General features: G+C 40.4%; 7 protein-coding genes across 11 annotated transcripts in view; 3 read left to right on the top strand and 4 right to left on the bottom strand.

The window, feature by feature from the left end:
- The window catches only part of iglon5 (IgLON family member 5), a 101,137-nt gene extending 96,171 nt beyond the window's left edge, over positions 1-4,966 (bottom strand). The window contains exon 1 of the mRNA XM_078252355.1: positions 4,330-4,966. Within this exon, the coding sequence (XP_078108481.1) occupies positions 4,330-4,390 (61 nt within the window). The 5' untranslated portion in view covers positions 4,391-4,966. The remainder of the gene's footprint in view (positions 1-4,329) is intronic.
- A 50,188-nt stretch (positions 4,967-55,154) lies between these two features.
- Positions 55,155-56,224, bottom strand: hamp (hepcidin antimicrobial peptide). The gene is made up of 3 exons (XM_078252374.1): positions 55,940-56,224; positions 55,762-55,839; positions 55,155-55,598 (listed from the first exon to the last, which is right to left on the bottom strand). The coding sequence occupies exons 1-3, from the start codon at positions 56,024-56,026 to the stop codon at positions 55,491-55,493; spliced, it is 273 nt and encodes a 90-aa protein (XP_078108500.1). The 5' UTR covers positions 56,027-56,224; the 3' UTR covers positions 55,155-55,490.
- Positions 56,225-63,219: 6,995 nt separating this feature from the next.
- Positions 63,220-79,299, bottom strand: usf2l (upstream transcription factor 2, c-fos interacting-like). Of its 3 annotated transcripts, XM_078252356.1 has the most exons (11): positions 79,079-79,299; positions 78,543-78,583; positions 77,790-77,896; positions 76,046-76,168; positions 74,732-74,885; positions 71,345-71,432; positions 67,831-67,869; positions 65,822-65,880; positions 65,303-65,397; positions 65,090-65,218; positions 63,220-64,175 (listed from the first exon to the last, which is right to left on the bottom strand). In XM_078252356.1, the coding sequence occupies exons 1-11, from the start codon at positions 79,111-79,113 to the stop codon at positions 64,086-64,088; spliced, it is 960 nt and encodes a 319-aa protein (XP_078108482.1). In that variant the 5' UTR covers positions 79,114-79,299; the 3' UTR covers positions 63,220-64,085. The 3 variants fall into 3 exon arrangements, with proteins under 3 accessions (XP_078108482.1, XP_078108483.1, XP_078108484.1); XM_078252357.1 differs by lacking the exon at positions 67,831-67,869; XM_078252358.1 differs by lacking the exons at positions 77,790-77,896; positions 78,543-78,583; positions 79,079-79,299 and adding an exon at positions 76,297-77,763.
- Positions 79,300-81,242: 1,943 nt separating this feature from the next.
- On the top strand, positions 81,243-89,429 carry etfb (electron transfer flavoprotein subunit beta). The gene is made up of 7 exons (XM_078252372.1): positions 81,243-81,379; positions 83,015-83,173; positions 83,902-84,060; positions 84,189-84,251; positions 86,342-86,500; positions 87,962-88,176; positions 88,755-89,429. Exons 1-6 carry the CDS (start codon positions 81,326-81,328, stop codon positions 88,130-88,132), a joined length of 765 nt encoding a protein of 254 aa, XP_078108498.1. The 5' UTR covers positions 81,243-81,325; the 3' UTR covers positions 88,133-88,176; positions 88,755-89,429.
- A 1,135-nt stretch (positions 89,430-90,564) lies between these two features.
- Positions 90,565-97,950, top strand: vsig10l (V-set and immunoglobulin domain containing 10 like). Of its 3 annotated transcripts, none has more exons than XM_078252350.1 (9): positions 90,565-90,859; positions 91,117-91,452; positions 92,140-92,418; positions 93,924-94,016; positions 94,862-94,909; positions 95,023-95,142; positions 95,880-95,920; positions 97,036-97,122; positions 97,212-97,950. In XM_078252350.1, the coding sequence occupies exons 1-9, from the start codon at positions 90,787-90,789 to the stop codon at positions 97,284-97,286; spliced, it is 1,152 nt and encodes a 383-aa protein (XP_078108476.1). In that variant the 5' UTR covers positions 90,565-90,786; the 3' UTR covers positions 97,287-97,950. The 3 variants fall into 3 exon arrangements, with proteins under 3 accessions (XP_078108476.1, XP_078108474.1, XP_078108475.1); XM_078252348.1 differs by having other exon boundaries at positions 94,697-94,909; XM_078252349.1 differs by lacking the exon at positions 97,036-97,122 and having other exon boundaries at positions 94,697-94,909.
- A 168-nt stretch (positions 97,951-98,118) lies between these two features.
- Positions 98,119-106,752, top strand: lim2.5 (lens intrinsic membrane protein 2.5). The gene is made up of 5 exons (XM_078252373.1): positions 98,119-102,531; positions 104,066-104,278; positions 105,697-105,846; positions 106,056-106,190; positions 106,587-106,752. Exons 2-5 carry the CDS (start codon positions 104,101-104,103, stop codon positions 106,646-106,648), a joined length of 525 nt encoding a protein of 174 aa, XP_078108499.1. The 5' UTR covers positions 98,119-102,531; positions 104,066-104,100; the 3' UTR covers positions 106,649-106,752.
- A 45-nt stretch (positions 106,753-106,797) lies between these two features.
- LOC144519317 (free fatty acid receptor 2) lies at positions 106,798-108,916 on the bottom strand. The gene is made up of 2 exons (XM_078252361.1): positions 108,795-108,916; positions 106,798-107,930 (listed from the first exon to the last, which is right to left on the bottom strand). Exon 2 carries the CDS (start codon positions 107,921-107,923, stop codon positions 107,015-107,017), a length of 909 nt encoding a protein of 302 aa, XP_078108487.1. The 5' UTR covers positions 107,924-107,930; positions 108,795-108,916; the 3' UTR covers positions 106,798-107,014.
- Positions 108,917-110,113: the final 1,197 nt, after the last annotated feature.

Genomic DNA, 110,113 nt, shown 5'->3' with positions numbered 1-110,113 from the left:
ATGAATACAACTCGATATTCCTCTCTGTTCTGGTCATTTAGTATTGCCACTGATACCTGCCACCCCTTAAATAAAGACTCTGAGCTGCTTCCTGTAGGGCAGAGGCATAGACTCCCCAGAGCCAGGAGCAATAGATTCAAACGTTTCTTCTTTAAAGCTCACTTAATTTACCTTTGTATTTACCAAAAAAAGCCCTGTCCTATTGCCTTATTGTTCTTACCAATTAATCTTACAGGTTTCTTTTTTTCTTCTTTTACAAATGTATCTTTATTTTTTCTATATTATGTCTTATTGTTATTATTGTGTGTTACACTTTGTAAATCATATTTCTTTTTTTAATCTGTTTTACTGATGGATGAGTCTGCTTTAGTGCTGCAAACCCAATTTCCCATGCAGGACAAAAAAAGACTAAACTGAACTGGTTGTATTTTACAGGCCTTGATTTGGATCCTCAACACATTGAAATCCAATAACAATACTGTCAGTGGTTGCTTAGTAAGATGTAATTTAATATTGATGTATTAATTCTTAAGTATTAATTAAAAGGAAGTTTCAAACACCAATTCGTTTTCCATCACAGCACCTGTCTCTGCCAGTCCTAGGTCAAAACACAGCTAGATTTTCTTAAGGTACTATGGATCCACTATGTGCAAGGAATATATTTAGTGGAAGGTGTTGGATGCACACCATCACAGGCCACCACAGAGCATCAAGAGAAATAGAGAAAAATTGAAACCCAAGGGGAAAACATTCAGACCGCAGACCCACTCTAGGCTGGTTAAACCTCCAACCCTTGTCCCCCAGGCTCTCGAGACAAAATCCAGGCCCTCTCACTCCAACAGATAAATAAAACCTGCCAAAATGGCAGAGCATTTCTAAGCCAAACATGGAGAACAACAGCACACAGAAACCATGGATTTCAAAGGGAGGGAGAAAAAGCAGAGTCCCCTCCAGAATAGGAGCGCAAGGCATCTGTTGATGCTGGCATCGCCCTTCTCTTCATCTCCAAGCCAAGACGGGTGATCCAGTCGAGTATGCATGTGTGTGTGTGTGTGTGTGTGTGTGTGTGTGTGTGTGTGTGTGTGAGGGGGAAGGGATGAAGGAGGGTGGCTACGTGCTAACGTGCAATGTGCATTGACCCCACTTGGCCCCCATATGTTGCTGAAACAAGAAAGATTGTGGGCTACAATGCGACCCCACCTGTTTTCACCTGTGTTCCTGCCTTGTACACTTCCTCTTACCAGAACCTCCATCACAGCAGTGCATGTTGGTGGGAAGACCCATCTGTTGGCCTGTTTTAACATTAGTGACATACATGTACAGTATACAGTACAGTGTGACATGGGATTTCCTGCAATAATTGCATTAATGGATAACTGTAAGGCAGAAATCAGTTTCTTTGGTATCTAAATGTAACATTAAAATACTAACCTCAAACATCCTCTGCTGTGACCTATGTACTGTAGGCCGCCCGATAGCGGAAGCAATTTCTCTTGTCATCTTCACTTTTCACTGAAAACAATGATGACATTATACTCATTATCAGACTGCAGGTTTCTGCCACAACAGAAATCCTTCGAACTGAAGGGTAAATTGTTTAATTCCATGTGGTGTGTGTGGACACACTCACAGCCTTAATGTTCCATAAGCCTCAATGTGTCTGGTCTCGTAGATGAAACAGGTTTTGATTAATTGCAGACAGCTTGTGTGCCAGAAATACATAGAGATCTTACTGTATGTATGAGTGGGCACATGGCCATGCACCTTTCAGACATTTTAAGTGAAAGAAAAGGGGGAATTAATGTGGAAAGCAAAGGCATGACAGCATGCCAGGACCTGGCCATCGCACCCACAGAGTGGTTTGTACATTCAAACAGCAAGCCGGTGGGAAACCTTTCAATAGCTTAATTGTTTTTTTCTGCAAAGAAAAAGCTCCTTTTCAACCTGGTTGGCATGCAATTGTACAGGTCCGAAACACATTTTGCTATCTGTTTCTAGCGCCATGAAAAATAATATGGTGCGCTCTCTTAATAAATATTTGTAGTGCATAATGTGAAGTGGCTAAATTAGTGATAATCAGTGTCAAGAGGAAGACATATCTTCAGGTAAATAAAATACTGTATAGTCGTTCAGGGGAATATTTCTCATTCATCATTAACCAGGCAATAATAATGCCGCGTTCTATTTACCTTGCAACTCGGTTTTAACGAGGTCAAAGTCGTAAACACGCCCCCTGACCTCGGATTTACGAGCTCGGAACTCGTACAACCTCGCAGTAGCCCGAGTTCAAAATCCAACATGGCTGCCCCCTGTATCAACAATTGTGAAAAGCTGCAGTAACATAAAGTTATAAGCACTTCTGTCTTATTTGTGTCACTAAATCAGTCGTTCACACAGGCATGTTCAACTTCTATCTGTGGACATGTTGTTACGCTGTTTGCATGCACAAAAAACGGCGTAATGCGTTGTTATCAACTGGTATTGCTAACAATAGCTAACCGGGCTAGAGCTAATGAAAACAATGGAAATCCAACTTTTAAATAGAACGCATTCAACTCGGGTATGACGTCATTCCAAGCTCCGGCTTCCGAGTTCCAAGGTAAATAGAACGCGGCATTACTCACACACAATCTGCTAAACAATGGTGATGAAGCATTTCAGTGACCACATACCACACTGGCCTGACTCTCAGAGGCACAGATACAAAAGGATAATTTCACTGCTGCATGATTTATTTAGCAGCGGACGGTGCCCTTTAACAGTCATGTTCTTCCTTTATAATGCATGTGTTCTACCTTTAAAGACGGACGTGTTGTGGACCTACAGCAACTCAGAGCAGCAGGCGGGAGATCTCTGAGATGAATCTGATTTACATGTGCTGCAATGTGCACAACTCACATCAATATCCAATCATTCCTCAACTGCGGCTCACATTATTGGTCACACCTTCACATCGCAAAAACCCACAGGTTACAATTTCAGAGGGCTGAAAGCTGAAATGAGACTCAGTACGGTTGTTGGGTTGGTTAATGTGTTGCTGTTTGTGTGCTGTGTGTACGTCCTGCAGGGCTGCCCGTCTGCTCTCTGCCTGGTGTGGAGAAGGCACTTCCTGTGGCAAGCCAACCATGACCAGCTGGGCTCTCCTGCCCACAAGGAGCCCAAGAGCAGGAGGCTATAGCCCGTCTGCATCTGCATGTTGTTAACCTCCCATCTTATTGCACTGACACATCAATTATTGTTATTACGGGCTGGGGTAATTTATTTATATACTGATTTCCCACAGGATGAAGGCAGGACTAATTGAGCCAGGTGTGTGTATTTGTGTATGTGTGTAGATGGGAAATTAGAGTACATGGTGAGAATACCGTGCACAACTAATATATGGTGGGACATCCCATAGCATGGTGAGAGCATTAGAGGATGACATGATGAAAAATGCGGGATTTTAAATATTCCCTGGTTAGTGTTCCCTGAGGACAACAACAACATAGCATAACACTGTTTGTTTGTGTTATTCATAATGAAGCAGTTCAAAATGCCATCTGAATCCTCCGGTTGTGCAAGTTATCTTGACACTGTAGAAGAGCGGATGAATGAAGCGTGTTTGTCTCTTTTGTTGAGCTGTGGGGAAGATGTTTTATGTCAGTGATAAAAGAGGAAAATGCTTGACTACCCAGTGCATGTTTGACCACCACCACCCCCCCACCCCCCAGCTGTCCATCTTTCTCCATTTCTCTCTCTCGCCTTTGGTTTTGAAGAGAGATAACAAAACACTGTCTTTCTCTCCTAAGTCTCTCTGCATTGCTTCTACCACACTTACATTAACCCCACCTTCACCACCCACAACCCCCCCTGTCTTTGCACTGGTGGTGCGTCGTGTGCGTGGGATACCAGGACAGTCAAGTCACGTAAAGGAATGTTCACAGAAGACTGGTGATAGGAGTCTTTTTTTCCATAATAAACATCTTAACATGCATCACTCGTTTGCTTACACGAGGTTGGCTTGGAGATTAACCTGGTGCTGCACTCGCACGCACTCACGCGCGCACGCACACACGCACACACACACACACACACACACACACACACACACACACACACACACACACACACACACAAATACAGCATATATTTCAAATAGCAAATGGAAAGCTGGAGCTCAGTGGCACGGCAGACGCGTGATTCACAGGCAGGTAGACACCCCCCCCGCCGCATCATTAGTATTCACCTCCACAACCGTTTTCAGAAAATGAAAGACGAAGATACATGTTTAGATACGCAGCAGCACAGAACTGTCAGCACATCGCTAAGTAGCTCGTAAAAACTTACCTTTCGACAGCAGTACCAGGATCAAACCAGCAAACGCGTTCCGCAAGAGGGGGCAGCCCATGATGGAGTTCTGATTGATTTTTTGCTTGTTTTTGCAGCCAAATGCCTTGGTATTCCTCCTTTATCGCGCCGTTGCGGGGAATCTGTGTATAAAAAACCGACCCAGTGGATGTATGTAATGTCAACAGCAATAGTCCAACACTTCTACATGTGACTGGACAAAAAAAACATAAGTCTTATCCACTGGACTTTTCCTTTTGATGACCCGCGTCGGAGAGAGAGATAGGCGAAGAGGGTTGTTTGTCTTCTCCTGTGTAGACTCTGTCAACCAGGGAAAAAAACAAAACAAATATCCCAGACACTTAGTTTGGCTCTCAGTGCCTTGAAGGAAAATATTTTAGAAAATGCATGTGAAGAAATGATAAAATATAAACTGTCCAGTGACTTGACAGAAATATGCTTTTTTGTTTGTTCTCAGAGAACAGGATGGGGTCTGCGCGTCCTGACCAGTCGCCGCTTGAGCTTAATTAGCCTGCTCCCCTATGTCTCTGTTGGTATGCAGCGCGTCTCGTCGCTCCGCACTCAGCGCGTCGCAGGGAGCAGCAGTGAATGCGAGGCTCACAAGAAATGGCATGATTGACAGTTCAAGGAGAGCCCCTTTCTCCCAATCACCGGCCCCAAGGAAGGAGGCGGGATTTATGATTGCACTGATGTCTCGCTCGGAGAGGCCGGACAAGGAGCCTCACCGACCAATCGGAGCTGCGCGGTGGGCGGGCAGAGCGCGAGGCGAAGCACGGCGCGGTGATAATGCAATGTGATTTATAGCCGGTTCGGTGTTGCTGCAGTACTCGGAGAAAACAGTCCACAGGGGGACAGACGGGCATAATAACTACAGGGACAGAGGTGTGTGTGTGTGTGTGTGTGTGTGTGTGTGTGTGTGTGTGTGTGTGTGTGTGTGTGTGTGTGTGTGTGTGTGTGTGTGTGTGTGTGTGTGTAGGGGGGTGCCATATGGGCTCCAGTGCGTGGGTTTTGGAGATGATAAATGAAAACAGAATGAGGTTGAATGACAAGTTGTGCTGCTGATAAGCAGATGTTACTCAATTGCGGAAAATGAATACTGTCAGACCAGAGGACATGCACATGCACGCATAAGTTGTGGGTAGACTGGATGCACTGGGTGGAGTATCAGAGCAGATTGTAACAGCACTGCAGAAAGCATCCCATCTGACTTAATCACACTGCTAACTTAATGACAGGCGACATAGACCCATGTAGAAAGACACTTTATTTTCATGCAGAAGTACTAATGAGCCATTTGTAAACATGTTAGTCGCTGCATCTGGTACTAAAAGTGCGAGAAGACGTTGCTTATAGCGAAGATCTAATGTTTTTTAAAAGGCCTTTCACACTGGGAGATAATCATCTTGCATGAAAGCTACAAGCCAGAGACAGACATACGGGAAGCTGTGAAACTCCAAGAAAACTTGATTGCTAAATGTATGCATACTTCCCCAACATTTTGCAGTTCGTTACAGTCGTATTGCATCAGCGGACCTCCTCGGTCAGAAACATGTAACATACAGCTCACACAGTGGGTCCATTCCTTGCATATTAACTGTATGCCTGAGTTGATTTTTTTTCCATATTAGCTGATGTATTGTTCTATTTTTGACTGATACATTTGGTTCTTTATTCCCCAAATAACCAATTAATGCTCTATTACTGCTGAGTGTATAAGTAACAAAACACTATTTGCTGATGTATAATATTTGGACAGAATTACAATAAATACAGTTGTATAAACTGACTGCATATGTGCTTCAGATGAAAGATGGGGAAAGATCAACAGGCATGCACTAAGAAAATCAGGACTGATTTATGAGTCAGCTAATCAAAGCCCAGCATTTACTTACAGTGCGTGATTTGTTTTCTAAATACTTAATATTCTGTATTAATTCAATTTGACACAGAGGAGTGAATAAGGAGCCAGTCATGTTCATAATGTTAACCACTTGCTCATTACACCGTTATTTTTTAATGTTACTTTCTAGATAATATATGTAATTAAATAAAAAGAATGATCTCGTCTTTGGCCTGAGGGAAACTGCAATTCAACATGGCTTATAGGCCCTTAACTACATGCTATTGTTTGTACAGTATCGCACAATCGCACAGTATGCTACACTGTTCCTCTAATCAGCATGTCCTCCTCCTCTTCGTTTGGACATACAATATTCCCACAAATGCTTATTGTACAGCTTCTACATTAGCATAGAAACATTGCCTCTGCGTGACACTAAAAAACTCTGATCCAAACAAGAGATACTGTATATGCAGTCGCGAAGCTTCATTAATGACATTCATGATTGCATTTAGCAATTCAGCTGGGTTTCCGTCAACTCACGGATATTATTTATAAACCTGTCACAAGTTGCAGTTTGTTTGTACTCAGTTGTTCCAAGTTATTCAATAAAAGTAGAAACACCTGCGAAAATGTTGACATGAATTTGCATTTTGACTCAGATTTTACAAAGCCAATTACCCTCAGACCTCGCCTGCTGCCATCACACTGTATGACATCCTGAGCACAGGGGGAGCAGGCTTAGAAAAGAAGACAGGAATATTTCTTCATTTTGGAAATACTGACATGCATAAGGAAGTGGTGTTGCATTTTGCATTGTAATTAAAAGAAAAAAAAAAAAATCAAAAACTAATTTACACATGCAACACTTAGAGTTAGAGTTGCACAGCCACTGTTCGGTGTCTTTATTGTTGCAAAGACTTAAATGAGGAAGGGTTACTTTGCGGCGGGGACGCTGCAAAGGTCTGTTTCCGTGCAGCAACATAAAAACCCTATGTTACATGATGTGCTTTGAACACTTTTGCAGACTGTCTTGGTACTCTGCGTTTCCTTCTACTAGCAGAAGAATAATAAAATAACATGGACAACTCCAGTGTTTCATACATTCTTTATTTTCTGTTTCTCCACCGAACATCCAAAAGGATTTTCCACAACATTGCCTAAACTTGACCGAAGCTGGTTATTTCTGGCCTAAACATGACAAACAAACAATACTATTTTTTCAATTTTTGTCTGGAACACTTATCTATGTATCCAGTATTAGGTGTCACAATGATTATTAGCACATGTCTGAAATGTTTTAGGTGAAGCAGTGTATGTACAAATGAAAAACAGGAGACGAGCGATATTGCCAACTAGTGTTAATGACATATGAAAATGAAGCAGCACAAACCTCATCATTTAAAATCTTTAAAAACATGTAATTCTGTCATCTGCTTTCTCCTAAACTCCACCATACTTTGCCCTAATTTTGTGCCACAGATTATCAAGAGTGGGTGGTAATTTTTCCAAATGGTGGCTATCTCATGTTGGAGCAACCAAAATAAATTATTTTATATTGAAAAGAGTCCTGTTATCAGTTAAGGGCTGGAAAATGGACAAGAGCCATTATTATCTCTTCATATCTTCCCGCTGCTCAGTTTAGAGTCATCTTGGCTGTTAAGTCTGCTGCAATGTTTTTAAATTTTCATTGATTTATTGTATTCATTTATTTTTTGGAACTAAAAGCATTACTGTCTCTGTGTCAGATGTTGTCCCTGAAGGCAACAATCAAATAAATCCTGCATCAATGTGCAGGATTAATATGAGCATCCAGTTGGATTTGAGGGCTCCTGGTGACTTGAAGGGCCCCGCAGAGACTCTCTAAGAAGACTTACACAGCCTGTTAGTGGACACTTATTTCAGACTACATGCAGGAGGAAGACACAATATTGGTGGAATTGGCAAATAGAGAAAGAAAAGACCTAAACAAAGAGAAAGAATTCAAATATAGTAAGTAAAAGTGAGTAGACTCATAGGAAAGTACATGTTTAAGGTTAGAAATGAGTAAGTGATTGCCCAGTAATTTAAAATGTTGGCTGAAGGCAATATAATGTATATTATATTATAATAATGCAAAAGACAAGTGGCTTTGTACAGGGTAATATGTTTAAAGGGGATGTAATGCAATTGACAGGAAAGCTTCTTAGGTCTGGTAAAACAAAATGGTCCAGTAGTTAGAGCTGCAAAGAGTAATCAATTAATTGATTAGTTGTCAACTATATACTATATTAATTGCCAACTATTTTAACTATCGTTAATCGTTTCTATTTTTTTCACTTCTCCATGGCAGTAAACTGAATATCTTTGAGTTGTGGACAAAACAAGACATTTGAGGACTTCATATTAGGCTTTGGAAAACCCTGATGAACATGTTTCACCTTTTTCTGACATTGAATAGACCAAACAACTATTCTATAATTCGAGAAAACAATCAACAGATTAATCAACAATGAAAATAATCGTTAGTTGCAGCCCTACCAGTAATATACTGATGGATGAGCCAAAGAAAACTTTAGCTAGCTTTTTCAGAGCTTCTCCCATGGCCTCTCACGTAAGAGCACAAGACTTTTTTCTAAAGAGGAAGACCTCATCTTCTTCAACAGTAACACTTATTAGAGTATCTCGGAGCTCTGACCTTTTCTAGATTTTTTTTTTTTTACTTTACCTTAATTACTATATTAAGGTTCTTATACCTACTGCAATCAGTTATTGTAACTAATTTTTGACTTTATAATCCCAATCATTTCTGCAAAAATGTTACACTCTCATCATCTGTGTTTTTCATGACTTCGGTGCAGTGACCATTATCTTGTAGGCCATCTTGTACTGAGATAACAAGTTGTACCTTGCTTCCATGGTGCAGTTATAGCAAAATATAATCATTATTTAATTCCTTTGGCTTACTTGAGCATGATGTGAAATCTTCGAGCCACAGTAAACAGGGTTATTTGATGCATAATGGGGTCATGATGCATACTAGAGTGTAATTGACTGGCCACAGCGCCACAAAGTGCATCATTACTCATCAGGGGGGAGGAGCACTGAGGTTAGTTTGATGGATTGTAACTAGAGATGTTCCGATACCGGTATCGGTATCGGTTCCGATACTGCCTAAAACGCTGGTATCGGTATCGGGAAGTACTGGAGTTTATGCACTGATCCGATACCACGTAATAAAGCCCTAAAGAAAATCTACGTTAAAGTAGTTTATGTTCTTTTTCCGTTATAACTGACGTAACTGCATAATAAAAAAGTTCTGTGGCGTTCATTGTTCATGTTTCACAAAGAGTTTAACTTGAGCCAGACCGATAACAAAGATATAAATAATATCACATCCATACAGGGATAGTAGTATACAGTTGTTAAAACATAATAAAATATATGACACACTGGTATCGGATCAGTACTCGGTATCGGCCGATACGCAAGTTCAGGTATCGGAATCGGTATTGGGAAGCAAAAAATGGTATCGGACCATCTCTAATTGTAACTTCCCACTCTTTGCAGCAAGCTACTCAAAATTCTGCAAGATGCATAGTAGCATATGTGTGCATAATGTTTGTCCGTATCATATGTCTTGTGCCGATTGGCGATCAGATCGTGTATTGATGATTGATCGATGATTAACTAATTTACTATTTATATAGTATATAACTATAATAGCTACAATCTGCGCCCTACTTTTTATTTTCTGGTGGAGCAGCCACGTTAATCAGCACGAGTGACGAGTGAATTTTAAAATCTTAACGTTAATTACAAACCAATTTGCCGTATCTTTTCCATGCATCTGACACCTGGTGGGCTGTGCTTTTTTCGGGCTCTCACCCAGCGTCCCTGGCTTCCTGGCTGCTACCAGGGGATGGGTAGTCTATATCGTCGACGTCCGTCACCTTCCGCTTTTTTTGTGTAGGCATTTTAAACTCCAGTCGATTTATGAGGACTGTGGTTAACGTCTCCTCAGATCTCTGCAGGGTAAATCCAGACAGCTAGCTAGCTAGACTATCTGTCCAATCTGAGTTTTCTGTTGCACTAACTAATACAACCTCTGAACGTACACAGGTAACACCAAAACAAGTTCCTTCCGAGGCTTTTTTTGCAGAGGCGAGACGATTGTGATTGGTTTAAAGAGATGCCAATAAACCAGAGCATGTTTTTCTCCCATCACGGAATGCTGTGTGGACTAGCCAGACCCTCCTCTATGGTATGGGCTGAAATATGTGCCACCAGAAACTGAATTTGAATCATTTGAACTGCTAAACTTGAAGTGAGAATGAAGTCCAATAAAATGTGATCCCCACTGAAAATTCAACTCTCTATATGTCTTCACATTCAGTTTTCACAATTCAAATTTAGTTCTGAAAATTCTAATTCAAGTTACTGTGACAGACAGGTCAAGGCGAGGCAAGCATTTCTCCCTCGTTTCATGGCGGGTACTGTGCTCCAAAAAGTAGGTGCTGATTGGCCCGAAGAGGAGTCCTGTGTATCTGCGCCACTGAACTCTATCTATCAATCTGCACTAGATTGCTCTTCCTTCATCCTTCAACTACCCAGATGTCTGTCACAGTAACTTGAAATTGAATTGTGAGAACTGAATGTGAAGCTATATAGAGAGTTGAATTTTCAGTGAGGATCAAATTTTATTGGACTTCAGTTCCAAACGAATAAATTCAATTTCAAATTCATCAATCAGATTCAGTTTTTAAATGCAATGATTCAAATTAAACAATACAATTTCAAATGTTGTGATTCACATTCAGTTTTTCAATGCAATTATTCGAGTTTAGCAATTCAAATTTAAATATAAATGATTCAAATTCAGTTTCTGGTAGCACATATTTCCGCCCATACTCCTCCGCGGCGCTGTGGAGGAAGGTCTGGCAATGCGAGTCTAGGGGATGGGGGCTACAGTAGGTCGGCCACACCGATTCACGTTATGGGGGCTAAGATACAGCATACCGAAAGCAAGACGCTATCAACACAGAAGCATGTCAGCACGTCAGCCGAGCCGGTGTAGCCAGTTTCATTGATGAAAGTGAAGCCGCTCCACATATCCATAATATGTTATGTCCAATTACGTGGTCAATGTAGCCTGTCAGGCTGCCGATCAGATCGCATATGTGCGATCTTGAGTAACCACGATTGAATGATTTGAAAATATTAGAGATTGCCCAAGCCTACTCTATCAGCTTATACTCAGTGAAGTATATACCCCTAAGCCTATGCACCTAACACCCACAGTCAGAGTCAGTGAGACACCTTGAGTGCGTAGGCTGAAATGACAGTCATTTCACACCCAATTAACAGAGTATAAAGCAGACTCGTACTATACTGTCAGATGTAGGCACCTTGATGGTAAGGACAAACACAGAAGGACACCTCGCCGAGCTTGTTTGAAGAGCGGGGTAGTTTATACAAACATGTCTGACTTGGAGTACATAAGGTTGGGAAAACCTGTCCCTGAAGTGTCTGCTGTAGAGCTACCAGTTGGGCCCCACCAGCCTGTTTAGTATGGTAATGTATGGTGATGTGGGCATGGGCACTTTTTCCTTCTTTCCCCTTGCTCCATCTTTAAGCACCACACATTAATTGGCACGGCAGGGGCGGCAGTGACTTGGTTGTAATCATTGTCCCTCAGAGGACCCCACTGAGAAGGATTGAGGGAGAGAGGGACGGAGGGAGAGCGAATAAGAGCCTTTGGTCTCGAAAGGCTTGTTCTCTGAGTTATGTTATCCCAAGACGTGCAAGGAAGCAGAGAGAAAGGAGGAGGGAGAGGCATATATGGAAGAAGGACAGAAAAGAAAGGGAAAAGCTGGAGAAGATATTGTGATGTGAGCTCCCCTGGTCCCAGAGAAATGGAGGACTACAGATGGAAGGAGGAGAATTTGGATGGAGATTCATGTAGGGGATTATGGATGAAGATTAATAGTTGGATCGGTCAGGAAAAGGGGTTGGGGGGGATGGGGGTTAGGACGTTTAATCGACATGAAGAAGATGAGAAGGGAACAAATGGGAGTGGTGGAGGTGGAGAGGAAGATGACAGAGGTCAATTGACATTTAATCTCCACCTGTTGTACTTAAATTGGGTTTCATCCTCTGTTAAGTTTCCAAAGTGAGAGGAAAAGGGAACAAGCATCACATTTCAAATTCAAGAAAATTGATTTATTAACCAAAACCAATTATTTTGGCTCATTTCCACTGCTGATACAGCCGTTGCTGTTAGTGCCTCACAAGTTGATGTTGTTACATCCACTTTAACCACACAATTGTTTTTACTGTTGATTGCTGCCGCCGCAAAATGCCGCGCTTGTAAAGTACCTTGAAATTGAGGAACTGCATCTGAATCTGAAGAGGAGAAGACAAAGAGAGCCTGCCAAGAAATGGAGGAAATGGAGAGAAGAAAAAGTCAAAATGTAGAAAAACGGAAGGTTTCTCCCTTTTAAGGTCAAAATGTAAATGTTGTACTCCATCTTGGCCAAGGCTGCTAATTACTTTAACCAAAGGATGAGTGTGTAGGTAAGTGTATGTGGGCATACGCAGGCATATATATACATGGATGTGTTTCACCAAAGGCGGAGAATGATAGATAGTAAATGAATGATGAAACAGTGTGGGGAGAGTCACCTTTTAAAAAGCGAATGGAGCCTGAGCTCGTCAGAGAGTGCGGCCTTGACGCCAGATCAAAGCCACGAGCCGAGCTGTAATAGATGATGGAATTTAATCATGTCTGCTGCCTAACATGCTCTCTCTCTCTCTCTCTCTCTCTCTCTTTCTCTCTCTCTCTCTCTCTCTCTCTCTCTTTCTCTCTCTCTCTCTTGTTCTCTCGTTCTGTTTCGTGGCTTTCAAAATGCAACTGCAATTTTTCGTTCATTTTAATTCGCCACTCCATCACTGCACTGCAACACTCTCAGTTTCTAGATGCAAGCTACTGACATGGGCTATTGGAGTACAATGACACAAAACACATCAGTGTAATTATTTTATTAGCGTAGACTGATGTCGGATCGGCCGGTCATGTTTCATGTCACATCAGTGCCTTAGTTAGCATCCGCTGATTGCCTTCTGGCCATGAGAGGGCCTTTGCTGCTGAGCTCTGCCATTTTCCCTTAGTCTGGGAATAAGTGCTGCATCTCACTCTGCAAACCATCCCCTACTAATTAAAAACTTCTTAATGATAGTACTTTAAGAGCATTCCTCATGCCATTAATCATCTAGATATCCCAGAGATCTTGAAACAAATGGGCAGCAAAAAACTGAACGTTTGGACGAAAGAATAGTGCTTCATGATCATTAAAATTACTTTTGCATCTATTTGTTTCCATAACTGTTGCACTTTAAGCAGCAACTCATTAATCAATGATACATGTGTAGGGATTATTGAACTCTGACTCAGCCATAAAGCAGCTGCAGAAGGGTCCAAAAAATGCAGTTTGGTTTGGACAGGCCATGAAAGACTTTGCTCTGAGTCTAAATTGGTAGTCTCGCAGCCAACAGAAATGTGGCATTGATGAATAACTAGTATCTGAAGGTAGATCTATATCATGGATAACCATGCCAAGTGCCATAGTTTTAAGCTTTGAGCATGTCTGCTTATGACTGGCTCACACATCATCTTAGCCACTCCCAAGTTCCCTAATGGATTCTCTGCCCCTGTCGTCCATCTCTCTCTGTCTCTTTTGTCCTTTTTCATTTAACCACACTAAAAGCGAATCACTCCTTATCTCTGCCTTTCTTTCTTTTCTTTCCTTTTTTTTGTTTCCAGTTGTTGTCTCTCTCCTCTTTTTATTTCCATCCCTGTCATCCATTATGACTGTCTTCCCTCTCCAGCAGAGTGTTTGCCTATCCCCTTCTTACTTTCTCTGCTTCCCAACTTCACATCCCGTCTCCCCAGCTTGATTCAGCTGTAATGAGTGCAGCTTAAGGTGGGGCTGGCCTGAGGTGAGCTGGAGAGAGGCAGGGAGGTTAATGAGGATTGCAACCTCGCTTTTTGCCTGAGGTGTAAAAAGAGAGTAAATGGATGAGTGAGGGAGAGTAAAAGAGAGAAAGGGCCAGGGAGACAGAAAGACAAACTGACAGACAGTACTAACGTTTGCTATAATGAATTTAGCTGATGCAAAAAAAACACTCATGTGTGACAATGTTACCATCAGCCGAGGTCAAAAAATATGGCGGTGGGTTGGTGTCAAAAATTAGGACCATCAATCCAAGAGTGGGCTTGTGAGATGGCTAAGGTGGCAGCGTTTAAAAAGTTATCATGCAAATGGAGAGACATATATGATGGGTTTATGGTGTTGTCATTTATACAGTTTATTTGGTCTATAGTTTATTGCCTATTTTGTTATTATTTTGTTGTATGGTAGTTACTGTGCCATCTTTTCTTGATTTTTGTCTGGGTGGGTGGTGATGACATAGAGGGGGAATGTGTTCAAGTTGCAAACTGTATGTTTTGTATGTTGTGTTAAAAATGAAAAAGAATTCAATTAAAATTGTTAATCAGAAAAAAAACAAGGACCATATGTTTAAATCAATCAATCAGTTTGTTTCATAGACAGGTACAGTATGTGTACAACTTTTTTAAGATTATAATTAATTAAGCAACCATTATTATAATCAACCATAATGTATTATTAGAACATGTATTTATTGTTTCCGTATGATAAACTATTTAGCCATGTGGGATCTTCATTAATTGCCTAGCCAAGGTTCCCACGGATAAGGAAATTAAAAATCAAACAAGGATACACAGTGTCAAATACATGAAGCTGCCTACACAGTTCAGAAGCTCTGCCAAGAGTAGGCAAGTGAGGGATGCTGCTGCTTCTACTTCTGTAGACCTTATCATTTTTTCGAACAACCACTGGGGACAGATTATCTCACTATGAGTTAGTAAGTAAAAAACGGATGTATGGAAAAATGAATGGGTATTAAAAAATGAATTAACAAATGATAGCAGTGCTTCAGATCTCAAAATACAAATGACACTAAAGCAGAAGAAGATTAAATCATCTTCAAACTGAAACTAAAGTTAACTGAAAAAAAACAAATGAAATGAAAAATGAAATGAAAAATGATAAAGCTTCCTTGACTGACACATTAAATGTCTGCATAAGTCTGCAGTTTATTGTGCTCTTTTGTAATGTTGACAGTCAATCACTTCCTCCTCTGGCTTCCAGTCATCTATAAGTGATATCTCTTTTTCTGTCATCTATTCCTCCTTCTCACTCCCTCCATCCACCCATACCTGCCCTTGTGACTATTTTCTTTGTTTCACTCCCAAATCAATCTTTCTCATTTTGTCCAGAATTGATTTTGCCACCTCTTGTCGTTGACGCAATCCGCTCTCACCGCCTCATCCAGTCCTTTTTTCCTTCTCTATCTTGTTCTCCATCTATCCCACTCTGCATTCCACTCTGGCTCATTACAAATGGGGCTCTTTTGTTCTGTACTCTTACTTGGTAACCTCTGCAGAGTTGTGGAACAATGTCTTGATTGGATGTGCCTGGCATTGCTAAGCATTCTGTGCTGCAGAATTGGTGCCATGCATAAGATATTATGTTGGCAGCAAGCAGTGTGTTATCACCACAGCACTGATGTACAGTACTAGGAAAATGGATTACCAATCAATCAGGATGGTTGTATACTGATGCACTGCATTTATTTTATCTCCAAAATATAGGTTCTAGAAGGGGCAGACCTCTCCAGTTGCCTCTCTGTCAGCTCCATAAAATTGATGCTTTCTATTTTACAAACGTTGTGCTTTATGGGGTTGACGTTGGACGGTGATTGCATGTGGCTATGAGTCGCTCATCAGGATTGGAAAATCAATTTGCCATTGTCTCCTGCTTGCCGACTCTGCTGACCTTCTGCTAACCTTCTGCTAGCCTAGGCTAGTTAGCCAGCTGGCCAGTCAAGTTTTCAAATAGAGTAAACACAGAGAAAAAGGTGGAGAAGATGAGCTCAAGCTAGCAAGACCGTCTCTGCAGCCATCTCATGACCACGAGTCGCTCATCAGGAACGGGAAATCAACTCACTAGTCTCTTGCTGACTCTGCTTTCCTGGTCGGTTTTCAAATGTAAACATTAGAGTACACACAGAGGAAAAGGTGAAGATGGCTATCAGCTACGACCTATGGCTAGGATACTAACTATGTGGACAAGCAAGACTATCTAGACTATCTCCATCGCTACATCAGAGGGGGCACCAAGGCAAGCGTGGAAAAACCACTGCTTTATATTGAATCATGCTGTTGTTGAAGGAGCTGATGGCATAATAGTTCACTGGAATTGTACATTGTACGATTTCAAGTGACAAATAAAAATGTATTGATTGATTGATTGAATGATTATTTATTGAAATTTTTTGTCAACACATTATTTAAAAGTGTAATAAAGTTAAACATTTGAAAGCCTTGTATTTTCACGGCTGCAGTGCTGTAATTACATCTTTTGTAGAATGCAGCAACAATATTTATTACCTATCACTGCTTCATTAACATGTGTACAAAAGGCCTACATATACCACAGATTGTAATTTTAGTGATACAAATACTCCCGGAGACAGAGATGCTCTGGCAGCAGGGGACGGTATTCACATTTGTCGACTGGGCAAAGCCAGAGAAATGTGCTGCCAGGGACAGAGGTGAGCTGTGGTGATTTTGACAGAGTGGGCAAAATCACATGGTGCACATGCAAGTCGTGTGATGCTCTGAGCTCAAAGAGATTTCTTCTTGTAAAACTGTTTCATTAAAAGTAAACAGTTGTGAAAATATGATGACTATATCCTGGGCCACAGTTTTTGAGAAATGACTAGGCATTGTAATATCCAGACATTCATATTTGTTTTTATTTTCTTGTATTTATTTAAGAATCTGACATTATTGATTGTTTTTACTCTTTGTAACACTGGCCCAAAACTAATTAAATCACCTCAGTACTGTATTCACTGTCAAACTGGTCTTATAACTTTTATGACATCTTAATGACAAGTCCAAATTGTTTCACTTTAGTTGAGGTCAATGTTCATGACACATTTCTAATGGTCTCATGACATCCACTGTAAAAACCAACCACGTTTGACAGTTCAATGTAATGTTAACACATGGAGCTAAATAGTTCCTTTAATGATAGTCTTGCTTTGCCAGACCATCTACACGCTGCACAGCGGAGGAGGGTGCCACACAGCATTCTGGGATGGGAGTAAAGCGTGCTCTGGTTTATTGGCATTACTTTAAACCAATCACAATTGTCAGGGGAGGCGCTAAGATCCGCACGGAGCCGCTGTAAAATTGTCGTGCAGAGAAAACTCAGATTGGACAGATAGTCTAGCTAGCTGTCTCAACTTACCCTGCAGAGATCTGAGGAGCAGTTAACCGTAGTCCTCATAAATCTACCGGAGTTTACAATTCAAACACAAAGAAAGCGGAAGGAAACAGGCATACATGCATCTGGCGGAAATTTCCTACTGCACCGGAGCAATCTCGGAAGTGGAACGTCAAGGATAAAGCTTTAAAACTTTAATGAAAATTAGGCGTGCCATGACATATTTATGATTATGTTGTCTAGGAAAAGGTCAAGTTGTCATAACACAAACATCTGAAACAATGCTACCTTAGCACTAAAAGTGTCATAATTTACTAAATGACACTTAATGACAACAATCATAAACATTCATAAAGACTTCTTCATGTTCATAACATGTGTCAAGTCATGGTTATGACAGTATCATGTCCATCTTATGCACACCCCTTCAAGTAAAGTGTTAAAAATATATGTTAGCTATTGAGACTGAAAAGATTGTAAACAATAATGGGCCTAAAATAGAACCCTGAGCAACTAATTCTCAAGACATCAGTGTGTATCACAAAAAAACACTAAATGAAATTGTCACATGTACTTTAGCTTCAAAACCACTTAAGAACTGTCGGCTCAGTATCCTTAGTAATTACGTCTATGCTGTACAATTTAACACCTCACGAAATACATCCATTGACAATGTTCAGTACTAATGCAGAAAGTATCTTAGATGTAGCAGAAAGTAAGGGTGTGGATGTTGCATGTCTGACTTCCATGTAGGAGACAGAAATTTGAATCCCAACACAGACCCGCAAGTTTGTCTTTTTATTTACTGTAACCATGCTCTTTCCTTAACATCAACTAATTGTTTTAGTTGCCTAGCTTTAACCATATATTATTTGCCAAATGCGCAATCTTATTCAGTTACAATCTTAAAAATGACTCTTGGCTCTATGTGATCCAACCAAACAAAGACACTTCTGTCTCTGGAAAATTCTTGTAGGCCTAAAACTCCAATCTGTAAATCCACTGAATGATGAATCAGGCTTTCAACACTAGAAAGACACGCTAAACATGCACTCGCTTGTTTGGTACCATTAACTTCAGTGCTGCATCATTGTATAACAAACAACCATACAAGTATGGGAGAGGGCAGATATTGATTCCTTCTTAACCCTTAATTCTGTCTCTTTGATAGTTATCCCTCAGTAGGCAGCAGTTGCCGTTACTTGGAAATATTTTCCCCCTGAAGACGTACTGCAGTGTAGGATGCCTGATTGATGGAAAAAGTAAAGAGAATTGATAAACAGCTTTTGGATTGACAGACAGAGATGTATACAAAAACATATACACTCATCATCACGTATAAACATTTCATTATTTAATTCAAATTTTGACAAAAGTGCCGCAGAAAAAAACTACAGTCAGCTGTTTGTGCAGTGCAATCAGACAAGCATATACTGGTAGATTTATCCATTTCCCCTCAACGCTCAGCAACATCCGTACAATGTGGCGGTCTCCGATGTATTAGTAGAGACCTATAATCAATCTGTGCCATACTATATTTTCTCAGAAGGTTTCTGCTGTGTTTGTAATGCTTGAAGAGAAAGGAAGAGAGGAAAATAACAGATTGAAATGAGGTAAAGGAAGATACAGAGAGGGGGTTTCAGAAATTGTAATAATTTTTGTGCACAGTTGACATATTAAGGGCCTCATCACATGATGGAGATAAGTCTACAGCGCATTAAATGTATCCAAAAACAGATTCTGCACTCCTGAGACTTAACTCAGTGGCTTTTAAAATTGATTGTATTCAGCCAACCGAGTTGCTAAATGGAATGTAATGTACAATTAAATGTTTGATTGTTTATGGCGTTGTCATTCATTTTGCTGGTTGTCTCTTAACCCATTTACCACAGTCCATCAATACACATTTAAACAGTCGTATACCGGATATGCTATGCTGTTAATGTCACGGTTCTGGCGCATTTGCGTTGCGCTTGGAATGATTCCCGGTAAAATCATTAATCAAAGTAGGACTGTCATCAACATCTCTGTGTGAGTATCATGCACTACCATAATTAATGTATTGACTGGAGACGCAGCTTCTCTACAGTTTGGGTCATACTTTTGCCCCATCCCTTCTGCCCTGCCCCTGTTTAGTCCTCTAACATATACCCCTTGTTTTGACCATTAATTAACCACATCCTTCCCTTCCCAAACACGAGGGAACATTTGTCAATACACTTTGAATCAAACTCCTCAGTGCTGATGTGGTATCTGTCCTGGCTCCGTGAGAGTGGCAATCAATGACGCATCACCCAGCTTCTCAACTTGTCCGTCCCTTTTGCTCTGCATCTCAATCACTCAGCTGATATCATCTCTCTCTCAGTCCCTCCAGCCTTTTCTTCCATCTCTTTTGACCTCCCGCAATATCTCTCTGCTCGAAACACATTGATCATATTTAATCAGAGTTTAACAAAGTTTTAGTTGTACTTTTTAAACTGTAATATCATTACTCAAATGATATGAAACACTTTGGAGCCAAAATGGGTGCTGAGACTGGATGCTTTGTCTTGTTTGATAGAGTTGTCATGACAGGTCAGCAGCTGTTGTAACATAGTTCACTGACATTTCTGAAGCAAACAGATTTGCAACTCAGTGTGAATCTCATTATCATTCATTTGCAAACTTGCATCACCTTTAGGGTAATCTATTTTGGCATCAGGACCATGTCAGTGTGCCACCTGTTGAGAGAAAGGCCACCTTCTCTAGAATCAATGGTTTTCATTGACAAAATCATTGAGTAAAGGGATAATAGAGGTGTTTATTATTAATTCAATTCAATTTTTCAATTCAATTTAATTGTATTTATAGTATCAATTCATAACAAGAGTTATCTCAAGACACTTTACAGATAGAGTAGGTCTAGACCGTACTCTACAATTTACAAAGACCCAATAATTCCAATGATTCCCCCAAGAGCAAGCATTTAGTGCAACAGTGGCAAGGAAAAACTTCCTTTTAGACAGAAACCTCAGACAGAGCCAGGTTCTTTGTGGGTGGGCATCTGCCAGTGTCATTTGGAACACAGAGACACTGATACAGATATACAGATATAGAGAAATATGATTCATAATAATCATAGCAGTTGGCATGATGAACAGTGGCAATCATAGTAAAAATAAAGATAATGGAACTATGACTAGAAATAACAGTTTTCACACTATCATGTCAAAAATGTTATTTGTCCAATACTTTTGTTTAAGACCAAATACCTGCAAAACTAATGGCATTCCCGTCAGCCTCGGATGCACTTTGTTGGTTAGTGCTAATTTGCTAATATTAGAATACTAACACACTAAACTAAATTGGAGAACATGGTAAACTTGTCACTGTGAGCATTTAGCTCAAAGTACCACCATGCCTGTTTACAGCCTCACAGAGCATCTAGAACGGCGGCTGTCGACTGTTAGCCTTGTTAGCAGACGTTACCTCAATGGAAGAAATGCATTTGTTTGGGGACATTTGGTTCACTATTAGGTATTTACAGCAGCAGGACTGTGTTTATGAGATAGACCCACATGTTACCCGGTGCAATGGTGTGGCTCTTATGTGTGGACAATGTAGATCTATGGCACAGCGGAATAAGCTATATTAGGCTTTGGTTACATGGGCAATACTTGTAGGTTATTTTTTATGTTGTCATTGGATTTGTTGAAAATAAGAAAAGTAGAATAATAATAAGGAGAATATGATAATAAGAAGAGTATTGCCAGACGTATCCTTTGATATATGTGGTACTGGGTTATTTTGTTACATGTAGTCTACCAGGGAAAATCTAACTTTGTCATTCACCACCTGTTTTGCACAATTTCCATATTTATGGACTTATGTGTACTTTATGTATATATTCAGCTGACTGTGGTGCACATGAAAGTCTAATATCCAGTATCCTGGGAAAACAACTGAAGGTGCACATAGGGAGGAAAAGGACACATACGTAAGTGCCTCCCCAAGCTAAACAGAGGGTGAAACCTGATTGAGTCATTACAGTAATTATTCACTTTACCCCAACTAAATAGTGAACATTGATATATAAATTAGACAAATAGTTTCACATCGTTGAAACACAGACTGACTGAATACATGTCAAGTACAATCTATCTTCTTTGTTTCTTTATTTATTTTGTCAGTGCTTTCACGTGACCGCCGGGATTCACAGCCTGATTCTTTGTGAAATGTGCTGTGCTTTGATCTACATCAAATGCAAACTAAACTTGGGGAGGGAAAACCAAACGGTGTCTAACAGAACAGAGTGATAAAGAAAAAACGTTTATCGGTGTTTTAAGCCCCCAATGTATCCTTCCAGGCAGCGCTGCCTGGAAGACACTAGGATTAGGCAATGTTTATGGTTAGGGTTAAGATTAGGGTTAGGTGCCTTGAAGTCAACGGTCGCAGCGCTGCCTGGAAGGAGACGTTGGGGGCTTAAAACACCATCGAGCAGAAAAAAATTCTGCTGCAGCTACTGTTGCTACTGCATTCATATGAAAAAGGATTTTTCTTGATGTTGGACTCAGTCCATGGATGATTTATGGCGGGGTTTCTAGGCAATACTCCTGGTGCATAAACAACTGTGGAGAGTGCTGATCAATGTAAATTGGTGTGTGAATGGGCACTGTGACCTTTGGAAAACTCCTCTATGGGAAAGTAGAGGCTGTTCACTGATCTTGTTCTGTGTCCTTTTTTTCCCCCCTCCCAGTGCTTTCAGAAAACTCCTGCCACAGCAGAAATGCTCCGCAGCACTGTCTTCCGAGTGACTGAATAATAGTGGAGGATCTGACTTCTCCAGGACTTCTATGTGCCGTTGTCTTTGAAGCAACATGACAGAGGGCTTTGACACTCTAAAAACACTGCCTAAAATGTGACTTTGTACCCAAAAGAGGATGGTGAAAAGTGGCTCTGGCAGAAGGCGTCAGTGAATGATGGCCCTCATGTTCAGTCCCAAGCGCTTCACGCTTACTGTGAAAAGCTCGTCACAGTAAACGCAGGCAAGGAAAAAGCTGTCAAGGCTTCTCTCATGGTTCTGCAGTTAGACATGTTCTTTTGAAGCTGTTTGAGTTTGTCACTGTGCTCTGATGATTGCATTGTGACAGAAATCTCAAGACTGAAAAACTTGTATGTACTACTTCCAGGATTTAATGAGGTAAATTAAATCATCATCACACAATAAGAGACATCTTTAACATCTGTTAAATGAAATTGTTTTACTCCCAACATCTCTGAGAAATATCTTTTAAAATATCTTGCATTTATCAGCTCCCAAGGACTTGTCAAATGCAATTCCTAACAGCCACTAATCTTATGACATGTATCCTCCACTACCTGGAGTCCATCAGCTAACTCTTCACATCCATTTGCTTCATTCCTGTCTCTTCCAGGCCCTTGCTTCTGGAAGATGGTCTGAGCTGCTAACTAATGCCCTGAAGGGACAACAACATATACCTGTAACCCTAGACTGCAGCAGGTGTCGCATGCTGAGCCTGTTTAAGAAGGCCAGAAGTGCCCATTCCCCACAGTTAAGATTGACCCTGAGAGTGGAGCATCATAAGTCTAGCTTTAGGCACCACTTCTGGGGAGCTGCTTCCAAAAGCTTAGCTTCAAGAGGCACTGCTAGTCTTCCAGCCAAGTAGCATGTCTCTGCTATGCCCAGTTCCCTGGTAATACTATATACTTTTCATAGAGAGTGTGCAGCCTCGGTATGCTCAGAGTTGGCTAGTGTGTTCCAGTGTTACATTTTCTATATTTTATTTGGCTGTAAATTATGTGTTAAACCAGTTTAACAAACAGTAGGCCTACATGATGGGTTATTACTGAAAACCAAACAAGAAAAATGTGTAAATATTCTAAATATGGAGTTCAATCACTGGCCTAAACTAACTGGCAATATCCAAACTTGATTTCATTTACGATTGAAATCGCTTAATCATCAAACAAACCATTTTTAAAAGTCAAACTGAAACATTATTCTCCTCACTTTTTGTGTAAAAAAATGTAATAATACTGTAGGGGGGGGGGGACCGTCGTTGGACATAAAAACAGCTTCTAAGCTGCAGGCCTTTATGAGTTTCTCATGATTGAGCGGATAACATTTGAGTGGGAGCTAGTTAGCTTATTCATCCCACATTTTAAAGAAGGAGGTTGTTAGCATTAACTGTTTCTCTTTTATATCTTTAATGTGTTGACAGCAAATGACCTAGTAGTCCTGTACTGTAACTTCAGCACCGTGTGTTACCTAGGGATTCGAATCACAACACACAGTAACGTTTAGTGCTCAAATCACAGAGCAACAGCTAACAACTGTTGACCCTCGAGCTGAGAAACTGCCTTTCGTGACCCTGGCTAGAATTGAAGTGGTATAATTAACTATTTTTTAGTGCTCACCCACACAGATATTGCGACATTAAAATGACCAGTATCATCAGTGTCAGTTGGAACCGAAGTCACGCCCCTGGAGAGCAACAATGTAGGGGGCACTATCACTATGAAATTTAAATTTCTTAAAATAAGTACACAAGTAAAAATAAAAAATGTAAATGTATTAAAAGCAATCATTTCAGTTTGACTTTCAGGCACCAAGAAAGTGGATTAATGAATGAGCAGTTTAATATTGTTTTATTGTTAGAATATCTCTAAAAGCAGAATATAAAAATCTATAAAAATATTTTCAAAGCATAACAGGAGAGCTCTGGTTAAGGTCGGAAGCAAAGCAAGTCTATTTGGAATAAGCAATCAGCTCATCTGGCCAGTTGCAGACTGATTTATCTTACGCTCAGGAGATTGGACTAAAGCTTAACAGTGACAATGCAGGTGACACATATAAACAGTTGTGCAGAATATTTTGCCGTGATCTCATCTTGATAATAAATAAAAGTGACCTGCAAGGCCATTGTGCATTCTCACCTAAACGTCACACCCTGTCAGCATTACCTACTCTGCGCCTTGACATACTGTGCCCTGCAGCAAAAGAGAAGCAAAGAAGTTAAATGAAAAAAAATGAAAAATAGGCAGACAGACATGAGAGGCAGAAGCATCTGTAGTCGGAACAAAATGTCTCAGAGTGCAGTGGTGGAGGTGAGGAGAGGTCTTTACAAAACCAAGGAGACGGATTAAGTAGCATCTTTAATGGACCAAACTTCCAGAGCAGTCGCACAAAAAGTGGTTAAAAAGTGGTTAAAAAGTGACTCAGCGTGTTTTTTAACTCACAAATTATGGTCACTTTCTGTTTTGATGCATGCAAGGTTAATTAGGAATTGTATGAAAATGAACTCGGTAAATTAAGGAAAAACAAACATCCTCAGCAGCTTCCACATATTAAAGCACATGCATGGATATATCCACAATACAGATGGCACAATACATGTATTACATTTTTTGTATGCATATTGGACTATCATTGAGCTAGGATTAGTTTTAGTACATTATTGCTGAGCCGTGTCCTTTCTACCTTGATTACAAAAGGAAGAAAGGAAGTATCGTAGGTTGTAAGTCCCTCAACTGCAATTCATTCTACTGCTGGATAATAAATTGGAACTCAAGAGGGGGTTATAAGGTGTTATGGGCTGAAAAAGAGTGTGTGTCATGTAAGGACCCAGCTTCACAGCTTGTCATCAAAAAAGAAAAAGAAGGAAAGGACAAATAAAATGGAAAATTGCCTGCATCACTTGAATGATAAAGCCTGGTACCTCTGTGCTCGAGTGTGTGTGGTTTCTTGATGTTCTGCTCTGCTGAATGCCCTTTTTTCTTTTTATCAGCCAGCTTTATTTCGCCTCCTGAAAGGGAAGCTTTTACTGATGGCAGAATAATGCATATACAGTATAGTGACAATGACTTTTGTAAGACTTGGAACCTATTGAACATTTTTAGGTAGGGAAAGATGTTGCTAACATATTGTTATTTAATTTGTGAGGTGTGAGCCAACTTAACTCTGTAGCCTATAGGACCATGTGCTTCTGAAAGTGCTTTGAGACTCTGATGACTACTAAGTTTCCATGTAAGACATAACAAAAACGATGTATCACTACCAACACCATAAATACATTTAAGGCACCAATTGTATTTGATTGCAAAATATTGACAGATAATGTCAAACTTTGTTGATCCAAATGCAAATGTTGATATTCAAATAATCATGATAAGAAAGATAGGTGTTTAACAGTCTCACTTCCTGATTCAATGCATCTCTGCACACATTGTTTAAGCCTTTAACCCAAGCCTTAGCATAGCCCCAACCCTAACCTTCCCAATTTTACAACCTGCAATAATGGATGTTTGGGCCATTGGAGGAAGCAAAAATAAAACAAACAAAACACCAACATCTTTTAAGTTGATATGGTGAACTTGTTGGCAAACCTTTAGCCTTTGGAATCATGTTTGGCCACCTGGTGAATATATGTCCAAGTCCCATTCACTCTCCTTTTAGCTCTGTTTTGGTCTCCACCAACCCCTGAGGGATAAATCTTGCTCTTTAGCTGCTAAATGCTGCATTATGTTCACAAGCTAGTTGCAAGCCTTGTGTGTGTGTTGGTGCAGGAGAGGTAGTGTAATGTGGGTTTTAGAACTTTTTCGCTGAAAACTGCAGCCTGTTGTGGCTGGAAACGACACTACGAGAGCAGTGACAGTGAACCACCAGAGTATAGTTTTGGGCCGGAAAGCCAAAACAATGAGCTGAAAGACACTATAAAGCATCATATCACAGATCTCAGGGTAATGCAGTGTTGGGTAATAATTATCTGTTGCTTTGTCAATACAAGCAACTGCTTTCAGTCATTCAATCCATCATTATTGTAAAAATATTGATTATAGCTGCTAAACCCGAGTTTTGAAATTCAAAAAAATGCCTCTGTGAAAATAGTATCAACATGGGCAGCGCTGGGCACCCCTTCATGACAGGGACATTGGTTTAGGAGCGGGGAGGGGGTTGGTTGGTGAGGAAAGCTGGCCCCATATATGTCATTAGCAAAATTGAGTGATGCCACAATACCTCCAAAGATATTACTTCACACACTGGGTCAGGGCCACAGTGGGTGAGCAGAGTGGAAATTTCCAACCTTGAATTGCAATAACAATGACTGTTTTCTACCTTTGTTTTTCTGCTGATATTGTTTCAGAAATGATTCAATATTTTAATACATATTCACAGCTGAAAAATTTCACTTGAAATATATACTCTGTTTCCATTCAACTCGTCTGTTTGGAAGCTCAGTGTCAGGTCTGGATTATCAATTATTCCCTTCTACCTTCCTGAATACTGTAAGCCAATACAGCGCGGTGTCTCACTGTTCAGTCTCTGCCAGGTTTTCTGCCCTCTTCTCTGCCCTATTCCTCCTCCCTCATCTTTCCTTCTCTCCTTACCCTGCTGAGCACCTACACACACACACACACACACACACACACACACACACACACTTCTTCCCTATTGTGACAGATGACACTATAGCAGGGGGTCTGTGCCAGTCTAACCTCTCTAGCTTGGCATATGCCAGCCTCTGCACCACTGCAGCAATCACCTGCTCTTCTCTCCATTAATGGACCAGGCAGACAGAGATCCAGCCCCCTAAGTACTTTGCACTAAACTGTTTGACTTTCACTCAGTGTCCCAGGGCTGTCCATTTCAGAGATTCAGTCTGCAGCCTCCATCTTTGTCTTTGTCTGAGCGCATTTAGAGGAAGCAAGAAAGACACTTCCATTGATACGGCCTGCTAGCGCATCACCAGCTGTCAGGCTATTCTGTCACACATCAGTGCTTCCTCTCAGCTCTGTATGGCATTAGTGTGTTAGTGTAAGTGCATGGGCACACTCACGTGCATATAGTCCCAGGCGCAAAGTGAACATCTATGGCTAAGGCTTGGACCATAGTGAGATTGTCTCTGTATTATAGACCAAGGACCATAGAGGAGGAAGACATTTGCTCATGGACTGTTACAGTATTTCCTTCCAATCTTGTCACGATTGTGAGTTTCTGTTGTAGTTTTTCCTGTTTTATTTTGTAGTTTCTCTCTCTCTCCCCTATTATGTCTTGTTTTAACATGACTAACATATAAAATAAGTTTGTAGGAAAAAAGAAGAAGAATCAGCGCCAGGGTTGAAAAAAATCTTGACAAATCTGTGCATTTTGTTAAAAACTTTCACATTAGCTATTGAAATTAAAGCTCCATAGAACATTTCAGAACATAGAACATATTAAGCCTTACTAACCTATCAATTTATCACAGGGCTAATGTGTTAGCAAACAATTGCTGAACATTGCTCACACATCCAAGAAACAGAGCAACATGGGCATTCAGTCACAGCTCTCTTTCACCGCCTGTTTAATGAAGTCCAATACTCACTGGCGCTTACTCCACAATGTCATCCGCCAACTCCTGAGAAAAACATCTGGCTCTCTCTGGCATCCTGGATGTTTGACTGTGTTCACCAGCCACTCAGTTACTTTGGCTCTCCACCATTTCACGCTGGGCAAGAAGCCTACAATCAGCGTGTGTGTGGATGACAGCTGAATGCGGCTGCCCACAATTTAATATGAGGGGGTCGGTGAGAGCCGGAGTGACTCAACAATGTGGACCAGCAAAACCAAAATAGTGATCTGGGGGCTGAAACTGCCTGATCTGTGGGATCTATAACAGTTACAACCGACAGTTTCACACTAGAAAGACTCATTTGATTTAATGTAAGTTTAACTGTAATAACTCATGTTCAGAATATATTGCCATTTGTCACATCCTCATTTGAAGTTTCTGCTGAAAACCTCTTTAAAACCCTTTTTGATTGCTTACACCACTATATAGCTGCCACCATTTTTCATTGCAAAGGGAAGACTGAAAGAGAAACGTCAGATTATCTGTGGATTAAAACCACCATCGAGCACAGCAATTATTACAGATCACTTGATACGGCCGAGTAAAATTTGTCCCATGTGAATAGGACTTTTGCCTTCTTGTCTTTATTATATATATATTTTTAAAAAAGTCCTCATTATCATTCTTTATCACAATAATGTCAGCTGTCAGATGTGCAGCTGTTGATTCTGTGTGACTTCCTATTGCTTTTCTGTTAGTGTTTGAAACAGTAAATTCTAGGAATCAATCAATCCAAGGCTTAAAACAATATTCAACAACAATCCGTTTTATCTACATAAATACGTATTGACCTACACTTATTGACATTTATTTTACACATCAGTGATTATAACCAGCTCATAAATGCTTTTGGAATGCTTTCGTTGTTGTAGCTGCTGGTGCTGGGGGAAGGCTTTTCCTGGTCTGATAATTAGCTAATTGGAATAAATGGAAGAACAGACAAATAAAACAGCAGCCCATGCGTGTCTGACTTAATTAACAGAAAATTGCAGTTACAGAAAGACATCAGCACTGGCCACACTGTTAGATTTAAAGGAGCAATTATGATCTAAACAAAAGGGACACCTCTTAAGCAAAAAATATTGGAATGTGCAATCAACCCCAAATTGATTGTTAGGTCTTTAATACAATGTTTTCTGATGCAGTTAAAGGTCTTTTTACATGTAGTATTTTGTCTCTGTCTTGACAAATTATGTATCTCTAAAACCTCTAAACAACATGTGTTTCAACATTGGTTTATTTTAACCAGGACTGTCCCCAAACCTTAACAATGTGTTTATTATTGTAACCATTATGGCAAATCTCCCCTTACCTTAAGGAATTAGTCATTTTTAGTCAACACAAACCACAATGTTTCCCTAACCGTAACAAAGTACTTCTTTCGTTTAACCCAAACCATGATCTTCCCCTGAGCCTACCAAGGCATTTTCGTTACTAAACCTAACCAAACCTTAACCATAGTCACATTGTAGAACAGGTTTATTTTACACTGATTTGTAAGAATTGTGGAAGACAAAGACAAACTAGAACTGCAAGCAGTTATGACGGGGTCCAAGCCTCCCCGGCGCTAGTCGCCCCCTGATGACACGCGGAGCCCACGAAAGCGGAACCCACGACAGCGGAGCCCACAAAAGGAGAACCCAAAGCACGACGGTGGCGAGGCAAAAGTCAGGAAATTTCACTAAGTGCGAGCTCCAAAGTCTGTAGTGAAATGCAATAGCAAATTTCCCATTCATTGGGTAAAAGGCCAAAACACTTCTACCTCAATTATAGCGCTTCCTAAAGGCAGATCATCACTAAATCTGGTATAGAGCCGCAGAGCGGTATGTAGAACAATAATCTCAAGTTTTGTGATGATAGCATTTACTGCGGCAGAGATATTGCTATTGCAAATTTCCCATTTAAATGCATTGACTTATTTGCCAAAACGCATCTGCGTTCATTATAGCACATATAGTTTTGATCTGATACCTATCATTTTGGCCAAGATATGCTAAAGTTCGTGTTTTGTGGCTAGCTAGCTACGAAAATTAGTTTGGTTGTAAACAGTGTTGGTCATCTTACTTTAAAAAAGTAATTAGTTACAGTTACAAATTACTTCTCCCAAAAAGTAATTGAGTTAGTAACTCAGTTACCACATTGTAAAAGTAATTAGTTACTCAGCAAAGTAACTGTGACGTTATTTTTTATGTTCTATAATGCTATTACGTTCTATAACATCTTTACCGTCAAAGATGTTTATATTAACTGAAAAAGAAAAACACCATATACAGTATTTTAGAACATTTGGTATTTATTTGAACTCAATAGATTGCAGCCTGCCATATGATATGCATAGAAATAAAAACATACAAAAAATTAATATTGAAAATAAAATTCAAGTGCAAGCAGCAGCAACAAGTGTCGTATTAGCATGTGTTGATGTGAGGTGCTTCATAAGATTTGAGTTGCTTGAGGCAGACATCGATAAAGTCTTTTTTCCTGGGCATAGCATGCATGTTACATAAACATTCTTGCCTTTAATTTCAATGAGCGAGAAGTAGTGCCGGTACTTCAGTTCGAGAACGCTACCTTTGAATTTCCCTGGCTCGTCACATTGTCGCTGTCTTGTGTTTAGTGGTAGTCAGAGCGTGCAGTGAGACAGCGTGAGCAGGGCATCCGCCCACCCAGCCAATCATCATCGCATTTGCAACGGTGTCATCATCCCCACCCCTGCTCTTTCCAGGCAGCTGACGTGTAGACAAAGCCTGACACCTCGCGCTTCATTCAACCAAATTGTAGTAACGCGCCACTTTACATTCTCAGTAACGATAATGGCGTTGCAACGATGGGAAAAGTAATTAATTAGATTACTCCGTTACTGAAAAAATAACGCCGTTAGTAATGCCGTTATACTTAAACGCCGTTACTCCCAACACTGGTTGTAAATTGTGCATACTTTAACGTAGCAAAATTCTTTTGATAACTTTTTATCAGGTCCATCTGGAGATGTTATGTACCAGGTTTCGTGGAGATCGGTCACACAGCCTAGGAGGAGTTAGAAAAAGTTGGTTTTGTACATGCGATATTGGGAAAAGACTACTTAGCGAAATGTGCATGGCCTATATCTTGTGATTCAGCTTGATTCAAGGAACACGTGGATGTAAGGTTTTCTAATGTGTGATGTGTAATGTGGGAGTTATAGGCAAAAACACGTTTGATGTCATTATAGCGCCACCTAGTGGTCCATGTGTGTAATATTTGATATGTGAGGTCCATGAACCATTCTACATCTACACTGTAAATTTGAAGTTGTTCACATTAGTGTAAGTGATGAATCCAAACCTGGGTCCCATAGGCCACGCCCATTTTGACGAATCAGTACCCCACCGTAGGCGTGGCCTCAGGAGTGGCCCTAGATGATACCCTCAAAATATCGTAAAAATTGGATGAGCCTTTAATGAGATATAAACTTTTGGGACTTGTAGTGCCCCCTAGTGGTGGGTAGCCCCAGAGGGTCATGGCAAACAAGAATCTAAAGTTTCAGGTTGATAGCATTAATTTTGGCCGAGATATGGCAAAGTTTGTGTCTTCGTAGCTAGCTACACAAATTTGGTCGTGCGTAATTTGCAAAATTTTTATCTGATATAAATTCTTTTCAGAACTTCAGGTCGGTCTGGAGATGCTACATACCAAGTTTCAGCTGAATTCAGGGAATATGTGTATTTTTAATATGCAATGTACGGTTTGGTAATTATAGGGCCAAACGTGTATCTCTGCTATAACGCCACTTAGTGGTGCAATTTTTTTTGTCCGAGGTCCTTGCAGGGATCTGGACCAGTCCTGAAAACAGCACCCCCCCCCCCACCCCCACCATGTTTAGGCTGCAGCATCAGTTTTATCAACGGGAAAATGATTATAATCCTTAGGAAAGCAATAGGGTTCCACAGCTCCGCTGGATCTGTGAACTGCATTCTCCCAGCCCCCTCGGGCTTGGACCCCTAATAATGTCGATAGTGGCGTCAGATCAGAACTTTTTCAGCTGACCCAATTGATTTTGAATGGTTTATTTAGCTTGAGAAGTAGAAGCATTTCAACCATAAAAGAACACTTAATCCTTTAGTTTATCTGAAAAACTTAAAGCTTTAGTGTCTAACTTTTTATGAGTTGCTACAAAGCTAATCAACACTATCGGCTCCACACAACTCTCTCTGTATTTCTCAGGATGGCTATGTTCAGAAGACAGTCCCTCCAGGATTTCGCGGGCTTTTTTTGAGATTGTATTGAAATGCCTGATTTCGCGGCAGCTTTTGTAAAAAATTGCAATAAAAGTTGCGATGTCTTTTGTATGTTTGTTGCAATGAAATTGCAGGAGACAGTGAAAGTTGCAAAAAAGTTGCGATTTGGTTTTTTTGTATAGTTATTTCAAAATAAAAAGGAAACTTGCTTTTGGGGAGAATAAAATTACTCTGGGCTGAGTTTTCCTAGTAACCTTACCAAAAAGGCTCAGGATGCTGTAAATGTTGGTATAATATGACTTGGCTTCTTGATCTTTACATTGTTAGTTATTTTCCTATGCTGGCCTGGGCTGGGACACACAATCATACGGTTTGATAAAGTACTGACTTTAACTTATCATTGCACTTACAATAACGAGCGTAGCTGTCCACAATTTAGGTCATTGTGTCGTCTCATCTCCTTTTTCTCCTGCATCCACCGTGTGTGTGTTGTGTGTGTGTGTGTCTGTGTGTGTGTTTGTGTGTGTGCAAGCGTCAGTCGCGGGGGGTATGGAGCAGTAGCCCTCCAGTAGACTTTTAAATCGTTAAAGTCTACATTGATGTTAAAATGTATCGGACGGTCTGAAATGTTTTGTACGTCTTTCGCTGTACATTTTGTTGGTAAATGAGTCACACACACGTCTCGTCTTCACATCAAAAACAAGAAAATGACCAACCCGTTCTCACTCCCGATTGGTCATTGGCTCTCAGAGTGCACGTGGGACTGCTGTGATTGGTTGAAGTCGCTTCAAGTCGCTCGAAACTTCAGGTTATTGGTCAAAATTGCGAGTCGCAACAAATTCGCGGTGATTGGTTGAATTTGCGTGAATTGGCGCGATCGCGATATCGCGAAATCCTGGAGAGACTGAGAAGATTGTGTTGTCCGGTGACTTTCCCGTGCAGAAGCTTGAGTGAAGATAATTACCTCTTCTGAAGAGTCCATCATGTTTTTTAATCCTCCGTGTCCTCCTCAGCTACTAGCCACTGCGTGGAGGAGGGGTGGGGGCGCGTGAGCGATCACGTTAGGCTTGTGTCATGTGGACGCGCCGACAGTTTTGTTGTCAAACTACGCACTATAGCTTTACGATCTGAAGATTTGGAGATACATGGTTTTATTTACATAGCATTAAAACCATTTTCAATTATGATTATTTTTATCAATAGGTCCAACCTCTGCCATGTGAGTAAATATGACCGGAATTATATTGTTAAAAGCAACAGATTGTCTCTTTAAATTGATGTAAGTACAGTGCAAAACAGCACATCTAGGACCACTCATTAACAAAAATGACACCACATTAATCTAACAAACTGAGGATTTTGCAGTTTGAAACATCCTCCTTCCTCTCTCCCATCAGTGCAGATCCAAACTTCAGGCCTCCCTCTAACCAGGATCACCCCCTGATTAGTTACTATCACTGAGTTGATGGACCTTGTGTGTCTCTTCTCCTTTCCTTTAGCTGGTTCTATAGACCCTGCCTGCAACGATCCCTGCTCCCAGCCAACTCCTCTCCCTGACCCAATCGCAAATATCCCCACGACACACTTCAGTGGGACCCCCTGGCTCTATTCATTTCATGCCCTTCACTCCACGGGCCCCAAATCTCTCTTTCATTCTTTTGCCATCTCTCCCTGTGTACACTATCTCGCTCTGCATGATATACGCTGTCCCATTTGCCGTACCTGTGATGTCAATTTCTGTCTGTCTGTGCTTTGTTTGTCTTTCCTCCCCCCGCTCCTCCTTTTGTGTTAGTTCTTTTCTTCTTTCTTTCTTGTTGCTTCCGTTCTTCGCTCTCTCTCATCTATCATTGCCGCCTCCCTTTTTTTTTTTTACTGCACAAACCCCCTATCTGTTTTTACTAGGGCATTAACTCAGTGTTAATGCGTTAATCGCGATGCGATGAAGGGAGAATGATGGAGAAACACAGCAGCAATGAAATCCTGAATGGTTCCCGGACGGCTCGTAGACAAGTCGAAAGTCATATGCACGTTGTGTAAAGCCGAATTAAAATATCACCGAAGCACGTCAAGCTTGAGCTTCCACCTACGAGCTAAGCATAGTAGTACAGTTAACATGATGCTACTTGCTAGCAGGCTAAACGGGTGGCAACTAACTGCAGACCTGTCAACATCGTAGAGGACTCGGGTCTTTAAGACATACTACGGTTGACCTGTCTCGTTGCCGTTGAGGGAGACAGTAGTTTCACCATACACATACCACAGGGAGAAAGCTGCCACACTGGAACTGCTGCAAACGCTGTCTCATTAACCGGTGATCACTGGACGTCAGTGAGTAATCAACATTATTTAGGAGTTACTAAACACTATATTGACTCTAGTAAGGATAGGGATTTTTAGTTTTTTGTTAGGTACTTGGAGGAATTGTGCAATAATGACAGATTCACACATTTTTCTTTTGTTTACAGTAAATAAATACTTACAAATCTTAAAATAAAGTTCATAAAGTAACTTTCTTTGCATTCATTTGATTCCCAATCAAGATACACTGGTAAGAATTGCTTTCCATTGTTAATATGTACTTAAAAACTGTTCTGAAATGCAAAATAATAGAATTTTAAGCATGTGATAAAATATGCGATTAATCGCGATTAACTATAGACATTCACAATTAATCGCGATTAAAAAATGTTAATCGTTTGACAGCCCTAGTTTTTATCCTTCCTCCTCCTTTCCAAATCCCCAATGTGCTTTATTTGTGCGGTGTGCAATTCATTGCCAACACATTTCTCATGGTTGAGGTGTAGCACCACATTCAAATATAATGTAGAATATGTCATGCAGAAACATTACAGGACATAAATATTTATGCTCTACTCTTCATTGCTGCTGCCTCCATCTTCATCTGTTCCTCTCCAGGACTCCCTCGCTCCCGCTTTTTATTTTGTTCCATAATTCCTTTGACTGCTCTCGTTTCAACGTGCACTGGGTTAGGTCCAAGCCTCTGCGTGTGCTCACCTGGTGAGGTAAAGGCCCTTGTTAATCAAAGAAAATACACTTCTGAAAAATTTAGCCGCCATATCAAAGACCTCACCTCTTAATAAAAAGGAAAAGAATCCATTTCTGTGGTGCAAGCCGGACCAAACAACCATAAAGCTGATATGTTTTTGGCAGTCCCTCAGGGACTGATAGTAGTAGTTCATTTAAGCAGATAAAAATAACATTGGGCAGGTAAGAAACGATACAAACACTGGATGAATGCAATCATCCCTTTACCTGTATAATTGGACGTATCTCTCTAGTTATCTCTTCTATTTCATTGTGGTCTTGCAGGACAGCTTTCCTTGTGGAGGATCTCAAAGGAAATATAAATTATGCTCGCAGACAATAAGATGGAATTTGTCTCCTTGATTACATTTGGCAACTTGCTTCAATCTTTTTCCCAGGGAAAAATGAAAACACTTCATTGCTCAGACTAAACTAAAATTCAGTATTGAGATAATCTGCTCATTAAGCCAGAAACGCACAAACAAAGCGACCTGAACAATTATAAGAGTCCCACCAGCAAAAGGCTTTGTGTAGCCGGCGTAATTAGAACGCTTATACTTTATCTCGCTCTCTTTGTGTTTATGTAAAAGTAATTGACTTTTTATGATTTACCTGCTCTTTCATTCTATCTGTTATACTTTGATAATCTCTAATTTTCCACTCCCACTCTCAATTTCTACATTCACAAGTTCTCTCTATCTCTCTCTCCCCCAACCTGTCCTGGAATTGTTTGGTCCCTGTAAATAATAGAATGTGGTCTAGACCCACTCTATTCAGGGTTGAAAATGAACTTTTTGTCCACCAGCCAAATGGCTAGTGAATGTTAAAATTTTACTAGCCACTCAATATATTACCATTGTTTGTTTTTTTTGTCCGGGGGAGGGAAACAAATCCAGCCACCTGCATATTTTAACCAGCTGGTAAACGGTGCTAATTTGGAACCCTGATCTCTATCTGTGAAGTGTGCTGAAATAACTTGCGATATGATTTGATGCTACAAATAAAATTGAATTGGATAACCCTTTCTCTTGACCTGGCACCGCCCTTTGACCCTACGTCTTATAAACACTGTAATTCGGACATCTCCAAGCGTCTCTCACATATCTGATCAGCTGGTCGACACTGTGTGCAGTCATGACTGGGTCCTGAGTGACATGAATGCACTACCTGGTTGGAATAAAAACCAGTGAAGTAGAGAGTTGGTTCCCATAGCGCCTGGAGCTCTGAATCAGCACAGGCACGAGCGAGACAGGGCACCAGTCAAAGGGCTAGTCTTTCCTCCTTTCCATGTAGTTCTCTACATCAGCACAGGTCCTACAAATGAATCAGTGGAGCGATTAATACTGAATGACAATAGGTTTTGTGGTGCATTTTTTGAGAAATATTGGTTGATCATGCTGGTTAGTTTGATAAGAATTGGAAATATGATTTATGAAGATGTGTTCATATACAGTATACACAAGCTGGGTTTCAATGTTTATGTATGCTAATGCATTTGTTTTTGTTTTTTGCACACATGAGTGACTGATTTCCTCTCCTGTAAATATGTGCAGCAGAGTTTAATGTTTTTCTACCCCGGCATACACATTCGGCGCCCATCCATGTCAGCAGGATGTATGAGCGTGAGAACGGCAAGGTATTTATGATGTTGCACGATGTATATGTGAGAGTAAGTGCATCTGGATTAAGGAGGTTTTCGCTCTGATGCGTCCATGTTTGCCCGGGCGTTTCTCTTCTACCTGTCCTTGTTACATGACTGCTGCCTGTAGCTGGCACCACCTACAAGCCTGCAGTAATTAAAGTGTTTGATCTCCTTTCCCTCCCCACCGAGACACACATTTCCAGACCAGCAAACACTGTGCTATTGCCACCGTGATCAATGACTGAAGGAGAAGCGAGAGCCACGAACTGACAGTGCAGAGATTGAACAAGGGGGTGAGGGGATGGCGAGGGAGGGTGGCAAGGTGGAGTGGAGAGGCAGAAGAAGTTAGTTAAGAGGAAGAGTGAATGGGACAGGGGTGAAGTGAAGGCTGATGAGATAAGCTGATGAATGCACAGGCCTCATGTTGGGCTGCACATTTGGAAAAAACATCAAGATCTCATTATTGTTCGCTGCAATCTTCATGTTAATAGAGGCTTCATTTTCCAAAAGACGTTTCACACAGCTCCCTATACAAGAGAACAAAATCCTCTGCTGTCCAAACTCCTTTCCAAGACAAATCAATCATCAAATCAAATATCATGACAGACAAAATCACATTTTAATTAAAGTAGCTCCTATAAGCAGTGGCATGCTAAACAAATAAATTATGTAATTTAGAAAGCTGTGTCCACATGTATTGCAATTTTTATTTAAACTGCATTATTCAGCAAAAAAAAAGCCACATGATTTGCAGGCCAAGCTCTAAGTCTGAAGCTTAGCTAACACATTTTGAAAAAAAAAAAAAAAGATGTAGTTTTTTGTTACCCTTATGGGGCACAAAATTGATTTTTTTTCTGAGCTATACTTACTTAGCCGCACAAAGACATGATCTAGTGACATTTATACAGTACACTCATGAGGCTCGCATACACACACTGACACTTAAATACACCACTCAAAGGCCTCACAAATGCAGACACACATACTACACACTCACATTTTGTGAACACACACATCTAAACATGTGGGTGTAGAGAGTAACAGCTATAGCCGAAAGCAAGTTTATCAGAATCTAGAAGGAAAGGTTTGATGTCAGGTATCAGAGGAAAACAAAGACGCCACCACACATCAAAAATGGCTTCCATACAAAAACATTGCAATGCATTCTGGTTAATTTAAGCTACTGTTGGTGGGAGAAATGCTATATCTTCCACTTGTGTGCCTAGAAGGAAGCTCTTGCTCTTTGAATCCGAACAAAAGCCAAAACCTTGTTAGTAGGGGTGTAGCCTCGCATTGCCAGACCAATTAAAGGGGCCACTGTTTTAATCCAAACCATGATCTTTTTTCTAATCTTAAGGAGTCGTTTTGGTGTCTAAACGTAACTGTCGTCGCCGCATGACAGTCACCTTTTGTCATCTAAACTTAACTGTAACGGCCACTAAACGTAACTGTCATGTGACCAACTGTCATGTGACCAGCCGCGGTTGCCGTAATTGGCTTTAATTCATGTTTTTATGTTTAGGGACTGACAGCACTTGCTAAAGGTTAGGGAAAGATCATGGTCTTGACTAAATACAGACAAAGTAAAAATTGAGACGAGGCTCAAGACATTTGCTTTATTAACACTTAACTGAACCACTATCTTTTCCTAAACTTAACCAGACCTAACCCCACGCAGGACTAAGGGCGTTTTCACACCTGCAGTTTGTTTGCTTTGGTCCGAATCAGTTGGTGAGTTAGTAAACTTGGAGCGATTTGCCCTCGGTCGGTCTGGTTTGGTTTGGTTTCACACCTGGAAAAATCCAAGCGTACCAAAATGCGTCATTACAAATCAGGCAAGAACGTCCAGCCCTCTAATTGGTCGGATATGTCTGGGGGCGGGAACAAGAAAGTAAATACAGGAAGAAGTTCCTGTGTTCTGGTCTAGTGGTCAAACCAGCTCATTTCATTAAAATTATCAGACATTGTTTCGCAAGAGACGTTACTGCGTCTGCTCTGGTCACCGAGACTTCGCTCTGCTGTCTGTCTCCAATTTTAGCGGCAGCTGGTTTGACCACGGAGATACGAGTGACGGACGGCAAGCTTGACTACAGTCTATTTCTGTGATAGAAACACTTCTGCTGCATCGCAGATTGCTAAACACACCTGACTACAGGAGACATTAGCTCAGACTTGCGGAGTATATAGTTGGTGCGGTTCGAGTACGGATCACGTTCTCACCACAAATGAACCGCTCCAGAGTTCGATTGAAAGCGTACCGAGACCACCTCTTCAAGCAGGTCTCGGTACGCTTGTTTGGTCCGCTTTTTGTGCGCACCAGAGTTCGGTTGCCGCGTTTTCACCTGCCCAAACGAACCGCACCAGCGGGGCAAACAAACTCTAGTTTGATTCAACCGAACTAAAGGCTGTCGGTGTGAAAACGCCCTTAGTGTCTGAACCTCAGTCTATGGTGACAAAGTCCTGAGCTTTGTAAGCCCACCATCTACCCTGACCCCGGCCTTATGACTTGCACACTCTAAGTAGTACAAAATGTTGCATTTCCTTTACTCGATAAAACTTTGCCACTGAACATGATTCAGGCAGCAATAACATTTCTCTCAAAATGTATTTAGCAAAACAAATTAATAGCGGATAAACATAATTTGGCAGAGTTGCACTGAGTGCAATTTTCTTTTATGATGAGTTAAAAAATGTTTTCAATATCTTGTATGTACACAGACAGACAAATACAGTGTGTGGTAGAATTCTTCTTTAGAGTTATCCAAGGTTGATAATGATTTTTTTTCTCACAGGAGATTTGGGTAAACACAGGAAGTTGGCCCTGGTTTCATTCCATGTGGCTGCGGAAAGGAAAGCAAGCTGCACGCTGGCAGGCTCCGACTTGTCAGCATACTGATGACATTTGATGTATTTCTTACTTCTTTCATACCTTGGCACACACACAAAAACACACACATTGAAAACACACAGGACACACAGAGGGCACACACACACACACACGCCTGCTTAGACCCAAGTCATGTACTTTGCTTGTAGACTCCCTGACATCTGTCTTCTCCCTCTCTCACACACGCACACACACACACACACACACACACACACACACACACACACACACACACACACACACACACACACACATACATACCTTCCTCTCACCTCTGCCTGTGCCCCATGCACCTCTCCTCCAGCCAGCCAGCAAACCAGCTCTGCATTCCCATTCTCCACAACTCTGTGGCTGGCTGACCTTGGAGCAGCGAGGATGGATCAGAGACAGACAGGCCGGGAGACGGAACCACAATTCATCTTATGTCGGAATGCCAGCCTGGCCAAACAAGCTCGGGGAAACAATTCCTAGCATCGGAGAGCTGCAAGCATCACCGGCCTGAGTGGCACGATCCGTCAAATTACCTGAGCTCTCTGGACTGAGGCCCAGCCCCATATTGAGAGGCTGGCTGCAGGCTTATGGCTGAGCACACACACACACACACACACACACACACACACACACACACACACACACACACACACACACACACACACACACACACACACACACACACACACACACACACACACACACACACACACACACACACACACACACACACACACACACACACACACACACACACACACACACAGATGTAAGACTCCCCCACAGCAACATGGGATCACAGTCTTTTCCATGACATTTATTTTTTGGCAGTGTTGCTCCTCTGTTGTTGATGCCTTTACACCTCTGACCTTGTCTCACTGCAGTATACCTATACTTCTTGTTTATGGGGTCTTCTTTCATCACACACATTTGAAAATCTCTTAACGTCTTAGCTTTATAGTTTTTTTTAAAGCATGGGGGAGCTGGAGCTCTCTCCTACTTTTTTTTAGCTTGTCTTAAAGCAGCTAACCCCATCTTCTTGTCACTCCCCATTTTCTCCCCATCACAATCAGCTCTTCTCCCTCTGTGTTATTTGCTTCTTTTTAGAAAAGAAACTGACACCTCTTCAGATCCACTGCTGTTTTTTCTTCTTCTTTTTACATGGTAATCAGTTTGCAAATCAGTGCAGTGTCAGGGAGAGTGTTACCAAGTTGTTTGGATCACTCTGCCTTAATCTGTGAGACGGCAGAATTGTTGCGGACTGCAGAGCACGCTAGTCTGGAGTGGATTTATGTTTTAAGGGAGGCTTAGAAGGCAGAGAAGAAAGAAATATTACATTTGAAAAATGAAGTGCTCTATAAAAATACCCCAAGCACCCAAGATGCGAGAGACTAAAGAGGCGCAGAGTCATAATACTGTTCTTTATGATTCATTGATGAATTTTATTTCAAAAAGAACTAGTTGGACGGTTTGGAATCAATTTATTCCTGTCCCATGCTGGCTGACAACTCTCAATTTTTAAAAATGCCAAGTCAAAAGAAAAAGCTGCACTGAAAAATGTGATCAGTAACTGGTAGTATTCTCAGCATTGTAATTGAACACAATTATGTGTTACTAATGCGTATTTAGTAATTATATAATGTAATAATAATGTAGTGGCATCCACCAGGAGTAAATAGTCACTGGTAAATTGTCAGTGGCTGTGTTGTTTTTTAACAACTAAAGGTCATAATGGTTTACAAGCTAAGACGACGATACTTTATCAGCCCTGGTAGAATAATGGAGAGCATAAAACAGGAGGAGCAGGAGGTGGGTTTTTATACAAGTTCCCCTCAGGGACCTTATCCTACCACAATCTCTTTCTAGACAACATGAGAAAATGAAAAGGCTCTGTGAGCGTGGCAGTTTTTCTTGATAGAGTTGGTCAGTGTTTCAGTTTTGGCCTTTTACAACTTCAGTACAGCCAGTGATTGGGGGGGCGGGTTAAGAAACTTTTGGATTGGAGGGGTGTGGTGTGGCAGGGCAGACTGGGGCACTGCAGTTTCGAAGAAGGGAACCAATACTCAAATTGAAAACCCAGGTTTTTGGCAATAATGTACTTTAAATGATGAATAGTTATATTGTTTATTCAGCGTAACAAATTAATGCCATATGAAATCATACCACCTGAGCCACAGCCTGTGGCTCACTCCCCCTGGACACAGACTGATAGGAGCCACCCCATTTACATTACATAAAAGCAAAACATCTACATCATCATCATCAAAAAGACTGATAGAGTCACACAAAATGTTTCTTTCTTGGTAATATTGTATCTCTTTGTGATCATTTTGTGTCTCTTTATGGTCATTTGATTGACTTTCCAACAAAAAATGGGAGGGGCCAATCAGATTCCAGGGGGGGGCACTAGTCCAGCCCTTGCCCGTGATTGGCTGAAACAGGAATCATCCAGCATGTGAAGTGAGCTATGGTGGATGGGCACTTGGAGGATAGGTGTGATGGCAGTGGATTAACAAGGTATACTAACTCGAGCCAGGATTGGCACAATTCCTCCGACTAGGGGAACAGCTGGGTGCATCTCTGCTCGCCTCCCCAAAACTCTTTTCCTCTCCATTTAGCTCGTCACGCAATGGCAAACACAGACGGGATGTTTTTCAAGGGAAAGTCACATTTGAGGACCAAGGGGAACCCCCCCCAGCTGTGCCATGCGGTGGACGTTTGGCTCCGGGAATGCAATCGCCTTGGAAAAGCTTGGGTGTGGGTGGAGCATTTGGTTGTAACAGAGATCCGGCACCCCCTCAGAGGGCCAGGAGCAGGGATGGATGGATGTTTGGGGAAAGAAGCCCAGGTTTGCTGATTTATGCTCTGGAGTGCCAGTGGAGAGCTGAATCAGCAGGATGGGGAGATTCTGTGTGTGTGTGTGTGTGTGTGTGTGTGTGTGTGTGTGTGTGTGTGTGTGTGTGTGTGTGTGTGTGTGTGTGTCTAATAAATAGCTCCTCTTCAAGTCAGCGTCTTCACCCGATTTCTACCCAGAGGAGAAAAGAGGAACCCGTTGGAGGCCTTTGCCCCCTGTGTGGAGTTTGTGTGATCGATTTTTGATGAGAACCCTCCCCGCAGGTATGGGGATGACAAGACAGCTGTTCTAACAAGTTTATTGATGATTGTAATTGTCATTACATTGTCAAGTTCTGAGTCATCACACACACACACACACAGACACATGCACACACGCACACGCGCACACACACACACACACACACACACACACACACACACACACACACACGCACCATAATGGATACAACCAAGCTTGGATTAAGCTACAGTAGATGCTCAGGGAAGAAACAGGAACATCTTCCTTGAAATCCCTCTAAGGTGACATGAAAAACAAATAATTCTGTGTTGTTATCATTAACATGTTGCATTCCCTCTAAGGCCTTCTCGTAGGGAATCAGTTTAGAATTACATAAGAGGATGTAAGGAATTTGGGAGGCGTATGCATATTACAGCACAGCGCAGCAAAGAATCCAGACAAGGATTTTCTTAATTAGGGATGATTTTCCTCCAGCAGTAGCTTCAATGCACTTTACTCCTCTCCCATAATGCCTTGGTCTGGAGCATTCTTGGAGAGTCTCCACCATAAAAGATGACTTGCACAGATATTCAGACGGCCGCATGTCAGCATATGTACTATTTACTAAAATATATCTTGTTTTTTTCTTGACCTATTTTTAGATAAAAGGATTTCCTTTTTTCCCGCTTTAGCTGCTTTTGAGAGAAACTCTCCATCATGTTTTGTTTTTCTTTCTTTAATACTCATCCAGACTTTCTTGGCGCTATCTGAATTGAACTGAAAATGAAATTGCATTTTCACCAAAAGAAAATGACATAGGGCAGTTAATGTAACAGGAAGCACGCTGGAGAATAAGAAGTGCCTTGAGTGAGGACCTTGCCAACAGTGGTGGAGGGAAGAGGGAGGAGGAACACCCGATCGATGGATGGTGCAACCCAAAGCTCATTTTTAAGTCCGGGAGGAAGTTATTTGTGCAAGAGCCGTGGCATTGGAGATGGGGGAGCAGTAGACACACACGCATATTTGGCTACAGATGTGATGGCGTAAGCAGGAAACATAGCTCTCCTGGGACTCCAAAGGGCCTGCTAATATCCGTCCCCACTGTACCGCAACACCTGACCTTACAAATCACCAGCATCACAGCGCTTAACTCGCCATGCCTCTGTCGAGCATATACACAGAGGCGGCTAATCGGAATCATCCATTATATGAGGGCAGGCTTGTTTCAGGCCACCGGCGATTCATGGTGATGGATGTGAATGAAGGCTGAGGGAGAGACAGAGAAAGAAAGAAAGAGAAAGACGTTTAGAGAGCGAGAACAGTTGAAGTAAATCATCTAAGGCATGATAATATTACATACAAATGCACTGATGCATGATCAGAAAGCAATATATATTCCATGTATTAGTTGTTGAACAAATCCAGGACTAATTTTGACTGCTCAACTCTGGACACTCTGGACACACTCTCACAGTTTTATAATATGATTCCTTGCTACACGTATGATTCTGTAAGTCGTTAGAATAGAGGATTAACATGCTCCAATTCACAAAGCTTCTCTTAGTAGTGCAGAAAACCTCATTATCTTCTCTTTTAAAAAATTATTTTACACTGATCTGAAACGGTTACATTTAAGCAGCGACACTACACGACAACCACTTTGGTGTCTCAGCGCTCATTGGCCAGTAAGTGATGGAACGTGTGTGAAAGCTGGAATGACAAATCCAGGCTGTATGATTTTGTAGCACCGTTACATTGACTAGAGGCACACAGGGGAGCCTATACAGCTCCATAGTGGAGTGTGAGCCGGTAAAACAATGACAAGCCCTATCTATCCACCCCAGGGTGGCTCCTCCGAAGTCTGGCGTATTAAACTGAGCCCCGAGATAAAGTGACTCCTTGCACAGTTCAGCCGTGGGGGGAGATGCGCTCACTCTCCTTATGTATTCCAGTCATGCTGCATATTGTTTGATATAATCAACGTGGACCAGGGGGTACTGCGCAGAACTCAAACACATAGCCCTCCCAAGGGTAATATAAGTCTGAATAACACTGACGTGATTAATGCAGATTTCAACACTTGGCTATGTGCAATATTGCTTGTGAGGGGACACAACTTTCTACAGGTTTTTATTTAAATGGTTTTGTGTGATGTAAGAGTGTACAGTATGTGCATGCTGGTGTGTGTATATGTGTGTATACAGTGTGTACATGGTCACAATCTAAGAGAGACCATTGCCAAGGGGTGTATTCTGTTTTGTTGCCACAATCTGTCAGAAACCGGCCTCAGATGCAATATTTTAACCACACATGTTGCCTCATATCCTAATGCAGGCTGGAAGTGGGAGCATACAGTAGTTTTGCAATGCACATGTACATTTCGACAGTTTGGTTGGGAGTCAGAAAGCCTTAGAAAATGAAAAAGGTTCCACATGTCTGAACCAAGATAGGACTTTACATACCATTGGGACTGTCAGAGTGTTACAGGTTTCCAAAACACTGGGACTTATTTTTCAGGAAAAAGTCCATCACACCCTCTGCAGAAGCTCCCCCACCCCCTCGGTTTGGCACATATGCATTTGGAAGGTGAGTTAGAGCCTAAGCTATTCCAATATGCTGGAAGCCTGTGTTGAGTATTTGACAGCAAGAAACTGGAAGATTTGATAGGTAATGTAAATCATGGAATATGCCTCAGTAGAGAGAAGGATAGGGGGGGTTGGAGCGGAGCGATTCTATCGGGAACAAAATCCCCCAAATGCAGCTTTGAATAAAAATGAAATAGATAAAGCTTAGAGGAGCCATCATAGGAACTGTAATATTAGACACACAGGAGATTTGCAATACTGTTTTCTGAAATATCACAAGACATTATCAGTGCCTACTGGCTAATCTCTTTTGCCTGAATTTAGAGGACAGTGCACTTGCTTTTTCCTCTACTTCAGCTAATATGGCGTCTCTGGAGTGTGTGGGTGGAGTGTCAGCGCAGTGTAGGTGACTACAGGTCTCATCAGTGTTGAGAGCAGGGTTAGAGAGGGGAGACGGTGTTTATGAATGCTGGAATCTACTGCTTAACTTTCTGCAACTGTCAGGAGGTTAATCCCATGAAATGTCTGTGTAGAGCTGCCCACTTGATAAACCATATGTCACTCGCTCTCAACTGACATTTTTTCTCTCTTACAGTCAACACAGATTTCTACAAAGGCCTCACAAAGTGCTTTATATCCAAAGAACTACTATTGTATCACAGCAATTGGCACCAGAATGGAGAAAAAAACTGCTTTTAATTAACCAATTGAAGTAAGCTCAACAACACATTGATCTGATTATTCATTCCTCTATCTAAACAAACGATTTCTTTTGATTTAGTATCAGAGTATGCTGAGGTACTAGATCTGTTACATCAATTAAATACCAATAGGAATAGAAAAGAAAAAATGCACAGCAGTAGGAGGGTGCATCAGTATTCTGCTGCTCTTCACCACAGGGGGTGGGTGGAACGGCGGAGAGAGGAGCTCCTATCACTCCCCTCCACTAATTAAAACTAACGGCTCCAGGTGCTGCACGGCGCCGGGCACAGGAACGACCGGGCGGCATGTTTGTGTTGGTGGTTCGCCTTCATTACCATCTCCATCCATTCTCCTTACTAGCCCACCACAGTATCGACTCGGATCCTGACACACAATGTCCAATGCACGAAAAAAGGGGTGATCTAAATGCAAATGGCAAGTAGTGATGCATTACACAGGGTGTGAGGAGAAATGATATGGGCAGCAGGAAGAAGAGCCTTTTTAGTAGATGTGGTGGAATCTCAATGATGGCCGCTGGTCAATATCAGGCTTCTAAATGTTCTCCAAAACCTTGGGAATGGGGGAGGCTGTTTCTCAGCAACTATGGAGTCGATTAACATGCTCTCCCCTCAGCATTTGAGCAAGATCAATGGAAGACGGGAAGAGAGTGAGAGAACAACTGTGTCTATTCCCATGTATGCTGTCTTTTAAAATCACACCAGGTCTCTAGAGCCCTTAGGTTATTCCGGCATTCCTCTAACGTATACACACACACACACACACACACACACACACACACACACACACACACACACACACACACACACACACAAAATGGTGTGTGGCTCTAGCCAAAGGCAGCAATGCACAGATCCTTAATTATGACAAATAGTTACCTTCATGATACTGCCCGCAATATCACAAGTGTAAAATTCAGCTGAATTTTATTCTAGAAAATGGATGTGACTAAGAGGTAGTTTGAAGCAGATGATGGTCTGTTAGTTCAAGCTGAATCTCACAGCCGGTATCACATCCAGCTAAAATAAAATAAAAATGACTAGAGGAAAGATTAAAAGATTTCAAATATGATTTTTGTACCCACTAGCTTTACAGTGATCTTACTGAAATGGTATCGACAGAGAGAGATTGTGTGTTTCCTGGAGATGCCACCATCAAAGAATGGAGCTTTTCCAACATAAAAGTGTTTCCACAAAGACTCTGTAGACACATTTGCCAGTAATCAGTGTAAACACACAGCTTTCTTGGGAATGATTCACTTTTTAATAACAACAAAAACCCTAAATCATGTATGTTTCACAACTGTAGCACAAGAGTTGTGTGATTGCCAATAAATCACTCAACAGTACATCGAATATTGTCCCTGTCATGGTCACAACTGCACCATCTCCCCATTCCCCTTCATCAGTCTCGACTTTATTGCTGCATCCAATTTAAGGAGCTGGATAGCGGTGTGCCTCCCTCCTAAATGAGGCGGTCTAGCTTCACAGAGGCTGAAAAGGTCTGTAAACTTATAAAGACTTGTTTCTCTGGTGCTGTTTGCAGAGTAACAGCAATATTATGTTTGGTATATCTGTAATGCAACAACATATCCAGGCTGCTAATAAGAAAAAAAAAAAGAGTAATGGCTGGTTTCCATTACTGCAGGCTTTTTCATCGGTTGATGTGATGTGATGTATTTACCACCAACTGGTGCCCAACTGGAGGCCAGTAGCTAGTAAATATAACATAATCTCATTAAATTTCTTAACTTTACACGTTGGTGAAGACTGCCTGAATGCACCATGAAACAACTGACTCATGCACAATGCGATGCACTGGTTATGTCAAATCAACAACTCAAATCTCAAACAGACACTACGAAAGAAGAACCACACATGATATTATTTGTGGCCAATAAATATATTAAATAAAGAGCAATATGATTTCACAGAGATCATTGGCCTTCATGGAAAAAAAGCACAGGTGTAAATAATAAAATCATCGATGGCATGATTCCTCTACTTTCTCTCAGCAGACATTTTTGACATTGTCATAGCATGACAAGCTCAGGTGAAACAAATGTCTTTAACTTTGGCTCAGTTCCAATAAGTGTCCCTGTAAGCCATGGCAGTGTGACAGTGAGCCAGGATGCACAACAGAAGGACCTCCTCTGAGTGGAATGCAAAATGCAGTCACCATGAATGTTACCAAATACACATTCTGCTGTGAAAAGATCCTATTGTCGGGCCTGACAGGAACACATCACAGAGCAGAGCTGATAATATCCACTGCATACAACCAACACACCACAGGTGGTTGCAGTCTGCATCATTGTAATTAATCTGCTCCCAGACTAAAACCAATTATTGGACAACACAATCTGATAAACCCACAGGGTACAGAAATGTGTCTCTATAGATGCTTTTATAATAGAGAAAATTAAAAGAAATGAAAATCGTGAGAAATTGAATTGAATTGGGACCCACCATTTCTCTCTCAGTAAGAGGAGACTTGATGTGTGTTTTATTTTTTTATTTTCCTGTCATGCCCTACCTGTCCACCAGACACCCTCAGTGAGTAACACCTGACTGCCTTTGTGATTGGCCACCTGCCTATACGGCTGTTTCTCATTTGCACATTAACTCCCCAGTAAATAGGGAAGGAGAGTTTTCTACACAGGTCATTTATGTTGAGGCTGTTCCAGTGTTGTTATTTGATTTTACCTGCCTGCCTGTTGCCGGCTGTAAGCCTGATCTTACTCAAATCAAAGTGTCTCTGAACCCTTTGACTGTTCTCTGTACCTAAAGTGGTTTCTTCACCACTTCTTCCTCCTACACATTACATTCCACACACGCATTCTCACACCCAATGAGGTAACTTTAATTTGAATGAAATCCAATAAAGAAACTTGCCTGAAGTGGAACCGCTAAGCTATCAAGGATGAGACAACACAGGGATCATTGTGCTTGTTATGCCCATGGCATTCATTCTTGTTGTGTCATTAAAAATTCTTATTGAAGTTGTGTTTGCCCTCAACGATGTTGATTTTCTTTTGATGACTCTTTTTCTTTCCCTTCTCTAGCATTTGGCTATCTTTGGTGTTTTAAAGGCCGGGTCCCGGCTTTTTTAAGTTGCCCAAATTAGTTTATTGGATGCACCGGGGCTTGAACTGAGCTTTCACTACAATTCTGTTCTACTATTGGCAGCCACGTGATTTCTAGAATTACTCAAGGGCTGGGTTGAAATAACTCGCGAGGAAGGAATTCTGGATTCAAAATTATGTCAGTGTATAGTGTATAGTGCCAGGTTTGAGTAACTCTGAAATAAAACAGTTTACCCTTTTATTGTATTTTTCCCCTTTCACCAGACATTTAATTGAAAAGGCTTTTTTAAAGCTTTTTTTTACTTGATGTTGTTCCAATAAAAATTGGAAATATTTTTTTAACCCTTTTATCTTATTTGATGTAATAATCTGCAATATTTTTTATATGAGAACAATCTATGTTGCTACTCAAGTGCCAGTTGATAAAATGTGATAGTGATTCATAAAAGCTTTTTTTACATGTAAAAAAGAAAAGCTTGTACAACAGCTTGTAACATGTATATAACAGGTAGAGCTTTTCTGTCAAAAATCATTTAGCAACAATAAGTGATGTAGTTTACATTTACACCACAATGATGACTATTTAACAGCTACATTTAAAGAAAAAGTGTCGGGGTGGGGGGGAATTAAACTGTTCAATTCAATTCAGACTGATGCTTATAAACAGGTGATCAGGCCAAATTTAAAAAGTATAATTTCCACATGACAGTAATCCCTCATGTGAAAATAGTGACAGCCACACTCACTGAGGGCTGCTCTTAGATAATGATACATGTTGAAGGATGTCAGCTGCAATCTTACACTTGAGTGTGTATGACAGTTGTAATGCTGACAAACACAGAAGGCATGGCAATTTATACAACGATGACCCATCATGATTATTATGAAAAACTGATTTCTGTGAATTCTCTCCAAATGTGTGTGTGTGTGTGTGTGTGTGTGTGTGTGTGTGTTTCTTTGGTTAACTATATTTGTGGGGTCCAAAAACCGGGACTACAGTATACTTGTGGGGTCCGGACAGCTTTGTGGGGCCAAAATGCTGGACCCCACAACTTTAAAGGGCTGTTTGAGGGTTAAGACTTGGTTGTAGGATTAGGGTTAGATTTAGGTTATGGTTAGGGTGAGGGTAAGGGTTAAGGTTAGGCATTTAGTTGTGATGGTTAAGGTTAGGGTAAGGGGCTAGGGAATGCATTATGTCAATGATGGGTCCCCACAAAGATAGTGCCACCCACAATGTGTGTGTGTGTGTGTGTGTGTGTGTGTGTGTGTGTGTGTGTGTGTGTGTGTGTGTGTGTGTGTGTCTGTGTGAGTGTGTGTGTGTGTGTGTGTGTGTGTGTGTGTGTGTGTGTGTGTGTGTGTGTGTGTGTGTGTGTGTGTGTGTGTGTGTGTGTGTGTGTGTGACCAGCTGTGGGGCCCACTGCTGCATTGAATCATGCTTCATCCCTGTGGTGAATTTACTTATTCCAGCCAAGAGAGAACCTGCAGGTCTGTGAATGTTAAAGGTCCAACTCAGCACTGCCTCTGCAGGCCAGAGGAGGGATTTTAATGACTCACTAACATAAATTGTTTTTTCACACTCCTCCATTGTGTGAATGGATTGCAGCCCCAGACAGGTTTTCAGACTACAGGGGGTCTAAGTTAACAGGCTATATACCAAAGGAACCAATCTTCTTAAAAATGACTTTTTATTATGTTTTTGTAAAAACAAATATATAGCCTATAAATAAGGTGGGGATGTCTTTAGTTACTAGATCTTTAGCGGATGTCCTAATAGCTGTCACACTGTGTTAAAATGAAGAGCTACCAATAGGGCAGGGGTTTAAAAAAGTATTTAAAAAAGAAAAAAAGAAAAGAAAAAAAGGATAAAGTTAGAAATAGAAAAAAATCTCCACACTTATTGTACCAACTGACAACAGTCCCCTGTTTGCTATAATGACATGACAAGTTCCCGCTCAGCCTGAAACAATATTCACTCCATTATGGATAAATAAAAAAGACGGTTAACGGCCTGTGAGTGGGATGTCTGGTAGTGTGATTTTGCACTAAACAGTGTGATGGCACATGTTTGAAAGATTTTCCAACAGATTTCCAAACACAGTGCATCAGTGTCTCTATTGGTCCACTCTGCACACCACACAGTCAGAGGCTGGAGAAACACCATTTCTGTTTCACACCGAAACAGAAAAAACACGAAACACTATATGTTGATTTTTGCTGTAATTTGTCACCCATTTGTGATTTGTTAATGCCTCTGTGGACTATTAAAACAAGTTTGATGGACTGTTGAAGGCTTTTTGAAGCACTGTAGTGGTTAGCTCAAGTTGTTTTTGTCTTATATTTTTTTCCTGCATCTCTTATTGCACTAATCAGGAGTAGCACTTGTAATTTTGTTGTATTTAATACAATGACAGTAAAGGCTTTCTATTTCAAATTCTACATACATCACATCTCCATTGTGTTTTCACTCACCATGTCTGGTTTGTGGTTTTTAACCTCTTGTTACACAAACCACATGAAACATCTCTATGGCTATAGCAAAATGTGTGCTAGGAACAAATCAACGAAATCAACTAAATTGCGAAGTGGTATAAAATGTTTTTTTTTAACAGTTAAAACATTTAATGTTTACCTGTGAGAACCCAGTCCTTCACATTTCTCTCAATTTCGACTGCATGATTTTTCTTGTGGGAGAGGTTTGAGTTTCTGCATGTGTTGCTCTTCCCTTTTTTGGTGGCTGCCAGTGCTTGTTTTTGTCATGACACACACACACACACACACATACACTGTAAACCCGGATTTAGTTGTAATTAAACTTTTTAGTGGTCACTACTTATTCTTTCATGTTTAAAAAAAAAAAAACATATTCATTACTAAATCACATTAGTTGTTTGTAATAATCAGCTTAAAGGTGCAATATGTAATTCTGACAGCTAGTGTTTAAAATAGTTACTGCAGTACAAATTCAAAATACTGGAGAGAGTCGTCTCCCCCGCCCCCTCCTCCCCAGACTCGAAGGTCACGTTGGTTGCCAGGCTGAGACAGCAGCATCCACAACAATGCTGCTAGACGCTTGTCTCACATAGCCAGACATTACTTCACAGCACAGCGGAGTAGCTAATGTTAGATGCTGGCTATATTGACAGTCATAAAAGCCCGTGTTCACGCGGAGCTCTGTACCTAACTGACAGACACACTTTTTCAGTTTAGAATTACAGTAGGAACCACTAAAAACACAACAATCTCGCCGTCCTCTCCACCCAAAGGACAGACACACTTGCATGTTTAAAGCTATAGTGCATAGTTTCTGTCGCCTCCATGAGGAATTCTAAGTACTGACAACAAAACTGTTAGTGCATCCACATGATACCAGCCTTCCATGATCGCGCACCACCTCCACCCCTCCTCCACACAGTTGCTAGTAGCCGAGGAGGATTCAAAAAACATGATGGACTCTTCAGAAGAGGTCATTATCTTCACTCGGTTTTCTGCACGCGAAAGTCGCCGGACGACACAATCTTCTAAACATAGCCATACATAGAAATACAGAGAGAGTTGTGTGCAGCTGATAGTCTTAATTAGCTTTGTATCAACTGATTTGGCAATGGCTTGTAGTCTCGCTTTGCCAGACCTTCCTCCACAGCGCTGCGAAAGAGGGTCTGGCTAGTCCACACAGCATTCCGGGTTGGGAGAAAAACATGCTCTGGTTTATTGGCATTTCTTTTAACCAATCACAATCGTCATAGGTGGCGCTAAGCACCGGGCAGAGTCACCGTGCTGCTGCAAAATAGCCTCGGGAAAGAACTTGTTTTGGTGGAACGTGTACGTTCAAAAGTTGTTTTAGTCATGCAACAGTAGGGTGACCAGACGTCCCATTTGACCGGGACAGTCCTGATTTGACCGGGACAGGCCTGATTTTAAATTGCGCGTTCCAAGCCTGTCGGGACGCTAAAATGTCCCGGTGTACACCAACCACTATGGAATTGTCCCGTTTGTCAGCGATTACATAGCCAACATGGTCTCATTATAGCCCGACCATTAACTAAACCCATGTAGAAAGACTAATAAAGCGTCCAGCGTATGATTTTAACAATGTGTGTGTGTGTGTGTGTGTGTGTGTCAGTCAATCGTAGCGGTCTGCGTCTGCATAATGTGCGCCGCCAGCGTTACAATGTATATTTGTAAACATTGTTGCAATGCCTCTTCTTATCTGTCTCGTTTTAACCAGTCCCTCCAGGATTTCACGGCCTTTTCTGAGATTGTTGCAGCCCGGTTCAGGATTGAAACAGCAGCAGCGTCAGAGATTTTAGAGTGAAAAAATGTTACAGCGTACATTAATGTTAAAATGTATACAGGTTGGCAGGACGGTCTGAAATGTTTTGCGCGGTCTTTCGCTGTACGTTTTGTTGGTAAATGTGAGATGTTCGAGTCTCACACGTCTCATCTTCATATCAGAAACAAGGAAATTAATTGGGTGACGTACGCAAATTCTGATTTGAACACAACTTGTGCATAATTTCTAGTACAGTCAACTTATTGGGGATAACAGTGTACGCACATACACACACGTTCTCTGTCTAACATGCAAGGAGTGACATTATGACAACCAAGAGTATCTGTTTGAGATCTTAAATTCCCAACACCAACAATACTTTATGTATCTTGACACACCAGCATGACATCCTAAAATGATTTTTGCCCTCAGCAGTCAGTTAATTAAAAAAAGCAATAGCAGGAATACAACCCACACGATCTGACAGACACAGCCTGTAATAATCTGCAAGAAAAAGAAAATACTGATTCACAGATGAGCATCTTGAAAAGGAAAGTTACATGCCAGTCATGCATGTGAGCAACCCTCTTACTGTTAAAAATGCGTCCATGAATTATATAAATTTCCAATTGATAATCCAGAGAGGGAATTAAATATTTGCTGCCTGTTTTTGTGTTTGTGAAAACACCATGGGAATTCTTACAATGCAATCGTATCTCTTTTCTCTGGCTTTTATTGATTTGATTTATTTGATATGCCATGGTTCAGTAGTACTGTAAATATCACGCTCATTGAGGTGGAATGGTGAAGGCTACATCTTTAAATTAACAGATTTATGTCCTCACCAACAGTAGCTGCAATAACTAGCTGAGCAAGCAGAGGGCACACTGTCAATACTGGTGATCTGACAATCCCAGCGCTTTCTTGATTTTTTTCACTAACATGTTTCACACACACACTGACGGAGCATCTCTGCTCTCACAGGTCAGGCAGGATATATGGAAGTACATGTGGAGCTAAATTTCTTTTGTTTGGCTTCCCAACAGTGTTCATTCTGTGTAACCGTGCTGATACCAGAGGCCATTGTGAAAATAATCTAGTTGCGCTGCTTTTTGTGTAGATAATATACTATGTCATGATAAGGATCTGCAATGCAGAGAAGCTGACCCTACCTGCCTTGACTGTAAAACTGCTGACACTTCTTCTATTTACTGCTCCCCAAATAAACTGCAGGAAACAAATATATCACTTCCTGGGCACCACAAGAGAAGGTATTCTGAGAGGAACACACAATGCTAAGATGCAAGAAGGCCAGAAATATCAAATTCAGGGAGTGGACGAGAATTAATGTGTTAGTATTGTGAAAACTATTTCGAGTGATTTAAATTTGAATGTGGTAATACCGTCTGGCATCTGGAGATGTAAAACTAGTAGTGTTTGGATGCTGTATTCACATCACTGAGTGCAAGTAACAAAAGTGAGACCAAATCCAACAATATCTTGAGTATCTTAAAATGATAATTACAATTTAAAATGGTTAAATTGCCTTTTATCACCTAATTTCTTCCTATAATTTACGACACATAGTGGACAACCGAAGTACTATTTAACATAAGCCCTGAGGATTATGATATGGTTCAGTAAAGACTACTAAAAACTGTTAAATATTTCCCCAAAAGAAAAAACATTGCAGTTGCTTCAAATGGTCATTATTTATTCAACACCAAATATTAACTTGTTCGACTTAATTTAGATGAAGAAACTGTCAGTGCTGGATTATTTTTAGAAACAAATTTACATATCATTGAGTTTACAAAAAGACTTACAGGTTGAAAGTACTAAAACATACAAAATAAATACTAAAAATAGCTCTTTTTCTCTCCCAGTGCTCTGGCTTGAATCATACCTCTCTAAAAATGATACAAAACAGTGTATCACAGGCAACGCATTGGAGAAGGAGGTCTAGAAAAGGTCATTTCTTGTGGTAAGACAAAAAAACAGTAATACATTTATATAAAGTGGTTGTTGCGGGAATCTTCAGAACCTGCAGCAGAAGCCGCAGCCCTTGTTGGCCCTGCAGCAGTTGCAGCACCAGCGGCACAAGGAGAGGTGGCTCTGGCGCTTCTGCCTGGTGTGATCCGGCATCTGTGCAAGAAGACAAGAGACATGAGCAGAGCGTTCATCTCCAGCATTTCATCCTCTCCCTGCGTGGAGAGAGCACCAGGGCACTCCATGTGGAAAACACATCCACTTAAATCTTAATTTGCTCTCAGTAATTGGCTTAATTCAGTCAGTCAATTGAACATACCATCCTTGATTCCATTGACATTTCTTGATATGCCGCAACTGGAGTGTCATTGCTCCCTGCCTCCTCCAGCTCTTGCACCTGTTAATGAATTATGAACATTTAGGAGCCACATCTGAGCATCCTGACAAAACATTTATAGCTAATAAGCATATGAAATGAGTTTAAGTCACATTCTTACCTCGGCGAATGGGACTGCAGCGCTTTCCAGAATGCAAATAAAGGCGAGCACGAGTGTCACTGCAACTGCAATGCTAAATGCCTTCATTTTAAGGGGTTTGAATGGTTTAGTTATTAAAGCCTTTGAAGGTTAGAGTTGATAGGTCTTCTTTCTCATGGGTGTCGGGCCACCGAAGAGCACCACAGTATCTTCAATGTATTCTTCAGCTCCTGTGATGGATGGTGGTTGTCTGGGCAAGTGGATTTATTCAGTTCTTTTGGTGACCCTTGTCAGTTCTTTAGAGTCCTTCCGCTGTCTGATTGAGTATGCAGAGCCTTTCGGTATTTATACACACTTGGACTCAGTGTTGCCTCATCGCTCCGGGAGGCCTGGCCCATTCCTGGCAGCAGTTACATAACTACTATACTCTACTGGGGAAGTTTTGACCTCCTCTTTTCTCCTCTCCATAGTGCTGCAACACTGGGGGGAAATCCACTGATCTGGGTTTTTTTTTTTACTGTGGATCTATTCAGCACTCAAATCAAATCAACTATAAACTTCTAAATGAAACTACTTTCCTTAGACAGAACACATAATTCCACACATGAACAAGCTGCTGCTGATGGTGGAGACCATCATTTTTTACACTATATGAGAGCAATATGTATTCTGTATTGACACAGTGTTCACGCTTGTAGAGATTTATCTACAAATGTGATGAAAAAAAATGAATTTTTCCTGGAATAAACTGGAAAGAGCTCTGGAGATTCCCACAGCAAAGGCCAAGAATGCATGGGTCAATCTATCACACGGCTGACTGGGCTGCACTTGTCTCGACCTAGGAAATCCTTCACTAAGGAGAAGGAGCCACTTTGGAATACCCATTGCTCAGTCCAAAGGCTGTAATTACAACCTCTCAACTGGAATAATTAGCCCCACATTTTCAACCCATTCCGTTTTTTGCATAATACACAGGAACCTGCAGTTGAAGCAAATGATATCCCTTTGAGAGCAGCAGAATAGTAGCCAGGATTAAAATCCTCTATTTCAGAGTCAAAGTGTTTCAATATGCACTCGTTGAGGGTGAATATAATGTGATCTGATGAGGTTTATTATGTCTGGACAGAGATGAGTTGCATTGCCCACAACAAAACAAATCTATTGTATATCATTACTTTATGGACACGACACAATCTATCTTTTTTATACTTGATCTGTATTTCTATATATCTTAAATAATTAACATACCATTGACAAAGAACAGCTGCATTAGTTTCATTAAAACACCATTAGTAATTTCGTGGCATGTTAATAATTGATGGGTTAATATATATATTTCAAACTGTGAAATTACAACAGTGTGAATTTAATGACAATGACATAATATATAATATCCCAGATTGCACAGAAAAACCACAGCCCTAAAATTGTAACAATAATTTTTCCCCTTATCTCTGAAGCAAGCAGCGATAAACACCTTAAGATTAATTAGCCTGTCAGGGTAAGAAAACTATTCCACACCAACATCAGGCTGTGAATAATACACAAATCAATAATGGTGGAAATGAAATAACAAAAAGACAAAATAAAGGTGCAAACTTGAAAACGGTGGGCTGTGCATGCTGATAAAATCAGGGCTCATTTGAAATCTCATTATACCTTCAAAGTCTTTCCAAATTGCCTGTGCTGACTCAATTAGTGAAACAACATGTCGCGGGACCCCCTGCGTCAGTCTGTCTCGTTCACTGATAACCCCGCTGGCCCGCGTGCTTGCTTTGGGTGACCACAGCATCAGTGTCAACAAATACAACCACGAATGGCTCCACTTCTGTTGGCATGCACCCATGCTTGTCTAATATGAAGGGAGCGCATTACATTATCTTTAGTTTATGCATTTCATTTGTGTGTGTGTGTGTGTGTGTGTGTGTGTGTGTGTGTGTGTGTGTGTGTGTGTGTGTGTGTGTGTGTGTGTGTGTGTGTGTCTCTGATGGACAAAAATGGGCTCTAGTCCACTACTTGAACTAGCCCATCATGTCCACTCACGATGAACACGTCATTTTGTTTGCCATGCTTCACTAGGCATGACTCAGCTCATGAGAAATCTGAATATGACACTGGCTGACTGTACCAGGACAAAAAAATAGTATGTCCAGGATCACTGTGAGTGTGTGAGCATAGCAAAGAAGAAGAAAAAAAAGAAATAAGTTCACATAAAAAATAAAGGGCTTTTAGATCTGGGTTTTCCAAGCTAGCGTGGTAACTCGGCCTGTGTTTTTTTCTGAGCATGTGTGTCTCCTATCAGCCACTGAGGGTATCAGTAGGAATCTTCTGGCCAAACAAAGACAGGCACCAGCACGGCGGACAGATTCACCTCAGCAGGCGCCACTCTACCTTTTTCTCCTGATCAAGGGCATTGCCCCCGTCTGTTCCTGTTTCATAATCGTCCTCTGTTGCTGACCCTGTCCATTTCTCACCCCATTTTTCCCCTCCTCCTCCTCCTCTCTGTCCCCAACTGCTTTATATGGAGCTGCAAGACACTCCACAAAGTCATCTCATCTTCTGTCAGCTTGTCTGCTACCAAACCCACCACACACAACACTCCTCACCCCCAAAACACAGCCACATCGTCGCCCCGAGTGTTTACATTTTTCCTCTAAACTAGGACACGGAAGAACCAGTGTTGGTACAATATCAACAGTCAATTTGTAAACAAACAAGAGGACTTTTAATAGTCATGGGCTCTGATCAAGTGCTGCTCCTCAGCGTTAAACAAATGCAATGTCACTTTTCAGACTCAAGGGGCAGTATGCAGCTAAGGTTGATGGGTTTCTGAATGCTGAGTGAGAATGGTGATTTGGGAATTCCCCAGTTTGTGTAAAAATTAGAAGCATGTTACAATATATTCCCGGACATTTCAACAGTGTCAATCCTAATGCCATTTTAAGAATTAGCCAAATTCCCTTAAAATGATCATAACATCAAAAGGATTAAACCATATTGATTTTGAATCATAAGAATTATAGCTCAAAGTGATGGAACCCAAGGCCATGGATCCTCCAGTCCAGTGTTTGTCAATCTGATTTCAGCTGCTTGACATGAGGTTTTTACTGCTTGAGAAGTTGTTAAATCGTATTGGTATATTGCTAAACACATTTTTTAAATAAATAAGAATTTCAGAGAACATAACTTCTGCTCCGAGGCATCTGAATTATCTGATGTTCCTATTTGTGCTCAGAAAGTCTTAACTTAAATGATAATAACAATAATGCTTAGAAACTGACATTTCTTTGAGTTTATCCCCTGCAATATCATAATAAACATTAGTTTCATAAACTACGCTCCCCACAGTTCCTTCTTAATTCTTAACTGTGTGTGCTCCCAAACTTTAAGTCAGACATGTCTTTCCACATTTTTCCATTGATCTAAATACTGTAGAATCCAACACCATGGCTGCTCAAAAAAGCAAAAAGAATTGGCGCTCACTCCTTTCCCATCTCTTGACAGCAGCAGAATACATACCTTTGTGCTGATACTACTATTATGAGCGAGACAGATGCCGTGTAGTTATTAATGTAGGCCCAAGAAAGATGAGAGTCAGTGTGGTATACAAGGTATGAGGAGCTTTGTATGTCAGATAGAATAAGACTCTTTCTGTCAGCCATTTTTCAACAAATAACAACCTCCGAGAGAGGGAATGTGAAGCAGGCCGAGGCAGTGGACAATACATGCTCCTGACAGAGTGCTCCTAGCTCCGAAAAAGGCACAAAGGTAAGACAAGCCTGCAGGACATGAAACTGTGGCTTTCCAGCTGAATGTGTTGGCCCAGCACGAGTTCAATGAAAATCAATCAACCATGTGCTTTGGTAGATGTGCCTAAACACAAATTTAAAAAGGATTTTACAGCGGGTGGCTTTTTCCCACCCTCGAGGCAAACGTGGAAACAGATATTTTGCTCAGTATTGACCAGACATAAGCTACTGTTTCAAATTCATTAAATTTGATTTCAGTAATAACAATGTGTTGCCCAAAGCGGAGACACTTCATCTTCCAGTTAATACATCAATTAATTGAGGAGGTAAACGTGACGATACCTGGTACTCACAACATATTACATTTGTTAGAGAATATGAGAAATATGTGTCTCGCTTTAGGTTGTTTTTTTTTCCCAAACCGACTTCATTTCAACTCTGCATTGTTCTCTCTTCAGAGAGCTTTTACAGGTTTGGGGTGAAAGAGGCAGACAGACAGACAGGGAGTAGTATGTCCCAATCAGAGAGGTACGTAGGATCAGAGATCAGCCACTTCAAACAGAGACAGGGACACATAGACGCCTGCCTGGCTGGCTGGCTGGCTGTGTGTGTGTGTGTGTGTGTGTGTGTGTGTGTGTGTGTGTGTGTGTGCGTGCGTGTGTTTGAATGGCAGCTGACAAGCCTGGAGACACTGGAGGAGGTCGGCAAGACAAAACCGAGGCAAATTTAACACACAGTGTCAGCCTAATTAATACTGATAATGAGTCTGTAAATTATAAATAATCTTCCTGTTTGGGCGTGTGCAGCATCCCAGCCTGCATTTAAGAGATTATCTAAATCATGGCTGCTCCCTCTTTAAAAACAGCTGAATGATGCCTTGACCTGCAAAGTCGAACTCAATCTTACCGAGGGCTTAGATGCGCCTTGTATCCACCATTGATCTTTCTCACCCAAGGTGCCCTCTGTGTGTTCTAACTACTTAGTGGTTTCAATTCTACCAGTGTGTTGATCAATCGATTGGATGAACTAAAGTGTACGCAGAGAGAGCTTTTTTTTCCTTTTTTCCAAAGAAGCATAATCCTCCAGAATTTGTTATTTTAAAAACAGAGGATGTCTTTAAAATGTTACATCTGGCACTGCATTAACATACAGTATAGTGACTCCTGTTTAGCTGAGCATTTTTAGAGAATAAACCTTCCTACCGTGTCCAGGAGTATTAGAGCTTGGTACAATGGTGAATTGTGTAAATCAAGACTCAGGAGCCTTGTTTTGCGGCCACTTAAATTTATCATGTTGCTGTTGGTCAATTTCGTGGTCCTATTTTCTCGATCAGTTTCTCACAATGAGGGATGCAGTCCTGCATGAATAACAATTTGTGGTTGTTTTGACATATTTCTGTATTTGTGTTTTCATCTGTGTTCTTATCCACTGGAGAAGGTAATGTCATGTACATCTTTACACCAATCAGGAGTTGGCAATATTTGAATCAAACTCTGATGAGACTTGGATGGGTTGTTTGCTTATGTTGCCAGCACTGTTAATCAAATCTAGTCAAACCACACACACACACACACACACACACACACACACACACACACACACACACACACACACACACTGTCCTGATGAAGCAGACTTGCTTAACTTTTGATTAATAAATCTTAATGGACAATAACTATTTTTTCCCCCCAACTTTAACTTTGATTGTTGTAAATTAAAAATGATTACAAACATTTAAGGGAATGAAAGAGAAACCCCTTAGATTTGAAATCATGTTTTTTTTTTTTAGGGGCTATATATATACTAAACATTTAATGAAATGTGTAGTAGAGTTGTAAAAAAAACTAAAAATTTGAACGGGTAATGACTCGAAAGAAGAATTTGTCTAAAACTGAGAGAGCAAGCAAAATATGGATTGTGATTTTACATGCCACACTTCACGAGCTGGTAGCAAAAGCCAGTGATTCAAATCTATTATGTTTAAGATATTCTGCTAACTAACTGATGGACAAACACATGAGGGACTGAAAACCAACTTCACAAAGATAAAGAATGGATGTGTGTATATATGTCCAAGACCTGTAGAAGGACAATGAGCCACAACCAAAGTCCATAAAGGTTATTAGCTAGTTAAAGTTTTATTTTCCACCATTTTCTTAGAAAAGATGTCTTAAAAGCTAACCTGAGAACAGTGAGGCCGCTACAGAGAAAAAGAGGCTTTTTTTTTTTTCCTTTCCTTTGCCATTTCAAATAAGAAACGCAAGAAAAAAAGAATTGGCCACAAGTGACCTTTCATTTGAGAACATCCATCTTCCAAAGCATTATTCATGTCATCACATTCATATTCTCTGCTCTGCTCTGAGGTGTAAAAAAAAAAAAAAAAACATCTATCATTCAACTTTGGCTAGGAGCCTCATTTGATAGATCAGACACTTGCACTATCCATTTCAGGTTTGAATCTAGCAGTAGTAGCAGAACAGCACTTCCAAAGCACAAGCTGTTAACTTCCAGAGTCTGAGATATTAAAATGTGATAGTCTGCCTGATTTTGCCAGGGGTCTGACTGTTGGTTTTGCTTTGCTGGATCCTGAGCTGTTGACACAAGGAGAAGCAATCGTGCTCTAGTAAGTGGCTCCGAAGCTTGATATCTCTCTTCTACTTTCACTCACATCGCCCAGAGCAGAACAAAATCATGTAGATTCATTCACAAAATCATCAACAGTGTTAATATTGGCTTGTTTTCTGTTTGTACAACCATTACAGTGCACTTATTGTTTGCCTGAGTGGTTGGAGAAATATGTGAACATTTCCAAGTTTTCCTACTTCCAAATTATTCCTTCATTTCGTGGAGAACGGAGCTGCGCTCAACTAAAAAGTGCAACACAGAATTTCTGTGTACTCCTTTTCCATAGTGAGCAGAGTCTTGAGTGCCACTCTCCAGGGTGCCTCCTCCCTTGTGCGCTGAGCTGCATTTGAAGTGTTGCAATACCAAAATAGAGCAAACAGCTTGAAATGAAACATGTGGGGGGATTATTCTTACACATATTGAGACACCGGTAAATCACACATGAACAAAAGAGGAAAATAAAACCCACAGTATCTATGTATAGTATGGCAAAAGTTGGAATTTGCACTGCACCCCTCTCCAGTCCACAATCCAGCGCGCTGGGTTTGTTAATCGTCTTCATGTTCCACACTTGTACATTTCAATTGGTAATTAAAAAGCATTTGAACAGTTGGAACTTCACAAGTGATTTGTGGACGTTGGAGTTATTTTTCTCGTTAAGCAAATGCCCAACCATTCAAGTATACCACCATTTCTTTCAAATGAAGCTCCAAGATTGCACACACTTCGTGGAAATTATTATGATAAAGGGTCAGCATGAATTTAATGAGTTATTGATTGTTTGCTCCCAGAGATAATCTGCTCTAACATTCTGTAACATCTGTATTAACACAGTTAATACAGATAATAGTGTGTTTTTAAATTGATTTAGGACCCAGACTTCTCTTTATGATGCCGTTGTTTGAATATGATGAGTGAAAGCGTGTCTATGTTGTCTTTGTATTTATTTGAAACCACGCTGCTGTCACTTGCCAGGACACTCTTGTAAAAGAGATTTGTAATCTCAAGGAGTTTTTTTTATCTTGGTTAAATAAAGGTTTGAATGAATGAAAAAAACACATGAGAAATCCTATTTACAAAAATCAGCTCAGAAGCATCGGCCAGCACAGCGCCTTGTTTGTCTTTGGGTACAGGTAGGCTGCGTGTTTAACATTATTTCTGTCTGTAGAATCACAATGGTTTGCATACTTTCCTTCCCCCCCCACTTAAAATTCAATCTGGTTCTCTGGGGTGCATGGACTTCAATGTAACTGGTCTCCAACAAGGCTTGGGTCAGCAAGCGGACTAATAAATTAAAGCAGCTAAAAATAACATTAATACAGAACTCAAAAACACAAACAGAATGAAAGCACAAACTAAGTCCAAACCAATAATTTTTTTTTTGGGGGGGGGGAAGAGGAGGAATAAATTCACTGACAGGGAACAAAATTAAATGACAAACATCATAGTCCATGAGTGAGGCTACATAAATATAAAACAAGGGATGAGTTCAGCAGAGGTTCTCTTTCATAGTGCTAGTAAAGCACTCTGACAGTGGTGAGTGGGCAGCTTTTCTTGGGAGCACATTTCTACTGAGTTGTAACGGGTGGTTATCTCAATAGGATTGAAACAGTCAAGTACAGCCACAATTTCGCCAGTTAAGGGGTTCGCCACGTGGGAGCTCAGGGAAGGATGCGTTCACTAAAAAGAAAGTGATTCTTCACAACTCCTCCATCATCTCGCCTTCTTGTCCAACGTGTCGGTTGGATGTCTGAGTGGTGGTGGTGCCACTCCCTGGTCTGTCTGTCTCTGCTTCACTGCGGCGGTGTCTCTCCAACCATCTCAATGCCGTGCTGCTGGAGTTGCGCTCTGAGCAAAGCATTCTCATTCTTCAGCTCTTCAATCTTAAGAAGAAGAAAAAAAAAAAAAGAAGAAAAAAAATCTCATTATCAACATCTCCATCCCTGTGACAGCCAAATATAGCTCCAAGTTTACAGACCAAACTTTTTTTCGTTTGAAGACTGAGAGTGCTGGCTGAGTGTAATGTACACACAGGGCTATTCAATCCCTGTGATTAAAGAGTAGTATGTGCAGCTCTTTGCAAAGAAACCCCTGTCCACAACCTACAGCATCAAATCAAATCTTGAGGTATGTCAACTTTGCTACATTTCCCTTGGGCGAATCCCGAATTCTCTGCCTCCCCACTGTGGGACTGGGGAAAGAATATTGAGCTTTGAGCATCAGAATAAGAATATATTGCCGAGAGCTTCGCAGACCTGGGATTCAACGGGGACATGTGGCAGCCTCAGAGCTGCAATATTTCACAATACTTTGAGTGCATTAGCATGCAGTTAGTTCTCACACAACCCCTGTGTCTACTATTCCCGCAGTCTCTGAAAGCGCTGATTTCAGGTAACACTTCTCATTATATAAGCGCAAACTCTTTTGATCCTCTTTGTCAGGCTGTGGTGATCAGCTACACAGCCTGAAGTCTCTTGGGGGGGGGGGTCTGTTTTGGGGAAATGAAGATGCATATGGGGCAAGGTGGATTTCATGCTTCTGAGACTTAAGTAAAAGGAAGTTGCAATGCACTCCAAAGCAAACAAATTGATTCAATGCAGTGGCAATCTTCACAGACACATATGCAGCCCACTGCGGCTACCTTATTATATGTGACTTTATTTATCTGCTACAGCCAACCACCTCAAACGGAGATTTTGACATTATCATTCATAGACCTTCTTTACCCATTATTTAAATCCGAGAAATGTCATTGATGCCAATATTTGTAGTCAACAGCAGACACTGACGTTCATACCTGCTGCCTGCACAACTCATTGTCCACTTGTATCCTCTCCACTTCCTTCAGACTCTCCTGCAGCCGCTGGTTGCTTTGCCTCAGCTCGCGGATGTAGTCACAAGCTTTAGACAGGATGCCTCCTTTGCTCTAAAAGGACAGAGATGATTGGTGACCATCTGAAAACCGAAATGTCAGTGAAAGGTTAGCAGCAGTGCAGAGTGAAGTGCTTACTGCGCCAGTCTTGGTGCTGTCCATATTACAGTCTGGGATGATCTTGGAAAGAGTGACAATCCAGTTGTTGATCTTGTCTCTTCGCCGCCTTTCAACTGATGGAATGTTAAATAGAAACAGGTTAAATAAAAATAAAAAAACTATACAATATATATATATATATATATATATATATATATATATATATATATATATATATATATATATATATAAATAAATACAAGCAGTGTTTCTTGATTCTTTCTTGAGAGATCAGTGGTAATTCTGGTTTTAAGAACCAGGCTTTAATTTCCTACATCTTGTCATTTTAGTGGTTGCACTATGGGTGCCAAATACTGCCAGACTTTGACAGCTCAACATCACCCTCTTGTGGCCCGTCCGTAAACATATGCTATCTTTTCTTAATAGAATATTTTGACAGGGTTTGGTGATTTCCTTTCGACAAAAACATGATCCATTTAGGCACCACACTGCACTGTCTGATGAAATCAAAAGCCACAATCATAGCTAATTACCCACCTTCATTATGTTGCGCTCTTCTCCTTTCATCTCTCGGCGTTCGCGGCCCATCCATTTTCCTGCAGACAGACAGGAAATAAAACACTTTCAACATGCTACAATATCTCCCATCTCTCGCTACCCTAAAATCAGGAACAAATCCAATCCCCCCAAATTCACCTAATCCTGTGCCCATTGAAAACTATTCTTCACTGTTATCTATAAATCCAAGCCTTTTGTAATCCCAGCCTTTGCCCCTACAAGTGCGCTATTTAAAAAGGAGCCACTGAAGTTGTGTAGTGCCTTTGGTAGGAATACTGAAATATGCACAGCTGCATTTGCCACCCTGATGCCCCGAAGCTGTGCTGCTTTGACTGGAATACTGAGAGCCGTCCAACCTTCTTATTCTGGTTGGCTGTCCTCTTCGCAGGTGTGGCCCGAAGGGAGCTCTCTGCTTTATTATGCTGTTAAATTACAACACTGTAAAAAAAAACAGATGCTGTCTATTGGGAGTCTGGGCTTGCGGCTAATGACACAACTGTCTCTTGTCTGGGTCCCCCCTCAGGTATTCTGTTAATTAAGTCCCTGAGACGTGACAGGAAGAATTATCAAACCACCCACTACAGTATGACCAAGCCAATTACACATACAATACATATCGGTGGCCTACTGAATATCTCAACCATGTTTCTGTCTCACTAATGGAAGATGATTAATACTTCACTCAGTGCAGAAACATGCTTTCTTTGCTAAAGACAATCTTGAAGAACAATAATGTAACTATACTTTATTGGCTGCATTTCTGCTTACCCGTTGCACAAAGTTAATAATGTCCTGTAAGGTCATTCTTGCTCATTGTCTGTCCTTCTAAGACACATCTTTATTCTACAGTAGTGAATTTGTGACCCATCAACACAACTCGACGGCAGATATCTCTGTCTGAGATATGTCAGCAAAGCCAAACTGCAGTCTCGCTTGTATCTCAATGCATCTTAATGGGATTTCAGCCGTATAATTAATTTGTATAATGGATTCAGTCCAACAGTACTCTTAGGCAGAGTGTAAAAAAATAAAAAATAAAATGACTGTATGAATAACTAAATGCACAGAAACGTCATTTTTTTCTTGCTTTTTAACAAGTTATAGAGGCACACATCATATCAGTACTCCTGAGAATTATTGTTGACAGAGAAATCCAGGAAATGACCCCCCCGCTACTGAAGTGCTTTATCAATATAATTTAAAGCATGGGTGTAGACGAGGACTACATTTGTGTAGTCTTATATTGATCCTTGAAAGAGAAAATGCAATTGGAACTCCTTCTGCTCTCCGATATCATTAGGTTGCAGTATTACACCAAGCCAGGGCCAACGAGTCAGTTAAGTGTACATTGAGATACAAGTGACTGCAGCTTGGGCTTGATATTCTCTCAATGGATGATATGAACAAAGATGAGCCTTAATGGCCATTAACCACTTCTGTGCTAACAATTATGTAGAAGAGATTGACAACACATGGTTTTCATTGGCTTCATTTGTCCCAGTATTCCTGTCACATCTGCAGAAAAAAATACACCTTGTATGAGCTCATAATAAAACCCTCAAATACTGTAACTTATTTGAAACTAGGCTAAATGAAAACAAAACTCAAACAACTACAACAGAGGATGAAAAATGATACGAAAATAAAAGTGTGGAACAAGCCATTTGTTTCCAGATAGAGAACAATGACATCATTTTTTTTAAAGTCCTAATGGAGAAACAAGTTTGCCACCAGCACAACTAACCACAATGGATCGGGGTCAGCACTATAAAGAACGCTACATCTGTGTCTTACACATCAAGAGAAGGAAGAATCACCGGGGACTTATGGGAAAGGAGGGGAAGGGCAGAGAGGGGAGGAGGGCAGAGGTTTGTGTGCTTCTTCTCTCTTCTTGTGATCTAATTTGATTGGTTCATTTGCTGTAAAAAAAAAAAAAAAAAAACAAACAAAACAAAAGTGTGTGAGAGAAATGTGCAAACTGTCCTCACCAGTTTAAACCTTCATGCTGCAGCAGCTCGTTTTCATCTCTGCGAACGGCAGATAGGGTGGGAAATTTTCATTCATTTTACTCACACGTCAACGATAATGTCACTGTTAATTAGTTTGCACCTAAATATATAACTCTGAGGCTTGTGTCATCATCATAAAGTATTCATGTAACAGGAAATAAAAATAAACATATTGCAGATAGGCATTGTGAGAGATGAAAAAAAACAATTCACTTTGTATTTCAACACATGGCAATGCAGACGTACACCGCAACAAAGCTTGTCCTTTACTCTTGATTGGAAAGCAGTCGGTTGTACGCTGTGAATATCAAGCAACATCAAAAGCGGCAGAGCTGCTGCCAAATTTAAGGCGGATCTACAACTTTACGTAACGCTGCCCGCAACAAAGGAGCCTAAATCTTTGAGAAATCTGAAGTTTTCACAGAATCACAGAAGCAGTCAACATTCTTGTTGTCACACCTTATACTGTTTTACCCAAACTGACAAATGATAAATGAAAGGCAGAGACAGTTAATAGTGTGGTGTTTGTCTTCTGTTTGTGTGTGTGTGTGTGTGTGTGTGTGTGTGTGTGCATTTTAAATAACTATCATAAAGAGGAGATAAACTGGAGCTTATGTGCTACCTAGAGCAACCACTGCTAATATATTGTGTCCTAAAACAACTGGTATTCACTCCATATACAGTACTGTGCAAAAGTCTTAGGCAGGTGTGACAAAATGCTGTAAACTAAGAATGCTTTCAAAAATATAAATAATGATTGTTTATTTTTATCAATTTACAAAATGCAAAGTGAAATGAAAGAAAACTCTAAATCACATCCATATTTGGTGTTACTACCCTTTTGCCTTCAAACCAGCATCAATTCTTATAGGTACTTGCAAAAAGTCAGGGATTTTGTAGGATTGTAGTCAGGTGTATGATCAACCAATTATCGTATATAGGTAGTTATACTGCATCAGCAAGGTCTCTCCCAGACAAATATTTCAAAGCAGACTGGTGTTTCAAGATGTGCTGTTCAAGCTCTTTTGAAAAAGCACAAAGAGACGGCCAACGTTGAGGATCGTAGACGCAGTGGTCGGCCAAGGAAACTCAGTGCAGCAGATGAAAAACACATCAAGCTTATTTCCCTTCGAAATCGGAAGATGTCCAGCAGTGCCATCAGCTCAGAACTGGCAGAAACCAGTGGGACCCAGGTACACCCATCTACTGTCCGGAGAAGTCTGGCCAGAAGTGGTCTTCATGGAAGAGTTGCAGCCAAAAAGCCATACCTCCGACATAGAAACAAGGCTAAGCGACTCAACTATGCACGAAAACATAGGAACTGGGGTGCAGAAAAATGGCAGCAGGTGCTCTGGACTGATGAGTCAAAATTTGAAATATTTGGCTGTGGCAGAAGGAAGGTTGTTCGCCGAAGGGCTGGAGAGTGGTACAATAATGAGTGTCTGCAGGCAACAGTGAAGCATGGTGGAGGTTCCTTGCAAGTTTGGGGCTGCATTTCTGCAAATGGAGTTGGAGATTTGGTCAGGACTAATGGTGTCCTCAATGCTGAGAAATACAGGCAGATACTTATCCATCATGCAATACCATCAGGGAGGCGTATGATTGGCCCCAAATTTATTCTGCAGCAGGACAACGACCCCAAACATACAGCCATGGTCATTAAGAACTATCTTCAGTGTAAAGAAGAACAAGAAGTCCTGGAAGTGATGGCATGGTCCCCACAGAGCCCTGATCTCAGCATCATCGAGTCTGTCTGGGATAACATGAAGAGACAGAAGGATTTGAGGAAGCCTACATCCACAGAAGATCTGTGGTTAGTTCTCCAAGATGTTTGGAACAACCTACCTGCCGAGTTCCTTCAAAAACATTGTGCAAGTGTACCTAGAAGAATCAATGCCGTCTTGAAGGCAAAGGGTGGTCACACCAAATATTGATTTGATTTAGATTTCTCTTCAGTTCAGTCACTGCATTTTGTTATTTGATGAAAATAAACTATTAACACTTCCATTTTTTAAAGCATTTTCACTTAGGTCAGTGCTAATTAAATTCAATAAATGGTCATGTGTTCATTTTGGGTGACCAAATGAGCAAATTGCTGTGCTTTGGTTATTACCAAACAAGGACCTTAAAGAAAATGACGTTCATCAGCACTATATGCTCAGGTTTTGTGTGCTTTTGGCACTCAAGTGAACTCTGAATCTGAAATAAAGCTGGGAAGAATTCTTTTTCTATACAAGCATCCGTAGTAGGCCAGAACAAGGCTGGTATCATGCCATGAAAATGATAACTCAGTTTGTCTTCTTTGCTCACATGAGACTGCTGATTATCTTAATCACGGCAATCGCCAGCATGTGGCTAACAGTTGGAGAGAGTCTGAGTCTTTTGATGTGTGATTAAAATGATGCATGTTGTGAATTTTAGGGATAAACAACATACAGAGATTTTGGAGAAGGATAAAAGCCAGGATGTGGTCAAATAAAATAAAGATCCTTGGTATAAAAACAAACTCAGGAGAGAGACGATAGACACAGCAACACAGTGTGTTGTAAAACGTGAAGACAGCAACTACAGTCACATTTCATGTTGCAGCATAAACTGAGCCTTATGGTAGTTCAAAAAGCTGGGGAAGTTGTCCTATAGTCAAACAGGTTTGGGTGCTCTTTCTCTCTGCATACAGCTCTGCTAAACACCAAATCCCTGCACGTTTCCCAGCTATTAACTCCCTCCACTTCCGCCTGCCTCTTGCTCTTAGCATTTAGATTAGATAGCACTCTTTTTCTCTCTGCTGCTAAATTCTATATATTTTACCTTCACCTCACGGTGAACCTAACTCCTAACAATCAGTGCTCTGTTACAAGTCTACTTATGCCCTGTCTTTTGTTGTCTGTTGTCTGTCCTGTCCCTTGTCTGTCTTAAATGCTCTACTTTAAGTAGTAATTGCACTTTATGTATAGTCTATAGTGTGTGTGCACTAAATGTAGCCTGTCTCGAATGTCGCTTGTATATGTCATTTTTATATAATGTCGTTTTCATATATTTTAAATGTGTAATACCACTTTATCCATGGTGAAACGTTGTTTCCTTTCACTATATACAGTGTATATGGTTGAAATGACAATAAAACCCACTTGACTTGACCAGATTTACGTGAATTCAGCATGCTTTGTTCACTCAGTATGTGCAAATGTTGATTTAAATGTGTGTCATTCTTGCAATAAAGGGTTAAAACCATGACAAAAATGTCATACCTGAAATTAAATGTAATTAATTGCTGTGTATGGCAGCTCTGAACACATTAGTTCACCTTTAAGCAATTCACAACTTGTCTGCTAAAACCACCAAATGGTCTATTTCGAGTGGCATTTCCATGGAAGATTACAAAAGTGTTTTACAAGAACTGACCAGCGGCTTGTTAACAGAAATAGCTGCATCTCAGAATGCATTATCAATGCTGTCTGCAATGCTGACAGCAACAGATAGGGCTGATACTCACGCAGCGTAGGACTGTGTGCGTGGGGCGATGGTTCGCTGGGTGCCTGTCTGAATGACATCAGGGGGGGTCATCATCACATAAAACTGACCTGCGGAAGGCACGGCAATCATCAGTTAGCGATGAGGAAAAAGAAGACAGAAGGGCATCAGGGCATTAAAGACTGACTCAGGTTGCTCTAATGAAATATCTCACAACAACTATGAGCCGTTACTTTGTAAAAAAACAACCAAAAAAAAAAAAAAAACAACCTCATCACACCCCAAATCCTCATGGACACAAAACGACACTTATTAGGAATAAACAACACTGCTGGAAGCCCTCTCATGTAAAATCAACATGTAGACAGAAAAAAAACGGCAAGGCTGCCGAATGCCGAGACATTCACAACTAAAACCTACAATACACATATACATAAATATACATTTTTGAGAGGAAAATGCACATACTCCACTGTAGAGCATGCAGGAGCCATCCCTTTCAGCTTTGCTATGAGGCCTGTAAGATACAAACGCCTCACCTTGTTAAAAAAAAAAAAACATGCCCAGTAGCACCAGATAACAGGACATTTTTTTCACACATTACTTTGAAATACTAGAAATCTAGCCATCATCCCAAAATCTGGGGGGAAAACGTAACACATATAAAATATTTTCAGCCTGTACTTAATACCTCTTTAAAACTAGAATTACCGCGTCATGGTTTTATGGCCCTGCCAAGTGCCAACCAGTCAAATTTTCAGTGACTAATTTCCAGTGAGAAACATGCTGTGTTCACTTAGACTATTTTTACAGAGGACTGATAGAGAGCTCCGTCACATGGTGCAACGACAATCACCTGAAGCTCAATATCAGCAGAACCGATGAGCTTGTGGTGGACTACCAGAGGAACAGGACAGAACACAAAGTTGTAGCCATGAATGTAGACAATGCTTCAAATATGGCCGTTGCTGCAAAGAAGCTACAAATCCTACAATGTGGAACACACACACACACACACACACACACACACACACACACACACACACACACACACACACACACACACACACACACACACACACACACACACACACACACACACACACCCCCCCCCTTCGGTTCCTAAGTTACGGTGTTGAATAATGGGCAGAAAAGTGCTTTTGTAGACATTAGAATTGTCACAATTAAGCTGACCTTTGGGATATAAAATGTCACATTTTATCCTATTAGCCATTTGTGTGACATTTTGTCTTAACTAGTGTGTGAATTCTTGAGTTATAGTCAAAATATGTTTTGTGAGGTCACAGTGAACTTGACCTTTGACTAGGGTTGGGCATCGAGAACCGATTCCTACTTGGAATCGTTTCAAAAATTACGATTCCATCGGAATCGTTTGGAGGATTTGGTTTCAAATCCGATCATCACTTCCCAATTTAATATGCCCAAGTTTTAGTTTCCGAAGCGGCCAGGCACTTGTTGTGTTGCAGCCTTGGAGCACAGTAAGCAGCGCTCTAATGTGGCTTTATTTTACGTTGAAAAAGCTGTAAAACTGCAAACCACCATTGAATCAAAATAAAACGTTCCTCTTATTTGTGAAAATAGGCATGTCAATCAAAAGGAAGAATTGGAATTGGAATCAGAATCGTTAAAATCCAAACGATGCCCAACCCTACCTTTGACCTCAAAAAATCTAATCAGCGTTCCTGAGCTATCCCGTTCACAAGGCGGAGGGATGCACAACCCGAAAACCTAATGCCTCCGGCCACGGCTATATAAAGAAGGTATCATGCCGAACTCCTTCGACCAATCAGCAGCTCTTTGGCATTTTCTCTCCATTTTGCTCCTTAATTTCTATGACCTCATTTAGACATTTAGACTTGCCCTAGGAGCATACACCGATTACATTTCTTGCCCGCCGCCCCCACAGTCGTTTTGCCTTTTTAATAGAAACAAAACCCATTTAGTTCATTTTTGTGTATCTGCTGCCCAGTGAAAGGGTCTGCTCTACTCCGTACCGCAGCAGCGTTGCAGCACAGAGTAGCAGGAGTCCGATTTAACTCATCGCTTGACGAGACGATGGAGGAGGATTTGGTGTCAAAGTGGAAAGCAAAAGTGCAGAATCTGACCATTTATATCCTATATAATATATTTATATCTTTTAGAATAGATTATAAGTGTGTTTTCTTTCCCGATTCACTCGCAGATCACAGAGACAATAGACCAGAAAATAAACCACGAGCCCGACGCGGAGCATGCGCGGAGCAGCGCTTCTGCCGTCTGTTTCAACCCTGCAGCTGTCAAAATGAGCCGCGCAGCAAAAGCTTGCAGGCATGCTACAGGCTCACAGAAAAGAAAGCTGCCCACTTCCTCCTGCAAGGCCCTGGCTTCAGCTGTTACCCACAGCAAAAAAACCTCATGGTCTTCTTCCCTTTCTGTGGCATCACCAGGCCGCCACTCACAACACCCGAATGAAAAAAACACAACAAGCAGCAAGCACACTCCGTTTTGTGGTTTTGTGCTGCTGTGTATCGTAAAAAGTATAATTGAGGCGTGTCAATCAGCCACATATCTCCCGAACATTCTAAAACTAAAAAGGCATTTTTCAGACGGACAAATCAGGAGCAAATTAACTTTGGTAGAGACCTGATTCTGTCTCAGGAACAATCTCTCGCGAGATCTGGCAATACAGATGAGCTAACGTCAACTGTGTAAATATCTAATGTTAGCAAATAGGAGGCTGGGGAAGTCGAGGGAGTTAATGCAAATATAACGTTTCATCCATCCACACAACGTTCACTACACTTTCAAACGAGGCCACACCCATTTAGGAGACAGGAAGTGTGTACCGTTTAATACCGTTGGCGCAGCGTGCAATGCGCCATCCTCGGTTATAGAGAATCTGTGGCGTAACTTACTTTATTTCAGATAATATTTGACATTGACAAACTGTTAGAGGAAGCATATTTTAACCATCGCATAAATGTTTCAGACATATTACTGAGCAAAGAATTTTAAATTGAACAATAACATGTTGCTGGGTATGTGTGACAGAAAATCTTTTTATTGTTCAAAAGTCAGTAAAACCTTAGTGTAGAGAATCTAATTAACCTTTTTTAAATGCTGAGGCACTGTTGGAGGGAAATTCTATGTCTACCTTTTCAGAAATCATATTTCAATGACAAAAGGGCAACCTAATTTATAATCTAGAGTTCTTTATATAGCCCTACTTTCTTTCACATCAGCCAAGGCTGCGGGGATCTTGGTTTATTTACAACTACTGAAAAAAGAACTGTTGTTCTCTCATTACGGTACTCAAAACACTCCTGTTTGCTATGGGGCTAATTTAGCCATTATTTTCAGTGACACTGCCGTAAGCTTCAAGCCAAATTGAGTGCGAGAACTGACTCACCCCCTGCCTGTGTTAGTGTAGGGTCCGTGGCCGCCTGCACAGACACAGTCCCGTCGCTCACCGCAGTTGCGGGGAAGTAAGCGAAGCGCGTCTCCCCTCCCACCGCCTCTCCTGCTGGGCTTCCTCCATTACTGAAAGGGTTTTGGATCACAGCCTTTTGACAGATAAGAGAGAGACAGAGGCGAGGCTTGAACAAGTAGCAATGGAGCAGTCACTGCAGGTAAACATACACCTCGGTCTTTGTCAGACTCAATACTTGTATCCCCTCTAGACCCCCAAGCAAGACGCAGTGTAGTTTGACAGCTGGGATTAAGGGAGGAAAAAGAAGCAGCAGTGATCTTGTTAGCAGAGATACCAGCAAGGTCAGTAAAGACATCAGTGTACTGCAAATGAAAACAAATCTGATCTGCTCTTGCAAGGAACATTGTATGTTTTTGAATTTGCCATCGTGCCTTATTCTGGAACACTTCTGCAACTGCATTTTTTATCTCTGTGAGTAGCTCCGTGTCATGCTCAGACACATGCCTCACTCTTTATACTGCTTTGCTAGTTTGACAAGCTCAGAGGAATTACTCACTCCTGCAACTTTAATGACAAAGAAGGAATATGTCACCCTGTATAATGATACGTCTCTTTCATGTCTGGACAACATTGGGTTTTTATGGCACAAGCAAGCGACATCAGGACATGTCTACAGAGGCAATACTTGTTAGCAGGATTAATTCATCGTTGGTTTTCATTTCTTAAGGCAGACTGTTTGAATGATAAAAGGTAAAAATGTCGCCAGCCTTCTTAAAGGGGAACTAAACCCGTTTTCAAAATGTATAAATGTTATTCCTATGGTCTAAGACAGTCCGAAAATATTAGTAAAGCATAAACGACTCACTCCCAAATCTAGAGTGCTAAAACTCTCAATTTGTGATGTAATCAAGTGTCCAAGTCTGGAACTCCTTCATAGACAATGAATTGGGAAAGATGTTATAGATGACACTGTTTTAGACCTGAGAACACTACAATAGAATACAGCTCATTTAAGTATGAAAAAAAATTATCTTCTGTGGGTCTACAAAATCAGTCTCCCATTCATTGTCTGTGGAGCAGCTCCAAGCTGAGAGAGAGGACATGTAGTTACAAATATTGATTACACTTTTCTCAACCATAGAATTAATATATTGAAGTTATTAGTTGAGGTGGTGTTTCCCTTTTAAAGATCGTGGCATTACTTGAAGACTAAAGCGTGCAGTTAGTCTTTAAAAACAGTCCATATTGCCAGTGGGTTATCTTTGATCAATAAAAAAGGGGGAATGTTCGTACCTGAGCCACAGCCTGAGGAGCCCCAGTGAAGGCGGCTGTAGAGACAACACTCACCGCTCCTCCCCCATCGTCTCTTCCCTCGATGTGCTGGTGGTCAGTCACCTGAACAACACGGTACGTCACCTGCAAGGGGTAGAGAGAGAATGAAAGAGAGAATGAGAGGAAAACAAAGTGAGCAAACAATTGTTTTTTTTTATATCATTTACTACAGTCCTTTTAACATGCATACTGTGTCCAAATCAAAGCCTTACCTGACTTGTAGATTTGTTTAGCATATCTATTGCTTCCATTCAGCCGAGCCTAGTATGTGACCCTACAGTCCTTATCGCAGCAGGGCATTGATCTCACTTTAGGCACATTCTGAAGCATAAGCATATTGTATCCTTCTCGATTTGCTTATGCTTCAGAATGTGCCTGATTCAATTTAATAAAAAAAAAAAAAAGTCAAGAAAGTGAGTTCTCTTGTTCCAAGAATCAGTATTTGTATCCCTCCATCATGTGACTCTCCTCATGACTGACATGTGACAGCAGCTCCATGCCAATCCCAGACCAGACTGCAATCACATGATCTCTCACCCTAGCCTTGTTTACCCCAAATGAGGCACATGGATCACTGACTTAATACCCTCCGGTGTAAATTATCCCAATAAGGATAAACCAACTTCAATATCACACAATTTCATATATATCAATCAAAATAATTTTTTTGCATCACTGTCCTATTGTCCATCACTGACCACCTCTGGAGTGAATACAAGGCTCTCACACCTTCTTAAACATCAAATTCATGGACTTTTTAAGGACTTTCCAGAGCCAATTTTCTCTAATTCAAGGACTCAACATGCCTTAGTTTGAAACATAGATCAAGGTTACTTACTGTTCCAACTCTAGTCATTTTTATAATGAAACTAGCAGGCGTCATAGAAGCTTACAAACAAAATAATTTAAAAAGAGAGAGAATAACACTGTACTGCTGTGGTACAGTGGTGGCAGACTGTGTGGTCGCTTCCCCAACACAGCACAGCAAAACAATATATAGAACTTCAATTTATATTTTGCAGAAAATCTATAAATTCAAGTACTTTCAATGACCCATGTCAATATTCAAAAACTGATTCTCCCCCCCAAAAAAATAATTCACAAACTTTCAAGGATTTCAAGGACCTGTGAGAACCATGTGAATACCACATTAGTGGACAGCAAGAGACACTCTTGACAAAAGTCACCAATCAATCATGGGACTACACACAACACAACAACAACAACAACAAACACAACACACAAACTTCAGGTTATTTAGAAGCTGCTATCCTCCTGACTTATCTTTTGAATAGAGGAAGAAGCTGATGTGTTCATAGAAAAACACACAGCAACATAACAGGAAAACCTTACACAAAAAGGACTGTTCATGGGAGAACTTCTCACTGTGAGGTGACAGCGCTAACACCAAAACAGTATGACAAAACAAACTCAGTATGACTAGGCCTAAATCGCAAACAGTACATACATGTGGGGAGGAAAGTTGTTTACTGAATATCACATGATCTACTACCACTGTCATGTGACGCTTTGCATGCAACTAAATCCATTCAACCACATACATCAATATGTAATGTGAAGCTCTGTCGGTTGCTAATTATGTCTCTGCACAAACCGTCGTTTATTTGACCGGACAATAATTCTGAAGTGTTCCGTTTTCTGTCGTGAGTGCTGAACAGATCTGTTATTGCCATTAGTAACTTACCTGACCACCCTCAGTGCGGAACTGATATTGTATGTTGTGGTCACCAAATGCTGCAGCCTGCTGAACACTGGCTATTGTAACAGCTGTCTGCTCTTCTCCTGTTCCGTCTCAGGGGGGAAAGAGGACAGAAAAAGCCAGTTGTGAGAATGGAAAAGAACCAAAACTAATAAAGACATCTATCAAGCCCTGAGTTCAGCTGCCGAAAACAATATGTATTCGCACACACCTCATTATACATAGGTATTAATGAAGTTGCTGGGCATCTCTCTCTCTCTCTCTCTCTTTCTCTCTCTCTCTCTCTCTCTCTCTCTCTCTCTCTCTCAAAAGGGGCTTTACTGGTATTGGGTCTCAATAACAATGTTGCCTAAGCATCAAAATACAATTTGTCAAACAAGATCATGACGACATTAAGATTGATTTATATAAATTATATACAGTATATTTCTCTCTTAATCGCTCTCTACCCGCAACTGATTGAGGCAGATGGCCGCCCACTTAGACCCAGGTTCTGTTCCAGGTCTCTGTCTGTTAAAAGGAAGTTTTTCCTTGCAGCTGTCGCACCGAATGCTCTTGCAAGAACTGTTGGGTCTATGTAAATTATAGAGTGTGGTCCAGACTTACTCTATCTCTGAAGTGTCCTGAGATAACTTCTATAAATACATTTCAATTGAATTATTGATATTATTTGTTATACACAATATAGTGCGCAGGTGCCAGATGTCAATGACAGCTTAATAGACGTTACATACTTACCTTCAGATGTCTGGACAACCTCTTCTTCTTGCTTTTCTTGGCTGCAAACCCGAAAAGCAAATAACGTTAACTCAGTTTCAACGCAACCAGCGTTCGTGGATATTCTGGATAAAATAAATATAATTACTGACCCTCAACTTTGCTTTAGCTGATGACAAACTTGTACAAGACGCCAGTCAACCAACAGCACAATCGCAATGTAAAAAAAACACAACATTGCTACTGTCCTCAGGTTACCTAACGTACAGTGGCTGATAACACACTCGTTTGTGTTGTAATGCCTAACCTAAGCTAACGTAGCTATTGTAACGTTACTGTTATTAGCTAACCATGAGCATGTTTTTCACAACTGGACATTGCTATCCAGCTTGCAAAGTCTTCCACTTCTCTTTCTAACTTAACTGTAGTCTTTAGCTTGAATTCGTTTTAACAACAGTTTTAGGTCAGGCCTTAGTTGGCGTCGTAAACTAGCTATCCGAAATAGCATGTTGTAGCTAGCTTGTCCCAGTTAGCCATTTTGGCCGACTCTCGATTACCTTGCGCTGTCCAGACTCTGTTCAAGCATATCCATCAGGGTTATAATAAAAAGTGATATTCGGTGTCACAGACGGAGATGGAAGTGCTGATCACGGGAACAAACACTCGGGTCATGTGAGAGAGACAGCCCAGGACACGTGAGGTATGGCTCGGTGTCGAAGTTAAAATGGAGACCGCTGCTGCCGCTGGGTGACTGCCTATGGTGACTGCTGGGTGACCCGAGCCGACTTCATCAGCTGGCGCAGGATGGACGATTTAACGCGTTCATGCTTCATATAAACTGTATGTACAGTTTATATGAAGCAACGATTCGCAGCTTCCGATTCGGCAGTTAGGGTTAAGGGAAACATAAATTACATTGCTGAAAGATTGGTCCTCAATTTTTTTTGCACCACTTACTGTAGCGTTTTAGACATTTTGGGTAAAGCATTAAAGCTGTCTGAAATCCACTTTGAGATTTGTGAAAGCTTTATTCTCTTTGTGTATGTGCAAAAATAGGATATTTCACAGATTCTTTTTTTCACGTGTTTCACATGAATATGCAAAAAAGGGAGATTTCGCTTTTTTTATTATTATTATTATTATTATTATTATTATTATTATTATTATTATTATTATATTAAGACCAGGGGATTCTTCATGTATTGCATTTTCACATAGAATAAATCTTTCACGTGTTTTAAAAATCTTTAACCTCTCTGGAATAGTCCTGATTTGACAAGTCTAGGCCTAGTCATTAACAGCCAAATTCATATCTGGGATGTTGGTCACCTGTGGACAAAAACAGAGCAACAAAAAATCTGAATAGTGTCCTGAGAGTAGGCCTATCAATAATATTACAAACGTATCTTTAACGGATAAAAAGTAACTGGTCTGTCCGACGTTTGAACAAGCATGATATGAAACGTGTATAGGCTATGACACATAAACATTATTGATCCCCAGAGAATAACACTTAGAACAGTCTTGTGCCCTTGCAAAATGCAGCGTCTCATACATCCCAGCATTTAATGTCTTCTGTTTATTTTAGTAAATGTTTTATTAACTAAAAAAAAGTTTATTTTTGAAGTTATGAAGTTTATTCATCCAACTCTCCAGTCATTCTTCCAAATACACTGTGCAGTATTCGTGGTGCTTTAGCGGTGGTTTTGCTAAGGGATTTTGACTTAACAACATACACTCACTTCACCCACACCAGTATAGTCCTACAGCTAAAACTAATACAGTACGATACAACAGCCACAAGTTATACTGTCCCGTTTTGACAACCTTTGACTGGGGAAGCCTGAAAGGTATTGATTCAACATCATGGTCATGTTAGAGGCTGTCTGTTGTGGTGTTGAAATGTAAAGTGTGTTTCTAATGTTTTGTCAATCCTTTTGTTGTTATATTATGTCAAGGCTTTAAATGAAACATAAACTATTCTGATTAATATTGCTCTCTCCCTAATTTTAAATTATAATCTGGTAAATGAAAGAAACGTGTAAGGGCTTGCCTTGAATACGTGCAAAAACAACATGGCATATACATTGATCCAGTGCATAGACAGTAAAGGTCCAGTCTGACAATTTTAAGTTGAAGTGGCCATAGGTGGTGAGAGCAAATAATGATGTTGAAATAAAAATGGAACAAAATCAAGGCAAAACAAATGTGTATAAGAAACCTTAAATAAAATACATTATGACTTTGTATATGATCGTAGGTTACCAAGTCATACTTATATGTAACTTGCCATGTAGGCCTATTATGTTGAGCTTAAGTGACTTGGCGACCCTACAGTTTGCCGTGAACTTTGCCACACTTAAAGCGGAACGTTTCTTCTTCGGCTTTTGTTTACGACCCAGAAATGAGGACCAACACTTTATTCATTGGTGATTTGCGGTGATTTGTCATAATTCCCACAGTTTGAGCAATTTAAACCATCAGACAATCGATTGTGCACATTAAAATTGATTTAACACGCTTTCCCCAAAATCCTAAATAAGTTTTAGTTTGTCATTCACTAACTGAAACCACGGCGACACCGACTGACTTTTTGTTGAATTTGACAACGAATCAACCGCGGCTCAGCCAATCAGTGTAGAGAGCGTTAATTCTCGTCACTTCTCATTGGCTGGAATGGGAGGTGGTCCCTCATCTTCCTCCTCTGGAATCACCCTAAAATAAGTCCGACCTCTCCTCCTTGGGTGAAGGTTCATTGCGGTCGTTAGCTGTCTACTACTGCATAGTTAAACCTTTCAGCAAAAATGTCTGGTCGTGTCCTCGTCGGAGTTAAGCGTGTCATTGACTATGCAGTTAAGGTAATATCCTTTCAACGAGCGTATTTAGGTTTTAAAGTAATTTTCCTTTACCTACTCACTTGACTTTCTGTGTTCAGCTAACGTAACGTTAGCTAACGTTAGCCTGTTGACACCAGCTGTCTGTGGCACAAGAGCTATTTGACAGATAACCAGTCAGTCTGCAGCTAAACTCATATGGTCATTTTACAGCATGCAGCATGATGAATAATTTAGATTATTGTTGGCAGCGCTGCAATGTACGACTTTCTGCTGACTACCTGAACAGCTGTAAGGCTGATGTTTTCTAGTTATGTAACCTAATGTCTAGCTAGCTGAACTATTGACACGTTCACCTTTTAAAGGTACAATATGTAACATTTCTGCATTAAAATGTCTAAAAACAAACATCCCTATCTTATATATTTTTATGAGTTGTGTTCTTACAATATTCCAAATCTTTCCACCAAATGTCAAACCCAGAGAAATCTGTTATTTTATTTCTGACACGGGACGTTTCCTTTAGTTGCTTGTTAGTGGCGTCATATAACCTTTCACCCTCTAGTTACTCGTAACTTCCGTCAAAACCATAGTCAAAACACGGGCACCCAGATGCTACGTTCGATAGTAATTGTAAATCATACAATGTCACAGAAAGAAATACTCATAACCATAATACTGCCACATGGCATCATTTTGTGATTAATTAAATGCCACTTTGCAACCCAGTAATACAGCAGAGACATTTATTGATACATTTCAATATCGATCCAGCTTAACGTTACTACACTGTGCTGCTTGACAAGTAGCTAATGTTAATGCTAATGCTTGGTGGGTAACATTATGAGGTTACAACATCGTTCAACACGCTCAAAGTTATTTTTAGTAAGATTGTTTCAACCACGGTTAACAGCACTGGGCTAACCCATGAATAAATTCACTCGTAACGTTAACGTTAGCTCTTTAGATAGACGATTAATCTAATGCTAATTTAGCCAGCTAGCACACCCCGGTCGGTCTGCCTCACTCCCCCGGCGCAAAGAGATTTCATTCGGGATGAGAGCTGACAACAGCCCCGGGACATATAGTTACCGTTCGCCCCCAGCCAGCTAGCAGCACTTCACTTAACTCCAGTGCCGGGTACTAACGACGCTAACGGCAGTTTAATGACGCGTCGGGAAACCATATCTGACCATATCAGACCCAGGCACCCGAGTCAGAACAACGTCCATCCTTAACGTTAGCGCTACCGATGTTCGTGCTGAACATCTTGTTCCTGCCGAATTTCTCCCCCCTTCACGTTTAGCTGTCTTTACAGTTCGCTACATTAACCCGACAAAAGGTGGGTTAAGCACCAAAAACGACTAGTTAAGATTACAGCAAAGTGAAGGGGAAGATCATTCTGGGCAGCTCGGAGATCTCCTGCTGATGAGAGCTTATCCAATAATGAATACATATTTTGCCAGCTACAGGGCTCCTGTTTAAACATGCATCACTTTGCCTTTTCACCTTTTAAGACACCGTGCTGGCTCACGTACTGTGTGAGTCTCTCTGTCATCGTGTCTGACAGTTTGCCCTAGAATCCAGGCTATCTGGATTGTTTGTTATTCATCTGGAACCCCCGTAGTGACTCTGTCCTGTGGCCTTCTTCCTCCTCAGATCCGTGTAAAGCCGGACAAGAGTAGCGTAGTGACGGATGGTGTTAAACACTCAATGAACCCCTTCTGTGAGATCGCTGTGGAGGAGGCGGTCAAGATGAAGGAGAAGAAGCTCATTAAGGAGGTTGTGGCTGTCAGCTGCGGGCCACAGCAAGCACAGGTAGGTGAGATGGGGCCAGACTCTGCACCCCTGCCTTGTTAACCAATGTCCTGCAGACATACAGTGTTGTGTGGCAGGTTGCCTACTTTTGGAGGGGTTCTTTTTAGTGGTTTCACTGTTTTTATAGGTTTTTTGCTGGGCTTTGCATCTTTATCTTAAATACATTTTTAGCGGAATCATGCTGTAATTAAGTGTTATGTGTAATGTATATGTACGTAATATAACGTCACAAATTTGTAAAATATAATTATTTTACACCTTTTTTAATTAAATAGTTGGAATTCCACGTATACAACAGCCGGTGACATACAGTATAACCACAATTTTAGCTCCAGAGGGTTTAATTAGTCATGCTGCAATTAATCAGGGCAACTTCAGAAGCGAGCCAACATGAGAAAGGAGGTATTATGCATAATGTGTTTAAAAAAAAAAGTCGTTATATAAGTTACCTGTGGTTGTGTCCGTCTTTGATTTGTTGATTTGAAGAAGGCCTGAGGGATGCAAATGGAGCCAGAGTGTGCAACACTTCTTATTTTCATGAAAAAAGTAGTTATTGTTAGATTTATTTATTATATATGGAGATAAATGTGGTATAAATTGTAGCCCCTAACACATTGTGTTTTAATCCTTTTGGGTTGGGTAAAATTTGTAGTGGGGAGCAGAACCCCCTAATTATTCTATTTTCTCCTCAAAACAAGTTCTTTGACCCATATTTCTACCTCACTTAGGAGACCATCCGTACTGCCCTTGCCATGGGAGCAGACCGTGGCATTCATGTGGAAGTGACTGGGAAAGACTATGAAACCTTGGGACCCCTGCAGATCTCCAAGATCATGGCTGCTTTGGCCAAGAAGGAAGAAGCTCAGCTCATCATCCTTGGCAAACAGGTTTAAAAAAAACGCGGGTTGATTTCACTCATTAAATCAGATCAAACTTCCTGCTCTCGTACTGCGATGAAGTCGCTGTGCAGTGCACTACTGTTACCTTTAATGACTGTAATGTGTTGCTTTCGTAGGCTATCGATGATGACTGCAATCAGACTGGCCAGATGACAGCAGCCTTACTGGACTGGCCTCAGGTGAGTTCTACCTTTTAATGCAGTTACTCTTAACAGGACCAAGCCAACCTAAAATAAGATCATCCTGTTGGTCTGACTCTTAAGTGATCATCACTGTAAATGACATCATGTCAGTTTCTCTTTTTCCCCCAACTTTTTCTTCCAGTTTGTTTTTACAGTCAAATGTGTCAAATGTGTGACGTAGCAGCGCTGATATCAGCCTGTTTGGTTTGCCCCCATAAGTTAGCAGAGTCCAGTTTGAGTCAGTAAGAGCAGCGGTGATCCTGCACAGATCAGGTCAAAGGCTGCAAGGCCAGTTGAGGTGAAGTTCCACTGGCTGGCCAATAGATGGAGCACTTTGTTGACATGTTATCTCACAGTGTACAGTTTGAGCGGTGTGAGGCACATATTATAATGTAAATCCAAAACATTTTACATCATTCTTACTCTCATATTATCACAAATTACCAACCTCATGACCTATTATTGTACATTTTCTATTCTTAAAACTTATTATTAATACTATTATTAATATTAGTATTATTATGAATAGTTGATTATTAGTAAGAGCTTTGTCTGTGCTTATGGTTCTTTATTTGTGCTTATATGTTATTGTCCATTAGCCTGACAAGCCAGACCCACATCAAGATGTTGGGTCTGGGTTGTGTTAACTCCCAAGTCTTCCAGAGTCGCGGCTAAAGCCGATTCAAAAGACCGCTGTTCCCAGCAGCAGCAGCCATCTTCTTTGTTTTGAAGTAGCAGGGAATTCACACGGAACAGTCGCAACTCTGCCGTCCTTATGTTAAGCCCGCACACCGACTCTATACATGATGTGATTGGCCCGACCAGAATTTGGTTTTTCCAGCTCGCAAGCCAACGGAGAGTTGCTAGACCCCCTGGCTGCAAATTACATTTGCTGCCGCTAGGGTGCGTCTAGATGTCTAGGCTAATTGTCCATGCTTACGTGTTTATGTGCTCTTGTATGTTTATTTTAATGCCATCGACTCACCAGGTACTGCGGATTAAAAGCCGCCTGTAAATCTGGCACGTTTACAATGTTGGACTCAAGTGCTCATGTTCAGTGTTTCCCACACATGGACTAATGTGTGGCGGTGCGCCTCACTATCAACACCGGCCGCCGCACATTGCGTTTCGTTATAAATTATTATTATTTTTTTTAAACGCTATTTTAAAACGCGTTCAGCTGCATTTCCTTTCCCTGCTCTCCTCCGTCTCTCTGTCACTTGTGTCTCGCTCAGACACACACACACACACACACACACACACAGCTCCTCCCACCTGCACACAGTGTCTGTCTCCATAAGGAGAGAAGACGGCTGGCGAAATTCACAAGTTCACGAAAGGTTGGTATCTCGTGAACACCTTTTTTAAAAGTCCAATAAAAAATATTTTATATTCTGAATACAATGTTGTCAGTGTGTTAATGTTGGAGTCCCGACCCGACTCTTAGCAAACAAGCGATTGCGCCTGCTTTAGAAAGTTAACTAGTCGCAAGTTTGTGGTAAAATGCAGTTGGGCTGTTGGGTTGTCGAGGTCACACTATGTAGCAGCTGTGAATCAAATAAACGTATTATAAATAATGTTATGTCATTTTTTACTCTTACACTGAATGTTTGCTGCTTCAATCCAGATGAGTATTGAAAAGTATTTTCCGCAACTGAAAAAAGGCACATGTTGAGGATGAGGACCAGCCTGAACCGGAGGTATCAATCGGAAACAGAGCTGAACAGTCCGACCAGTGTAATTAGTTATGTTATTAATTTGTTTACAATATTTTCAGGCTTCAACCAGTGAAAGACAGGGTCAGAGAGAGAGATACGGGGCGACCCCCCCTTTCCCGCCACAAATTGCTTTCTAATCTGTGGGAAACACTGTTGTGTCCCTTCTTAAATAAAATGAACAAACACATTTACCGTGGATTAGTTACATGTGGCACATTGACTGTCTCATGAACTTAAATATCCTCACACCATTGCAAAGTTAGAAATGATGATGTACGAAAATGTTTTCCAGATGGACAGGATTTGACAACAGTTATTATTGTTTGTGTGTTTAAGTTTATGAATTTGCACTGTATCTTCATGCCACAGGGTACATTTGCGTCAGAGGTGTCATTGGAAGGAGACAAGATTAAAGTGGTGAGAGAAGTTGATGGTGGCCTGGAAACTATTAAGATCAACATACCAGCAGTGATTACCGCTGACCTTCGACTCAACACCCCCAGATATGCCACCCTGCCTAACATCATGGTAGGTAGCAGGGAAATGTGTTCAGAAATGCAAGAGGCAAGAATAAGACATGAAATACTTTTCAGGAATGAACTTGGATTTTGTATTCAGAAAATGAAACTATAAAAAAAGGCATTATTAAGTAAATTAAGATAAGATGGACTTTATGGGTCCCACACTGGGGAAATTCCCTGGTTACAGCAGCTCAACATTCAAACACAAGATAAGAAAAATACACATTAAATAGAATAGAAAAAAATAAGAGTAGGAGTAATAGAAATATGTACACTATAAACACCTTTTTTTTTTATACAGATAAGGTAAAAGAAACAAATATACTATTAAGTAAATGTATACAAAATTTTACTTAACATTTTCTATACAGCAGTCACTGTTCTTAATTGTTAGATTGACAGGTACTGTTTTCAAACACAGACAATTATAATAATAATAATAATAATAATGATAATAATAATACATTTTATTTGTAGAGCACTTTTCATTGAAAAATCAATACCCAAGCTAAACAAATAAAGAAAAAGTAAGGATTTATGCGAAAGCTTGCTTAAAAAAGGTTTTTAGGCCCTTCTTGAATGAGTCAGTGGTTTGTGGAGCCCTCAGGTGGTCTGGGAGGGAATTCCACATTAGAGAGGTGATCGGGCCGCATTTTTCTGTCTGAGCCCGGCCCGTGTCCGACAGAGCAGTAACCGAACCCGACCCGAGCCCGACGGGCATTAAGATATTTATGTCCGAGCCCGACACAGTTAAAATCTCATTTTATTTGTCATACTAATGACACATGTACGTTTGTTTGTGTGGAAAGCCTGCTTTTATTAAGCAACTGTAGGAAGGTATTCAGAAATGTCAACAGATGAGCGCATCAGCGCACACGTTAATAAGCTGTTTATTTTAAAATGTTCAATGTGTTAAAGGACAATTCCGGCGCAAAACGAACCTAGGGGTTAATAACGGATGTGTACCCACTCTGTCATTCTCTGGGACGTGTTTTCATGCTAATTGATTGTGTTTGTAGCTTGAAAGAAGCTAGCGTGGACCGCTCATTATCTTACAACGCTAGTATTCGGGGCACAGGGAAAGTAAAAACAAATCGCTATTTTGTACCACTAAAAAGGCTCAAAATATCAACAAACTTCAACGGTAGCATAGTGAGGGTCCATACATGTTAACGGAGGCATTGAGAACTTTGTAAGTGTACAGACAGTTTATTGAACGAAGAGCTGCGGGAGCTCCGTGCTCGGGTACCGTCGCACTCTGGTCGGGTATCCATCCTCTATTCCACAGGCGAGGAGGGGCTGAGCAGAAAGCCCGATTTTCCCCCATCATGCAGAGCTTGATCCTGGGGGTAGAAGAAGGACTTTGTTTCCGGAGTGGAGGTTACGTTGAGAAACGTACAGTTAAGATACTAGTAAAGTAGTTCAGAATGTGTACTTTACCCTTCTCCTGTGTTTTCCTACTTTTCAGAAAGCAAAGAAGAAGAAGATAGCCAACATGAAGCCTGCGGACTTGGGGGTGGACATCACATCCCAGTTGGAGGTGTTGAGAGTGGATGAGCCGCCACAGAGACAGGCGGGAGTGAAGGTGGAGACGGTGGAAGACCTGGTTAGCAAACTGAAGGAGGCAGGGTTGGTATAGAGGCTTTAGGAGCATGAGCATGGAGCACGGAACTTGGCAGCAGGGTGAGTACCACTGTAACTACCAATGTAGAGCCTGACACAAAACTAGATTATTATTACATTACTAACCAAATATATGAGCAACATCCTAAGCAAGGATCCCACAGACTCGGTATCAAACAATTTACAATGATTTGACCTACTATTGTGTCAGCTACAACCAACAATTATTTACATTATACACATTACAACAAGTAATCTGTGAATTATTTTATAGATTGATCGATTTAATAGTCAATGAATTTGAAAATTTTGTAATATGAATGTTTTTGGGTGGTCAATATAAGCCAAATGAATATTCCTGATAAACCTATATCGAGCTCTTGATTATGACTTATGACTTCAGCTTATGTATGCATGCATCAAAGTTACCTCCTGTGAGGAATGATAGAATTATTTGCTCTGAATATTAATGTTACATCCTTTATTATCACCATCTCTTCATCTTACAAAAAAAAAAAATTAAAAAAAATGAATTGCTTTATCAAAGAGTATTATGTGTCTTGTGGTGATGGAAGCTAAACTAATAAAAGATTTTAATTGCAACTCTTATCGATCTACATTCTCTTCTCTCCTTGCAGGACTCTCTAATTAATAACGGGACTGTATTGCATAAGCATACCCGGAGTACTATCTTATGTATCGGTCTAATCCCTCTGTTTGAGACCGGGACTCCTGAGGATATGCAGGGAAGTACTGACAGGAGCGGAGGAGTACTGAGAAACACTGTTCTGCAGCAGCCCCAGACAACCCCAAAAGGATCATCTTGTCTTTTATGTTCATTTTAACTTTCATTCATCTGTGTCATAAGCTACTAATCTGACTTTAGACAAGAAGTCTTTATGCAATAATTGAAACCCAGAAACATCTATCACTATCATTCATGCTGCTGTTTGTATTACACTGTACACTACCAGTACGATGCATTTCACCAACAGGTACTTGGCTGTTTAATCTTGTGTATCTGTAGTCACACATGTTGAGTGGTCCCGTTTTTGTAAATGATATATGTAAATATGGACCCAAACATGGTGAGAAGATAACGTCCTTCAAGATTAGTGTCATGTCTACTGGTAATTTGTATAGTTTGTGTAATTGTAACTGGGTTTCAGGACTGCGTCGACGGTGTCTCTCAGTATGAGCAGGGGAAGATGATCATGAGTCCGACTTTTACCGTAAGCGCCTCAATTCTCTGTTGATTGTGCAGAACATTACCATGACAATAAAGCAGCCAGTCTTTTTCATATCTAAATACACATGTGACTGTTTCTTTTAGTATTTCCTTTAGTGTAAACTTGACATGGTAAATAGGGAACAGATTGTGGTGGGAAAAAAAGGGGGATATTTGTTGGAGTGGTGGTGAGACCGAGGGATTTGTGGATCGAGTGTTTCACCCTGGTGAATTGATAGTATTATTTCTGTAGCACTGTTTTTACAGTATAAAATGCTACATTACATTTGGCCAGTAACCAGCTTCTGCACCATCTTATGTTAAATCAAGTAGTAACACTTGAAAAACGCTTAGTTGCCAGATAATTAGGTACACATGGCTAAATCTGATTCAGTGTAATACAAAAATAAATCCTGCTTACATGAAAGTTATGTTCTTGTTTTTGAGAGGCGTTAATTAAACTATGTGATCATTTTGGAAGCTGCAGTTTGTGCTGCTGATGAATCGTATTGCACTATACGTAGGGGTATTTCTAATATTTAGCCTGATAGGAATGGGGTGGACAAAATATTAGAAGCACAAGCACCACAAACAGTGGCCTCCAAATGACCATTACCTTTCATGAAATAAAAAAAATAAACTAAACATTTCATCCGTTCAATATTAACCATGAAATCGTGAAATCTAATACATTTATAATAGTCATTGAGGTTTATTTCAGGTAATTTTTTATTTAATTCCAGCTTTTTTTGTTGTTTTAATCACTTAAAAGGGCAGCAGCAGCGTCTTCCCCAAAACAATTGATTCATGTGCTTATTAAGTTCAAAATTAATACATTAATATTAAACACGTTGGGTCTCTCCAGACATGAGGGAAGGGTGTAGCCTATTGCAGGCAGGGCGTTTATATTATGTATTCATTTGTGCACACAGAGTATGGATGTAGGACCTAAACTGGCACCTGAGTGTAAAAGAAAAAGAGCCGTGTTAAGGGTACCAGCAGGATGGAGCCCAGCACAGAGACCGCATTGCTTAATGAATATAACAACTAAATCACCATAGACACGCCATCATGTAGCAACTTTATACAAGGAGACACGTTGACGTTAAATAAAAAAAATTGGTTTATTATCAAAACAGAAATCAAACCGGCACTGTTGTGTGAAATGAGATATGGGGCGTGGCTTCACGTGCACAATTAAGGCTTTGACTCAGCACAGGTGAGCCACTCGCGCTCCCTGCTGAGCTAACGGGTCTAGCTCGAGAGCGCACAGGAGGACAGGGGTTCAGTCACTGCTGACCAAGACCCCTAGGGTTTCTTCGCGTGTGTTTTTATATGCTTGGATTTTAACTTCAAAATCAGCTAAAAAAGAAAGGAAAAATTGTTCTCGGAACTTCTGTGTCAATTATGAGCTACGCGGTTGTGGTCCTGTTTTACTAAAAATGACGTGGCCGGATGATTTTGGGAGATTAAGCGCGGGTTTTCTGACCATTTTACTTAGCTTTACTTTTCAAGGTAAGATGAAAACCAAATGCTTGCTTTGCTTTGTTTGTTCCTAGACAATTTATTGAATTATAATAATTAAAAAAAACGTCATAGGGCAACAAATGGGCTATAAATTGTGTTTCAGTTGCAAATATTTTTTTAATTTTTGTTTCACGTTAAATTACATTCTTATTTGTGGCTATTTTGATAGGAACAGACACTCACTATAAGCGTAGGATATTGACTTGACTTTTTTCCTTTGTAAACGTATAATGTACTACTGACAGGTGCATACTGTGGACTGGTGGTTTTTCCTGTTGGCCCTACTCTGGTGAATGCTATATCTGGCAGCAATGTGACTCTGGCTGTGTCCTTCAGTGGTGCCCCTGACCCAGCGGTTACCTGGTTCATGAAGGATTTTAGCCTACCTGTCGTCACATGGGCTATTAACTCCAATACTCTCCCAGACATAGAGGAGAAAAGAAGAAAGGTGCTAAGGATTGAGCCAAATGGATCCCTTACCTTTGTAAATGTGCCACTTGAGTATACCAGTAACTACACCATTGAAATGACTAAATCTGGACTGGGAAGATCCTCAACTACTTTCTCTCTGGAAGTTTTTAGTGAGTACTCAGATTTTGGAGATGTGCTGTTGTATGGTTTGGATTTAATGGCTGCTTAAACCTATACATTATGTTAACCTGAACCTTCTTTGTTGACGCGTTCACACATGTATCTGCTTGTCCCACAGTTTATATTGCTCTATGCACTTGCTGTAATGACAACAATTGAAAACTTTAGCTGGATTTGGCAATATTAGAATCTTCAGTAAATTTTAAAATCTGCTGTAGAGTTGTGAGTTTGAACAATGTTTGTCTGGATTGTGTCTCTGGGCTGGATGAAGTTAGTACTTGGGCAAATTGGGAGAAAATGGTTTCCAAAGCTACAAGTTGTGTTCATAAAAGATCCTCAATTTCCTCAAGTTAAGGTGAACTGCCCTGAAAAATCATGTAGATCCAAGATTTGAGTCAAGCCACACGTGCTGCAGCATTTTTAGTATCTTTACGTTTATCTTAAATATTGACTGTCTGAAATATATTAAAAATGCATTATTTATATATATAAAATCTAAAACTTAATTGCAGTAATAAAACACTAAGTGCAGTATTACTGCAAGTTAGTTTTAGATTTTCATTGATTATCAAGCCAACATAAGTTTAATTTGTTTCAAAAATAAAACTGTGTGCGTGTCTGTGTGTGCATTAGTAACTTTAGTAGCCAGCCCCAAACAAGAGCCTTATCTTCCCCAGGTAGTCCAGTGAAGTTCCTGCCAGCTGTGGGAACCAGAGTTGACTCTGAAGGCAAAATAGTGGTCGCTATCCGATGTGTCAGTGAGGCCTGGCCTAAGGCTGTGGTGTCATGGTCCAAAGGCAGCGAGGCTCTCACCAACAGGACACCATACCAGATCAGCAGTGACACCACACAGCTCGAGATTCTGGGTTACAATGTCAGCAAATTTCTCCTCCAAAACTACTTTTGTAACTGCAGCAACCCATTGGGCAGCCAGAGGAGGGAAATTCTGTTAACAGGTATAGTATTGCTGTTCTTGGTTCATTGGTTGTAACATTAAACAAGTACTGATGTTGAATACAATTTTGAGGAACTGGTACTTTACTTGAGTAACTTCATTTTGTGCGACTTCTACTCTACAATATTACAGAGGGAAATACTGTACTTCTAAATCTACTACACTTTACTTTTTACTGATGATTACTAATTACTTTGCACATGAAGATTTTATATGTAAAACATTAAAGCCAATTCATGGTGAGACTTGTTTTACTGTAGGTTAAACAAGGTATATAAACTATTTCCCCACTGGGGATCAATAAACAGTATAAATTATAAAAAAAAAAAAAAAATGTTTTTTTTTTTATTCTGTGGTGTTGCAGTTCTTTCTTTCGCTTGTCCAAATATAATTTGCTGTATATGTACAGATCATTACTGTGTCGCTTTTATTCAATTTGAATACATTTATCTATTTTGCAAGTACTTTTGTGCATTTCGTTGTACTTTTATGTCATGATATAGGTCTTAAATTTAATTCATAATGGTCTTAAAAAAGGGTCTTAAATTTGCATTGGTAAAACCTGCAGAAACCCTGATAAACCTGCCTAAACATTACAATTCTGCTTTTAAATGAATACCTCTTTTGACGCCGAAGAGGCAATTCTACAGAAAAGGGCTGAAATGGTTAGTCAATCCATTTGCAGATCGACAGAAAATGAATCTTATTTGTTAATCTATTTAGATAATTCCTCATTTGAGATGATTTCAAGCTTTTCTTTGGGTCATGTGATAGCAACCTCTTCTACATATTTCATTATGTGGTGTGCAGGTGCTCTTTGGATATTCCGGGTGTACTGCGTTTATTTCATCCTGTGAATATCCAAAGAGCACCTGTAAGTGAAACAATACAAGAAAGACCCAGCAGCGCTTCCACTCCTTTGTCTGCAGTAATCCATACATGTTTAGGTTCTGGGCTGTAAAACTTAAGCATTTGAATATGTCTTTTGGGGTTTTAGGAAACTGAGATGAGCTTTTTTTTTTTTTTTTTTTACTACTTTCAGACATTTTGTAGACCAAACGAAGTGTTTAACCAAGAAAAATAATTAGCAGATTAATAGATAATGAAAATAATTGTTAGCTGCAACCCCACTTCAGAGTGAATAGTTTTCCTTTTGATATTAACTAATATTTTCAGGTCCAACCCAGAGCATTGACTTTTAGTGTAACAGCATATGTTGACAGTGTTTGTATTGATGGTTACCTCTTCCACCACAGCCATACAGCACAGTGCAGTGATTGTGTCATTTCTAAATACTGTAAGGATTCTATTGCCTTCTGCTTTGGAGCACTTGTATTACCTGAGTAAAAGGAAACAATGGGCCCTCAGACAGAGAGTTAAGTAATACCTGAGATTGCTTATTTCCCCCCTTTTACAACAAAGCTCTCTATTCTTGGTATACCCTCACCCTGCCCCTCTTCTGCCCTCTCTTGGTCTCCCCCTCGCTCACAACCCCTGTCTTTCCAGGGCCGTCAATCTCAAATTCCAGTTTGTTCTCAAATCACAATGGAACCATCGTCACATTGACCTGGGAGGTCTCGCCTACCTCTGTTGTTACAGGTAAAGTAGTAATTTAATCAAGGAAGGCAGATCTGGAATGCTCAGTGTGTATTTCTCACAAGAATATCTTGTAACACTTTACTCGAAGGTATCTACATAAGAGTGACATGACAGTGTCATGAACACATGACACTGTCATGACACATGAACCCTAACCCTAACCATAGCCATAACCAAAACTTGTCATGACAGAAACCGAATGACACTAAAAGAAGCATTATGTATAAACTTGTTAATGTTTATGACACGTTCATGACAGTGTCATGTCACGCTTATGTAGCTACCTTCAAGTAAAGTGTAACCGAATATCTTTAAACGTCACACACAAACCCAACCTTCTTGTTTTGAGGTTGTACATCTCAGCAGAACTCAAACGGTGTTGAAAACAGAAACTCAACATAAGATAGGGGTGTAAACATTGTGGAACGTGTGAAGCCTCTAGCTGTGCAACACTGTTTTGTGGAAAACATACTTTAGGACAAAAGTACAGGAAAAATCAAATGTCCGTTTTTGTTGTCTCCTCTGTCCGTTTGTATGTACATAATATAACGGTAAGATTTTCCTAATTGAACAGGCCTATAACATTGATAAATGAAACAGAGTACCACTATATGCTTTGGTGATTGATCAACTCTGATGCTAGTATCATAGAAAACAGAATTTCATGTGCTTTTGCAAAGGGTTTGACATCCAAATGAAAGGACCAGACCTCCTGGGAAAAAATCACACCCAAACTAGCTTAAACCAATTCTACACCATCCAGCATGAACCTGCCACTACCAGGAGTGCAGACATCTTTATTCTCGATCCCAACTTGACGTACATGTTTCGGATTATCCCCAAAGCTCTTATGACAGAAGGAGACCCATCTGCGGTCCACAGAATTGGTCCAGGTATGGGAAATTGTTTGTTTGGGTGTGTTAAAGCATTGCATTTCTTATCACAGGGTCAGTGATGGTGCCACAGTAGTAAAACCATTGCTTATTGTTTGTCCTGGTGATACTAGGTGAAGGGCTGAGTAGATCTGCCATCGCTGGCATTGCAGCTGGAATCCCCTGCGGCATTCTCTTCTTAGTCCTGCTGGGCGGCTTCATCTACTTCTGTGTCTACTGGAACAAGAACAAAAGTAGGTGCTTGCTTAGCAAAAAAGTAGGGGCTGGGCTATATGGACAAAATTAAATGTTACAGTATTCTTGATCAAATACCTCGATGTCGATATTGCAACGATATTGTTGGGTGAACAATTTGTGCTTTCACACAAATATTTTCACAATGAGATTTTTGATAAATAATCATCAGTAATGACTAAGTGGGTAAAGTAAATGGACTGTATTTATATAGTGCTTTTCTAGTCTTAAGTTAAAGTGCTTCAGGAACCATTCACACACATTCATACACTGTGGCCAAATGCTGCCATGTAAGGAGCCACTTGCTCATCAGATGAACATTTACACTCTGATGACACACATTTACACTCCGATGGCGCTGCATCGGGAGCAATTTGGGGTTCAGTGTCTTGCGCAAGGACACTTTGACATGAGGGGATCGAACCACCAACCTTCCGATACCACCTGAGCCACAGGTGCCTTGGCAAATCAAGGCAAATAATGGAACAGCGAGAACAGTCTGGTAAGTTCATAAAATTACATCACTTTACTGTAATGCAGCCTTTAAAACCAGGAAAAGAAAACACTTACCATATTACGATATGATATCCAAAATCTAAGACGATATTGAGTCTCGTATCACAATCTCAAAATATATTGCCCAGCCCTAGAATCAAGTCTTGTCTAAACATGGTGACGTGTTTTCTTAACATTCTGTGATAAATATTTTAAACTTTTTGTTTTCCTTGTTTCGTAGGTCGGCAAACAAGATATCCATTGTCCAGAGCAGTTGAGAAGGTTAGAATCACTTCACTGGCCAACATAACAAATGCCAACACATTAGTTGATAGTTACAGTCGATGAGGAGCTTGTGGAGTGTAGACTATTTAGTTACAGAACAACATGCATCTCAGTGTCAGTCCAAATTACGCACAATAAGCAGTATGAACTCACTGATGTAATGCCATTTATTTATTTTCTAAGTGTTAGTACGCTCAGGGAAACTGAGTCCAGCGCGAGGGAGACCCGACTCAGAGGAGGAGAAGTTAGTGAGGCCGGCGTCTCCACGGCAGGTGACAGTGCGCACGGATCCGCTGCGCCACGCATGGATGAAATAATGACATAGTAAATAGGACTACAGTTACAGAAATATGTGCAGAATTAAGACAGTCAAGACGGCCCAGTGTTTGGTTTGTTGTTGTTTCTTGTTCACTTAATAGCCTACAAATCATCCACGGGATCAATTACGCATCACATGAGTTTGCCCACCCGACACAGCGTTTGTTCCTGGGGAGATGGATCCGTGCGTCCCACCTCCTGTGCGCCATGGATTTCTTAGCCTCAGCAACTACTAATTATAAGATACAATTTGCCTGTTCCCAGCATTAGCACAACACTTTGCGATGGTTAGCTTGTTACCTGTGACGATATATGCTAAATGTAACGTCTCTTTTCACATTAGCGTGTGACTGACTGACCTATTTAGGTGCGTTTTGAGATGCCTGATGAAGTCCGACGTTGTTGATCCGGCATCATTTATCTTGGTGCCACACACCTTGCATGTAGCTGTTCGCTTACTGCCTCTGTTTACCAAGTTATTGAAAGCAAAACCAATGAGAAAAGGCACAACTCCGGGAGGATTTGTTGTCGCCATCGGCAATGCATATTTTGATATGTGAGTGCGCGCACATAGGCGCATGCGTTACGTTGCACATTATGGCAAAGGGCAGGGGACATACAGTTCGTCATACATTTCCCCGTATATGCGCCAATAAAAGAAAATAGAAATACATGAATACATTTTGATTTAAAAAAGCAATAATTGCATGAAAACAGGTTGTCTTCCGAGTCAAGTCTGAAGTCAGCTGTTTGTGCGACTTATGTCCGACTCGAGTCCCCATCTCTGCTCACAGGCAATAACATCTCAAACAGAAACAACTCCTCATAACCTGCTGACAGGAGGGCTGAAGTCTCCCCCTGATTACAACAGATTGCAGCAGGTAGTCTTTCTAATAAAACACATCTAAGTGGAATGTTTTTTGTTTTTTTTGCTGATTAATAGAAAATTAACTGGCTTGTTTTCTTTCAGATTCCCTCTGAAAGATCAGTGGCTCTCCCAACATTTGGCAGTCCTCTGCCTGTCAGAGTTGCTACAACTGTCTAAACTCCCAAATTTGCTTTGATTTCTGTAACGCATGCTATATATTTGTTTAATTTTAATTTATGATATTGTTCTATATTTGTATTATTTTAACTGAAAGTAAGAATCATTTGTGGTATTTCTTCCACTGTCCTGTATACGCTGTACGTTAAACTCTATCATTATTTAACTTTCTTTATTCATAGAAAAATCTAAATATAAGCCATGCCTGTAAATGTATTTAGCTAAATATCAAAGTGTCTCTTACCAATCACTACATCTGTACAAGTTCTAAACATTTCTACAACTGTAACTATACTGTTTTTCTACTGTAGGTCCCTCACTATATTATTGGAACATAATGCTCACTTGGATAATAAACATTTTGTTCTGATTTATGATAAACATACTGATCAACGTAATGTATTGTCTGCTTATGGTTTACGGTAGGGCTGCAATAAATCCTTTTTTTTTATCAATTAGAAAATGTATGCATAATCAATATTTGCTCTATAAAAAACAGTTAATGTTGACTTGCATAGGTAAACTTTTGTGGTATTTATAAAAATGGATCATAGCAATGCTATATCTGATAGACTGCACCCTACTGTAATACTTTGCATATGTTTTCCTAATTTAAAGATGCTGATTGATTGTCCTTTCAGTCAACAATGAGCATGACTTGGCAGAGATGTGTTGTTTCCATTTACTGAGTTTTTAAAGTGCCCATATTATGAAAGAAATCACTTTTTCTGGGACTTGGGGTGTTATTTTGTGTCTCTGGTGCTTCCACACGCATACAAACGAGATACGGGTTTCTGAATGTGTCCTGCCTTCAGTCTCTGGTGAGCTGTTCAAAATCGGCAGGGCTTTTTACGTCACTAGCCAAAACGAGGTGGCTAACCGTAGCACGCTAGCTCGTTCTGAATGGCAAAACACTGCTACAACACACACTAGTTCACCATAATCTACAAAAGAACTACTAACATGTCCCTATTCTGCAGGTATTCCACGCAAAGTTGTGCCCTCGTTTAGAAGAACTCTCCCGGCTAATCCTGCCTTGTACTACTGAAGTTGTAGAAACAAACAGCTAGCTAGATGATGTGATCTTACCTAACTACTGCCATAGACAGTATATAAGAATGGACCAACAGATCCCGTTGCTCTGGACGGAGACCAGTGAAGGCCATTAGAAGCACTTTTCCGGTGAGTGCTGAGTGTTACTGCGCAGCCTCCAACTGAGATAGACGACATAAATGTGACGTGAGCAACCTGTCTGAAAGTTGTAAGTCTTCTGGTAGCTGTGCCAAGAGAAATCTCAATCATTCCCAATCTTGCAGAGACGGAGAGCGTAAGTATATGTGAGGAGATAACATGGACACAGGCTAATTATTGCTAACTAAAATGCTAGTTAACATTAGTAATTAAACTTAAACAGCTAATGTAAGTCGAAACTGCCTGCAAGCTTCTCCTGTACTATACGGTAATTCCTCTACTATGCAACAGAAAGTCGCGTGGTTATGACACAATTGTTAGCCTATTTTTACAAAAACGTCTGCTACGGAGCCATAACGTGAGATACAAGGTAATGGAGCCTTTTATACATTGTCGTGTTTCTTTAGAAATAAACAATGGACAAATAGAGTCTTTAAACGCTTCAGATGTATTTGCTGTCAAAGTGACGTCAAAATGAATGGCAGACAATGGGATGCTAACGTCGGGTGATTGCTTTGTAGCATCAAAATGGCGCCATAGGAGGTTCGAGCTCTGAAGCGAAGCTTACCCCCTTGGCTACCGCGCATGTGCGACTGCCAACAAAGATGTTACAGCAGTGCGAGGTCTCACTCTGTAGCTAAAACAGAGACCTGAACACAGGGTGAAAGGATGAGCTGCAGTACAACAAAAATATGGTGTTTATTGAAAATTAAACCATGTAAACCTATTCTGGTACAACCTCAAAATACAATTGTGAACCTGAAAATGAGCATAATATGGCCACTTTAAGGTAATCTTGTGATAATTCTTTATTTCAATCCCTGACAGTTAAGCACCTGTAGCACTATGCATGAAATGGCCAAGGTAATCTTTTTTTGTATTGTTTCTACTAAATGTGGAAAACATGTTTACACAGCCTTCATTATGTTTATGCTTCCCTTGTGGAACAGATGATGACTGTGGGCTTTTCTAGCGGACCTTACTTTGATCCATTACTTTTGAATGTTTTCTTGTGCATAAGTATTTTATACAGGAACAGAAACTAAACCAGTGATGCCAGTCGGTCGGAAGCCTACAGAGGAATGGTGTTGTCGGATACAGTGCATGTAGTACCCTGATGCGTCTTCTGTTGTGGGAACAGAACACACTTTCAAATAGCTGTCAGATGTTTCCATCATGGTGATGTGATGTTTTTATATATACATTTGGGCAGCAGATGGTGCTATTGTGCAGTGCTAAAGACATTCCTTCACATAAAGATTTTCAACCTGTTCAATAATGGAGATTGACTTTTATTAACTTTTATGTATTTAAGTTCATTATACTTAAATAAATATAGATCATAATAATCATAACGAGAGTTGGCAATGCTGCAGTTACTGTCTTTGTCTGTCTGCATCTCTATTTTTATTGTTTATTTCTCTTCAATGCTCATACTATTTTTTTCTTACCGCTATAACTATATGAAAAGAAGATAATAGGTACATCATGGTATGCTTTTTTATAAAATAGGTATACAGGAATTAACCCTACTGGCAACACCTAAATGTTAAAAAAAGTTATGAATGTTTTCTGGAAATGGTTTGTCTGCATTATTTATTTAAAAAAGATCTCTATTTTGAATTTTGATACAGACAAAAAAATGCTGATTTCCATTATCGCAAGACAGTTGTTCAGTTTAGTGCAAATGTGTTCTTAGCATGTGCCACTGATGGTAAACGACCTGCCAGCTACTTCTTGTGGAGCAATGTGAAGGCTGGACTTCTCACAGCTCTTAAAGGAGAAATCCGGCGCAAAATGAACCTAGGGGTTAATAACACATGTGTACCGAGTCAACCGTTCTCTGGGATATGTTTTCATGCTAATCAAATGTGACCAGTTTTAGCACAAACCGCTAATTAGCTTATAATGCTAGTTGTCAGGGCAAGGGTTAAGTAAAAATAAATCACTATTTCTATACCACTAACAAGGCTCAAAATAGCACCACACCTCCATGGTAGCATAATGCGGGTGCCTACATGTAAACCGAAGCATTGAGAACTTTGTAAGTGTACAGACAGTTCATTAAAAAGATAGTTTATAAAGACTGTACCGTTCACATATACTGATGTGGGCGCCATCTTGGGAAAACAGTCACGACCAGTCGAACGACGAACGCCGTCCAACCAGTAACTAGTAACATAGCTCAAGCATATTCGATTAGCATGAAAACAGATCCCAGAGAACGGTCGACTCTGTATACGTGTTATTAACCCCTAGGTTCATTTTGCGCCGGATTTGTCCTTTAACCCAAGTCCACAAATCATCATATTTACTATCCAAGAACTCAGTTCAGCCATCAGTCAATGCCCTGGGCAGAGTGGTAGTACTCCCTAAATGACAATTGTATGTAATTGCCCGTTTCCACATGCAGACCTAAGATTGAGATTTGTATTTATTAATACAAATATAAATCAAATAATAAAAGATTATGTATTATTATAGATTAAGCAGCCCAGCAGTATTTAAAAGTAATTGAAATTGGCCTCAACTTGCAGCTGCAATATTTAAGTGATGAACCCATTATTGCATCAATAATTATAATATTTATTGTTCTGAAATGGGATGTTCTGTATAATAAGTACCTTTTACTTTTGGTACTTTTAGTGTATTTTAATGCTGATACTTTTACTTGAGTAAGAATATGAATGAAGGACGTTTTCTTTTAACTTTTGTGTACTTGGACGTTTTACTTGAGTATTTTTACACTGTGGTATTGCTTCTTTTACTTAAGTAAAATATCTGAATACTTCTTCCAAATCATAATCAGTTATGAATGCTCTACACTTTCCAAATCCACAGCTACCCTATATCTTACAAGATACAACACTGAAGGAGGAAAATTGCTCAGACAGTAATGGACCAACCAACATATCAGTTAACTAGAAACCACCTTACACTACGCTAAGCTACATTTTCAGTGACTATAAGGTGGTTGCACAAGAGGTTAGTAAAAGTCATACAGTACCTAATGCCGATTTCAATGGTAAATTTGAACTTGTGGACTTTTCATTTTCTTTCTGTTTTAGATGCCCAGTGATCTCGCCATAACCATTTTTGATGTGATCTGCATGTTAATTGTCTATGGCAGTGCTCTGTAGACTTGATGCTATTACTGTTTCATCCCATTTGTATTTTGAATGTTTTTGCACCACGTCCAAGTGTAGATGATAGTTGTACCAGACAAGATGACGTCCATCCCATTTGAGTTCAGCTGTGATGCAAAGTTCATTGGTAATTACTTAAGAATGCTGTAGTAAGTGACATGCTGATTACATGAATGAGGAAGCTGAAGGCCTCTCAGGAGGAGACTTGTGCAAATACAAGCCATGTGAATTATGTTGATGCATGACAAAAAGCTTTCAGTGTTGATGCTACTATTGTAAATACTTTGGGTGTACAATGTTTCATTATATGTGTATTATGCAGTATTTGGCAGCCTGTTACCATTTGTTTTACACAATGTTATTACATATTCAGAGTGAACATGTAAAGCGCACTCTGAATTCAGTGTGCCAATTCTTTAAGCAGCACTTTGGTCATGTGTCTGTTCTAAGCGTGTATGTGTAACCATAACCACACCCCAGCCAAACTGAAAGGAAGTGTGCGCTTCAGCATGTTCCATTGACCACAGCAGTACTGCATACCTTTGCACATCCACGGTTCCAGAATGCCTAATAGAACAACAGACAAGGACTGTGTAGCGGCCTCATATCCCAGACCCTCCCCCATCACCATCCAACACCATCACCCCTCCCCTCTCCCCTGACCCCCCCAAAATAGTCCCAAAGAGTCACGTGGCTTTTGGCCCACCAGCTCAAGTGCATTTGTTCTGTGCTGATTGTTTAAATGATTTTGCCTCCATCAACAGAAAAGTGGAGGGGATAACTTTTTGGAATTCAGCCTAGGGCTTCCTCTTTGACGTTTCGCTCACTCCTGGCTTGCAACTCCCTCTCACTCTTTCCCTGAGGAAAGGCTGAAACTTAAGAGGGTTGATTTATCCTAAGGAATTCAGGTAAGATGATGATGTCTTTCGTTAATTGCTCATGCCCACTTAGATGACAAGAATTGGGAGTAAAAATAATAAAGTAGAATGCATATCATGGCATGCTAACCAATGAGTGTATGTCTCACAGGTGGGCCTAGAGGGCCTTCACCATTTGATAGTGACAGGCTATCAGGATTTACATGCAATGTGCCTATTTTGTATACTTGTGCATGTTAGATTTCTTGTTTTGTTCAAAATCTCTATTATTACAGCATCACCCATGAATTGTTTTTACTTAAGACATTTCTCATGATAATATGCGGAACTTGAGATTCAAGAAAAATCTGCTTTCTTTCATATGTACAGATATACGTATCTATGGTGTTCAGACTGTCACACAAGAGTGTGAATGATGTCTCTGATAGCTGAGAGCGAAATGGATGCTGGCTGACACAGATGTTTGACATGTTCTGCTGTAAAATGCTGATTTCTTTCTTCGTTTTAAAACCGTGTTCAATATTTAATTCAAGGCTTCATTTGTATCGACTATCACCAACTTTCACAGCATTTTTAGTTGTGTATGACTTGACTGTGTTGTTGGCGATTTTATGATTTGACTATTTTTTGATTTGGGTGGTGTGTGGTTTAATTAGGAAATGTATTTGTGGCTTGTTTAACTGCAGTAGTGAGTATAAAAAAACGTGTTCAAACACACACACAGAGAGAGAGAGAGAGAGAGAGAGGGGCACATGTTGCTATGAGCTTATTGTATTGTAGTTGTATGGTATGCTTACTCTGTCCAGGTCAGCAGCTCTCATGACCAGTTCTGTGCATTGTTGTTACAGCTAACTGCATAGTCAAGACAAATTGATATGCAATATATAAATAGACTAGTTTTCACATCCTCATGTTATCTGTTGGCAGCATCTGCTTTGAATGAGGAACTGCAAATGTTGCTGCTAGTTGCAACTGGTTTGTCATTTATATGACAAAGAGAAATTAATTGATAGACACATTTATTTCTCACAAATAGTCCACAAGAAGTAGTCACCTCTGTCTTTAAGGAAATATAGTATAAATTCAACACTATTGCCAGGAGGTGAAGTTATGGTTCGAGTAGGAGGGATGTTGTCTAAGCCCCCAGTCCTGCAGAGTAAATCTAAACAGGAAATATAAATTGATGTCTTCCCTTCATTAGATACTTAAATCATGGTGCCCTAACTGTAGCTCAAAGACAAGCCCCCAATTTCACCTGTGGCGATGTTGGCCCATACTACAACAGACTGACTACATTTGGCAGCTCCTAGATGTGTACAATCGTTTCCTACCCCTGCATCCACTCCTTCAGGTCATTCCTGTCTCCTCAATCCATTTCATACTGAATAACCATTAAAATACAGCAACCAACCAACCCTGTGTGTGTGTGTGTGTGTGTGTGTGTGTGTGTGTGTGTATATATATATATATATATATATATATAAATACATACATACAATGACTAACTTCATTACTACAAGTTGACTTGCAACACTGACTCCCATCTTTTTCTCTTTTTGGACAGTGCTTAAAGCCTTAGCCACAGTCATAGTGTCACTCATGATGCACAGCTTCATGGGAGGGGGCCTATTTTGTGCCATCGTGGGGAACATCCTGTTGGTGGTTTCCACAGCCACAGACTACTGGATGCAGTACCGTCTGTCTGGCAGCTTTGCCCATCAGGGCCTGTGGAGGTACTGCATGTCTGGCAAGTGTTACATGCAGACTGACAGCATTGGTAAGTGGGAAAATAGCTTCTTGGACACTTAAATATTCCCTTAGGTCTCCCTGAGGCACAGCAGCTCTCACTCTCACCAGAGTCTATGTGTACTTATCTGAATACACTGGTGATTATAATGACTGTCGTTACTTTTGAGGTACAATAACTAACTTTCATAAGATGAGAAGTGAATACAGGCAGACTAGAACGACAGCAACAATGATGGAAATAATATCTGCATCTTTCACTTAAGACTTAGTCATCCAACAGCTCTGTGGAGCTGTATTTAGGCACATTAGTGCTTGAAACTAAATGTTAATGTCAGCCTGCTTACATGTTGACAATGACAATGCTAACATGCTGATGCTAAGCATGTGTAATGTTTACCATGTCTAACTTAGTTTAGTGTGTTAGCATGCTAACATTAGCTAATTAGCACTAAATACAAAAGTACGGATGACTCTGATGGGAATGTTATTAGTTTTGCAGATATTTGGTTATAAAGTCAGGGGATCACCAAAGTCATTTGGATACATTGTCTGGAAACCATAACTTTCTATAGATAATTTTAATAGAAAACCGTCCAATAGTTGCTGAGATATTTTAGTCTGGACCAAAGTGGTGGACTGATCAACTGACAGACTGACATTGCCATCCCATAAGACACACAAGTGTGGCTGACAATAAAACAAACTGCAATATAAAAGTAGTCCAAAAAAAGTAAAGTAAGTTAGTTATTAAGTAAGTTCAGTAAGAATCTTACTTAAGAAAAAGTGATCAAATGCTCTGAGTCTTGATTCGGAAGATCTGTCTCTCTTAGAGTTTTAAATTATCATTGTGTGGTTAACCTGTAAGCAGTATTTTAGTATTTCAAAAGCAACTCAATTTGGCAGCTTGTCTTGGTGGAAATAAGCTTACCTACTCAGTATAGTGGTGGGTAGTACAGCACTGCATTATACACATAAAATCTTATTGGCACAGAAACTGCTGCTGCCAGATAAACGGTAGTGTTGTAAAATTCAAGTTCAAATAAAATGGAAACATGCATTAAAATCACACAAAATGCAAATATTCAAAAAATCCGAACAACACTTCATTTTGTTCTTGAGTGAATACACTTCCCTGTGCAACTTGACAGTTGTACATTTTACTATAGCTTTACTGTTTTATAAGTGCCTGCCTTCAAACAGCATGAAAGCATTATAGGTTGCTGCTGTGTGAGTCCAGCAGTGCACTGGAACAATTTACACGTTCAAGTCACAACATTTGTGGGGTCTGTAGAAATATTAGGAAATAGATTCATTTCCAGCGAGCTTTCAAATGACATTGAGTGCATTTTGGTATGAAACTGTTCATTTCACATGAAAGGTTTATCATTTTCTATTTATCTTCCTACACATATCTTAGTATGTTCTCCTCCTTGTTGTACTCCTCAGCTTACTGGAATGCCACTCGTGCTTTCATGATCCTCTCTGCCATGTCATGCTTTGCTGGCATCATCGCAGGAATCCTCTCCTTTGCCCACTTTTCGGCCTTTGAGAGGTTCAACCGCTCATTTGCTGCTGGGATCATGTTCTTTGTTTCAAGTAAGTTATGGCTCCAGTAACCAAATAATGTCACATTTATTTTGTTCTGAGTCACATTTGCGTTTAAGATCTATTATTTGAATAATTTGCATATCATGCAAATCTCGTGTCGTGGAAAATCCAACTCTCACAGAAACTTACAGCTTTGATGATCTTTACTATTACGGATTTCCATTTTAATATGTGTCACTCTCTGCCTGCTATGCCAGCTCTCTTTGTTCTGCTTGCAATGGCCATTTACACTGGAGTGACGGTGAACTTCCTGGGAAAGCGCTTTGGTGACTGGCGCTTCTCTTGGTCCTACATACTAGGCTGGGTGGCACTGCTCATGACCTTCTTTGCAGGTTTGTTCAAATTAAAGTGTGCTGTAGAGTTTGGTGTTATTACTTCTTGCTGATGGTAAACAAAATCAGTTTGAGTTCTTACACAAATATCACAGTTTGCAAACTGAGAAAAACAGTTCATATTCCAAATTCTCACAACAGCGCCGTCAAATCTTAAAAAAAAACAAATAAAATCACCAATGCAATGCTGTCACATGAACAATTTAATTTTCTCGAAGTTTTCTTGACAGAAATTAATAAGTACAGTCTCATCAGCTTTGCACAAATGGCCACTATATTTTCAATCTCACACACGTTTGTTATTGTGTCATTAACTTGTACTTGGCGTGTCTGTGTACAATAGAAATAGCCTTTGTGGTAATTTACACACCACATGACTTATGTTTTGTTTTGCAGGTATATTCTACATGTGTGCCTACAGAATGCATGAGTGCAGAAGAGTGGCTGGCCCACGTTAAAGTAAACGGGAAATAACGTGTCAAGGGTGCAAAAGATATAAATTCCAGTTCGAAAAATAGAGAATTTACTGTAAAATAATAAAATTTTGAATTTTGCATATGCACCAATCATGTGTTGTTGTTTTGTATACAAATGTGTATATAACATAATTTACAATTGTTTGTCCCTTTGAGCAGGATTCGGTCACCCTTTTACCCAATATTTTGTTTCCCAGTAACCAGCGAAACCTAGATGTGAGTTTTATAAATTAACTGAACTGTTAAAGCAATCTGTGCAGCATTACACATTCTGATATAATGTCCATAATATACGGTACAATAATAACATTGAAGCTGGATATGTACATATTGTATTGAAAGTGCATTTTACACAGAGCTTGGGGCTTGCATTTGTAATCCTGAAACAGTCAGTACATTCCTCCTGAAAACTGACCTTTTACTAGTGCAGCGGAAGGTGGAGGAGGAAAAGAAAAAGATGACGGGATCAATACAGGTGTTGAAGGTGCTAAGCAGCAAAGTGTAGTATCTCCATTTTGGGCTCTCACCCTTGAAGTAACCCAGTACATGAGAGAAGTTATATGGCAGCACACAAACAAGAAACACAGCTAGAGTCCCCAAGGCCATGCCGATGGCCTTCTGCTTCTGCATCCGGGTTATCCTGGGGCGGCTGTACAGAATCTGGATGCAGCGCAGGTAGCAGCAAACACAAATTAGAAGAGGTATGAGGCAGAGCACAAAGAAAAACTCCAAACGTACTGGGAGGAGAATCTCCAACTGCTTCTCACTAAAGTTCTCATAGCAGACACTGGAGGAGTTGTACAGGGCTGGGTGGTGCTGGACAATGAAAACAATGCTGCAGTGTGCTGCTGAAATTAGCCAAATAACAGCACTGGTAACTATCACGTACACAGGTTTGAGCAGCTGATGGTAGGTGATAGGGAAAGCTACTCCAATGTAGCGAACCACACTGACCGCCGTCAGCAGCAAGGAGCTGGTGTAGATTGTGGAGAAAAAGGTGAAGGAGGTGATGGAGCACAGGAAGCTGGACAAATACCATTTCATGCCTGACGCTGCCTCGTGCATCTTGAGAGGAAGGATGATCAAAAAGAGCAGGTCAGAGACAGTCAGATTGAGAAGCAGGATGTCTGTTGGACCTGGCCTGGAATGGATCTTAACACTGAAGGCATAGAGAGCCAGGAGGTTGGCTGGCAGGCCTATGACGAAGGAAATTATGTAAGCAGAGAGAATGACCGAACTGCTCACCACTGGCTCCATTATGACCCTAAACCGAAGGAAGAGTAAACACACACCAATCAGAATTTATAAAGTAACAGAGACAGGTGGTACAAAATTACAAAGCGTTTTTTTATGGTGACAAATCACTGAAGTCGGTATACATGATGTGGTTCAAAAAAGAAACTAATCTTGTTACTGATATACAATGTTAGGGTAAGAATGCCAGGGTAAGCCAATCGGAGGCAGAATAAGGCGGGCCACGAGGCACGTCCTTTTGACGTCGACATGTCTAGCAGATCTGGTTCTAGCATCTACCCTAAAATCTGGCGCTTCAGGTTAAAAACCACCATGTAGGCTACATTAGCAGCTGTCCTGTAGATTTTAATTAAATTACAAGTTTATTTAAACTTATTTAAATTACTATTCTTCAGCAGATAGAGTTGTGCAATTTTCATGCAAATGTAAATGGTCACTTCTATTTTTTTTAAGGCTTCTTCTATACGTTGGCATACTAATTGAGATTTAAAGTCCATTCTTAACCTTTTAAGCCATAATGCGTAGTTTATGTCGCCCCCATGAGAAATTCTGAGTAATGACAACAAAACTGTAATAGTCACAACACAAGACATAGACATCAACCAAATTATCAATGTTGGTGCTGTTATTTACCATTATTTTTCAATGTATCTGATCAAACACATCAAATCAGCATTTTAATGTTTCTCTCTCTGTTTACAGACAACTTATATTTCATATAAAAATGAATAAAGTCAGTTAGGAAAATGGCTTTTCATTAGTCTGATGACAGAGCATAGTCAGCTCTCAAGATCAGATTATAAACACCAGATGTAAAATTTCAATAGCAAAAAGGATCTGCAATGTTTGATTAGATAAATAAAGATTTACTTACTTTACTTACAAGTAGAACAGTGTTAAGGCTTTTTTTTTAAAAACAGCTAACGCTCCGTGTTGTTTGTCTTGCTGTGCCTTTCCAGTTTATAACTTTGGAGTTCAAAGATGAGCTGATATAAAGTGTTATAAGCCGGAAACAGCAATTCACTTAACGTAAAACCCCAGTGTGACACACTTCTCTACTTGTTCTACACTGAGCAATGAGACCATTGGTTAATATTAACTTAAATGCAAAACTGTAGCTCATGTTGACTTTTAAGACACCTGTTAATACGCCATCATTTCAGATAAAAAAGAAAATTCGGTGACATTATCACAGGAAAGCAAATTGAGATCTGTTTGGTTTCAGCAACAGAACGTAGAATAGCTGCACATATACTCTCAACAGTAAATCTGACTTCTGTTGCTTGGGAACAGCTTAAATATTGATTTCCTTCCTGTCACCCTATTTACATTAACATCAATTATCATTGCAGCAGGAAATAAACATGGAGCCCTTTATGTTTAAAACTGTCACAGGCACTAATGTGTATGCAATTCAAGTTTTTGCAAAACTCAAGTCAATATGAATGATATGGTAAAATGTGAATATCTAGATAACTAGCCATGCTGACGAAACTGTATAAAAGGAAACTGCAGTATATACATTTAGCATAAATTAAATTTGTATGCAATGCAAACAGATACTTTCATCAACAACATTTGGTTGAAGGCTGTTGCAAATATACATAAAGGTGTGACTATGTTGACTTACAGTTCAGAATAGGAATCGTTTTTGACCTATTTGAATCTAAACTGGTCCGGTAACGGCGGAGAGAGGTGGGGAGGTGAGCTTGTATTCTGAAAGAAGTTTTCCTAGTCATAAGCTGTGACTGTGGGTGCCTGTTGGTTGCCATGGACCCAGCAGGGGGAAGTCATGGAGGGGCTGTAACTGTAAATGATTGCTCTCAGCTGGTTGGCTGGAAGAGCCTGATCCTCCAAAACTACAAGTGTGGGAACAGACCATAAACAGCTGACCCTATTGGTGTGTTTGTTTATTGAATCAAAGTACAAAAGCCTGACATTTAAACTGCAATATCTCTAGAGTTAAAAAAAAAAACCCGCAAGGAAGTTGGGATAACTGCAGCAGCAGTTGTCCTCTGATGAACACTTTAGATAGACATCTGTGCTGCAATCTACACTGTGTGGGAAACCAAAAGTATAGTTTAATTATTCCTCAATGCTTGAGCAACATAAGCAACAGCAGAGAAAAAGAAGCAAAAAAATTGTCAACTATAAACACTATATTCCAGTTTCATACCTTAAAAAGATACTAGT

The sequence above is a fragment of the Sander vitreus genome, chromosome 6 (assembly GCF_031162955.1).
Source record: "Sander vitreus isolate 19-12246 chromosome 6, sanVit1, whole genome shotgun sequence".
In the NCBI taxonomy this organism is placed as follows: domain Eukaryota; kingdom Metazoa; phylum Chordata; class Actinopteri; order Perciformes; family Percidae; genus Sander; species Sander vitreus.
This window is presented reverse-complemented; position numbering and strand designations above follow the sequence as displayed.

What these genes read in the sequence shown, in the direction of transcription:
- hamp (XM_078252374.1), bottom strand. Translation starts at nt 56,026, where the DNA reads ATGAAGGCATTTAGCATTGCAGTTGCAGTGACACTCGTGCTCGCCTTT. An exon ending in CTGCAGTCCCATTCGCCGAG is followed by an intron (nt 55,840 to 55,939) that starts GTAAGAATGTGA and finishes ATTCATTAACAG; the next exon opens with GTGCAAGAGCTGGAGGAGGC. An exon ending in TGTCAATGGAATCAAGGATG is followed by an intron (nt 55,599 to 55,761) that starts GTATGTTCAATT and finishes CTTCTTGCACAG; the next exon opens with ATGCCGGATCACACCAGGCA.
- usf2l (XM_078252356.1), bottom strand. Translation starts at nt 79,113, where the DNA reads ATGGATATGCTTGAACAGAGTCTGGACAGCGCAAG. An exon ending in AAGAGCGCAACATAATGAAG is followed by an intron (nt 65,398 to 65,821) that starts GTGGGTAATTAG and finishes ACATTCCATCAG; the next exon opens with TTGAAAGGCGGCGAAGAGAC. An exon ending in ACAGCACCAAGACTGGCGCA is followed by an intron (nt 65,219 to 65,302) that starts GTAAGCACTTCA and finishes CTGTCCTTTTAG; the next exon opens with AGCAAAGGAGGCATCCTGTC.
- etfb (XM_078252372.1), top strand. Translation starts at nt 81,326, where the DNA reads ATGTCTGGTCGTGTCCTCGTCGGAGTTAAGCGTGTCATTGACTATGCA. An exon ending in TCATTGACTATGCAGTTAAG is followed by an intron (nt 81,380 to 83,014) that starts GTAATATCCTTT and finishes CTTCCTCCTCAG; the next exon opens with ATCCGTGTAAAGCCGGACAA. An exon ending in GCGGGCCACAGCAAGCACAG is followed by an intron (nt 83,174 to 83,901) that starts GTAGGTGAGATG and finishes TACCTCACTTAG; the next exon opens with GAGACCATCCGTACTGCCCT.
- vsig10l (XM_078252348.1), top strand. Translation starts at nt 90,787, where the DNA reads ATGACGTGGCCGGATGATTTTGGGAGATTAAGCGCGGGTTTTCTGACC. An exon ending in ACTTAGCTTTACTTTTCAAG is followed by an intron (nt 90,860 to 91,116) that starts GTAAGATGAAAA and finishes TACTACTGACAG; the next exon opens with GTGCATACTGTGGACTGGTG. An exon ending in TTTCTCTCTGGAAGTTTTTA is followed by an intron (nt 91,453 to 92,139) that starts GTGAGTACTCAG and finishes TATCTTCCCCAG; the next exon opens with GTAGTCCAGTGAAGTTCCTG.
- lim2.5 (XM_078252373.1), top strand. Translation starts at nt 104,101, where the DNA reads ATGATGCACAGCTTCATGGGAGGGGGCCTATTTTGTGCCATCGTGGGG. An exon ending in CATGCAGACTGACAGCATTG is followed by an intron (nt 104,279 to 105,696) that starts GTAAGTGGGAAA and finishes TGTACTCCTCAG; the next exon opens with CTTACTGGAATGCCACTCGT. An exon ending in GATCATGTTCTTTGTTTCAA is followed by an intron (nt 105,847 to 106,055) that starts GTAAGTTATGGC and finishes CTGCTATGCCAG; the next exon opens with CTCTCTTTGTTCTGCTTGCA.
- LOC144519317 (XM_078252361.1), bottom strand. Translation starts at nt 107,923, where the DNA reads ATGGAGCCAGTGGTGAGCAGTTCGGTCATTCTCTCTGCTTACATAATT.